Here is a 102,991-nt window from a genome sequence, read left to right as displayed (position 1 = left end):
GTCGCATGCAAAGGAGCAATTTGTGGTGTGCCTTTTGATGTGGTTTTGAAGATAGCTTGACTCAGGAAATTGCTTGCCTCATACAGTATGTGTAAAGTATGAGTCATACTTTACACAATGAACTGTGCACTGCACTTTATGGTAACATCCTCAGTTTTTCTAAGATTTTTGTAAACTGGATCTGTTTATTAGAACTGTATATAGCGAAAAGTTAATTTCTGGTTATATCTAAGCTTGTGAAGATGTCACTCTTTTTCTCATTTTTGTTCCTCTGAAGTTTATGAAGATGTCACTAATTATAAACAAAGAGAATCAATACGATTTCGCTTTACGAATTGGTAAGAAACACAAATGGTGCTGAAATTATAAAAACACATGAAACAACATGAAAGCGGCATCAAAAATAACGTTTGGTTAGCTAAAAGGAAATTAACTGAAAACTTGATTTTTTTTTTTTTTTTTTTTGCTTTCAATGACCTTGATAGTGGATTATTTTGTATTTTTCTTTATCATCGGAACAAAATTAAGAATTATATATTTTTTTTCTTTGTAAATGAAGTGCGAGAGCGATCTAAAAATTCTGAAAGAGGACAACGATATGATTTATGTTCGTCTGCAACCACTTCTACGATAAGAAGTCCTACAATAAAAACTTTTCTCTCTTCATAACAACATTAAAATATAAAAACGTTCTGGTTTATTCCCAATGTAAGAACGTTTTGATTCGTCTTCGTGGGTATACTACATTTTCTAATGGATGTGTACTCATTAAAAAAGAAGTGTTCCCCAATATTATGTTACTTATTGTCTAAAGGAATTGCAGTATTAACGTTGCTGATTCAATATTCACACACTTGTTTCCTTTTGTAAATCTACTTAGGGGTTAATTTGGATTCTTGTCAAAATAAAGAGAATTTCCCCTAGTATTCCTTCTAAGAAAATATTACACAAGCGGATTGTTCCTCACCTGCGAGAACCATAAGATGTCTTTCAATGGGATTTCTGTGAGAACCTCTTACCGCATATTTCATAAGGAAACGGTTTCTCATAGTGTGAACTCTTTGATGGTCTGTTCAGGTCACACGACTCCAAGAATTTCACACGCAAACGAGTATTCCTTGTTGTGCCTTTTCATGTGTGTTTAAAGAGCATGGGATTCAAAAACTCGTTTGCCACACATTTCCACTTGAACTGTGCACTGCACTTGATGGTAACACTCACCGCTACGCAAACGTGAAGGGGATGGCTGAGAGTCAATGCTTTGATCTACTTCGGCAAGGTCTTCTCATAATCTGATTTAACCTTCCTCACAATGCAATTTTTTACACCATGAAATGTCTGTCAGCTGCCTCCGAAGCCTCTTATAATTACATAATCTATAGTTCCGTATGCCTCCCTCCCCTCATCGTAAGAGAGAAATCCACAAATTTTGCAACTTCCCGAAACAATACCGCATGATGACTCTCACCAATCTTAGGTAATGTTGACACTTTACTTATGCATCTATCTTCTGGACTAATGAACAGAACCAACACTGTCACACCATGAGTCCCTTCAATTATGTGCTGTTTGAAGTAATTATCCCATTTCCTTTTCGCGACGTGATCTTCCCTCATTCCAGTCGATATCACCGTAGTTAAAATCCCCATAATGGTCACTAGCGCTACAGTCATGAGCTAATTTGCTGATGCATGTCTTCCATATCACTCCTTATTACCCCTTGCATATAGCAGCAAGCAAATGTAGATGTAAGATTAATTATATTATATAAAATTAATCACCAGATGACTCAGAAATTATACTCAGTGGCATGCCAAAAATTACTCCTGAGATGGTAATGTGAATTCGATTGCTCTGAAAAACTAAAGATATCTCATTAATCTTGAATAACTAACAGGTATAGCAATAAAATTATAAGAGAAAATCTTCTTTGACATTAGAAGACTACTACTGTTAGCAACAAGAACAAACTTTTTTGTTCATACATCTGGAGAAACCAGCAAAGACAGAAAGAGGTTTGTTGGTTAAACGTAAATCCGAAGCAGTTACGATCTCCATATCCTCATCCAACGGATGGAGATATTGATATCATGGCTGACATGGCTGCGAATTTCACAGATCCTCTTACAAAAGTTGGCAAAACTGCACATAAGATCAATTGGCTGCTTCACAGCATGCCACCTCTTAGCAAAGTAGTTCCCATCCTCTTTATAAAACTTTGATGCATCTAAATCTAGAATTTCTTGCTTAGATTTGGTCAGTGGGTTTCTTCAGGATATAGAAGTGGTTCAGAGCATTCAATCATAGTTTCTCTAAAGGTGCTTTCAGGTTTGTGGAAGAATTTCCTAAGAGAGGAGCAAGAGATCACGGTTGACAATTCAGTAACAGTGTAGTTTGTAGAGATGTAAGGTTCAGACTGTTTCCTACGAGAGTCGAATGAGTGGAATCGGATGCCTGAAGTGGTTGCCAATGAGAACCGCCAGTTAAATTTAAATCCGATAGAATTTTTTACATCTGCTCCAGAAACGAATGGCCACAAGACATACGGCACATTAGCGCCGTGTGTGTGTGTGGGCAAGAAGAATAGAAGAAGGAAGGAATCTGTTCACATGTTGCTTGAACAACTGAGTTTTTATTTTTTGAGAAAATAGTGGTCCAAAGGAGAGAAGCAGAGGAAAGGAAAGTGGAGGCATTGAAGTTGTTTCTGTGTGTGGCAAGATGGTCTTTAATATTTTTAGCAATTGTCGTTGTTCTAATGATTTTGAAGTAGGCTGGATATTAGTGTGAATTCAGCATTACAGTGTGCATGAAAGAATCTATAGAAGAAGCAAGACAGAAAGCGAACATCTTTTAGAGATGGTTTGAAGTTGGTATTTAAGAAATGATCACTGATTAGTTAGATTGCGGTTCTCTGGATAGAATCGGGCAAACTTTGAGAGGAGCATGGTGTACCACATCAAATATAGAAGCAATATTCTGGGGCTGACTAGATTTTGGATTTGTATAGAGCTGGAGACCAGCAGTAGTGTAATTTGCAAAAAAATACTGATGATTCCCAAACTATAGCTGAAATAAATCTGATAATGTTTGGATACCTCAATATTATTGAAAGCAAGAGGGAAGGAATGTGAGCTCTTTGTTGTGATAGATCAGACAGATCTGAGTTTTAGTGGCTTTGACACTGACAATGTTGTCCTTGCCCCAATGGAAAAACTATTACAACCAAGTTCAGGTCACTGGTCATGACATTGAGGATTCAAATACTTTAAAACTAGAATGCTTCTCGAATGAAACGGACGAATGGTGTGTACTGTCATCTGTAGAGCTATGGATAGGATAGGAAAAGACCAGATCATTTATATACAAAGAGGAAGGGAAAGGCGAAAGAACAGAACACTGGGGTAATCCGAAATTGTTTGGTAATTCTTATGAGCATAAACCGTTCGCTATCATATATAGTGAGCAACCAGTGGGAAATCGTCCTCAAAATGGATGTTTGTTACCTAGGCTCCTTTGCCAAACCAGATCAAATGCCTTTGAAATGTCGAGCGCAACTATATCAGTTTCTGCTAATTTATCTATGGGGTCTTATTCCAGAGGTGACTGGTGAACACAAGGAGTTCAGCTGTAGATGGAGACAAGAGGAATTCATATTATTGGCCAGGATTAGTTGATATGTCTCTAGATGGTCGAAAAGTTGCTTGTTGATAAACTCCATTTTTTTCAGAGACAATAGAAGTGAGACTATTTTTGCATTTCGCTGGTTGGCTTTAATAATTTTTCTTTGGGATGGGCTGGATGTGAAGCTGTTTCACAAGGTAGTTTTGCAAGGCAGATGAGAGCTGAATAGGATAGATTCAAGGGGCAACACAGGATTGGCGTTAGTTCTGAATCATAATTTTTAGTACAATAGGTAGGATAGTATCAAAACCAGATGCTTGGTTTTTGTTCAGGTTAATAATGATTCTTCGGATTTCTTCTTGCCGGAAGACACTAGAAGCCATAAAGAGCGCCTATATCGTTGAAAGTAAGTGACCTTTCTCCAGATTATTAAAGCAAGATTGGAAGCGAAGACTGATTCCAGCAAGTTGCCTTCATCTTTATAAGATATAATTTCTGTTTCATGAGGATATGAGAGTGTTAGGAACATAGGTGGCAGAAGGTGCTGCCAATGGCCTTGGCAACGAACAAAATGGACCAACTGCCCTTTGAACATGAGGCGAGTTTACAGAAATTTTCCCTTTGAAAATCCGACTTCGATTGGTGATGAATCTTTTGACTGTTGCGAGGTTTAGAACAGGCAGTGTGGGCAACAGAAGATTTGGCCTTCATCTATCCCTAATATGTAAAGGTATTTTTCTATTACAGCACTGATGCAGTTTTTTTAAAACCACGGCTTCGTTGGTGGCTGAGAATTTCGAGTGGAATAACAGATGAAAGCCTTCATTCCTGTTAAGATGATTTTGGTTATTGAGTCTAGGCGGGCTTTTGGATGAGAAGAACTGAAGCAATAGACAGACACTCGGACGGAGGAATATAATTCACTGAGATCCTCTTAGATGGCACCCTTGTATTACTTAGTTACTAAGAAGAGAACTGATAACCATGGTATATACCCGGATGGGTAGCTTGTTATGAAGAGGTCAACTGTGCTTGTGAAGTGCAAGGGAGTGTCAGGTTTTTTGGTAGGAAGATTGACGATCTGAGATAGGTCATTGCTGATGACAAACATCTCCACATCCTTTCCTGATTGATTGATGAAACTGGAGAAGCAGAACCAATATGAATTTTGGACCTTCAAGTACAGAAAAAGGTCGAGCTTACTACAGCAGTATTTCGGCTGCAGAAAGTTCAGTTTTAGACAGAGATAGCTGCAGAGGTGAGAGTGTTTGATGGAGTTTGGAGAGCAATGAGACAGCATATGTAAAGGGCAGATTAATTTGGTAGAAACATTTTGAGATAGTGAAGTTCAGTTAGTTGATATTCAAGGATTTATAGTATGTTGGTTCTGGTAAATGCAAAAGTGCAGCCCTTGGGACAAAAAATGAATGGGTGTTAGAAAAGATTAGTAGAACTTTAAGGCTCCTTAAGGATATTGACAGAAGAAAGTTAAAATATTTTAGACACATAGAAAGGATGGAAGGAGGACTTCCCAGAACAGTAATAGAATGCCCACTGAGCAGTTTGCCTATGGGGTTCTCATAGGAAGAGTTATTCTGATTTCCATGACCGCAGGTGGCAATGCACATCGTTTATACTGTTTTTTAGGTAATAAATATTTGGTGAAGACATAGTGAAAGAATTTTTTTTCCCTAAGAATGGTTATTTACTTGGATTTTTGATATTTTTTTATGTTTCGATTTTTTGTTTTGTGTTTATGGGTTTTTGAAATATTTTTGTGGAAGAATTTTTGAGATCCGCAGTAAAATTGCATTTCTTTCGGTTGTGGTGCATTGCATAGAATCTATGCACCATTGTTATGCACAACATCTATGCCATAGATGTTGTCCAAAATAATGTAATAAACAAGCGGATGTGATTTCTTGCTTATACGTTGTAGTGAATTTGATCCCATTTCGAAGAATATACTGTCATTGCAAATTAAGTATGGATCATTTATGTGAAGAATTTGCATAAACAACTTACAATTGTGTGCTCTTGTTTTCCTGACTTTGGATGATTTTGTTGGTTCGTTTCAGTAAGGTTCGAGTATGTTTGTTATTTGTTATTAGACACCTCCATGGAGTCCAAAGACTCATCGAGGGAGAGTGTGTCAACAACCTCGAACGATTGACCACTTCCAAATACTTACCGCGCTCAATCTTGCTTAACGAGCCATTAGAAACAGAGGCTCTACCAATCTCAACCAACCTTTGCTCAGACCATCACGAAGACAGTAAAAATGGAATGTAATTATTTTCATCACCAGTTTCTTCAAGACCTTCCGCTTCAAATATCGACACTTCCAAGACCTCCTATTAAGCAATTCACCACTATGTTTAAAATATATAATAATTTTATATTATATTATTGTTCTTCATCGGATTGAATTTAACTGCGATAGGTGTCGCGCATAGCAGTGGAATAAACAAGTCGATGTCATTTTTTGCAGTGTTGTAGCGAAGTATTGGTAAGTAGCCTCCTAATTTACTTATTCTTCAGGTGCTTAACTGCGAATTATTAAGTAAATTTTAGTGTGTTATGTACCATATCAACTACAAGGTGATATAACTGATAATTTTGTGGTCTTTATAGTATCCAAGCAGTCAATGAAAAAGATCTACAAACCCCAGTAGTGCCATAACCTTTTGACCTATCTACATGGCGGGTGCTAATCTTAGGAAATGGCGATAGCTGCAAAGTATGCGAAAACAAGACTTTATAAGGTGAGTAGACTCTAATTGTAATAAAATCTATCATTTTTACATAACAAAACTGAGTAAAAGTGAGAACAAAAAATTATCAGAAGACAGAAAGCTGACTTGTCTATGTATTACATGAAAATTTAGAGCAACCAAGCTCACAAGGGGTATTCCCGCGACTGAACAGTGGTTGCAGGCAAATGTCACTCAGCCCTGACATCAGTGCAGCTACGGAATCTTATTAAATTTCAAAATTTGCATATCAAGCACTTTACTAACTTTTATTTATGACAGCACAACCAAAGAAAATTAAAAGTCATTATCACATTTTGAATTAGTTCATTTCTAAAATCCGACTCTTTCCTTCCAAACAGTTATTTTGTTAACACGGAAGTCTACTGGAGATCGCATGGGACGTGTAACTGCGTGAGCGGGTATTTCGTTTCCGTTGGCAACTGGATGTGACGTTACCTGTAGGAGTGGATGAAATGGAAGTTTTCAAGTTTTGCGTTGAAGGACTAGGTAACTCACAGTTCTGCCAGAGGAAGAGGAGGATAATGGCTCGATACTTGATTCAATGAGTTTAGTTTTTCTTTATGAGGAATTATAATACCCGTTGCTTTATTATGCAACCATGTAGACGGTATAGATTTCGCATTTTTTTACTGTTTCAAATATTTTCCTTTATCCTTTAAAATGGTGAAAACTAAAAGCGGCAGAGAAATTTTTCAAAAAGAGCTTGAACACTGCTACCAGCTTGATGACTGGTGATGATTTCCCATTTTTTTTCTAATCCGTTTTCTTTGTTTCTTTTGCTCATTTTCTGGTTTTGCACTGTTGCTTCTTTTTGACATTGTTGGAAGAGTGAAATTGTTATCGCTAAAATTAGAACAAAATAAAAAATCAGGTGTAATTGAAGAAAACTACGAATAACATCGGTCACCAAGGCTAGTGAGTGGTTTAGGTGAGTTCATTTATGTTGTTATCTTCTTCACACATTAGGTATTATATCTGTTGCAATGAACACTTCATCTAGCTATTCCTCTTTTTCTTTTATTCTTTGGTTTCCAACTGTAGACTTGCTTTATTATTCTTTCTTCACTTCATCTATATACATGTTCAATCCATTTTATTCTTTGGGTTGAAAGCCAGTTGTTTATTGCTTGTATTCAACATTGTTTTATTTTACCTAGTCTAATTGCATTTACTATTTTCCTTAATATATTCATTTCACCTGTGTTTAACATTGTCTTGTTTTCATAGTGTCTGCTCTTGTTTCTGCATTATATGTTATAATATGCCTGATTACTGATTTATAAATTCCTTTTCAAGCATCCTGATATTCTTGCAACTTTTTCAACTTGATCTCTGACTTCTAGATGTAGCCTTCCTTCCCTGTTGAGTTGTATACCTAAATAGTTGTAATGTGTTATTTGCTCTATAATAGTACCTTCCAATTCAAATTTGCATCTTTCTGGTTCTTGTGATATTGTCATACATTTTGTTTTAGTTTGTGATAGCTTCATATTAAATAATTTTGCTGCTTTATTAAATGCATGTAGTAATAGTTGTAACTCAGTTTCATTTTCTGCAATTAATATTACATTATCTGCTTAACATATAGTTCTTATTATTCTATTTTTATTTCCACTTCAGTATTTTGTGTTTTTTATTAACATTTTGTATTATTCTATCCATTATTATATTGAATATTTTTGGATTTAAGGAGTCTCCTTGTCTAATAACATTATAAATTTGTATCTCTACTTGTTTATCCATTTTTTTTTATTGTATAACTATTGTTATCATATGTTTCTTTAATTATTTGTGTTGTGTTTTCCGATACTTTTCTTCTCTGCAATGTTTCTATTACATCTTGAATTAATATTCTGTAACATGTTTTTCCAGGTCTATAAAGCACATAAATAATTTCCTATTATATTCTATTGTTTTCTCTATCAATTGGCTAATTATAAATATTGCATCAGTACATGATCTATCTTCTCTGAAACCTTGTTGTTCATCTAGTAGATTAATGTCCTTTGTTATTTTATTATTCTAAATTCTTTTTGGTACCTTTAGCGAAGTATTTAATAAATTTATCCCTCTATAATTCTCTGCATACCTGTTGGTCCCATAGACACAGATATGCAGCAGAGAAATAGCAAGATGACTGCATTAATTGCCTGAAATTTTTAAAGATGAATTGGCCAGCAAATAGAAGTAGAAATAATGGTACTGCATACAGGCAAGTTGATGCACCTAATTCAAATCCACCTAGGGTAGGCAAGAAGAGAGCTATGTGGAATGCAAACATCTTGTATAATATTTCAACCATCAACATCAGAACATTGTACAAACCTGGCAAATTAAAACTGATAGAGACAGAACTAGAACTGTTCAAACACAAAACAGTGGGAGTTGCAGAGACCCACTGGACAGGCAAGGGAAAAAATCAACATAAAAAATGCAAGCTTATTTTACTCAGGAAGGAAAGGTAACCATCCCAGTGAAAGTGTAGCACTAATCATTAAAAAATGGTTCCTAATCACAGTAGTTGAGGTAAGATCAATTTCCTCAACAATCATCTCTGTAAGATCAAAAGGAAGAGAAATATTCATAAAAATAATAGAGGTTTATGCCCCAGACCAATCACTTAAAGAAGTAGAATATAGTCTATTTCTTGAACAACTGGAAGGAGAAATAAGGCAAAGAAGTACAAGAGATAATGCAAACATTGTTCAGTACTCTGAAGATAAAGTAGAAGTATTGGGAAAATTTGGTCATAGAGAGATGAATGAAACAAAGAATGTGATTAATTTTTGCAAAATAAATTAACTGTTAATCACAAATACCTTATTCAATCACAGGCCACAACACATATACACTTGTACATCACCAAACAATGAAATCAGAAACTGTATAGACTATATAATCATTAATAAGAAATGGAAACATTCCTTCCAATATGTCAAAACATTAAAAAAGATTGATATAGATACAGACCATGAACTTTTGTTGTGTCCACTTTCAATATTATTCCTTGTATCTCTATATCAAGCCACTAAAAGTGAAGTCTTTTCTACATGGGTCACATGGTATCTCTATCACACAAAGAAAGCCTCAGGGTAGATCCAAAATTCAATGTGACAGAGTCCTCAAACCTTACCTCTCTTAAAATCATAAGAAATTGATATTTTTAGACTGTGCCACTTAGAATTATTAGAATAAAGATATAACTCAATCAAGAAGTAAGTTAGAATATACTCATGTGACCTAGGGTTGCAATCGTGTCCTTAACTTTATTCAGTTAAACTCCCGCTGAGATCCGTAATGAGTTTCACAAGTGGTGCATCAAATTCTATACATAGACTCATATATTCAATTAAAATCAAACACGGTTTATTTGTTTCTAAGATTACAGTTTAACATACAAGAACAATCATCATTCTAAATAAAACACATTCTAATCTAAATCAATTAATTAGCTTGACTTCATCAGATATGATCTGAACACATTTTTTCTCAAGTAATTCACACAAAAGTAAGTAATTCTATATCATCTAGATTACTACTAAATTCCAGTATTTATTTTCTATATTAACTGCTGGTAACATTAACCATTCTTCATCATACAAAGATTCAGTTTCAGTTAATAACCATTCGCTCATGAATTTCTATGAAACACATGCACTACAGTCCTGACCTATACTTGTATCTAAGACCTCCACTAATAAAGCTTCACATAGTAAAACACATTCAGATTACATTCATATAAATAACAAACATTACTTATCTCCACTTGATGGTACCTCTGTCCATCTGCTTCTGCTTTAGTCTATCCTCTGTTTGATTTGGACATTTCTTTGTTTCCTTCAATCTACCTCGGTTCAAGACTTCATAGTAATTATCAGCTTAGACTTCGGGACGCATGAGAAAGATTAGAGGCGTGAACAGATGGCATCAATGGCAATATCATATTAAAAATGAGGATATTAGGAAAGAACTTGACATTGTCAGCATCCAGGAATGTGTTAGCAGAGCTAATCTCAGATGGTATGGTCACTTAAATAGAATGGGAGAGGAAAGATTAGCAAAACAAGTGTTCTCTGCCAGGTTGGCAGGAAAACGACCCAGAGGAAGACCAAGATATAGGTGGATTGATACAGTACAAAGTGCCTTAGACGATAGAAATATAAGATCTGATAATGTTGGAGTCTTGACAAGTAACAGACTGATTTGGAGGAAAATTGTAGATAGGAAGTTAGTAATGATGTAATTTTTTCATGTAGTACTGTCATATCCTGTACACCCCTTGAGGGTACATGGCAGGAATTTGATGATGATGATGACTTCGGGACGCATGTATCTGCTGACCGTTGAACGGCATGGTCTGCCGCTACTTTCCGGGAATCTAGGACAGGGTTACTCGCTGTAACATCGTCCTAGTCTAGAGGTATTGTTCAGCCATCCATGAACCAGCACTAGACTAAACCTTCACTACTCGAGGAAATGTGAAAACTCCACACGTCGAAAGACCAAGAGAGCAAGGGGGGGGGGGTTCCTAACCCTTTTATACGTTCACCCTATCGGTAGAAAAAACAACACATCGCTGTTCATCCAGCACCTCGATTTCCTATGTCACATGACCTCACAACGTCCGTTCTCTCCTGCTTGTTTACTCCACGTGACTGCTGTGGGAAATCGTCAGCGTGTCCTTGAACCTTGGACTATCTTTCGCACAGAATACGTTCTAGTGTTTCTTTTACACAATGTCCTTACATCAAATTTAATATCAATACAAAATCATAACTCTCTTAATTTACACTTTGTCTCAGGCAGCTTTCCTTTATACATATTTATCCAAATTCCCCATTTTTTTTAAACATTATAAAATTCTCATTGAGCTAATTAATTATTTCTTTCTTCTTAAATCAATGTATTCAATATTTCCTAAAGTTCACAACGATACCTACTTAGAAACAAGCATGTTTACTTAATTATTTTATAGGATTTTTTCTTTTGAAACTGATTTTTAGTTTGGCTGATAGAAATGTTATACCCTGATAAGATTAGAATGTTAAAATTCCACTTATCACGTTAAACCATGATAAGTGGAATTTTAACATTCTTATCTTATCAGGGTATAACACTTCTATCAGCCAAACTAAAAATTAGTTTCAAAAGAAAGAGAATAAACCACCAAACACAAAAGAAGATAGATATCTCAAAACCCAATGATAGCTTGACCAGCTCTATCTATCAGAGATCGCTGAAAGAAAAATAAAATCTTGCTTTAGATACAGAAGGTAGTCTTGAAAAAATAAGAGAGAAATTAGTCAAAACACTAAATTAGCTGTATACAAGACAATGCTCAAACCAATTTTACATATTTTCGCAACAAGACATGTAGGCTATCAGACAAGCCTAAATAAAGATTGGCTTACCTGAGATTTTTGACTTATGGGAGAGAAAAAGAAAATTCAAAAGCAACCTCGCAGTAGAAGATAAGAAGAAAATAGAATATTATACAAAAATCTTAAAAAGTAAATCGACAAAAACTGTGGATTAGCAAAAATCATCACATATTTAGAGGATGTTGAAAGTTTATTTTTCACTAGGTTAGACTATAATAAATTTAGTTTAATCCTTTTTCCCAGCGAGAGCAAACAAAGTTTGCACCTGAAAATATCGTCAAGACTGAATATAGTGTTGTACTATCTTACCTGGGTAAGTAGTGCAACACCAGGACAACTCGTAGCAAAGGTGGAGCAAGCTACCAACGCTCCTATCCCACTATCTCCCATAATGCAAAACACATCTCCTTGTGGATATGTATACTGTTATGCATTAAGGGATTGGCCACTACCCAGACAAGTTTCGACCTTTATTGAGGTCTTTTCAGTGAAGAGACTTCAATAAAGGTCTCTTTAATAAAATAAAAATAAAAAACTTTGTTTGTGCTCACTGGGATAAAGGATTAAACTAAATTTATTATATTTAGAGGAAAAAAGCAGTAATGTTTCAAACATGACCCAAGAACCAGAACATACTCACCCAACCCAATTTCAATATTGCACAAAGATGGAACCACAACAAGTAGCAGTGAAGCAATAAAAGAAATATAGACTATTCATTTTAAAGAGACTATTTCATAAAAATTTGCAGGTGGAGAAAACATAGGTGAAGATGCCTTCAACCCTAAAGAAACTTCTGACACAAAAGACATCCTAAATGAAGAAATACATAGAGCAATCAAACAAATCAAAAATGATAAAGCACCAGGCATAGATGACATTCATAAAGAACTTCTAGAAAAAGCACGAGAAAGCATAACAAATTACCTAAGGAAACTGTATACCAAATACTAAAGAAAGGAAGTTTACCAACAGAATAGAGAACAGGCCAGATCATACCCATCCACAAAAAAGATGTCAGGTCCTGCACTAACTCTAGACTCATCACCTTTTTAAGCCACTGCTATAAAATATTCATCAGGATTCTTCAAAACAGAGTTAAATATTCCTAGAAGAACAGATGGAAGTGGAGTAAATGGGATTTAGAAATAGGAGAAGCCCAATAAATGCAATTTTTACATTAAACATATTAACAGATCTTATGAGAGACAAAAATAAAAAAACTCTACTGCTGTTTTATCAACTTCAAACAATTTTCTAATTTTTCTTGGCTATCACTACAGATCATCATCATCAAATTCCTGCCATGTACCTTTAAGGGGTGTACAGGATATGACAGTACTACATGAAAAATTTACATCATTACTAACTTCCTATCTACAATTTTCCTCGAAATCAGTCTGTTACTTGTCAAGACTCCAACATTATCATATCTTATATTTCTATCGTCTAAAGCACTTTGTACCGTATCAATCCACCTATATCTTGGTCTTCCTCTGGGTCGTTTTCCTGCCAACCTGGCAGACAACACTTGTTTTGCTAATCTTTCCTCTCCCATTCTATTTAAGTGACCATACCACCTGAGATTAGCTTTGCTAACGCATTCCTGGATGCTGACAATGTCAAGTTCTTTCCTAATATCCTCATTTTTTAATATGATATTGCCATTGATGCCATCTGTTCATGCCTCTAATCTTTCTCAGGACTCATATCTGTGGTCTCTAGTCTTTGGTCAAGTGTTTTACTAAATAAAAAAAGATGGTACCACATGATCACTACAGATAGCCAAGAAAAATTAGAAAATATCCTGACCATGCTACATTAAACAAATAACAAATATGATATGGAAATCAATTTTAGTAAAACAGAACTAATGGAAATAGGGAGAAAAAGGGAAGCAATGCAAATGAAAATTGGAAACAATACTATAGAACAAGTAGAGCAGTTCCATTACCTAGGATGAATGATCACTGAAGATCTAGACCAGAGGTTGACAACACAGTGCCCGTGGGCACCATGTACCAGCAGTGAATTTTTAGTGTGCCCTCAGAGAAATTATTGTGAACTGCTTTGGAACTTGCAGTGTAGATCGCAGCGTATCTGAGAGATACATTACTAGTATGTAAGAAAACATAAAGAAAAAATACTGCAAATATAATACACAATGGTACAAATTAAGTGAATATTGAATCCAACATTATTTCATAGCCGAATATAGAAAGTACATGAGTTTCGTGCCGAATATATAGAAACTAAAAGTTTCAGCAGATGCAAACATAAGTAGTGCCTTATGGGCAACTCATAGTTAAAAATGGAGCAAGCTTCAGACCTCTTTCCTTAATATTTTCCATAAATGTAAAGCACGTCTTGCAGAGGCCAGCAACCTTTTTAATATGAAGAGTGCAATAAAAAATTTGAAAATTATGGAGGGCTCATGACACAGGCATTTTTTTTCTCATTTCAGGCTTAAAAATTCTGTGATTAGTTGTTTTTAAGAAAAATGAGATTTCAAATTTTAACATTATTTTATTTTATTTACCTCGTTTTTACAAGATAATTTTGTATTTGTTTATTATACAATAAACAATAGTGTGGCTATTTCTAAAAAAAAAAAGTAATATAGAAAGACGTTTAAAAACCATTCATTCCAGTTGTAATTTTAAGTTTAACTATTTAAATCAGGAGGAGTTGGCAACACAGCACCTGCGATTATCATGACCCAGCAATATTCTGCACTTCATATTAAAAAGGTTGCCGACCACTGATCTAGACTATTTCAAAACCATAAAACACCGAATCAATAATGAATGGATAACATGGGCAGACTGTAAAAAAATATGAAACAATAAAAGATTAAGCAAAGAACTCAAATTAAAGATATATAATACAATGATGATTCCTAGAGTACTCAATGGCTCAGAATGCTGGATCTTAATAAAAAAAGAAACGGATAAACTCGATGCTTTTGAAATGAAATGCCTAAGAAAAATCAATAGAACAAACTGCACATAAAGAGAAACAAATGAAAAAGTCAGTCAAGCTTAACTTTAAATAAACAACAATTAGTGTACTAAAAAGACCAATTAAGATGGTTTGGACATATTTCAAGAATGAACCCTACAAAGACTACCAAACATATTATTAAATGGCAGAAGGAAGTTCAGCAGAGGAAGACCAAGACCGAAATGGATTGACAACATTAAAGAAAGCACCCACTTCAATTCCATAATAGAACTTAATAAAAAGACAGCAGACAGTTAAAATTGGCAAAGATTAGTCTTTGAGGAACTCGTCACGCCATGAGCAGAAGAGAAGAAGATTTTTTTTTTTTTTTTTTTAAATCTCATTTCTTAAATATCGATATTATACTCTTTTTTTCATTCTAAAGGAATATCTTTTGTTTTTATTATTTGATTGTATATCTAAACTCTGAGTTATAATTTCTTTACCATTTTTAATAATTCATTATTGATATTATCCACACCTGGTGATTTCCAACTCTTCGGTTTTTTAATTGCATTTTCAATTTTTATCTCTGTTGTATTTATTTCTTCTTCTTGGTTTGTTTACCTAGTTCTACTTTCATTTCAACTATTTATTTATAAAGTTTTTTTAAATAATTTTCAACATCATCAAATTCCTGCCATGTACCCTCAAGGGGGTGTACAGGATGTAATAGTTCTACATGAAAAATTTACATCATTACTAACTTCCTATCTATAGTTTTCCTCCGAATCAGTCTGTTACATTATCAGATCTTGTATTTCTATCGTCTAAGGCAGCATTTCTCAACCTTTCTAAGCCCAAGGACCAGTAAAATGCCTAAAATAATTCAGCAGACCACTAAGTTACAGAGGCATAGCTGGGGCTTGGGGGGAGATCAACCCTTGGCAGCACCTTTTTTGGCATTTATCAAATCTTGCCTTACTGTATAAAACAGCAACTGAGTGATGAAATAGACTTCGACAATGTGATCGATGATTTTGCAAACAGAAAAGCAAGAAAAATAACATTTTAGAATGTTGGAATTAATGTTTTACTTCAAAAATAAACATAGTATACATACATACCTACATCTTCAAGGCCCACCTTTCCTAATTGGGTTCTTGTGGCAACAGCTGCAAGAGGAACTTCCAGTGGTCACAATCCTCTGCCACCAAGCTTAGGTGTTCTGGTGGGATTCCAAAACGTGTCCATCCAAGGTTTTGGATATAATCCATCCAGCGAGTCCGTGGCCTCCCACCCTCTGGCTTGGCAAAGAGGGCCTCCCTTGTGGCATTCTGACCAGGTGCCCGTACCAACGTAACTGTGATCTCTCAACACAGAGAAGCAGAGGTTGAATATTGAGGGCTTCCCGAATTGCAGAGCTGACTCTGTCGAGTCTTGTCAGCTCCGCAACCCCTCGAGGGAACCTCATTTTAGCCACTTGGATTCGTGTCCGCATTCTTTTGGTCATTACCCAACCCCTCATGACCATATGTGGGATGGGGACATAGACTATTGAAGACAGCCAACTTTGCCTTCTGGCTTAACTCCCGCTTCAATACTACCGAACGGCCAAGCTCCTCCAATATTGAGCTTGCTAAGCAAATTCAAGTATTGAGCTCTACGTCCCATTTTCCATCATTCGTGAATATGGATCCAAGGTATTTAAACTTCTCCACCTGCCTCATTGGGACTCCACTTACATGTAGAGTGCATGGGGATGGTTGTATTGAGAAAAATGTTTCAGTTTCGGCCGCACTGATCTTCATTCCAGCGTCTGCACAAACAGCTACAAACCTATCCAATGTCCGCTGACAGTCATCTGTGGAAGAGCTAAGAAGAACTAGGTCATCCGCATAAAGCAGACGTCCAATGCTACATCTTTTTCAATTTTGACACACTCACTGCCTCGGATGTGCCTATCAATCCAGTCTATAAATATTATGAAAAGGAGTGTGACAGAACACACCTTTGGCGCAGGACAACGGAGACTGTGAAAGGTTCAGATTTTGTGCTGTTTACCCTTGTTATATCTTGGCATTATCTTTTTATATTTCTAATATTATTTTACTTACCTTTTAATACTTGTATTCACATATATATATATATATATAATTATCTTTCTTTCTGACTTCTCGTTATTAGTAATATCTTAAACTATCATCAGTGAGTCAAGTCTTAACTTTCAATTTAGGCCGATAAGCAATTATACAAGATGAGCAAGTGAGCTATGAAGACAAAGAAAATGTTAATTGGCGCCAATTCCTTTGTTTCATTTCAGGTACTGGTTCCTTCTTAATTTTAGAGGAAATTTATATTTATACTGTGCCACCCTAAAATGTACTTGATGAATATTTATTCATGGAACCAAACAGCTCGTAATTCTTAAACAATCTCACTGTTGGGACTTATCTTGCAGTCGTTGCCCCTTTGTTTATGTTTGTCAATCTTATCTCCCACTTAGGTTCGAACTTTTAATGAACGGTTCAGTAAAAAGGAAATCAGGCAAGTCTTCATATTCATTTCAAAGGACTCTAACATTTAATACACTAAATAGACATAATACATATTATAATCAATTTTTTTTTTACATTAAATTAATTTTAGATAATATTGGGAAGAGAGTAGTTTCACTTATGATGCTAAATCTCCTGTAACACATATTAGATAATATTTTCAGTTCATTTCTTCTAACAAAATCCAACTCTCTTCTATGTAAGACACCATTACATACTATACTTCCTATAATTCACAATTATCTTCTCCCTACTATTTCAATTAGAGTTCCTAAGTTTCATCAACCTAACTCCTAAAGTTCTTTCAATGAGGGTTCAGTCCTAAGTTGAAGACGTACATATATCTAAATCAATGTCCCCTATACAATTTTTACATTAACAAATAAGAAACTACATTACCAGTAGTTGGGGATGCACTAGGCCTTCATGCGTATCCCTACAGCACTTTCAATTTCCTGATTAACCTCCTAGATTTACCTCGGCTTTTCTACACGTCAATTGGATTTGGACATGACACGTCGCTGACGGGGGAAGCAATTCTGGCTACCTACTCGCTCATGGATCGGCTGGGCATAGGTCAACGATCTTCGGCGAGATCTGGAACTTTGTTGTGTCAGGTCATTCCATAGCTCAGAACTGCCCAAGGACACTGCTGCTAGCCGCGATGACCTCAGGATGGACTTCTCCACTGATGACTCCAGTACAGGGAACGAAAAAAAAAGCCATGAGCTGGCGTCACAACGGCTTTTAAAACGTGCACCTTATGTTTCTTGCCTACGTCATCCTGATTTCTCCCGGCGCGTCACTCCTATGAACGCCTAGCACCAATCTCACCCCTAGCGTTCTATTCGGAGGACATCTGCATGCGCGTTCTATTAGGTGCACATGTATGACTTCAGGCCATTGCTGTATAATCGGATTGCCTTTTGCCTTTAGATTGCACATAGTTTAAATTTTACAGAACGATTATTTAATTTCAATATGATGCATTAGATAAAACTTTCTTAAATATTAACGTAACTGATAATTTACAATTGATTATTTTTATCTTGATATATCGATACTGGCTCCGTAATTGATAAATTGTGTTAAATCTGAATGAAGGTAAAGGTTTTGAGTTTTCTTTTCATTCAGAGTTTCACACCCTGACACAAAACTCTGGGCATTCATAAAGGGACTTGATGGCAGCTAATAGTTGGCCATCCACTCCATACTCCTGTACTACTTGCCAAAGCTTATCCCGAAGAACCCAGTCATATATATGCCTTCTCCGTCCACAAAAACATATGTTGACATTCTTGGCATATTCCCAAGATTTCTCAAAGCCTTGCCTTAAAGTGAAGATATGGTCAATTGTGCTTCTACCAGGACGAAAGCCACATTGTTCTTCCTGTAACTTTGACTCAACTATGCTCCTGCACCGTCTTTCCAAGCACCTAGCATACAATTTCCCCAGCTGGCTGAGCAGAGAGATGCCACAATAATTACTGCAATCCTTCTGGTTTCCCTTCTTGAAGACTGGTATTATGATGCCTATCTGCCATTGTTTTGGTGCTCGCCCAGATATCCAAGCAGCCTGACGCACTCGAGGCAGCCAGAGAACACTGTCTCAATTTAAGGCTTTTATCATTTCGGGCTGAATTTCATTATTGCCAGCAGCCTTGCCCGATTTTAGTGATTTTATTGCTAAATGGACCTCTTCTGCTGTGAGACTAGTCATTGCCCCGATCTGCACTTCTTGGAAGTCCACAACTGCTGGGCCACTCGGGTTAGAAAGCTCTCAAAGTATTTCCTCCATCTGTGGAGGATATCCTTCTCGGTTGTTAAGTGCACCATCAGAGGCCTTAATTGCCCTTGCTGAGCATGATTTCCTCCCTCGAAGGTGGCAGATGGTCTGCCAGAATACTTTGTTTTCATTTGCATGGGATGAGTCTAATCTTTCTACAAAGGATTCCCAAGCCTTCTGCTTTGCTGTCTTTACTGCCTCAGCAGCAGCTTTTCATGCCTCCTCAGCATACCGCAATCGCGTCTCAGGTGACCTGACCCTAAGCCATGTTAAGTAGGACTCCTTTTTTGCCTGGACAGTTTTTTGAACTTCTTGGTTCTACCAAGGTGTCTTTTTCTCACTGCCTGTTGCCATGCCGAGCTGCTTTCTGCCACAGCATGAGAGTGCAGAGGCAGTGACAGCTGTTCTGAACAGCTTCCACTCCTTCTCAACATCTGCAGTATGCTTGGGAATCTCTTTGAACCTGGAGGAAATGTCATCTGCAAAATTCTTCCTCGCAGCCTCATTTTCCAGTGCCTCCCATTTCACGCAGTATAGCTGCTTAGGACTACCAGCGTTGATGGTAGCATCTGGTTTCTGAAGCCGTAGAGTGCACACAACAAGGTGGTGGTCAGTTGACAGTTCTGCCAACATCTTCTCACACGAATGTCCAACACTGAGGAAAATAGGTTGCTGAGACTATAAAGAAGTCAATCAGAGACCTTTGTTCTAGCATATCCCTGTACCAGGTATACTTATGGACTTCTCAGTGCTGGAAGAAGGTATTCATTATGGACAAGCTGTTAGTACAGCAGAAGTCCAATAATTTCAACCCATTCGCGTTAAGGTCAGGGGCGCCGTTCCTCCCAATCACACCCCTCCATGTCTGGTCATCTGTTCCAACATGTGCATTGAAGTCACCCATTAGCAGGACTGATTCCATGTCTGCCACCCTGTCAAAAGCAGCATCCACTTCCTCTAGGAAGGCAGAGTATTCTGACTCCAGATTAGGTGCATAGGCTTGCACCACAGCCAAATCTTGGTTTTTCATCTGAACCCTTAACACACATACCCGTCCCTCCAATGGGATGCACTCAGTAACACGGTCTGACAGCTGGGGGCTTGTGAGTATCCCCACACCTGCGGCTCATACCAGAGCCTGACAATGTCTAAAAATACTATAAATATAGTATTTTTAATTTATTTCCCTATATGTCGTTTTGACTTTTTATTATTTTTTTTAAAAAACCTATGTAGGAATTACCAACATTTCAGAAAAACTGTGCCATTTATAACATAATAAATCTAAAAGCATGTTTTGAAAGATATGGCAGCATAATTAATTAAATTGGAAGTAAACAATTAAACGTGCATCATCATTGAACAAAGTTTTAATTTTTATTAAACAAATAAATAAGTTGATATAATTATGTTACTACTTACTTTTAATGAGATGGTTGAGCTTCTCGGCCCTTGCAGAGTTGCTGGATATCTGGCTCAATATTGCTCAACTTCAGTCGAAGAGATGCACACACACTAAGACGATTTCTGTATTTTGTTTTTATTTGAAGGAGCGATGAAAATCCTTTCTCACAAAGATAGGTTGTAGAAAACTGCAGGACTATTTTCAATGCTTCTTCAGATAATTCCGGAAATTCACTTCTCACTGAAGACAAGATCCAAAATTGAGCAAAACCAAGATCACTGAATTGCATTTTAATCCCAGTGTCACTTGAAAGCTCAATTAACTGTTCTTTTTTCGATAACAAAAGGTCATTCTCGTGACTGCAAGCATGAAATGGATCACGAACCCAGAGAAATTTCTTATAAATGTTATTCGGAAAACGTGTCTAAATTCTGTTTCAGATTTTTGAGGTAGTCACAAACCCTTTCCACAAACTCAGAATGAACAAAAATATTATTTTGCACTAAAAAGGATTCTGATGTTGAAAAAGGTGCAAATTGAAAGTCTTTTACATAATTAATCCGTAAAACTAGGCTTTTCTCGAATGCCTTTATTTTGTCGTATGCATCAAGAACAGTTAAAAATATTTTCCTCAAGGGAGAGATTTAGTTCGTTTAATTTTGAAAAAATGTCTGAAAGATAGTATAGCGTTGATAACCATGCTTCGTCAACAAAGAGTGGTGCAAAATCAGAATTATGTTCTTTTAGAAATAATAAAACTTCGTGCCTAATTGAAATAACCTTGTTAGTACTTTGCCCCTGAAAAGCCTGCGAATTTCAGAATGAAGCAAAAGTTGTGTATATTCACTGTCCATTTCATCTCAGAGTACTGAAAATAATCTGTTATTTAACGTTCGAGTTTTAATAAAATTAACTAGTTTGACAGCGTTCTGTAGTACAGTTTTAAATTCTGGTGGCATTCTTTTGGAGGCTAACGCTTCCCTATGTGTGAAACAATGCACCCAATTCATATCCGGAGCGGCTACTTTGACCTTAGAAACAACCCATTATGCCTACCTGCCTGTAAGAGCACGAGCTACATCCGAACAGAAGCCTATACATTTTTCCCACTGGATCCCTTTGTGTATTATGTAGAGTGTGAAATATTTCTTCTCCAGTTGTTCGGGATGACAAAGTTCTACAAAACAGAATATCATCATGAATGTTATCATGTGCATATCTTACATAGCATATTAACTGCGCATCATTTGTAACATCAGTAGTCTTGTTTATTTGTAAAGCATAATAAGGGCTCTTCTTAGCTCTTTTGATTAACCTAGATTCTAACCTGCCATATCATTAATTCGTTAATCATTAATAAGAGGATAACCAACTTGAATGACTGTTACAATGCGGTCAAAGAACATGAACAGATGCTTGGGGACATCCGTTCTGCATCTTCCCCTGGGTTTGTAAATATCTGCAAAGAAGATTGCAGCTCAGTTAAAAGGCTTGAGCAAAGTAAAGAATGCAAGGACAAGAAGGAAAATTATAAGGGGAAATGAAAACAATGACAGTCAGGTGATAAATAAATGAACAGAGTCTTTTGCTGAGACAGACAACATCAGATCTATTGTAAGTCAGGAAATAGAAATTCTCCAGAGAGCCCGTCATGGAGCATTTAGACGAAGTGATGAAGCAACTGGGAACAATGTCTATAAAGACCGCAGAGCCTAGTAGTAATATAACTGAGGAAACCACAAGGTTAATTCTCGAGGAGGTTGAGCGACTACACAGACCCCTTCTTGACAGAATAGACTCAGTAATGCAGAGACTAAGAGAAATTACCTCCCAGGAAATGATTGCACCTCCATCAAATCACAGAACTAATGATCGAAGCGATGGAAGAGAGCCTCTCAGGTCTTATAAGTGCAACAGAATTGGGCACTTTGCTCACAAATGTTTCAATGGCAGGCGATGCCTTAATAGAGGTCATAATGAAGAGTTTAGGTGTCACATACGCTAATAGGAGGTGGAGAAAAGGACAAAGAATAAGAGGGCAGTCCTATGAAATGATGGTGAAGACCAGTGTGCATGGAGAACATTGCATTGCCTTACTTGACACTGGAGCCCAAACCTCCATCATTTCTGAAGACTATTTTAAAATATTAGAACCCTATATTAAGGACAAGATTACTTACCTCAAACGATCCGTGAGAATATTTGGGTGTACAGCCTCCGCATCTCTTGCATCTTAATCTGTGAATCTTAAAGCGTACCTGCCTGAATTCAGAATGTGTGTTTGGCATGAGTTTCTGGTCTTGTCGGGATCTTCTCTCCCACACATAAAACTGATTCTGGGTAATGAATTTTTGATAAGGTGCAACTTTAAGTGTGATTATGAAAGGAAAGAAGTACCATATTTTCTTGTGTATAAGACGCACTTTTTTATCTTAAAAATGGGGTGTGTCTTATATAATGAAGGTAAAGATTGTTTCCTCTTTTCAAAGTCATACGCACTCCCTTTTATGTTCCAAGATCTTTGTAGGCGGTTAATGGTGCAATCAAATTGATGCGTGACCTTCACGTAACTTCTAGCACGTCATTGGCTAAGATGGGGAGTCCCTATTCAAGTTTCATAAAATCTTATCCGAGTAATCAGTTACCGATGGTTATCAGTATTGAGTTGACGTGTTGAGATATTTTGTGTTCAGTTTGATATTTCCCTGTAGATTTTAGTGATGGAAAAAAACAGGTGACATTCATATACTTCAAGTTACAAATTGCAGGTTGTAAAATATTCAGAAGAACACGGGAATAGGGAAGCTGAAAGACATTTTGGACCTCCACCTACAGAAAATATGATTAGAACTTGGCGTGGTCAGAAGGAGATTTTGTACAATTTGCATAATGAAAAGCGTGCGGAACTTGGAAAAATTGTGAAGTGGCCAGAACTAGAGACCAAAGTTTTGAAATGGGTGCAAGAAAATCGGCAAAACGGTGTTGCCATTTCAACAAAAATGATTCGTACACATTAAAAATTACCTATTATTTTATCCATTTTTTTTTAAAATCATACTTTAAAGTTTAGGTTTTTTCCAGAAAATTGTATTAAATTTCTTGGGTGCGTCTTATACACTGGAAAATACGGTATATCTCCTAGGAAGAAGGCAAATTATTAAAAGGGGATTTGAATCAAAATCACATGAGAAAGGAAGAAACTCACCCAGAATCTGATCTTATAAAGGGAGCCTTGAAAACCAGGTTAATAAATCCATAGGTGAGCTAGCAGGTGATAACTTGAACATGAAGGATCACAATTTGTCAGCAGAGACAAGCCCTCATCTAAACCATGTGTCCATTGTAGTAAGAACATCACAGGGAAATTCTGTTGGCAATGGGAGCTTAGACGTAGATGAGATTCAACCTGATGTCTCAGAAGTAAATTACATTAGTGTTGGGAAAAGGAAGAAACCAAGAAGACTAAGTCTCCATCATGACAAAGAACTTGGCAGGACCTGATGCCTCCAATTCACAAGGCATTTCTTTGGCAAACAGAACACCTCTGAAAGGTTGAAAGGGGAAGGAACAAGAAACTGGTTAAGTGAAGGGAAGGAATCCAAGGGAGCAGATTATGATATTGGTAAACTAAGTGAAGATGGGGGCCACAGGGGCACACGGTACTTCTACAATCAAAGAAATCCACAATAAGAGGAAAGTATAAGGAGCTGGAAGGTGCCATTACATGAGACCCCCCCCCCCCAGAACTGTAAGGAGGAACACTTAAAAGAAAAATTTTGAAAAAATTTTATTGGAAAGGGGGACCTATGTTAAATTGTGATAGATTGTGATTTTAGGAACTCCAATCTTATCACAGTTTAACATGCGTTTCCCAATGAAAAGGAAAATAAATACAAGTGCTTGTCTCTGGGTATTAAAGTACTGCTTTGTAGATATATCAAATATTTCAAACTAAAAGAAAACAAATAGTTATTTATATAGTATTTCAACAAAGGACCACTCACTAGTTAGTATAAATAATAGTGGAAGTGTAAACATTTAACATTTTGTTAGAGCAATAAATACTAGGAGTTATAGAATGATTTGCACAAATTCTAAGGGGATATAAATCCAAACATCAGGAAGCAGTAACGCAATGCAAGGGGAGCAGTTTGCCTCGTGCATTTGCGTGCTGACAAAGCACGAAAAACTTAGCGGAGAAAGCTGGATGCTGTGACGTCGATCTACGTGAAAGTGCTAGGTGGATATCGGGGAGTGCGAGAATCGCCGGGAACCAAGGCAAAATATAAGGGTCAAGTAAACAAAAAAAGCCCCATGCAGGGCTTTTTTTTTTGTTCCTGATCTCCTGGTGTTGGTCTTGCGGTATTGTGAACGGGTGAAGGGTGGCAGCGCCTCCACTCCGGGGGGTTTTTGATAGAGGCATTGGCAGAACTAGAAGATCGTATCTCTGCGGAAAGAGTGAGCCTGGCCATCCACAGAAAGCCAGATAGGAAACTCCCTGGATATTTCGATTAAGGAGAGTCAGATTCCTGAAGACCTCTTAATGTGATGCAGTTCAAGATAGATAAGTAGACTTTATTGTATTTGTTAACTATGAATGAAAGGATTTGTGACGCGTTGTGAATCGGAGGAAAGAACATTAATAATATTATATAGAACTGAACTGTAGTGATCCTGAAAAAATTACCATAAATTTACTGTTTGCTACTGTGATCGAATTACGTTATATGTTTAAAGAGGTTATGATAAAGTTCAGAGTAAAGAATTGCTATTAATGACGAGATTGTAAAAGATATAGATGCTATCTTGAGTGGTTTGGTTGAGACTGAATTAGAAAAGAATTATTGTGATTGTCATGCATAATTAAGGTGTTTAATGTTGATGAGATTTATACTGCAAAAATTAACAATAATCAGTGTGAGTATCCTTATGATATTGCAATGTTTTAATATTAAACCTGATTGTCAGGAACTCTCTTAGACTGAGAATTTAGTTTGCATGTACTGTATGTAAATAATTATAGTATCTAATAAACCTTGCTTTTGAATCCAATTAAGTCTATCTGTGATTTGGAATCCGATACTCCGCTTATTAAACTTAACATGAACCTAGGAAATTAGAAGGAAGAGATTTTGGCCACGTCTGCAAACGTCAAGGTATCACTTAAATACTATCTAGAGATCGGCTCTTGATTGATATTGTTATTTAATCTAAAAACGCTAAGTGGTGCAGAGAAAAAAATTAATTTCTTAGTGTTTTACGAGAGGTTGATCCAATACCAGAGTATCACTCTGATACTCTGGTATTGGCTCGACCCTAGGCCAATTCCATTGTTATTCAGAGGTACCACGTGATACCTGAGAAAGAGTCTAACGAGAATTTGAATAAAACACTAAAAGAGTAGTTATATTAGAGATAGGGACACAACACTTCTGCCTTTGAACATTATTTGAATAAAAAAATATTTATTTAATTAATTTAAGTCTGCCTGTGGACCACCTGCCCCATCATCGCAGACCACAGGTTGAGAAACACTGGTCTAAGGCACTTTGTACCATATCAATCCACCTATACCTTGGTCTTCCTCTTGGTCATTTTCCTGCCAACCTGGCAGAGAACACTTGTTTTGTTAATCTCTCTTTGCCCATTCTGTTTAAGTGTCCATACCCCTTAGATTAGCTCTGCTAATGCATTCCTGCATGCTGACAATGTCAAGTACATTCCTAATATCCTCATTTTTTATATGATATTGCCATTGATGTCATCTGTTCATGCCTCTAATCTTTCATCTTTCTCAGGACTATCATGTCTGCAGTCTCTAGCCTTTGGTCAAGTGTTTTACTTCTGACCCAGCTCTCAGATCCATAAGTTAAACTGGTTTGAACACTGTCTTGTATACAGCTAATTTATTGTTGCGACTAATTTCTCTCTTATTCCATATAAATTTATTCAATTAACTTCCTACCATACCAGCTTTGTTGATTCTGTTGTCTATCTCTGTATTTAATTTACAATCTTCAGGAAAACTTGTGCTTAATTAGCTGAAATGTTTTACTTCTTCTTTAGGTTTTCCATTCAAAATGCAGTTGATATTTTCAATGCTGCTAACTATTTTCATTGCCTTTCTCTTTTTAATGCTGACCTTCATACCATATATATTACAACAGCTATTCAATTTAATCAGGGAATCTTGCAAGCATGTAACGGATTTATTTAGAAGTATAACATCATCCGCATAAAGCAAAGAGTTGACATTAACATCTCCAGTTTTGTTATCATGTTTAATGACACTTTCCTTGATAATGTGATCCATATAGATAATGAATAACAGAGGGGTTAATGTACATCCTTGTCTCACAGAAGATTTAACATTAAACCATCTTCCTCTGTTTCGTTCAGTTCTAACTGCTGATTTACAACTCAAATAAAGACTAAATATTGCTTCATATAATGCCCCATTGACACCTTATAACTGTAGCATATTGAACAGTTTCTCTATTCAATATTGTCACACCTTGTCACATGCCTTTTTCAGATTGACAAAACTTAAATACAGATCTTTGTTATATTCCCAAGGTTTCTCAACTATTTGTCATAAAGTGAAGATCTGATCCTTGACTAGAGGATCTGATCCTCTATTTGGCTTGAATCCAGCTTGTTCTTCACCAAGCTTTTATTTCACAATTCTTCACAACTGTTTCTCAGGTATACTTGCATAACTCTTACCGGGAACACTCAGTAGGGAAATACCTCTGTAATTCTCACATTCGGTTTTATTTCCCTTTTTATATATGGGTACTATGAGCGCTCGACTCCAATCATCGGGAATTTGTCCCTCTGTTCAGGTCTTCTGAACTATGCAGTGCAGCCACTGTAAGACTATTATACCATCATACTTCAGTATTTCTGGTTGAATATCATCTACTCCTGCTCCTTTTCTACATTTCAAACCTTTGATGGCTTTTTCTATTTCAAGTATGGATATGCTAGTCTTGATTGTATGCCTGCTGAGTGTTTTTTAGCACTGTGCTATCACTGCTTGTTTCATTTAGCAGTTTTCAAAGTAATAACTCCATACTATCAGGATATCTTTTTCGCTTGTTTTCGTGTCACCTTTATCATATCTAACTCCTTTTACAGCACTCTTTCCTCCATTTCTAAGCTTCTTCAACATCCTCCAGAATATCTTGCCAACTTCTTGATGTTTATCTTCTGTTCTTCTCATGACTTTTGTTTAGCTAGTTTTGCATAGCGTTTAGCTTTCTTACATTTGTCTCTGTATTCTCTAAGAGCATAAGCTGACTTATTCGCCAGGAACCTTTGATATGCTTTCTTCTTTTCCTTCACTGCCTTTTTAACTTCCTGTGTCCACCATGGAGTTCTGATTTTTCTATGCTTGCACACAACCTCACCACTTGCCTCTCTGGCTGAATCAATCAGGGTTTTCTTCAATGCCTGCCACTGAATCTCCAAGGTTTGGTTCCTGTTCTCAAACTCTTTCATTTTTTGTTCAATATTCTTTGTGTATTTTAGTCTACAATTCACATCTGAGAGCTGCTCAACTTTTATTCATTTTGAAACTTTCTTACATGTTATTGTTTTCAATAATAAATTCAATTTTATCCTGCTCAAGACTAAATATTAATCACTTCCAATGTCAAATCCTCTGTACACTGTTGTGTCTTGCACGAGGGAGAAAACATCACTATCAGCAATAACTTAGTCAATGAGACTTTTCTTATTCCTTGCCTCTTCTCTCCATGAATTTGTGCACATTTTTATGTTGGAACATGGTATTAGTAATAACAAGTCCGTGTCCTGAGCATAAATCCAACAGGTATTTGCCATTATTATTAGCTTTGCTCTTTTCTCCAAATTTTTCCAAAATATTTTTGAATGTCTGACAATCACTTCCTGCTCTGCTATTTAGATCCCCAACAAGGACCAATTTTTCCTTTTTCAATGTATGAGTTGCTTTCTCTAAAGCCTCAAAAAATTACTCCACTTCTACCTTAATAGACCCTTCTGTGGGATCATAGCCACAAATAAGTCTCATTGTCCAGTTCCCCATTCTGATATTTGCTCACATCACTCTACTTGAGACTGCCTGTCATTCAAGAAGATTAGCGTCATATTTAGTGTTGAATACTATGGCTACTCCTTCTTTTCCTTGATTGTCATTGCCTGAATATAACATTTCATATTTATTGCTCAGAAAGATCTCACCAGTTTTTGTCTTTTTTGTTTCAGTCATCCCTACTATGTTGATCTGGTACTTATCTAATTCCTCGGCTAGCTCCATTTCTTTGCCATTAAGGCTTCTTATGTTGATAGTGCCGACTTTAATTCTAGTGATATTGAGTTGGGGTGTGTTTTCAGATTTGTTCCAGTAGCTGACTTTTTGCTGTTCGCCCTGGTTCCCTGGCAAAAACAATGGGGGCCTTGTTTAAACGGGTGACGCCTCAGCCAGCATGAAATTTTGTCACGTACCATCATTTTGTATTTTGGTTTAAACCAATAAGAATACAATTTGGTCAGCTAAATCCCAAATTGTCAACTCCTCCTCATTCATTCAGTATCCAGGTATATACCCAACAGGGTGCACCAGCTGAAGGCGAGGATTGGGCATTAGGTCAGAAGGCCTGGTCAGTTCTCTGCATTCCTTTAAAGGCTATGTGGAGCTATCTTCTCTGTTATACAGCTCTGACCCTTTAACATCCCTAAAATAATTTTCTAATTCTTCTATTTCTACTTTTAATATTGTGATATATTCTGCTTCTTCTTTCTTTTGTGTGTTAATAAATCTCCTCATTTATTTCTGTATACCATAAAAATCATACTCAAGTTCTTTTGTATATGATTCCCAAATTTGATTTTTACTTTCTATTTTCTTTTTATTAACTTCTGTTCTTATTTCCTTATATTAGTTCTAATTTTCCTTTGTTGTTTTCATTTTATTTTTCTTTCATTAATATTTTTATTTCTTCATTAAACCATGGAGACCATATTCTTAATTTTTTTTATTTTATTTATTTTTTTACCCCTAATACTTCTGTTGCTATTTCATTGAAATTTGTATTAAATTTTTTTGTTTATCTTCTACATGTTGTTCACTGCTTAGTGAGTTATCTTAGAACTTTTGTTTAATCTATTGTAGTATAATGTTTTTATGCTTTCTTCTTTTAATAATTCCACTTTAAATTTTATTTCACCTTTGGGCTGATTTTCTTTAAATTTTATTTTCACCTATTTCTTGTAAAGTCTGGTTATTATTATTATTACGGGTATCTCCATGGAGTTAGTAGACTCATCGCGGAGACCCAAACTAGCAAAACAATATCTGTCATATCTCTTCTTGAATTCATTTACAGGCGAAGAGCTCAGAACTAAGTCAGGCAATGAATTCCACTAATTCACCACCCTCCAGGCAAAAAACCTTGTTCTGACACTCTTGTTAACCACACTCTTCTTTAATTTCCAGGGATGACCTCTTGTTCTTCCATCACTATCACACAGCTGAAACATTTCCCCTGCATCAATCCTATAAAAACCTTTCGGTAATTTAAACGTTTCTGTCATATCCCCTCTTCTCTGCCTATCAACCAAATCTCTGCAATCCACAAGCTCTCAGTCTATCAATGTAGGGAGCATTTTTTACATCACTCACCAACTTGGTCACTCTCTTCTCAAAACCCTCTCCACAGCCTCCTCATCTTCAAGGAATCCAGGTGACCAGAACTGAGCAGTAATCCAAATGTGGAAGTATCAATGCTTTATAAAGGGGAATAATAACCTCTTTATCTCTGGATGTCAGTGTGTTCCTCAACAACCAAATAATCCTATGTGCAATCTTGGACACCTTAGCAATGCGTCCTCTGAACTTCATCTCCCTATCTACTAACACCCCTAAGTCCCTAGCCTCATCAATCTCTTGTAGTACACAGCTGGTAAGCTTTTAATCCCAAAATGCATGACTTTACCCTTTTCCACATTGAACTGACATCCATTATTTTTTGCCCATTCTACCAGCTTATTTAAATCATCTTGCAAACTTTCAACTAGAGCTTGATTTTTTATTGCACTACCCAACTTTGCATCATCAGCAAACAACTGAATATCTCCCTGTAAGCCATTTCCTATATCATTTATATACAAATTAAACAACAATGCCCCAAGCACAGAGCCCTGAGGCACACCACTGGTCACCTGCTTCATTCTGGACTCAGCTCCTCCATACACCACCTTATGGCATCTCTACCTGAGCCATTCTCCTATCCATATCACCAATTTAGTATCCATTCCCATCTGCTTCAATTTGTGTAACAGTGTTCCATGGAGTATCCTGTCAAAAGCCTTAGCAAAATCCAGAAGTACCACTGTGTAGCCAGTACCTTTGTCCAACTCAGATGTCATTCTATTATGAAAAGTTAATAGATTGCTAAGGCAGGATCTACCTTTAACAAAACCATGTTGGCCTCTATAGAGTATCATATTCTGATCCACCCATTTTTGAATTTTGTCTTTAACCAACTTTTCCAATACTTTTACCACTACTCCTGAGATGGTGATTGGTCTGTAATTAACTACCGCAGTTTTAGAGCCACCCTTATGCAAAGGAACCACTTTGCCTAACTTCCACTCCCTAGGGACCATACCAGAGTTCAAACTTAAATTAAATATCCAAGTAAGAGGGATTGACAATTCATTTGCACATTCATGCAACACCCGAGCTGATATTCCATCTAAGCCTATTTGTGTTTTTATATAAATTTTGCAATATATTAAATACCTCTAATTCTTTAGCTTCAATTCTCACATTAGTTATTGCTACAGGTATAGAGATATCCTCACTTGGGTGATAGACTTTTGAAAAGTGATCACTCAGTAACTCGACTATTACATCTGATTTTGTCACCTCAATACCATCAGCACCCACTAAAGTTATCCTTCCAAAGGCATTCTATCTCTTACTTGCTACATAGCGGAAGAACTCTTTGGGATTACCCTTGATCTCTTTGGTTAAGATCTTCTCATAATCTGATTTAGCTTTTTTACTATACTGGTAACCTTCCTAGCTTGAGCCTTGTACTGCTCATGGGTGTACTGATCGCCTTTCTCCTTGTAAATTCTCCATAACATTTTCTTTTTTTGCAGATGAAGCTCGATACTACTGCTCATCCATCTAATGCCTGCCTTGTTTAACTTCCTGACCATTGGGAAACAATCTGATATTGCTTTCCTCAGATACCTGCTGATTTAATCCCATGCACTGCTAACATCTTTCCCCTGCAATATGTTCTGCCATGGGATGGCTGCAAGCTCACTCCGAAGCTTGTTATAATTGCCCAACCTGTAGTTCCGTATATACCCCTTCTTAAGAGAAAAATCCACAGATTTTGCAACCTCCCAAGTCAATACTACATGATCGCTTTCACCAATTGGAGTTAATGAGGACACCTTATTTATGCATATAACCTCTGAACCAATAACCAGGTCCAACACTCTCATACCACGTGTCCCTTCAGTTATGTGCTGTTGCAAGTAATTATCTCGTAGAAGATGTATGAACTCCATTTCCTTTTTGCTACATGATTTCTTCCTTCCAATTGATATCTCCGTTATTAAAATCCCCCATAATAATCACTAAGCCTGCACTAATTTGCTGATGCATGAATTCAATGTCTCCCCCTGTACTCCCTTGCCTATAGCAGCATCCAACTGTATATTTGGTTGCATTGGTCACTATTTTGCACCAGACTGCTTCAAATGAACTCTCATTCACATGTCTATCATCTTGATATACTACTTTCTTTGGCTGCAACACATTAGCTATCATCAACAGTACTCCTCCCCCTGTTCTATCTTCTCTATCCTCCCTGAAAATACTGTACCCATCACATTCAATTCCAGTGACCACATCTTCTGCTGACAGCCAAGTTTCACTAATGCCTATAACTTTTAGTGAGATTGCACTGACTAATGCCAGAAATTCTTCTCTCTTATTTCGAATGCTTCTTGCATTGTATACAAAAATTTCTTCTTGTATACAAAAATTGCAGATGCCCTCTAGATCTTGTACTGGCTTAGAGAACTGATATATAAGTCACTAATTTCAGTAGTCCATTGCCGATTTGTATCCCCTCTCTTCTGCAATTTATTCTGTGTATAAGGATCAATAAATATACAATCAGTGCTAAAGTTTCTCTCTCTTGCACTCAACCTTTTCAATATTAGTTTCCCTGCCCAATTACTTCAACTTGTTCAGAAAACAGTAACTTCTTCAATCACTTATGTCCTTCCATGTTAAGATACAGTCCATCTCTAGCATACAACTGTCTTTTTCCTTCAAACACACTCCAAACATCAACAAATTCCAGACCTCTTTTTTTCACATTCTTGCAATCATATCATTATTTATCATCGCTCATCTACTTAACTCGTATTTGTCAAAACGAGGCAGCACACACACACACACTATCTTCCCATTGACACTTTTCCTATTCACAATATCTAACGATGTTCCTAAATCTTTTCCTACCCAATTTATACCACCTCTCAGGTGAGTCGTACCCACCATAACTATCATCTTGCCTGCTTCATTCCCTCTCTTTATTGCTAAAGCCACTCTTTCTATTGTCCCACCAGCCAAGCACTCCTCATGCAAACCACTCGCCATACCCTTAATTATAGAATCACGATATATCTTACCACTCTTAACTTCATTCAAGTCCACACAAGCATCACTCATGGACTCATTTTCTACGCTATTCAGCCTGACTCTCCCAGCTTCATTACTGAACGCACTATTACTTACCCCCCCCCCACACACACACTCACGACATCCCGTTTCTTCTAGGCCACTTGTGGTTTTATTTTGTTGACTCCCAATCACTCCCATGCTATTTATTACTGCATATCATTCACCAAAGACTCACCCATATGTAATCCTGTCTCAGTTTACATATTAGCAGGTAATGGTTACTTCAATTTCTTCTGATGTTGACACTGTAATATCTTCTATTTTTGATGGCTGTATTACTTTATTGCATATGATATAATCTATTATTGATCCCTGTTCTCTCGTGTTTCCAAATGTTATTTTATGCTGTTTTTTTTTTTTCCTGATAAAATGTATTCTTTATTTTTAACTTTTATTTCCACAGAATTGTATCAGTGCTCATGGATTATTGTTTCTTCCTTAAATCTTTGCATAATTTCATTTATTGGTATATATCCTATTCTTGCATTTGTCACCCATTATAATTAATTTAGGTTTCAAAATATTTTGGAGGTTGTTGAAGAAGCTTAAGAATGGAGGAAAGAGTGCAGTAAAAGGAATTAGAGATGATAAAGGTGACATGAAAACGGGAGAAAAAGATATCCTTGAAGTATGGAGTAATTACTTTGAAAAACTGCTAAATGAAACAAGCAGTGATGACAGCACAGTGGTAAAAAACACTGACCAGGCATGCAGTCAGGAATACATATCCATACTTGAAGTAGAAAAAGCCATCAAAGGCTGGAAATGTGGAAAGGCAGCAAGAGTAGATGATATTCGACCAGAAATGTTGAAGTATGGTGGTATAAGAGTCTTACAGTGGCTGCACTGCATAGTTCAGAAAGCCTGGACAGAGGGACGAATTCCCGATGATTGGAGTAGAGCTCTCATAGTACCCATATATTAAAAGGGAAATAAAACTGCATGTGAGAATTACAGAGGTATTTCCCTACTGAGTGTTCCTGGCAAGATCTATGCAAGTATACTTGAGAAATGGTTGAGAAGAATTGGGGAAGAAAAGCTTGGTGAAGAACAAGCTGGATTTAGGCAAATAGAGGCTGTCAGGATCAGATCTTCACTTTACGACAAATAGTCGAGAAAGCATGGGAATATAACAAAGATCCGTATTTAAGTTTTGTCGATTTGGAAAAGGCATATGACAAGGTGCCAAGAGAGAAGCTATTCAATACGCTGCAGTTATATGGTGTCAATGGGGCATTATATCTAGCAATACTTAGTCTTTATTTGAGTTGTAAGTCAGCAGTTAGAATTGAAGGAATACGGGAAGATGGTTTAATGTTAAATCTGGTGTGAGACGAGGATGTACATTATCCCCTCTGTTATTCATTATCTATATGGATCACATTATGAAGGAAAGTGGTATTAAACATGATATCAAAATTGGAGATGTTAATGTCAGTTCTTTGCTTTATGCAGACGATGTTATACTTCTAAATAAATCTGCTACAAGTCTGCAAGATTCTGTGACTAAATTGAATAGCTGTTGTAAGAGATATGGTATGAAGGTCAGCAATAAAAAGACAAAGACAATGAAAATAAGCAGAATCATTGAAAATGTCAACTGTGTTGTGAATGGAGAACCTGTGGAACAAGTAAAACATTTCAGCTATTTAGGCACGATTTTTACTGAAGATGGTAAATTAAATATAGAAATAGACAACAGAATCAGCAAAGCTGGTATGGTGGGAAGTCAATTGAATAAATTCATATGGAATAAGAGAGAAATTAGTCGGAACACTAAATTAGCTGTATACAAGACAGTGTTCAAACCAGTTTTAACTTATGGATCTGAGAGCTGGGTCAGACGTAAATCACTTGACCAAAGACTAGAGACCACAGATATGAGAGTCCTGAGAAAGATTATAGGCGTGAACAGATGGCATCAATGGCAATATCATATTAAAAACAAGGATATTAGGAAAGAACTTGACATTGTTAGCATCCAGGAATGTGTTTGCAGAGCTAATCTGAGGTGGTGTGGTCACTTAAACAGAATGGGTGAGGAAAGATTAGCAAAACAAGTGTTCTCTGCTAGGTTGGCAGCAAAACGACCCAGAGCAAGACCAAGATATAGGTGAATTGATATGGTACAAAGTGCTTTAGACGATAGAAATATAAGATCTGATAATGTTGGAGTCTTAACAAGTAACAGACTGATTTGGAGGAAAATTGTAGATAGGAAATTAATAATGATGTAATTATTTTTCATGTAGTACTATCATATCCTGTACACCCCTTGAGGATACATGGCAGGAATTTGATGATGATGATATAATTAATTTTTTTATTTCTTGTACTATTTGTTGTGGGTCCTCATAGAATAGCTTCTGTTTTTCTTTTCTTCCTTCTTCTGGAGCATATACTATTCATTTTACCTCTATGTTTTTATCCTGACTATTAATATTAACTATTTATGTATTGCTATTGTACTCCGGCTTCAGTTCTATTTTTCATTATTCGATTTCCTTTTTTTGTTTTGTTTTGTTTCTGTTATGCTGCATATTTTCATGTTTCTTTGGGTTGTTTCTTGAATTCTTCCTCTTTTCCATTAATTGCTCTTACATTCCATTTTGCTAGTTTTATTACTGCATATCGTATTTTTTTCCTTTTATGTTTTCCATCTGATTCATATTTGGCTTGGTTTCTTGAACAGTATTGTTTTACGTCCAGTGACGGTTTGCTAGTCCAGTCACCAGACGCTTCCCACATTATCAGGGAATATTGATGTAGCCTTCATGCCTAGGCTGGCCCTTCTGGAAGACCATGCTTCCAACATACGTCACCTACATCTCCTGTTCACCACTCTGTCATGATGAAGTGTGGGTAGGATTTAGAGAAGTACATCATTATATAATGCATATTTCCCCATACATGCTCCTAATTTCCTTCACCTCACAGAATTTAAAATAAAAATTCCAATCCAAAAAATGCATACAGATAAAAATTCGTTAAGCAGGAATTCGTAAAGTGAGAACCACTTGTATTTTTTTTTTTTTTTACATTTTGTTTTTTATTAAAAAATGTGTACTTGGAAAAATATATATGTTAACCTCCCAACAGGTCAGAGCATCTATATACGTCCAGCAAAATCTGGATACGATGTGTGCTCTGTTGAAAGAACAGGTATAAGAAATGCAATGTGGACGTCATGTTCATTTGAACTTGCGATAAACCTTCATGCTGAAGAGAATTCCGATTATTGCTGCGTCTCATTTGCCAATAACAAGAAACGTGATTTCTTGATTCATGCTGGTTAACTGGACTTATATGGGATAGACAAAAAAATATAGAAATTTTTTTTTTTCCTTTTATTGCACAATTTTTAATGCTAGGACAAAATAAGAGAACCTTGCATACTTTATTCACTTGAATATTGCATTACCTTGAAAACGAATGCCATTTTGAAATTTATGTGCTAATTTTGTGTAGTCAACTGTACATTTTATTTGTTCTCGAAGAACGCAATTCAAGATATTTATTGTATTGTATTTTGGAAAAAAAAAAAACAGAAATGGGCTGTAGAATTTCTAGGTTATGTTGTTTTCATTTTTATTAAAAATCACATTTAGTACATTGCCTGAAGAATGAACTTTGATGACTTTGCTTTATAGATAATAATACGAAAATCTTCAATCATATCAAATGTGAAGTGAACATACTGTGAGATTAGAGGAATGTAGATATTTATAATACATTTACTATGAGTGGTGGTGGCAGCTCGATAAAACGAGGGGGAGGGGGTTGAATACTTCAAAACAAACGAAATTTTAATCAATTGCATATGTCTCAGATAATATCCTTATATATTTATGTTGCTTTCACTCACAAAGGGTTATTTTACAATGGTGAAGTAATGGTTTTTAAACTTTGACCATTATTTTACTGTGTCCATGTGTGCAAGGAATATGTTCATATCTAATTCATCCTCAGAATTATTCCTGAGGACATCTTCAGAATATAATATGGCCACATGGCTCTTTGCTTAGTTATTATTTTGCCACGATGCATATGGCAAAGAAAATCAGGTTTGTTAAAACAATCATTTTAAGAGAGATAATACTCTGTTATTTCCAATGAAAGTTTTACCGTTGTTTTTGTTCAACTATTCATTACAAATATTAAATTTCTAGATGAAAATTCATATATTAATTGTGATTAAATGTTAGATAATATTTTGAGAATATTTTATTTACTAAATGGAGTTTTAATTTAGCATTAATTACATAATTTTTCTTTACAGATTGTGAATGGTGTTCTGCATGAGACATTTTGCCTACTAATCCATTAAAACCAAGCTGATAAGCATCTATGTATGAAGACTTAAGTTGTAGAAAACATTTCATGCTGGATTTCTGAAATGAAAATCAAATAATTCTTATTAGGTTCCACTTCTAGAAGCATAATAGAAAACCATCAAAATGAGAATGGAATTGAAGACACAAATTCAAAAAGCAATGAGAATTCTCCTGCAACAGTGAAGATGGCTCAATCAAATTTCCTATTGAAATATCTTAATAGAGATGAAAATCGGGAAAAGTATTTTGTTTGTACGTCATCTAAATTGCATTTTTTTTTATCAGAATAATCTAAACTGACATCAGAACATGCATATTCAATCGGATAAAAAAATCTATGTGCAAAGTAAGCCACAAATCCTTCAAAAGATCAGAACACACGAGACAATTCAGAGCAATCAAACAATAACAGATTGCAGATGTAAACAGTCATGCTAAAAATGTCGGAAAACTTTCATCATTGTGACGACCTTAAAAGCATCAGAAAATGAACGTGGAAGAAGGAAAAGCATTCTTTCTGTACGACATGCCAGAAGAATTTCTTTTCAGCAAATCTTCAAGAGCATCTGAAAATGCCCTCAGTCAAGAAGGTATTTTCTTGTGAAAATTACAGCAAGACCTTTTACTTGTTTACACACCTGAAGAGGCACAAGGCTACAGTGAAGTGCACTGAAAATCTGTTGACATGTGAAATATGCGACGCGGTTTTCAAGTTAATATTATTTCAAGATACGCAAACTTGTGCTTCTTGATTCAGAACACTTTCAATTGCGAAAAAATGCAAGATAACATATTGCTTATAGTCTTGTCTTCAAACACAGATAAAACTGGCTCATTCTTGGAAATATTTTCATTTTTCTGAAGTAAAAAAAAGTTTTCCTATTTTAGTTCTTTTTGAGCTGAATTTGAGAAATTGTGAACACTACAAATATTTCCCAATTAAATTAGCAGACATACAGAGCACAAATACAGCTTACCACAAATGAATCTGTAAAGTTCCTAGTGGAGAAAGGCATGCTTCATGTGATGTGAGAAACAAATCATTTTCCTCAATGGCATTTCTTAAAACATGTTCTTCACATGAGTGAGAGCCTGATTTAATCTCAAATATGCCACAAGACATTTGCTCTCTCTCAGAAAGTAAAATCCCAAATATTGTTCACTTGCCAAGGAAACCTTTCACCTGTGAAATATGTGACAGAGTATTTTTTGGTAAAGTAAAGCTTTTGTTTCACATCTGAGCGATTCATGAGAAAGAAGCCATTTCAGTGTGAAAAATTTGTAGGAAATCATGTCTATAAACAAAATCTCAGATTTCACATTGAAGAAAACACATTTTATCATGTATCTAGATCTTCATGTACTGAATGAACAAAAGTTTTTTTCATGTAAAATACATGGCAAACAATATTCTCCATCATAAAAACCACATCAAGAGGCACATTACTCATTTACATCTGAAATCTGTTACAAGAAATTCTTCAGTTCGTGTCACCTGAGAAGTTACGAAAGAGTTCACATCAAAGAGAAACTGATTCCATGTAAAATAAAATTCCCAACAAGGTTTTCAGACAGACCGAGTGTGTATAGTCGTCGAACTGCATACTCGTGAGAATCCTTTCACTTGTCCTGTGGTAGCCTAGGTTTTCGCCTATACATTCCGATAAAAGGCAACAAAATGCACCTGAATCAGACTACAATAAACATGAGAAGGCACACTAGAGATAGCTCCTTTGCTTTCAAAATCTGTCACGAAAAATGCCTCAACTCGTTTAACCTAAAAAAGCACAAAAGAATTCACACTGGACAAAAACAGTTTCCATGCGAAATTTGTAACAAGAGGTTTTCACACAGTTCGGATTTGAAAAGTCATCTAAGAGTTCATACTGGTAAGAAACCTTTTCTATGCGAAATTTGCAACAAGAAATTTTCAGTCAGTTCGGATCTCAAGAAGCATCTAAGAGTTCATACTGGTGAGAAACCTTTTCTATGTGAAATTTGCAACAAGGAGTTTTCAGTTAGTTCGAGTCTGAAAAGTCATATAAGAGTGCATACTGGTGAGAAACCTTTTCTATGTGAAATTTGCAACAAGGAGTTTTCAGTTAGTTCGAGTCTGAAAAGTCATCTAAGAGTTCATACTGGTGAGAAACCTTTTTTATGCGAACTTTGCAACAAGAGGTTTCCAAACAGTTTGAGTCTAAAAATACATCTAAGAGTTCATACTGGTGAGAAACCTTTTTTATGCGAAATTTGCAACAAGATGTTCCCAAACAGTTCGAAGCTTGAAAGACATCTAAGAGTGCATACTGGTGAGAAACCTTTTCTATGCGAAATTTGCAGCAAGGAGTTTTCATATAGTTCGGGTCTGAAAACTCATCTAAGACTCCATACTGGTGAGAAACCTTTTCTATGCGAAATTTGCAACAAGAAATTTTCAGTCAGTTCGGACCTCAAGAAACATCTAAGAATTCATACTGGTGAGAAACCTTTTCTATGTGAAATTTGCAACAAGAAGTTTTCAAAGAGTGGGGGTCTGAAAATACATCTAAGAGTGCATACTGGTGAGAAACCTTTTCTATGTGAAATTTGCAACAGGAAGTTTTCAATCAGTTCGAGTATGAAAAAGCATCTAAGAGTTCATACTGGTGAGAAACCTTTTCTATGTGAAATTTGCAACAAGGAGTTTTCAGTTAGTTCGAGTCTGAAAAGTCATCTAAGAGTTCATACTGGTGAGAAACCTTCTTTATGCGAACTTTGCAACAAGAGGTTTCCAAACAGTTCGAAACTGAAAAGACATCTAAGAGTGCATACTGGTGAGAAACTTTTTCTATGCGAAATTTGCAACAAGAAATTTTCAATTAGTTCGAGTCTGAAAAAACATCTGAGAGTTCATACTGGTGAGAAACCTTTTCTATGTGAAATTTGCAACAAGGGGTTTTCAGTTAGTTGGAATCTGAAAAGTCATCTAAGAGTGCATACTGGTGACAAACCTTTTCTTTGTGAAATTTGCAAAAAGAGGTTTTCACACAGTTCGAGTCTAAAGAGACATTTAAGAATACATACTGATGGAAACCGTTTCACTTATCCAAAGTGCTGAAAACGTTCTCGTTTAATGAATCTCTGGTGACCCACTGAAGAATTCAACATAGCTAATGAGTGGTATTTGATATGCACAATTATACAATTCCATTTGTCTAAGTCGTCCTTTAAAGCTTAACTTAAAGTATTGCTTGTGAATTGGTTTTTTTTTTTCCCGAAAATAACATACCTTGGTGAGGAGCGCTCCTTTTCCTAGTGACACTTGAGTTTTAAAATGATCATACTTGCGTTGATTGAAGGAAAATTCATCGTAAATTTATGAAAACAGTGGCAGCTGAATGGGTTTTAATATCACACAAAAATTGAACTCTTGTAGACGTTAATGTTATACGTTGAATAAAGGTGCAGTATCAGGAACCTGCTGAAAACTAGCAGGGATTTTCCGAAGTCAATTCAAGGGTTCCCTATTTTTTCTTTGCATAATTTTTGCTATTAATTTCGAAATAAAATTCATTTGAAGGAATGGATACACTGTTTTTTGACTACCTGCGATTTCTTTTTTTTAAAGTATTCGATCGGTTCCTCGCATGTTTAATTAAATGAAAAGAGAACAAAAAGTCATTTCAAAGGAGTGTTTGAAGAGTTTCTTTTTTCTCGCATGAGCATAGCAAGATGAAAAATATTTCAGATCACTGATTATATTTTTCTGTGAGAATTCTCGGGTGAATTTTCTACATGCTAATGTCTAGTAACCATGACAAGTTTTGCCAAACCTTTTAAGTGTAGCCACACTATCCCTCATCCTTTGAAGTTCATATGTATAAAGACTGTCAGACTACTTAAGAACACGAAAGTAATGAAAGTTCGGAAACAGCAGCAGCTAGTACGCAACTTCAATATATGCGTTTTAGATTTTTTCATCATAAATATCAAAGGACATTTTAAATGAATAAAATTATAGTTGATTAGTTTTATTATTTTCATTATTATTATTATTTTTAATTTAGTGTGAAATGAGAATTGTATTCATTTGGTTTGCAGAAAATTTATTATGCATATAATGTGATTACAAATTGTATTTGCTGAGGAATTTCTGGTGATGTTCGCTTTCGGAAATTTAATAAAATGCAGTTATTTTTGTAAAGTTGTGAGAATATTTTAAAAACATAATTGCTTCTAACAAATACTCATTTTAATGTATAAGCTTTTTAAAAAATTAGAATAAATAGGTTTCGGATATGACAATGTGTCTCTGGGGATATAACTGAAATGCCATTCTAAAGAAGCAAATTAGTTAAAGTAATCGTGCAAATTTTCGATTCTCTACTTTCGAATAAGACCTGTACTTCCTCCTTGACTTTTTCTGGGTGGGATCACTACCCAGACCAGTTTCAATCTTTTTTTGAGCTCTCCTCAGTGAGTAGCTAGACCCTAAATACCAAGGTTTTAATAGAGACCTCAATAAAGGTTGAAACCGGTCTGGGTAGTGACCCCACCCATAATGTATTGTAGTGTACATCTCTTAGTGAGATGTGTTTTACATTATGGGAAATATCAAGAATAGTGATCAGAGCATTACCTACCTTTACAATGAGTTATCCTGGTGTTGCACTACATTTATACTTGAACTACGTTCAGGCACAAACTTAACTATTTGCTTACTTGGGATTAGGAGTAAAATAACCAAGTTTATAAAATGATTGAAACCTGTTTTTGCATGCCACCCGTTTTAACACTCTACTTTCAAGAGGATGTAAAAGCACCATAGGTGTTTTCCTGCACTAGTGATGAGAGAAAGTCCCAATCACAATGCCACCGATGTGTCATCCCACAATGACACCTCTCTCTAAGTAACTGAATTCACGTCGTCTTGCCGTATCCCCTATATTCAACTGCTATGGTGATATACTGTTAATACCAGTACACAGTATTTTATGTTATTAATAAACCAGGAATGTTTCATAAATCAAATTACAGGGTTTCTGGAAAATCATTGGAATACAGTGTATACAGTTTGAACCATTTCAAATGAAAGTACACAACTCCACATATTTGAAGCATTGAAAGAAATTCCGTTGTAATATTCATAGAAAGTTAGCTTATTCAAGTCATTCTGAAAAAACTCTGTCTATTTTATTTATTCTTGTCATCTCAAATTAGCATTACCAGCAAACAACTTAATATCTCCCATTAAATTCCTTCAGTATCATTAAATTTTGTAATAATATTGTAATGAAGGGCTGTTAAGGGTCAAAGCCATATACTTGAGAGAAGACCTTCACATAGCCTTTAAAGGAATGTGGAGAACCGACCAGGACTTCTCCCCTAATGTCCATTCCTCACCTTCTTGTGGTGCATCCTGTTAGATATCTACCTGGATACTGAACAAACAATGATGGGCTGACAATTTAGGATTTAGTCGACCATTTTGTATTCTTATTGGCTTAAACCACAAGTACAATGATGGTACAATATGACAGAATTTCATGCAGGCTGCTGCATCGCTCAGTTAATTGTTTTCTCCAGGGAACCAAAACAAACAGCTAAAATTCAGCTACTAGAACCAATCATAAAACACACCAATTCCACATCATCAGAGTTCAAAATCGGTAGTATTAAAATAAGAACCTTAAATGGCAAAGAAATGAAGCTAGATGAGGAATTAAATAAGAACCAGATCGACAAAATATGATTCACTTAAACATAAAATAAAAACTGGTGTGATCTTTCTGAACAATAAATAAAAATGTTATATTCAGGCAATTACAATAAAAGAAAAGGAGCATCCAAAGGGGACATGAAAACTGGCGAAAAAAGATATCCTTGAAGTATGGAGTAATCACTTCAAAAAAATTGCTAAAAGAAACAAGCAGTGATAGCACAATGGAAAAAAGCACTCAACAGGCATGCAGTAAGGAACACATTCATGTTAGTGCCTACCGTCCCTGAGAAGGTTAAACTACCTTAGAATCGGAGGAATTTTTCAGGCTTTAGAGAAAGCAGATGACACAATGAAAAATGAAAAGTTGGGGATCTAAATAGCAGAGTAGGAAATGATTGTCAGACATACAAATATTTTGGGAAAATTAGGAGAAAAGAGCAAAGCTAATAATAATAGCAAATACCTGTTGGAATTTTTCTCAGAACATGGACTGGTTATTACTAACACAATGTCCCAACATAAAAATGTGCACAAATTCACATGGAGGAAAGAGTCAAGAAATAAGAAAAGACTCATTGACTATGTTATGGTTGATAGTGATGTTTTCTCCCTTGTGGGGCACCCCACAGTTTACAGAGGATTTCCAATAGCAAATGATCATAGTTAATATTGAGCAGGATAAAATTGAATTTCGTATTGAAAAGAAGACATGTAAGAAAGTTTTAATGCGAATGAAACTTGAGCAGCTCTGAGATGTGAACTGTCGACTAAAATATATAAACATTATTTAAGAAAAAATGAAACACTTCATGAACAGGAAACAAACCTTGGAGATTCAGTGGAAACCGCAGAAGAAAACACTAATTGATTTATTCAGAGAGACATTTGTGAGGTTGTCTTCAAGGATAGAAAAATCCGAACTGCATGGTGGATACAGGAAGTTAAATAGGCAGTGAAGGAAAAGAAGAACGCATATCGAAATTCCCTGGCAATTAAGTCAGCTTGTGCTCTTAGAGAATACAGAGACCAATGTAAGAAAGCTAAACAAAAGTCTTGGGAAGAACAGAAGATAAACATCAAGAAGTTGGCAAGATATTCAGGAGGTTGAAAAAGCTCATAAATGGAGAAAGGGTGCTGTAAAATGAATTGGAGATGATAAAGGGAATATGAAAACTGGCAAAAAAACATATCCTTGAAGTATTAATTATATTTGAAAATATCGCTAAATGAAACAAGCAATGATTAAAAACACTCAACAGACATGCAGTCACGAATACATATCCATAATCGAAGTAGAAAAAGCCATCAAAAGGTGTGAAAAGTGGGAAGGCAGAGTAGTGAGATTTGACCAGAAATACTCGAATATTATTATTATCTGAGCCATCCAGGGAGTCAAGGACTCATACCCAACCCCAGCTATCATACCTTCCCTTAAATTCGTTTACACTAGATGCACCCACAACCCCTAAGGGCAAATTATTCCACTCACTCACTACTCTCTGAGAGAAAAACCTAGCTCTTACTCCTTTCTTGACTGAGAACAACCTTCTCAACTTACCCATTTCTTGACTGAGAACAACCTTCCCAAGTATGGAGATATAAAAGTCTTACAGTGGCTGCATTGCATAGTTCAGAAAGTCTGGACAGCAGGACGAATTCGAGATGATTGGAGTAGATCACTCACAGTACCCACATATAAAAAGAAAGATGAAACTGAATGTGAGAATTCCAGAGGTATTTCTCTATTGAGTGTTCCTGGTATGATTTATGTTCGTTAGTATACGTGAGAAACGGTCGAGAAGGATTGCGGAAGAAAACCTTTGTGAAGAACAAGCTGGATTCAGGTCAAATAGAGGCTGTCACTATCAGAATGTCACTTCATAAGTAGTTGAGAAATCATCTGAATATAACGAAGTTCTGTATTTAAGTTTTGTAGATCTGGAAAAGGCATATGAGAAAGTGCCAAGAGAGAAGCTGATCAATACGGTTATATGGTGTCAGTGGAGTATTATATCATGAAATAGTCTCTATTTGAGTTGTAAATCAGCAGGTAGAATAGAAGGAAATACAGGAAGATGGTCGCTTCATGTTAAAGCTGGTGTTAGAAAATGAAGTAAATTATCTCCTCTGTTATTCATTATCTATACTGAATATAAAAATAAAAGGTTATCATGGATGAGAAGTGCATATTAAAATTGTAATACCATTGATATTACATTGAAATATATGATGGATACGAAGCGTATGGGAATGCATATTTGATCCATAATGGTCGTTATGATGGTTAAAATTTATATCAAAATTGGATATGTTAACGTCAGCTCTTTGCTTTATACGGATGATGTTATACTTCAAAACAAACCTGCTGCAAGTCTGCAAAATTCTCTGACTAAATTGAATAACTGTTGTAATACATTTGGTATCAAGGTCAGCAATACCAAGACAAAGAAAATGAAAATAGGCTGAAGCATAGAAAATAAAAACTTCATTGTGAATGGAGAACCTGTGGAACAAGTGAAACATTTCAGCTACTTAGACACGATTTTAGTGAAGTTGGTAAATTAAATATGGAAATAGACAACAGATTCAAGAAAGATGGTATGATAAGAAGCGAATTGAATACATTAATATGGATTAAGTGAGAAATTATAAAACGCTAAATTAGCTGTATACAAGACAGTGTTCAATCCAATTTTAACTTATGGATCTGAGACCTGCACCAGAAGTAAAACACTTCACCTGGAGACAACAGATATGAAAGTCCTCAGAAAGATTATGGGCATAATCAGATTCCGTCAATGGCAATATCATATTAAAGACTAGGATATTAGGAAAAAAATTAACATTGTCAGCATTCAGGAATGCGTTAGCAGAGCTTATATCAGATAGTATAGTCAGCTCTTTAACGCTTAAACAGAATGGGAAAGAAAAGATTAGAAAAACAAGTTGGCAGGAAAAAGACCAACAAGAGGACCAAGATATAGATGGATTGATACTGTAAAACTTGCCTTAGAAGACAGAAATATGAGATCCGATAACGTCTTGACAGTTAATAGGTTGATTTGGAGGAAAATTGTAGATAGGAAGTTAGTAATGATGTAAACCCTCAAGGGATGTACAGGAAGTTGATGATGATTATACTGTAACGAGCCTTTGTTAAAATAATGTGGATCATCACGTCATCATGTAGTGATATTATTGTTAGTTATAACCTTTGGCTGTTTAATGGTAGCTATGTATGACACCATATAGGGAAATGACTATGAGCAAGGTGGTTTCTCCTTGCCTTCCCTGCTGCACTATATCCCATGACTGTAGCTTGTGTGTTCACGTGGCCGGTTTGTCTGCTTGTAGAATGAAAAACCCAGATAAACTGGGGAGAAACCCCGTTGTCCACGCGCAAGACCGGCTAACTTGGCTATGACTGAGAAAAATCCTTAAGTTCCTCACGTCGGCGACGGGAGTCGAATCGAGGACACTCCTTTCCCAGGCATGCGGTTGCGAAGCGCATAACCACTAAGCTAACAGCGCGGACGTAGCGATATTAACTCATGTTAAATTAGTAAGATTGATTATAAAAATTGTGAAGAATTTCAAGAATTGATTTAGATAGAATTTCAAAAAACATTCCAAAAATGACATCGTCATGTCCGAAGGTCAATAAGTGATAACAGTGAAGAATTCTAAGACCTGAGAACGCAATACGTTACCATTTTTGAGAGATGCGCTAATGCGCACAAGGGAAGACCGAGGGGATATAAAGCAAAGAGCTGTATATTGCTGTCAATTTGACTATATCTTGCCTATACCAAAATTGTCTGTAAGAAATTCCGCGAGAAATCAGGAATGTCTTTATGTTTATGAGATAATGTATATTAATGTTGAATTAGGCTTAAACAACATATATGCCTAATATTTGGTTAATGTTATGCTAGATTGTGAATTAGCTTATAACTAAGGTTTTATAACTAAATTAGAAAGAATTTAGACTAGCAAGAGAATTGTAATGACAATGTATACATGTGTGAATATGAATTATTCCATAAATATTGCCTTTTGACTTAATTAAATGAACACCCCATTGGACTGATTCTGTCAATGCAGTATCCTAAAAACTTCGAACCTCCATAAGATAGAAGTTTGTGGGATTTATAATTAAGCCACAACTAGTTTAAAGTAAGGATAAATATAAGCAGCGAATATAAATTATATCTACTTTGTCTTTGATATAAGATCTTATACTCTCGCACACTATATATACTCCAACCTGCACAGTCGTAAAACAAATAAATTTGTTACATTATAGAGCGGTGGGAAATAATAGACAGTGGAAATAGGTAGATTGCAGCAGCCTGACAATTCCCGAATATTAAGTAAAGAGAAAAAAGACAAGGCAGAGTTAAAACAGGGTAGTAGAAAGAATTAAATAGCACAGCCAACGACGGGATTTTTCCTATAAAAGTATTACAACAGGATTGAACGTGTATAATAATATAACGTAGCTATTAGAGTACAGTGATCACAAATGCTTGAGTTATTGTATTATTGATGGTACAAGCAGAACACTACTTTGGCAATTTTCCCTTACACCGCTGTTGTTTATGTTGTTCCAGTCTGATATTGCCGAGCAGGTGCGTGTTAAACTTATCTGAATATGATATAGGATATATACGGCTTTGAGGTGCTGAGCCTTTTCCATGCCATTTTAATTCCCCCCCCCCAATACTCCTGAAAAATGATAAAAATAATACACTATCCGATACACCACCGTGCTTTCTGAATTATTTTGCCTTCTTTGCGGCACTAAAGTGCTATCTAAGCTTGCAAACCAATGCGTGTGCAGTATCCACACTAGAAAAATAAATCTTCTTATTGTGCTATCTTCTATAGAAGGTCAGCGACCATCTTGGAGAACAAACTGCGCTCTTGTGCTAATCTGCACTGCTCTTTCTTGTCCACGTCTTGATGTTGTCAAACCATGATATTCTTTTTCTTCCTCTAGTTCCTTTGCCATCAATTCTTCCTACCAAAATAGTTTGTAGAAGTTGGTATTTGCTGTTTCTCATGATGTGGCCAAGATATGATGTTTTTCGTTTCTTGATTATTTGTACCAGATGTTTAACTTTGCCAATGGATATTAAGACATCTTCATTGGTAATTTTTTCTGTCTCTGATATCTTTAGCATTCTTCTGTATAGCCACATCTCAAAGGCTTCGATTTTCTTGATGGTTGTAGCCTTCAATATCCATGTTTCAACTCCATAGAGCAGAATAGACCACACGTAGCATTTCGGCATTCGGCATCTGACTTCCATGTTTAGGTCTTTATTGCAGAATAGTGTTCTCATTTTCATGAAGGACTGCCGTGCAACTTCAATCCTTGTCTTTATATCTATTTCTGGATCCCACCATTCATTGAGCAAGCAACCAAGATATTTATATCTTGACACTTGATCAGTATTTTTCCCAGTGAGTGTCAGTTTCATTGATAAGGCTGGATGTTTGCTGATGATCATGTATTTTGTCTTGTTGATGTTTATATTTATTCCCATTCTTTAGCTTTCTATGTATATGCTGTCAATGAGTTTTTGGAGATCCATAGTATTATCTGCAATTAGCACGGTGTCATCTGCATATCGTAGGTTGTTGACAATCTTTCCATTTATTGTGATTCCCTCTGGACATTCTTCCAATGCTTTTTTAAAGATTACCTCTGCATATATGTTGAACAGGAGTGGTGAGAGCACACATCCTTGTCTCACTCCTCTTTTGATGTTAATATCACTGGTGGTAATGCTGTCTATTTGAACGGTAGCTGACTGATTCCAATACAGATTTGATATTATTCTTATGTCTTGTTCGTCTAGCCTTATTTGTTGTAGGACTTCTATTAAGTTAGTGTGTCTGACTTTGCCGAATGCTTTTTTCAAAATTTATGAAACACATAAAGACAGATTTCTGTTTTTCTATGCATTTTTGTATCAATATTTGGGTACAAAAATTGGCCTCTCCAGTACCAAAACCATTCCGAATGTCGAATTGTGTTTCACTTAGAGTTTCTTCACTTTTTCTATAAATGCGATTCTGAATTACTTTCAAAAATATTTTTAATGTTTGGCTCATTAGACTAATAAGTCAGTGGAATTCGCTTTGAGTTTCTTTGGGACAATGAATAAATAAATAAATAAATTTATTAATTTGATTTACCTGCTTGATAAATTCGTTTCATTCTGCATTTCTGGTTAAGTTTACATAAAAAGCATTCAATTGTAGAGAAATTTCTCTTTTGGTTATGGAAAACTTTATATACAAAGTCAGTTTTGTTTTCCTCTTTAACTTGTATTTGAATTCTATTGTTTTACAATATTGTGCTGATCACGTTTGCCCCAAAAATGAATTTTATACCATGGAAATCATATTCTCACTTAAATTGCACGAGGTTTGTAAGATGACTTATATATGAAGTGGTATTTCCATTCAAAAAACTTATATATGAAGTGGTATTTCCATTCAAAAACCTCATTGGCCTTATATCAGTAGTGCCTCTTAGGTAGGCTGACCATATGTACCGTTTTGAAAAGGGACAGTACCGTTTTTTTTTCGATATTTATTATTATTATTATTCATGATACCTCCAAGGAGTCCGAAGACTCATCGCGGGATGACACCAAAATGTAAATTTTGTCCCGTTTTTAATAAAAACTATAAATATACTTTAATATTATTCAATTATAACTTATTATTCATAACCTATAATCTTACATCAATATCATGGGTACAAGTAATTTGTATAATCAGGTAGTCGCACTGTTCGCTACCAAATATCGATATCTGCAGTGATTTGTTCAGAGTAAATAAAAAAAATGCATCTAGACAACAGTTGCATGTCTCAGATGCTGTGTCTGTTTTGCTGTACCGTTAGTTTTTGTTTTTCCTGTATGCTGACCGCTGGCTTTGTTATTAATGCCTATAGCTTAAATTTCATATTTTTTAAAGTTTTATGCCTATCCTGGGAATATCAGAGAGGCGAAACTGCAGTTTTAATGACAATCTCCAGAAAGTATTGAAAATTATTAAACTGGACAAGCTGTGTAGCAATATGGAACCAAAGTGGTATGAGTAATAGTGTGGCCACTATGAACATGATCAAGCTCAAGATAAGATAGGGATTCGTGACATGATTGGTTGTGCAGATGATGACGTCATTGTGCGTGTAACGTCATGAGTTTGGAATTTTCTGGGAGCCATCTGTGTGTGTGACGTCACGTTGTTTGTTTTATTCGTGAATGGAATTGTGGGTGGCGATTCGAGATAAGGATTCGTGTTGTGATTGGTGTGGCAGAATGAACAAAAATAGGGGTAGAGTGTATGGTGAAGTGACGTCTGTGTCATAGTTGTGTGTTGTTATCAGATGTAGATAAGTGACGTCTTTTGTTAGTTGTAAATAAGTGATGTTATTGTTTTGAATGGAAAAGGAAGATATATTAATGGATAAGGATTCGTACAGTGATTGATGGGACACTATGAACAAAACAGGGTAGGGTGAAAGGGGGAAGCGAGGTCCATGTCATGGATTTGTGTGTGTTCTGAGATGTAGATAAGTAAATGGTTTGTGTATGTAATTGTGGGTGAAGAAGAGTGATAACCTAGAGTTTGGAATATTTGGGATGTCGTTCGGGTCCGCAAATCTGTCAGGGACTTCACGTGGTGGTTTGGTTCGCATTAAGCATTGTGGGTAATATTTAGAGATAAGGAATCGTGACGTTTTGTGTTTGGAAATTTCTGGGGAACATATGTTTTTGAGCTAAGATATCTTGGAATTTCCCAGGGTGACAAACATGCATCATTGTCGTCAAGTTATGTCTTTGGTTGTCTATAGATGGCAGTACCAATTTTCAAAAACAGTTAACAGTATTTCTTTTCTGTTAAAGACTATGGGAATTCATAAGCAGAATAGATATGGCGGTAGCGTTTAGGCTTTTCTAAATAATTAATTATACGTGGGTCCCTCAAACACACTTTTTTTCATAACTCACACATATTTTATTCAATATTCATATTCTAATTCATACTTTATTCATAACTCATCCAAATATTTTGATTTGCCTAAAATTTAAGATCTTATAGTTCAATAAAATTAATAAATTGTGTGTGAATTCACTGTGATTTCAAAAGTGATCTTACTTAAATTTGCATAATAGATCAACGACACCATTTGTTTATTTAATTTTACACATTTATTTTCACAGATATTATTTACAATATCATATGCAGGAATATGAATTTACAGACATCACCATTATCTATGATGTATTTCTTGTCGTAACATTTCTCTGATGAGTTCGAACACTGAAGAAGAAATCAGCAGACGCTGTTGATAATGCTTTCTGTAAAAATCTTCTATTTTACAAAAGAAGTGCCATGTTACATAAACACAGATCAAGGAAAAGAGTTTTGCAAAAATAAAGTTCGTGCATTGTTTAAGAACCATAATGTTCATTTCTACATGACCAGAAGCGAAATGAAGCACCCATTGCAGAAAGATTTATCAGAACATTGAAAACAAAGATCTACAAATGGATGACGTATACTAAAAGTAAAAGTTATACGATTGTGTTGCCGATCGTTGTACCTACTTAAACCTCACACCACACCACACTATCGGTATGGTGTGAGGAAGTTAACCTTCACAACGAGGATCGTGTTTAGAAATATTTGTACTGAACCCAAGAGGAAGCTAACAAACGAAAATTTCACCTAGATGATAGTGTGGTTTAAGTTATAATACCAACAAATTTAGAAAAGGGTTTTGGGATAACTAGACACGAGAATTCTTCACTATTGCTCAGGAAATTAATAGAAACCCTCTAGTATATACAGTTCACAGTCGGGACGGAGAGATAGTGAACGGATCTTTCTATGAACCTAAACTGCAAAATGCTGATATATCCAATGAACTTCGGGAAGACGTGTATCTAATCGAACAAGTACTTAAACAGTGCAAGCAGAAAGAAAAGCTTCAGTATTTTGTTAAGTGGCTTGGTTATCCCTGATCGTATAATTCTTGGGTTCGTAGCGAAGATGCTTTACTCAACCCTTCCCAGTAACGCCAGTACGAAAATGTTTCCTACTAACTCCCAAATGAGATTTCAAGTAGAATTACCACACGGGATCAGACTTAAAGATAAATGGGAAGTTGCTCTTGACGAAATTCATCTTCCGGGAGATTTTAATAACATCGATTTCGGTTACGATGAGTTCCATATGATACGTGGATTTGGAGGAGGAGGAGGAGTCAACATTATCGGCAACAACAACAACCACAACATCACAGGCAATACTGTTTGCGAAAAGCCTAAAGAAAGATTTTACAAAGTGTACAAAATTCCTCATAGCAGTTAGAATTCTTCCTCTCAATTCTTCAAGCAGTATTTGATGTCAGTTCTGTTATTACTGGAAAAAAGAGCCCAAACAACACCATTTTTTTAACAGTCCCAAAAGAGTATAACCTTTTGGGACTAACTCCCAAATGAGATTTCAAGTAGAATTACCACACGGGATCAGACTTAAAGATAAATGGGAAGTTGCTCTTGACGAAATTCATCTTCCGGGAGATTTTAATAACATCGATTTCGGTTACGATGAGTTCCATATGATACGTGGATTTGGAGGAGGAGGAGGAGTCAACATTATCGGCAACAACAACAACCACAACATCACAGGCAATACTGTTTGCGAAAAGCCTAAAGAAAGATTTTACAAAGTGTACAAAATTCCTCATAGCAGTTAGAATTCTTCCTCTCAATTCTTCAAGCAGTATTTGATGTCAGTTCTGTTATTACTGGAAAAAAGAGCCCAAACAACACCATTTTTTTAACAGTCCCAAAAGAGTATAACCTTTTGTTTCCCAAGGAGGCCCCAGGGTTGGGCCTTGTAATGGGTTTTAATCAGATTGGTGTTAAACTGAAAGGTGCAATCATTGGGAAATTTCCATTTGATATAAAGAGGGGTGTGTAGCCGCATATTTTGTTTATTCTTATTTAATCCAAGTACAGATAGTTGGTGATACATGTGCACCATTGTTACGAGTTGTTCAGTGCAGTACCAAGTGTTCCTTCGTTTTTGCTCACCCTGATTATTATCCGTTACGCAAACAAACATTTCAGTCAATTAGCATGGAAATTCGTTCTGACAGTGGCGAACTGTTCCACTTTCGTGGAGGCAAGACAATAGTTAAATTATACTTCTGACAATTGAAGGATGACTGATTATCACAGATATTACACACTACAGGTAGGTGTGGCTCAGGTATTTACGGGACCCCCAATACAGCGTGGGTACGGATTAGGTAGCATTTTCGGAAGTCCCTTCTCCTTTCTAAGTCCACTTTTAAAACCTGCAGCTTAATATGTCAAGCCTTGAAAGTCGGGCAGCATATGATAGGAGATGTATTCGAAGGAGTACCCGTACGTCGTGGGTTTATAAACAGAGCATAATGACCTGGAAAAACCATTACTGAAAAAGCTTAGAGCCGATTACTTCAGAGAGGTCAAGGAAGCAAGAAGAAAACGAATACTAAAAAGCACAAGCGAGATGACATCTTTTGCTGAGGATATGATATCAAAGTTAGATCTCTTTTCCCAACCTCGTGTCAACTTCTTGTGTGTGGAAAGAAGTTCTTCTGTCACCTACCAACCAATATCCAGTACTCGCAGTAGAAGTTGTGTGGAATTTTGCATAACAGGTACATCTGAATAATACTTGGATTTGGGAATATCATACCTATGCGGTTGTGTGCGCATCACTGCCAATAATGGCAAACCTATCGAAGATTCTTCAGTTGGCGTCCTGAACAATTTTTTCCATTCCCTGTACAGTCAAATTGATGTTTTTCTCAAAGCTAAACTAGTGAATATGGCATCAGACACGTATCCTTATAGGGCTTCTATTGAAAACCTACCAAATTATGACAGAGATTCTAAAAGCATTCAACTGACAAATGAACGATTTGTTAAAGATGATGTGGCTAATTTTAGTGTTATGTTTACCAAAAGTGAATGTGGGATGCGTAGACGATAAGCTCCAATGAACCAATCGAAAATTGCCGATATTGCGCGAATATGAATACACGCTGGCATCATGCAGCAAGACCGGTACTTGATCAACAACGTTTCTGTCTGTGTTCGATTTGTTCGCAGTTCTTCCGAATTTTGTTTGCTGGCTGCAAATGCTGATGCTAAGGCTATAGTGCAAATTGAAGAGGCTACACTTTTGTCTGCAAAGTCAAAATAAACTCAATGATTCAAATGGCTCAACTGTCTGTGTTAGACAAGTGAAACATGTTATATCCCATCAATCGAGTGCAAGTGTCTTATTTTTCGATTCCCAAGGGTATGTCAGATGCCACACGAGACAATCTTTATCTAGATGAAATACCATGTAGATTAATTATTGGACTGGTCGCTAGTGATGGATTTAATGGCACTTTCAACAGAAATCCATTTAAGTTTCACCATTTCCATCTGAATTTTCTTGTGGTGACAGCTGAAGGAATTTAGTATCCCTCGCAACCTTTGACTCCAAACTTTAAAGAAAGGCATTATAGTAGATGTTACATGTTACAGTTCACATCGCTAGGCAAATGGAACAGAGACTGTGGTAATGACATATCTTATGAGGAATACGTAAAGGGAAACGTTCTCTATCGATTTGACTTATCGCCAGATCACAATGCCGTTGCCTCACATGTCAGCCTGTTAAGAAGCGGAAGTGTGCGCCTCGAAGTTAAATTTACTCAACCTCTTCCTGAAAACATCAGGTTCTTTATGCAGAATTTGAGTGTACATTATCCATAACAAAGGATAATTCTATGTTACTGGACTATGAACACTGAACAATTAGTAAGCATACTAGAGTTAGGATCCTCTTCAAGAAAAGTAGGTTTAGGAGTTTGTGCTCGTGATGAGTGCCACAATATCCGATCAGACAACACCAGTTGATGTTCGTCGTGAACACAGATCCGATCTGATTGCCAGGATAACGTTGGCAAGTTATCTATATTGAGGACACACATGGTGGTTTTTTCGATAGCTTCGGTCGTCCACCCGAAAGCGATATTTTTAACTTTCTGAATAACAACACTAATAAATGGCATCATAATAGTGTACCTGTACAAGCTAAGGAATCTGTCGCCTTTGGTTTGCACTGTGTATATTTTTTGATATTGAGATGTCGTAGTCTTTCTCTGCAAAATATTATTAGCAAATTGCAGGCGTAGACTTCTGTGGCTATGATCTAGTTGTTTTTATGTATTTTCTTCTTCTGAAGGAGTACGTTCAACTTATGAATTAATGTATGTTTCTGCTGTTCTGAGATCGCTATTGCTTTGTTAAATGTAACACTATCGATGTTGTTCCATAGGTAGGATGGAGGAGTTGTGGCCAGCTCATTATGAAGAGAAAAAGTGTTATTACTAATTAATGCTAATTCAGCTGTAGTGACTGTAATTCTTTCTCTTATTATTAGCAAATGTTATTCTAATCATTTGTGGTGAAATGATATTGTAAATACTTATGCTGTTACAAATCATTTACTGAAAATAAAAAAATAATTTAAAAAAAATTGCTTTTCACTTACCATTTTTTCTACACCAGTTTCTTATTCCCACACAGCTTTCAGGAAGATAAAAAGACGAACTTCGTACTGGTTCTTCAAGCTCTCCTGCGGGCGGGGAGTGGATTGGAACCATTTTCCTCACTGGGACTGGCTGATCTTGATGGTTAATGGGAATAGTTCTGGGTATTCGAATTGTTCAGTGTAGGTTCTGGATGTGACATTCTATGTTCCTGTTGCTCTCCTTCTGGGTGAGCCAGTTGGTTTTGCAAACCTAAATATTTCTGCAGAACTTTTCAGTAGACTTTTATGTTTTCTTCTGTGTTTTGATTTCCCATTTTTAAAATGGCACTCATCTTGTCATCTAAAGTGTACAGGTCTTTCTGTTCTGGTGGTTGGAGAAGCGTAAATTTTGTAACCATACGATTCATTTTCTAATAAATAAACTCAAAAAAGGAAGAATGACGCTGATTTATAATGGGAACAGTGCTCCCCCGTGCTGTAAAACCAGTTTCCTTCTAATAATGAAGGAAAGTGATTTGTTTCTTAGTGTTCTTATATATTTTTTTCCCCTTCGTAGGCATGATTTCTGGCTGTGTTTTAGTGGAATATTTCCAGATAAAACATTTTTGCAGATTTCACAGAGACTTGTGATTTGGAAGGAGGTTTAGTGTTTTAGAGGATCATTTCCCTGTTTGGGAGAGGAATGAGATAAGTACTTGATGTTATGTTCATATCGTCTGAGTCTATCAGCCATTCAGGAATAAACACAGTGTAGGGTTCTTCTCCTGACAAAATCCGTGACCTTAAGCGTAAAATATCAAGTGTTTCCTGTCTAAAGTCTAAAAGTAAACATGAGTGGGGTTCCTGTGTTGCATCTTTATAAATATGAACTAATACATCCGTTTGTCCTGGAAATATTTGGGAAGCTAAATGAGAAAACTGTAAAGAGTCTCAGGGATTTTTAAATGCAATAACATAATGGCTATTAAGAGAAATTGTCCGAAAATGTACTGTTCCTTTACAGAGTAAATTTTGTGTCAGTAGAATGACGATGAGGTTATGGTGATGTGAACCGTTTATGAAAATATCAGCTATTTCCGTTCTGTCCTTAGCCTGGTGAACCAAATTATCGATTATGAGTAACTTTCTCCCATTAAAATCAAATTCAGGTAACTTCAAACCATTCACGAATTCTATGTTGGTAATTTTTTTTAAATTTATCCTGATTTTTCAGTGTAACAGTAAACGATTCGCTCTGGTGGTGGTTTGATTAATTTTTTACGATGTTCTATGAGTGACAACACGAAGTTTGTATTTCCTGATTGAGTAGCTCCAGAAATTATGCATGTAAATGGATGTATGAACATAGCGAAAACGATAACATAATTAGACTGTGATTATTTTCATATAATCAAAGATCATGGAAAACCAGATAGATACTTGTTTTTAATATCAAAAAAATCTCCCCATCAAGATTTTTTTTATCATAGTCACTATGAATCATACCAAGACGATTTTTTTTTTAAATTCTAAACATTTTAAATTCTAAGAAAAAAGAGCTATTGTAGAATAATAGGAAAAATAACAGTGATGTGAAAACTGCACAAGAGAAGGGCGACACTCCAAATTATCATGTTGGGAAACAATCATGGATTTTTACCTACCAGGTAGAATTTTGTTTCTTTTTCTGTGCCATAGATCGCATTCTTTGCTTATGGAGTATGCGAGTGTAAGGAATTATACTTTACAATGCCATAGGGAAAAGTGCACGTGTCTGTTGACACTATGCGCTTTGCAAAAGTGTATCCAAATCTTTTTGTTAGGGAGGTCGTTTTGAGTTGACAGGTCCATTTTTCTCTATGGACAGAAAATATCACAGGTATTTGGATGTTTTGTGGCTCCCCCTTTACTGCTGCTATCATAGATTCCAGATTAATATTAGTGGCCACACGAGAATTAAAAGTATTGCCTTTGCATTGGGTTACAATCTTACTCCCCTGCGTTCTGTAGGAATAAGATTTAGGGCCTGTGGTAAAATATTCAACTATAAAGTCATCGTCGAGTTCGTCACCTAGCTCCCCAAGATGGACCGACCAGTGGATGGTGAGTAATCGCCTGGTTTTTCACTGAAAATGAGAGAATCGGTAAATGTATACAAAAGCCGTCTTTGCAAAGGTTCCATGACCTCATATAACTTTATTCTACCATAGGCAGCTACAAATGAAGAGTCCCTTTCCTATTTTCAGGTATGGTGCCTTCAATAGGATAGTATGCAACCATTATCTGCGCTACTGAAACTAACCTGGCATCTTGAATAATTTTACTGTTAACTAAAAAAAGTTCTACAAGGTTTTCATAAGAGGAAATCACCTGAGTCTGAGTTCTTAACATTCTCATACCAAGCCTTTCCAATAGGGAATTCAATCATAGCTTAGCAGGTGCGTTTTTATCAGGATTTTTACTGATGTGTTCATTATTTAATATAACACCTTCCCTTAGCAAAAACTCATCCAGTCGGTTTTTACTTTCAGGCCATCCAGATGCTTTCTATTTCAGCTTCAGAAAGATATCAATGTAGTGAGCAAAGATATTTCCTTCACCTTCAAATTTTTGGAAAAAATGCCTACCTCTTAAAATTCTATAACTTTATAACCGTGAGCATGGGCTGAATCTAATTCTGGAGTGCACCAAAAACCTGTAAAAGATCGGTCCGTATGAGAGCACAAAATGGGGCCATTTCAGAAACACACCTTCCATACAGGGGGGGGGGGATTAATTTTGTGTTCACTGTGATGGGCAAAACCGGTAAAACGAGTTCAGCAGGTGCTTCCACTTTTGCATGGCAAATACCAAAGTATTCCCCAGGAGAATAGTCGAAATTATCGAGAATAACTTCGGGATACCCTTTAGGAATTACTGGTATTTCATTACCCATGGATAAAGGCTAGTGAAGTTCAAATAGCAAATAACTTCTGCTTCTGATTGAGTTTTGTGATACATTTTGTAGCTGTCAGTTCTGCCACCATGCAAAGCACTATGAGATAAAAGGGGATCAGAAATTTTAAGAGCAGCGATAAAGTTTTTCATGGCTGTGTTTTCCGAAATTTCTGTATTAAATTGGCATTCCCAAATTGAGATCACATCGAATCCGAGGGTACGAAAATAATTTTCTCGATCCTTCCTTTGCTCAAAAAGGGTGATCATGTTTGTGTTTCTGTATGGTTGGAAAGTATTTGGTCTGTAACATTCCTGACAACCGTGATGGAAGTAGCTGTAGAATAAATATTAAAAGCTTCCACGTTTCCCATCGACAAAATATGGTCTGATGCAGACACCCCCCCCCCCCACATAACCTTCAAGTTGTATGGTTGTGTTGTTATGCTGTTCTTGCCATTTGAGTCAACCCAATGCCTTTCAACTTTGCACATTTGCCCATATGTAAACCGAAGCAGGAAATATTGCCAAAGTGTGTCAGGTTTCAAAAAGTTCTGAAGAAATACTCTCAAACATACTCCTGTAATTGTAATGTTATGGAGAAAGGGATCAATCTGAGTGAGCTGTATGAAGAGAGTGTAAAAGGTATTTCAGCTGCATGCAAAACACGCACGTTGTGTTTCGTATAAGCCAAAAGTTCCGCTTTCAGGCAGGATTCAATGTCTAGCTGATTTTCGTACCAAGTCTCGAACTCTGTACGAGTTTCATTGTTCATAAATTCCAGCTGAAAATATGATTTTTTAGGGATGACTCCGCGATAATCCAGAGAATAGAATCGGATGTGTGAAACTTATGAGGAAAGAAACTCTTATGAACTTCTGGCAGATCGAAAAAGGCTGGGAGTTTCCCCATAGGTACACTAATGTATGAAAAACTGTCACGAAATATGATGTTTAAAGTGTGATAATAGATAGCAAGTATCTTCCATCCATCAAACACTACTAGAGGTTGGAAATTTTTTGCAAAAAGATATTCCAAAATAAAATACCCGTCGAAACCACGAAAATTGTTTGCAATCACACGGACATTTTCGTATTTTGGTTCAGACATTCGTTGCCATAGAAAAATCTATTACATGATTCGCACAAACGACGGGCCTACACACTATGACTGGCATTTGTGCCAGAACCGATGGATACATTTATACATCTATGTATTTGCAATCTGCTAGAATCTCTGAATGTTCAAAAGTAACTGAGGCAATATTAGTTATTCCGAAATAGAACTGGCACACTATGCACAAAATCATAATGAGATGAGCGATATGAAAGACAAACCTGTTTACATGCATTTGTCCCCCAAAACACCACAAAAAAATCAGCATCTGCAGAAAAAACTACGATTTGTTATTCTGGAGTTAAATGCTTTTGAAAGAGATTACCGCATTCTGGAATACTGCAAGAAGTGAGCAGAACCCCTGCAATTTTGTGCAGAGTTAAAGCCCTCTTTGTTCGTATCTCTCTACAATTTAACCACATTTGCCTGTATGTTTGGGCATCATCAGTATGCGCAGAAACGTTTATATCAAGTGCTCGGGCGATGCAAAGATTGTCTTTGTTGTTAATTTCCACAATAGCTCTTTTGATTTTTAAAATTTCATCCAAGCTAAGCAGCATTCTTCTTTTCACATTGGTTCTTCTGCCACCATTGTTATTGATATTGATAAGTATGACATCGATGCCAAGAGAAACTCACGTTTAGATTGGGTGACAGCATAAATTGCATCAACTATCCCTTGGATAGTTAATTCAGAAAGCAAAATGAATGGTAGGTTAATATCGCATTCCAAACTAGATGCACTAACACCCAACCAAACGTGAGAAAAAGTTTCCAACCTCAATAATGCTGAATGGTCTCATTAAGCATAACTCTAAAGATTCCGAAAAAAAGACTCTGGTGGGAGGAGTTCAAGGTCACAAAATGTAATTTGGTACACCATTTGACGAGTTTGATATTTGACAGAATAACATGATCATCCCACCAAAACAGTATAAAAATCCCTGTAAAGTGAGGAGCCAGTGGTGGTAGAAGAGCTTTTAGTTTCACATTCAGAATCTGAATGTAAAATTGAGGGGGAGGGGCAGTCAAGACTACTTCCAGCCACAGCAGCAAGGAAAATACATGGATTAATGCCATGACCTGTGTGTTATTTTTCATTTTCACCTACACATGAATCCAAAATAAACTTCAACAATAACTGGTGCATGATTACGTACAATGCCATTACCAACCGAATGACTGATGATCGCTATTAAAAAAAGTACTTTCTAGATTCAGAAATCTCTTTTATAAATAAATAAATAAATGATAATCATCATAAAGTGATTTTGCAATTGTGACACTACACGATCCTTTCACTATCATAAATTTACTAAACATCAGCACTCAAACTCTTTCCCAAAAACCCTAACAAGTAAAAAAAAAAAAAAAAATATATATATATATATATATATATATATATAATGACTTATATTATGATTTTACTTAACATAAAAAGAGATTGAAGTATTTTCATGAACATGTTTTTAAATTCCATTGCAAAACCACCTTATAAACTTATATATTGAAAACTTAGACATTCAAAAAATTACTCTCTGGATTTCAGAAATCTTTTTAGAAAATAAATAAATAAATGTTACTCGTCATAAAGTGTTTTTGCAATTTCGACACTATGCGATGCTTTCACTAACACAATTCTACTAAACATCAGCCCTCAAAATCAGATATTAAAAAAAAATATTTTCTAGATTTCAGAAATCTTATAGAAAATAAATAAATAAATGTTACTCATCATAATGTGTTTTTGCCATTTTGACACTACGCGATGCTAACAGAATTTTACTAAATATCTATCCTCAATATCCTTTCCCAATCACTAACAAGCAAAATATATATAAGGACTTATGGGATTTCATTTAACACGAAAACAGATTGAAATATTTCCATAAACATGATTTTTAATTTTACATTGCAAAACCACCTTATAACTTATATAAAAAGTTAGACACAATTCATTAATGTAGTCACTAAAAAAAAAACCCTCAACTAATGTTAATATTTACAAATGGCATTGCCCTGTTAAAAACATCACTAACATTTTCTCCAGAATAAGTCATCTTGGAACTACAAACTTCTGACTGCATATAGATGTTCCAAATACTTTAAAAGACAAAGGGAATCTCTGAACCCTATTACTGTCTATTTACAAAAATATGAACCGACGGAAAGTCAATAACGAGAACACGTGACATCAAATAAACTTAGCTCTCATTGATCACATGAGGTCAAATTCCAAACCTTTGGTACCCAATACTGGTGTAAACAATTGGTGTATCACCTCGAAAACATTTAGTCACATCAGAAATCGTGAGAAACACGCAATCCTGGAAAATATTACCTTTGAAGAATACCGCGATACATCTGTGAAAGGAAGTGATTAGTCATTAACAAATGTCTAAACTAAGGTTCCGATAGTCTGAAAGAGAACGGAAATGAAATGAGCAGAAATGAATCACTCATCTTCAAGATAAATGAACATCAGTGAAAATGCCCCTCTCAGAAAATTTCAGAAGTAGGCTCAACAAAATAGCAAACAGAAATGACACAGTTTAAGATAACACATGTGAAAAATCTACAGTGTAGGGAAAAAGAAATTCGCACAATTTATTTATTGATTAGAATTATATGTATTGGTTTAAAAAACAGAATGTTTGTGTATCCCGTAAAGTTAAGGAAAAAAACTCATTCACTTGTCAGAATTCCATACTCTAACAGCACCCTGAATTCCAAACAGGAAGTAACACACACCCTCCCCAAAATGGCGTTTAGACTTTCGCACCAAGCTTGGGAAAACACAATAGGAGTCACTGTACGAAGGAATTAATGAAGAGTGCCAAACGGATGGAAATCTAAAGGAAGTAGTCAACTAGATTTTCTGGTTATTTACAGAAATATCGTTCTTTCAACTCATATATTTTATGTGTTTTTGTGCTGTGAATATATTGTAAAATCAACAATTTGGAATAAATATTGTTTTCAGAACCTAGCTAGCTAGTTCCGAGATGTCCCATTCTGAAAAGTAGGTTAATCTGGCTGTTAAAGAAACAAACAACATGAAGTAATAAAGTGTTTCACTAAGTTACAATTTCACTGAAATATTATTTTAGTTTCCAGAATATATTGTAGCAGCAGATACGAAAACTAATACTAATCTGATGTTTACGGGATAGAAGACTATATTGTATAATATTAGAATATTGTATTTAAATTAAAATGTTATTATCTGAAATATAAAGTTTACAAAATATTATTAAATTTATTTATTCAGTAAAAGTATTCATATCAACCTAGAATCAACCTTGAATACAGACCTGAACACCCTGGAAGAGTACTTCAAGCAGTGGTACTTGAAGCCAATTCCAACAAAAACAGTGTCCTCAGTATTTCAATTGTACAATGCAGAGGCAAATCGAGAACTTAGCCTTTCTTTCTGTGGAAAAATGGTGCAACACGAGCCTCACCAAAAATATCTTAGAGTGAGCCTGGACAGAAGCCTAACCTACAAAAGGCACATCATCAACCTCTCCAATAAAATTAAAACCAGAAACAACATCATTTCAAGGCTTGCTGGAACAACCAGGGGTTGTGGTGCAGAAGTCCTAAGGTCGTCTGCACTAGCCCTCGTATTCTCTGTAGCAGAATATTGTGCCCATGTCGAGGAAAGAAGTGCACACACAAACATTATAGACAGCCAAACTCTACCATGCACACAATAGTGGGACAGTGAGAAGTACCCCTCTCTCCTGGTTGCCTGTCCTGTCTAACATTTCTCAACAAAACATACGGAGAAGTCAAGCCTCGATTAAGGAATTTAATAAAGGAAAGAGCTACCTACTCCTGCCCCTTCACCAGACTCTTATAAATCCACCTAGTCTTCACCTCAAATCTAGAAAGCCTGTCTGGTACATGGACAAACTCTCTTCAGTTGCACTGCCATCAATATCTGACATATGGAGAGATTACTGGTCTAACAATCTCCCAAAAAACGGATTCCTGGAAGAAGATCCCTGTGCTCTGCAGCCTGGTTTTGATCTTCCAGGAAGATTTAGTCATCAATAAAGAGAGTCAGAACTAACCAGGGCAGATGTGGACACCTTCTATATAAATGAGAGATCACCTGTTAGATCACCTTTATAGTGATTGTTCGCCCGTGGCTCACACGATTACTCATATGTAATCGTGTGAGCCACGATTACATATGACTGCCAAATTTCACGGTGTTGGCCTACAGGACATCCACAAGGTGACGGATGAGGCCTTGGATTGGCTTTCCAGCTTGGATCTTAACCTGTAGTTGGTACGGTCGTTGCGGTGGTATGGAGGAAACAGAATTTCACGGTCACGTCTCACCACGAAGACGTTATTCTCGTAGTCAGTCTCATAGTACTCGTCACAGTATCAGCAGAACTCCTCCTCCTCATGTTAGAAGATGATAATGCAATGTGAAATGGGCCTCCTCTAATGGTTCAAGTTTCTCCCACAAGACACAACTGCTCTCTACGTAAACCTCGGACACAGCTACTTTTATGTTGTGAAGTGTCGTGAGAACATGCAGCCTTGTCATACAGAAGCAGCAAGACGATAATTGCCCCTGGTTTGATTCTGACAAGTTACTGTTTCTTTCTTCTAATAAAAAAGAAAGACTTAGAAACAGGTGGTGCCTTTTATGCAATGAACTTTTATATGTTAAGATTTTGATCATTTTTTTCTGGAAATTGTGATTGTACTTTTCACTTGCCAGTTTCATTCAGCCATAAGAAAAATAAATAAATAAATTCAGTAAAAGCACTTAATTAGCACATTTCCATCGAGAATATTCTGTATGTTGTGCATTAATGCCATACGACATTTTTTTCTTTGCCCTGGATTTTATACTAATGCTAATACAAACTCTAATACCGCTCTAATGACAATTGATATTTATGTCTTTAGGGGTGAAGCAAGATGCTTTTCATATTCCCTGCTATCTGTTGTGGTTACAGTGAGGATAAAATGTATGAGCAATTTGCTCGCCCTGAATGGGCATGGAGATTATACATCGCTATAGGAGGCTAATATCGCTTTTGGTCTTCTATATTTGAATATGTCCGTTGGATCGTATGCTGCAGCTTGCTGAACCAAATCGTTGGGGTATGTGGTAGTCTTGAGGAAAAACTGGATGCTAAGGATTTTAGAGAATAGAAAATATAGGGAATATTTGTGTCTCTGTGGAGTTGATTGTTTCTAACATACCATGGGGCATTCAGAATCATTATCAAGCACTTGTTCTGAACTCGCTGTATTTTGATAATGTTAGCATTAGAGGTGTGGCTCCAGGCCGGAGAGGCATAGGTGATTATAGGACAAATCGTCATCTGGTATAGTTGCAATTTGATTCTGTTGTTGAGCTTGCTATTTCTATTAATTAGCGGATAGATCTGAGCTATGGCTTTAGATGCCTTTGCACATGCAGACTTGATGTGTTGGTTGAAAGATAGCTTTTTTTTGTCGAGAATTACACCCAGGTAATTTGTTTCTGTCTGCCAGGAAATTTTAGTATTGAATAGTAACACATCTGCAGGAGACATTGGCCTATTTCGAGAAAAGAACGGCTGAGCTTTTCAGGGGGTTGACTTCCAGTCTTCACTTGGAAGGTTTTCTTGAAGCTTTCTGTTAATGAAATGGGGTCTGAGAGATCTGGTTAGTATTGCCGTATCGTCCGCATACAGGGCTAAAATGGAAGTCATCGGATTGTGCGGGATGTCTGACATGTATACAGAAAACAGCAATGGAGCCAGTAGAGATCCCTGCGGCACTCCAGCAAAGATATGGTGCTGGGACGATGTAGAACCGTCGATTTCTACTTGCATCGATCTATTCTGAAGATATGAATGCATTAGATGAACCATTTTTAGTGAGGTGCCGGCCGAGATAAGTTTGTGCAAAAGTCGAAAATGCAAGATTTTGTCAAATTCTTTGGATAGGTCTAGGAAAACAGCTCCCGTACACTGACGCCAGTTGTAGCTGGTGGTGATGTATTCGACAATTCTGAGGATTTGCTGAGTAGTAGTATGGTATTTCCAAAAACCAAACTGTTCTTTAGGGAAGGTTTAGGTCATTTACTAAGGTTCGGAGTCGTGAGAGGATGACTGTCTCTGCACCTTACCCAGATTAGAGATAAGACTGATTGGACGATAATTTTGCGGTAGGTGTGGGTCTTTGCCTGGCTTATGAATAGGAATTACATCAGCCAGTTTCCTGGTGAAAGGAAAATAGTGAAATCTTAAGATTGCATTTATTATACTGGTCAGTTACACTACAGGTTTCCGAGGCAGCAGCTTGATCACCCTGTTTGAGATGCCATCTGGTCCAGGAGCTATATTGTTCTTAAGATTTTTAATAATCATATAATTCAACAGGTGATGTGGGTGCAATATGGTCAGCGCTGGTATCTTGGAGATTTAAAGCGTGTCTGATGTGTCTATGGATTTTATACAAATGATTGAAATCTAAGTTGTTATAAGAGAGTTTTTCACTGCTCTTCAAGAGACTTTAGTATGGCTTCTGCCTTATCTACATCTGTGTGAACTAAGCCTTGGTTTGAGATTATGGGAGGGAGGGAATTGTTTTTATTTCTGATGTTTCTCAGCAACTCTATCTGGGGGTTAAATAGATAAATAAAAGAGATAGAGGATAACTTTTTATCCCAAACTTTGTTTCTATGAGTTTTAAGTGCATATCTAACTGCCCCATTTATCCTGTTTAGAGCTGTTTTATCTTGTGGTGCACGCGTGTTAGGGAATTTTTTCCTAGCTCTGTTTTTGTCTCTGATCAAGTTCATGATGCCTTCAGGCAAACGATCTGGCTTGCGGGCAGATTTGTAGGAGGAAGCTACCTTTATAGCAGAATTAATTTGTTGTGTGAGATTTGTAACTGCAGTTTCTACTTCTTTTGTGCTTATGTGAGGAACAGGTCCAATACAATCCTTGAGTGCTGCTGAGAGTCTTTCCCATGCAATGTAGGAGTGAGAAGGAGGACATAGGTATTCTTGATTTCCCATCTGTAGTAGAATTGGATTGTGATCGGATGATGGTTCATCCATAGATATGATGCTGTACTGAAGTTTAATATCCTGCAGGATAGCTACATCCAGGATGTCAGCAGTGCCGAACGTACTGAGATGAGTTGGTTCGGTGGGGCCTGCCACAACAGCGTTGCTTGATCCTAAGTAATTGAAAAGGATGCAACCATTCTTGTTTGTGGTTGTACAATTCCACGCAGGATGCTTGGAATTCAGATCCCCAGCAATAATAGTAGGCTCTCTGATGCATAAGATGGCATATACGTCAGAGTGAAGTAGAGATTTTTGGGGAGGGTTGTAAGCTGAGTAGATTTTCAGTTTGCCGGTGGAGCTGGTGACTACTTCCACGCCTGTGATCTCAAGGTTAGTGGTCGAAGGATTGCACACAGAGTGGTGCTTAATGTAGTTTTTAATGAAGATGGCAGTGCTGCTGCCTCTGTAGAGTAGTTTTTCATTTCTGTATAGGTGATAGCCCCTTATTGTAGGATTGAGTGAGGGTTTTAAATGAGTTTCACTGATTAAAATAACATCTGGTTGATACCTATATGTGAAATCTCGGAGTTTCAGAATTTTGTTTTTGAGGCCATTTGCGTTCCAAGCCAAGTATCTGAAGAGATGCTGGAATGAGTTTGTTACTATTCATTTATGAGAGCTGTGAGGATGACCTTCGTTTCACGAAGAAATGTTTTAGTGAAGATTTCAGTAGGGTTTGATAGGCTGAAATTTTGTAGCATGTTTGCTAGTTAGTAATAACAGCTGTTAGATTTTTAGGTGCTGTTGGTTGATTTTGTTCCGGTATTGGTCTATTTGTACGGGTCACATCGGCATAACTTCTTGTTTTCTTTTGGGTGCCTATTTTTGGAGGTCGTCAAAAATAGAGTTTTTTTTTTTTGAGGCCCAGGCATCAAAACCGAGTCTCCGGTTTTGATGCCTGGGCCTCTGTTGTTCTGATACTGTAGGAGGAGGGCTGATTGACTGCCTCCATCCGCCTGTTCTTTGGGTGCTGATTATATCATTCGTAGTTTGCAGGATGAGGGACACCGCAGTTGTCACATTTGGCCGAGGTGGTCATCGGCTTTGTGCAGGTATTGGTTGGGTGGCTGTCCCCACATTTCAAACATCTATATTCAGCTCTACATAGATTCTGGGCATGGCCAAACTTCTGGCACCTGCGGCACTGCCCAGAAGATGAACTTTTCCGGAGTGGTTCTGGTGTGACGATGAGACCACAAACTGTTTTTAAGTTGTAGATATCCTTGTATATTTTATGAATCTCAACTAGGACTAATGGCATGGGAGTCTTGTCTGCTTTGTACATTCTACTGACCTTGACTGGAGGCAGATCCTGATAATTCAGGTCAGTAGCTATTTCTGATGTGTCAATGTCTTCACAGACACAACGAAGGACCACTTTTAAGTTTTTTTTCGGAACTGAGCGCAAAGGTATGATACTGGATGCCTCTGTCATCCAGTTCTTTGGTCAGCCTTCTATAATTTGTAACTGTTGCTGGCTGCATCTTTATGCCTTCATCCATGTTTTTGGCCTTAATGAAGCCAATTTGCAGATTGGACATTGTGGATCTTAAAGCTGCCACTTCTGCTTTTCTCTAAGGATGATCAGAGGCACCTTTTCTTTGGGAGAAATAGCGGCGTCTGAACCCTGAGAATCCTGTTCCATTTCATTATTGTCATTGTGTGGTTCTTCTGTTGTTCTTAGCTTTTTGTGTGCTCGCATTTCTACAAAGTCTGAAGGAGTAGAAGGCACTGAATCTGAATGACCTTCTGCGATAACGTCTGTGACATTTTCCGGGGGAAACGTGTCGTACAGTTTCACTTTTCCCGGCCAATCGTTGTTAAGTAGTTCGACAAGTCTTATAAATTCTTTATATATCTCTCCTCGAATATTGTCTCATTTAACTGTTTTTCCATGACTATCAATGTGAAGTATCTATCTAAAAAAAAAAAAAAACACGCCTGCCGTGCAGTTGTAGTCTTAACTGCACTGCTACAGGACTCTGCTACTGTTTTGGCAAGAGCACTGAATCAAAAGTTGCATGATATTTAAGACATTAATATAATAAAAGCACGACAATTCCAAAACTGACTGAGCGGTGGACATCACTATCCGAGACAATGTTTTTTTAGGACTCGCATACATCATTGACAACGGTTGACATGATACTCATCCACTCATCTCGACTCTTCATACCGCTCTAACGTTTGCATTCAAAAGTTATATACCTACACAGCGCCCTCTCTGATTGATATATCTTTTTATAATAATAATAATAATGATAATAATAATAATAATATTCAAAATAAAATATCGGTGCGTAATTTTGTTTAAAAATAGAAAATAATTCCTCTGGATCATTTCAAATGACACCCTATTTATAAACAAGGATTAACTGGCTTATTTATCTACACAGTTTTTTCTTCAATTCAACAAGGAATATCAGAATTTCGGCAAAAAACTGCGATACCATTTATCAATGACCTGAAGTGTGAAAATATATTAGAAAATGGAATTTAGATCCCATGTCCATTTTTTCTATTTACTAAATGTCACGCAAAAGATAGAAATATCGGGTTCCCAATCGGTGCCTTTCGAATCCAAGAACGTGTTAGACATGTTCAATAAAAGGAAGAGACGTTGTTCTTCCCCTTTGTTAAACTCCTTAAATAATGGAATTCAGTAAGACAATAAAATATGATTGCATACTGTTCGAAAATAAATGATTCCTTTCTTCATATTATTTTCCTCTGGAAAAAACGAGCATTGGTAATTCAAATATGTGCTTTCCTTCGTAAAGAATTAGAGCTCATTTCCTGTGTTGTGCTTTAGTCAGTAAAAGTACAAACTTGATTCAGATAGTTGAAATGTGAGAATATTCCCTTCGCCTTCAAAAAAAAAAAAAAAGTGAGTAAAAGTTAACATTTTATTGCATGCCCAAAATTACTCCTGCGATGGTAATGTGAATCCGATTGCTCTGAAAAACTAAAAATATCTCATTAATCTTGAATAACTAACAGGTATACCAATAAAATTATAAGAGAAAATCTTCTTTGACATTAGAAGACAACTGCTGTTAGTAACAAGAATAAACTTTTTTGTTCATACATCTGGAGAAACCAGCAAAGAGAGAAAGAGGTTTGTTGGTTAAACGTAAATCCGAAGCAGTTACGATCTCCATATCCTCATCTGGTGGATGAAGATATTGATATCATCGCTGACATGGCTGCGAATTTCACAGATCCTCTTACAAAAGTTGGCAAAACCGCACATAAGATCAATTGGATACTTCACAGCATGCACGGTTTTGCCAACTTTTGTAAGAGGATCTGTGAAATTCGCAGCCATGTCAGCGATGATATCAAAATTGAAAATTCAGTGACAGTGTAGTTAGTAAAGATGTAAGGTTCAGATTGTTTGCTGAGAGTGGCGAATGAGTGGAATCGGATGCCTGAAGTGGTTGCCAATGAGAACCGCCAGTTAAATTTAAATCCGATAGAATTTTTTACATCTGCTCAAGAAACGAAAGGCCACAAGACATACAGCATATTAGCGCCGTCCGTGTGTGTGTGTGTGGGCAAGAGGAATAGAAGAATGGAGGAATCTGTTCACATGTTGCTTGAACAGCTGAGTTTTTATTCTTTGAGAAAATAGTGGTCCAAAGGACAGAAGCAGATGAAATGAAAGTAGAGGCAGTGAAGTTGGTTCTGTGAGTGTCAAGAAGGTCTTTAATATTTGTTTGCAATTGTCGTTGTTCTAATGATTTTGAAGTAGGCTTGATAATAGTGTGAATTCAGCATTACACTGTACATGAAAGTATCTATAGAAGAGGCAAGACAGAAAGCGAACATCTTTGAGAGAGAGAGAGAGAGGGTTTGAAGTGGGTATTTAAGAAATGATCACTGATTAGTTAGATTGCCCTTCTCTAGATAAATTTCGAACAAACTTAGAGAGGAGTTGGTGTACCACAACAAATATAGAAGCAATATTCCGAGGCTGAATTGATGTTGGATTTGTATAGAGTAAGGATCTCTGGAGGTCAGAAGTAGTTTCATTTGCAAAAACATACAAGTATTTTGAGGATTCCGAAACTATAGCTGAAATGTGGCTGTGCCAAGAAAGGACGTACAGATCATTGCAAGAAGAGAAATCTGATCATGTTTCGATATCTCAATAATACTGAAGGCAAGAGGGAAGGGATGTGATCTCTTTCTTGTGATAGATCAGACTGATCTGAGTTTTAGTGATGTTGACACTTACAATGTTGTCCTTGCCCCACTGGAAAATCTATTAGAACCAAGTACAGGTCACTGGTCATGACATAGAGGATTCAAATATAGTAGTATCTCGCTAATCCGAACTAATAAAAACCGTGCTCGTTCGGATTGGCGAAAAGTTCGGAATAGTGAGTTTTCGCCCAAGAGACAACAATAACTAGTGTTTAATTCAAAAATAATCAGATTCTAATGATACATTAATTTAATTCTGGAAATAAATGAAGTAACTCATAGAAAAAAAAAAGCTACTCTACTGTAATGTAAAACTTAAAAAGTAATATAAGTTTATTTTAGTAAGAAATTTAGTTTGTATATATCTTTATTGTTGAGGATTTTGATTTAATAAAATTGCATAGTTCAGTACGTAACTTAATTTGCGTAAAAAATATCACTTTCTTGTACACAACACACAAAACAAAGTTTCACAAAATAACACAAAAAAAGTTTTTTTTTTTTTTAATTTCTCTGTAAAAAAGTCACTGATTTTCTTTCGCTTCTTGGAAGCTAAACTTTTTTCGAATGCGTCTTCTCAGAGCTGCACATTAGCAAAAAGGCTTTGTGGAATGGCGTATCAGTCTGATTACCCCATTCTATACACGTATTAAAACTGTCAACTGCCTCTTCATGTTTTACTTTTATTTCTTTATCGTCATCATCATCTGCTAATTCATTCTGTAGCGTCATATTTATAATTTAACCATCTGATTTGATTTCGAATTCACTTTCGGTTCTACCTGTAATCCATTCCGTAACATCTGTTTGTGAAATTAGAACATTTGGATTTATATTTTTAACCAAATTATGCACGTTTTGAATTAATGCTTTTTGTGTATCACCGTAAATTCTAGAAGGCCACAGTTTTCTCCATGATACTAGAACTGCTTTAGGCTTGAGAATTCCCAAGTAACATCAATTGAGAATGCTACATCCTTCAAATTTATATTTTTTATTGATGTGGTAACGTCATAATTTTGGGAAATTACATTTAAAAGCAGGTCTTTACGATCTTTTAATTTAATTGATTGTATTAGTTCTGATCCATTGGTTGCAACAATGCAGTACAGTTAGTTTGGAGGCAAAATAATAGCACACAAAATATAATAATATATAATAATTAAAACTTTTTTTTTCTTTCAAACCGCAGTTCGGATTACTGGAGGGTTCGGACTAAAGAGGTTCGGATTAGCGAGATACCACTGGTATCGTTATCATTAGAATCTGATTATTTTTGAATTAAACACTAGTTATTGTTGTCTCTTGGGCGAAAACTCACTATTCCGAACTTTTCGCTATTCCGAACGAGCACGGTTTTTATTAGTTCGGATTAGCGAGATACTACTGTAATTGTTTTCGTCACCAGTTTCTTCAAGACCTTCCGCTTCAAATATCTACACTTCCAAGACCTCCTATTAAGCAATTCACCACTATGTTTAAAATATATAAGTTTATATTATGTCACTATTCTTCATCCAATTGAATTTAACTGCGATATGTGTCGTGCATAGCAGTGGAATAAACATGTCGAACTAATTTTTTACAGTAGTGTAGCGTAGTGCCCAATCTGAAAGCTAGGTGGCGAAGTATTAGTAAGTAGCGTTCCAATTTACTTTTTTTTTTTAACGCTTAACTGCCAGTTAGTATGTAAATTTTAGCATGTTATGTACCATGTCAACTACAAGGTGATATAACTGATAATTTTGTGGTCTTTATAGTATAGTATCCAAGCAGTCAATGAAAAAGATCTATAAACCCGATTAGTGCCATAAAATTTGGACCTATGTACATGGCGGGTGCTAATCTTAGGAAATGGCGATAGCTGCAACGTATGCAAAAACAAGACTATAAGGTGAGTAAACTCTAATTGTAGCAAAATCTATCATTTTTACATAACAAAACTGAGTAAAAGTGAGAACAAAAAATTATCAGAAGACAGAAAGCTAACTTGTGTATGTACTACATGAAAATTTAGAGAGCAACCAAGCTCACAAGGGTAAAATCCTTTATATGCATTCCGCTACTGAATAGTGGTCGCAGGCAAATGTCACTCAGCCCTGACATCAGTGCAGTTACGGAATCGTATTAAATTTCAAAATTTGCATATCACACACTTTCCTAACTTTTATTTATGACAGCACAACCAATGAAAATTAGGAGTCGTTAACACATTTTGAATTAGTTCATTTCTAAAATGCGACTCTTTCCTTCCAAACGGTTATTTTGTTAACACTTGATGACTGGTGAAAATTTCCTATGTAAGGGAGATCGCAGCGGACGCATAACTGCATTAGCGGGTAACTCGTTTCCGTTGGCAACCGGATGTGACGTTCCCTGTAGGAGTGGATGAAATGGAAGTTTCCAAGTTTCGCATTGAAGGACTAGGTGACGCACAGTTCTGCCAGAGGGAGAGGAGGATATGGCTCGATACTCGAGTGCCAATTCAATGAGCTTAGTTTTTCCTTATGAGGAATTATAATACCCGTTTCTTTATTATGCAACCATATAGATATAGATTTGCATTTTTTTACTCTTTCAAATATTTTCCTTTATCCTTTAAAATGGTGAAAACTAGAATCGCCAGAGAAATTTTTTCAGAAAGAGCTAGAACAGTGCTACCAGCTTGATGACTGGTGATGATTTCCCATTTCTTTTTTCTAATCTGCTTTTCTTTGTTTCTTTTGCTCATTTTCTGGTTTTGCACTGTTGCTTCTTTTTGACATTGTTGGAAGAGTGAAATTGTTATCGCTAAAATTAGAACAAAATAAAAAATCAGGTGTAATTGAAGAAAAATACGAATAACACAAGTCACCAAGGCTAGTCAGTGACTTTGCGAGTTCATTTATGTTGTTATCTTCTTCACACATTAGATATTATATCCGTTGCAATGAACACTTTATCTTCTTTTTCATCTAGCTGTTCCTGTTTTTCTTTTATTCTTTGGTTTCCAACTGTTGACTTGCTTTAATATTCTTTCTTCACTTCATTTATGTACACGTTCAATCCATTTTATTCTTTGGGTTGAAAGCCAGTTGTTTACTGCTTGATTTCCACATTGTTTTATTTTATCTGAATTTTTTATTTTATCTAGTTTAGTTGCATTTACTATTTTCCTTAATATATTCATTTCACCAGTGTTTAACATTGTCTTGTTTTCGTAGTGTCTGATCTTGTTTCTGCATTAGTCATAATAGGCCTGATTACTGCTTGATAAATTCCTTTTCAAGAATCCTGATATTCTTGCAACTTTTTCAACTTGATCTCTGACTTCTAGATCGGCCTTCCTTCCCAGTTCACTTGTATACCTAAATAGTGGTAATGTGTTATTTGCTCTATAATAGTACCTTCCAGTTCAAATTTGTATCTTTCTGGTTCTTGTGATATTGTCATACATTTTGTTTTAGTTTGTGATATCTTCATATTAAATAATTTTACTGCTTTATTAAATGAATGCATGTAGTAATATTTGTAACTCGTTTTCATTTTCTGCAATTAATATTACATTGTCTGCTTAACATATAGTTCTAATTATTCTATTTTTATTTCCACTTCTGTATTTTGTGTTTTATAAACATTTTGTATTATTCTAGCCATTATTATATTGAATATTTTTTTATTTAAGGAGTCTCCTCGTCTCATGCCATCATTAATTTGTATCTCTTTACTTGTTTCTCCATTTTTTTTTTATTGTACAACTATTGTTATCATATATTTTTTTAATTATTTGTGTTACGTTTCCCGATACCTATCTTCTCTGCAATGTTTCTATTACATCTTGAATTAATATTCTGTAACATGTTTTCCTGGTCTATAAAGCATATAAATAATTTCCTATTATATTCTATTGTTTTCTATATCAATTGTCTAATTATAAACATTGCATCAGTACATGATCTATCTCCTCTGAAATCTTGTTGTTCATCTAGTAGATTAATGTCCTTTGTTATTTTATTATTTTAAATTCTTTTTGGTACTTTTAATGAAGTATTTAATAAATTTATCCTCTATAATTCTCTGCATACCTGTTGGTCCCACAGACCAACAGATATGCAGCAGAGGAATAGCAAGATGGCTGCATTAATTGCCTGAAATCTTTAAAGATGAATTGGCAAGCAAATAGAAGTAGAAATAATGGTACTGTGTATAGGCAAATCGATGCACATAATTTAAATCCACCTAGGGTAGGCAAGAAGAGAGATATGTGCAATGCAAACAGCATGTATAATATTTCAACCATCAACATCAGAACATTGTACAAACCTGGCAAATTAAAACTGATAGAGACAGAACTAGAACTGTTCAAACATGAAACAGTGGGAGTTGCAGAGACCCACTGGACAGGCAAGGGAAAAAATCAACATAAAAAATGCAAGCTTGTTTTACTCAGGAAGGAAAGGTAACTATCACAGTGAAAGTGTAGCACTAATCATTAAAGAAATGGTTCCTAATCTCAATAGTTCAGGTAAGGTCAATTTCCTCAATAATCATCTCTGTAAGATCAAAAGGAAGAGGAATATTCATAAAAGTAATAGAGGTTTATTCCCCAGCCAATCACACGAAGAAGAGAAGCAGAATACAGTCTATTTCTTGAACAACTGCTAGAAGAAATAAGGCAAAGAAGTACAAGAGATGTCCTGATTATTATTTGAGATTTTAATGCAAACATTGTTCAGTACTCTGAAGATAAAGTAGAAGTAATGGGAAAATTTGGTCATAGAGAGTTGAATGAAACAAAGAATGTGATTAATTTTTGCAAAATAAATTAACTGTTAATCACAAATACCTTATTCAACCACAGGCCACAACACATATACACTTGGAGATCACCAAACAATGAAATCAGAAACTGTATAGACCATATAATCGTTAATAAAAAATGGAAACATTCCTTCCAAAATGTCAAAACATTAAAAAAGATTGATATAGATACAGACCATGAACTTCTGTTGTGTCCACTTTCAATATTATTCCTTGTATCTGTATATCAAGCCACTGAAAGTGAATTTTTTTGTACATGGGTCACATGGTGTCTCTATCACACAAAGAAATAGCCTCAGGGTAGAGCCAAAATGTGACAGAGTCCTCAAACCTTAACGCTCTTAAAATCCTAATAAATTTATATTTTTAGACCGTGCCACTTAGAATTATTAGATTAAAAATATAACTCAATCAAGAAGTAAGTTAGAATATATACTCATGTGACCTAGGGTTGCAATCGTGTCCTTAACTTTATTCAGTTAAACTCCCGCTGAGATCCGTAATGAGTTTCACAAGTGGTGCATCAAATTCTATACATAGACTCATATGTTCAATTAAAAAAGAAGCACAGTTTATTTATTTATAAGATTACGTTTTAACATACAAGAACAATCATCACTCTAAATAAAACACATTCTAATCTAAATCAATTAATTAGCTTGACTTCATCAGATATGATCTCTGAACACATTTTTTTCTCAGGTAATTCACACAAAAGTAAGTAATTCTATATCATCTAGATTACTACGAAATTCCAGTATTTAATTTCTATACTAACTACTGGTAACATTAATCATTCTTCAACATACAAAGATTCAGTTTCAGTTAATAACCTTTCACTCATGACTTTCTATGAAACACACGTCCTACAGTTTTGACTTTTACTTGTATCTAAGACCTCCACTAATAAAGCTTCACATATTAAAACACATTCACATTACGTTCATATAAATAACCAACATTACTGATCTCCACTCGATGTTACCTCTGTGCTTCTGCTTTAGTCTATCCTCTGTTTCATTAGGACATTTCTTTGTTTCCTTCAAGCTACCTTGGGTCAAGACCTCATAGTAATTACCAGCTTAGACTTCGGGACGCGTGCATCTGCTAACCTTTCAACGGCATGGTCTGCCCCTACTTTTCGGGAATCTAGGACAGGGTTACCCACTGTAACATCATCCTAGTATAGAGGTATCGTTCGGCCATCTCCGCACTTGACTAAACCTTCGCTACTCGAGGAAATGTGAGAACTCCACACGACAAAAGACCAAGAAAGCGAAGGGGGGGGGGAAGTTCATAACCCTTTCATACGTTCACCCTATTGGTAAAAAAAACAACACTTCGCTGTTCATCCGGCACCTTGATTTCCTATGTTACATGACGTAACAACATCCGTTCTCTCCTGCTTGTTTACTCCACGCGACTGCCGGGGAAAATTTTCAGCATGTCCTTGGAATATCTTTCACACAGAATACGTTCTATTGTATCTTTTACACGATGTCCTTACATCGGATTTAATATCAATAGTAAACCATAACTCTCTTAATTTACTCTTTGTCTCAGACAACTTTCCTTTATACATATTTATCAAAATTCCCTTTTTTTTTAACATTATAAAATTCTCATTGAGCTAATTAATTATTTCTTTCTTCTTAAATCAATGTACTCAATATTTCCTAAAGTTCACAGTGATACCTACCTAGAAACAAGCATGTTTACTTATCTTATCAGGGTATAACACTTCTATCAGCCAAATGAAAAATCAGTTTCAAAAGAAAGAGAGTAAACCACCAAACACAAAAGAAGATAGTTATCTCAAAACCCAATTATAGCTTGACCAGATCTAACTATCAGAGATCACTGAAAGAAAATTAAAATAATCTTGCTTTAGATACAGACCTGAGGTATTGAAAAAAAGTAAAGAAATTATTAAAGAAACAGCAACAAAACATGTAGGCTACCAGACAAGCCTAAATAAAGATTGGCTTACCTGAGATTTTTGACTTATGGGAGAGAAAAAGAAAATTCAAAAGCAACCTCGCAATAGAAGATAAGAAGAAAATAGAATATTATACAAAAATCTTAAAAAGTAAATCGACAAAAACTGTGGATTAGCAAAAATCATCACATATTTAGAGGACAAAAGCAGTAATGTTTGAAACATGTCCCAAGAACCAGAACTTACTCACCCAACCCAATTTCAATATTGCACCAAGATGGAACCATAAGTAGCAGTGTAGAAATAAAAGAAATATAGACTATTCATTTTAAAGAGACTATTCATCATAAATATTTGCAGGTGGAGAAAACATAGGTGAAGATGCCTTCATCCCTAAAGAAACTTCTGACACAAAAGACATCCTAAATGAAGAAATACATAGAGCAATCAAACAAATGAAAAATGATAAAGCACCAGGTGTAGATGACATTCATAAAGAACTTCTAGAAAAAGCAGGAGAAAGCATAATAAATTGCCTAAGGAAACTGTTCAACAAAGTGCTAAAGAAAGGAAGTTTACCAACAGAATAGAGAACAAGCCAGATCATACCCATGCACAAAAAAGATGTCAGGTCCTGCACTAACTGTAGACTTATCGCCTTTTTAAGCCACTGCTATAAAATATTCATCAGGATTCTTCAAAACAGAGTTAAATATTCCTATGAAGAACAGATGGAAGTGGAGTAAATGGGATTTAGAAATAGGAGAAGCACAATAAATGCAATTTTTACATTAAATATATTAACAGATCTTATGAGAGACAAAAATAAAAAAACTCTACTGCTGTTTTATCAACTTCAAACAAGCTTTAGATTCAATAAACGGAAACAAACTCATTATGCTGATGGCACACTACAGTCAGCCAAGAAAAATTAGAAAATATCCTGACCATGCTACATTAAACAAGTAACAAATATGATACGGAAATCAATTTTAGTAAAATAGAAATAATGGAAATAGGGAGAAAAAGGGAAGCAATCCAAATAAAAATAGGAAAAATACTGTAGAGCAGTTCCATTACCTATGATGAATGATCACTGAAGATCTAGACCAGAGGTTGGCAACACAGTGCCTGCAGGCACCATGTGCCAGCAGTGAATTTTTAGTGCGCCCTCAGAGAAATTATTGTGAACTGCTTTGGAGCTTGCAGCGTAGATCGTAGTATATCTGAGAGGTACATTCATAGTATGTAAGAAAACATAAAGAAAAAATACTGCAAATATAATATACAATGGTACAAATTAAGTGAATATTGAATCCAACGTTATTTCATAGCCGAATATAGAAAGTACATGAGTTTCGTGCTGAATATATAGAAACTAAAAGTTTCAGCAGGTGCAAACATAAATAGTGCCTTATGGGCAACTTGTAGTTAAAAGTGGAGCAAGCTTCAGACCTCTTTCCTTAATATTTTCCATAAATGTAAAGCACATCTTAAAATTAGGAGGGCTCATGACACAGTCATTTTTTTCTCTCATTTCAGGCTTAGAAATTCTGTGATTACCGTATATTATCGCATATAATGCGATCCACGTATAATGTGAACTAGAAATTTTGTTTGTAAACTAGCCCTAAAATGCAATGTCCACGTATAATGCGATCTGCTAATCTTGTTCCATAACAATAATACAATACGAATTAACGAAAGAAATATTTGTTTTAAAACAAAATGTCAAAATACAATACGAATTAATGAAAGAAATATTTAGTTTAAAACAAAATGTCAAAATCCTTTAAATTCTTCTTCATCTTTTGAGTCGTCAAACATTTCATTTATAAATTCATCTGTAGGGAATGCATCATCAGTGTCATCTTCTTCCTGCTGTCCAATTTGTTCTGCATCATCCTCACTTTCTATATGACGCGATCTTCCTATCAATCCATTGAATTACTTATTCCGCATTTAAGAAATGAGCATTGAATCATTTCAGATGGTATCCGAATCCCATGCTTCTTTAACCTAACTGGTGACTAAGGTGATCTCAGGCTTCTGAAAATTTCCACCCTTTGTCATCTTCACCAAACCAGATGACATCCATTCTCTCCATTTTTCACGTAAGTGATCTTTAAATGGCTTATTCAAGCTGACATCAAGTGGCTGCAAAATGGAAGTTAGACCACCTGGTATGATTGCTAGGTCTGTACGTAGCTCACGTGCTTTTCCTTTGCTTGCCTCTGTTTAATGTGCCCGGAACATATCCCAGACTAGCATGCTTTGTTGACGTAACAAGCTACCTGGATGTATGTTCCATACTTGATCCAGTCACAATTGTACACCTTCATCCATCCAACCTTTCTGATTGGTGTGAACAATTACACCTGGTGGAAATTTCATATGCTTCGGAATTTTCTTCCTTTTAAATATCACTGTTGGCTTTAATTTGGTTCCGTCTGCCATGCATGCTAAAACAACAGTAAAATGCGATTTTCATGACTGGTTGTTTTTATGAAGACACCCTTTTCACCAACTGAGTTTACTGTTAGATTCCCAGGCATATCAAAGTACATGGGCGTCTCATCCATATTGCCAATTTGGTAAAGTTCATATCTGTGACACTTCCGTAATTTTATGATAAATTTATGGAAGGACGGCACTTTTTCTTCAAGGTGCTTTGGTAACTTCTGCGCAATTTTTGTTTGGTGTCGTAATGTTAATATTTTGCATTCCATAAATCTGTTGCACCACCCAGGCGAAGCAAAAATAGATGAAATACCTGGTGTGCCCTTGAATTTACCATTCTTGAGTTGTAGAGCTCAAAAACGAATTGCTATTCTTGTGACTATAATGCCATCTTGTCGTTGCATCAAAATCCATTCATTTAGCTCTTCTTCGAGTTCTGGAAAGGATGCTACATCTCCACAACGGGCACATTTCGTTTTGGGGATTTTTTCAAGACTGTCTTTTTGCTTATGCCAAAGTTTAAGATTACTCTCTGCTACATCAAATTCTCTCATAGCAACACTGTTATTATGTTCTTCTGCAAACTGCACGACACGCAATTTAAATCCTGCTTCAAAATATGAACGTTTATGTTTCTGTTGGCTCATTTTCAGGCTAGGTTTGTTTAACAAATAATATTTAAAATGAACTGTGGTTAAACCGATATACCTAACTGTGCTCTATCATTCGGCGATGGAGAGCGCATGCGCAGATACAATGCGCGCTCGGTCGCCGAATGCGAGCGAGTCAAGTAAATTTGGTTGCATAGGCATTAGGTAGTATATATTGTGTGTGCAAGTCTAATAAGATGTTATATTTTTTTAGGATCCGCACATAATGCGAACCCCTAACTTTAAGTAGTATTTTTTACCATAAATTTTTCGCATTATACGCGATAATATACAGTAGTTGTTTTTAAGAAAAATGAGATTTCAAATTTTAACATTGTTTTATTTTATTTACCTCGTTTTTACAACGTATTTTTGTATTTGTTTATTATATAATAAACAATAGTGTGGCTATTTCTAAAAAAAAAAAAAAGTAATATAGAAAGACATTTCAAAACCATTCATTCCAGTTGTAATTTTAAGTTTAATTATTTAAATCAGGAGGAGTTGGCAACACTACACACGCGAGCATCATAACCCAGCAGTATTACGCACTTCATATTAAAAAGGTTGTCGACCACTGATCTAGACTATTTCTAAACTATAAAACGCCGAATCAATAATGAATGGATAACATGGGCAGACTGTAAAAAAAATATGAAACAATAAAAGATTAAGAAGAACTCAAATTAAAGATATATAATACAATGATAATTCCCAGAGTACTCAATCGCTCAGAATGTTGGATCTTAATAAAAAAGAAATGGATAAACTCAATGCTTTTGAAATGAAATGCCTAAGAAAAATGAATAGAACCAACTGCACAGAAAGAGAAACAAATGAAAAAGTCAGAGTCAAACTTAACTTTAAATAAACAATAATTAGTGTACTAAAAAGACCATTAAGATGGTTTGGACATGTTTATAGAATGAACCCCAGAATACCAAACATAATATTAAATGGTAGAAGGAAGTTCAGCAGAGGAAGACCAAGAACGAAATGGATTGACAACATTAAAGAAAGCACCACTTCAACTCCATAATGACACTTAATAAAAAGACAGCAGCGTGTTAAAATTGGCAAAGATTAGTCTCTGAGGAACTCATCATGCCATGAGCAGAAAAGAAGATAATTTTCTGGTTTTTGTTTTTTTTTTAATCTCCTTAAATATTGGTATTATACTTTTTTTTTTTTTTTTTTTCATTCTACAGGAATCTTTTTTGTTTTTATTATTTGATTGTATATCTAAACTCTGAGTTATAATTTCTTTACCATTTTTAATAATTCATTATTGATATTATTCACACCTGGTGATTTCCACCACTTCGGTTTTTTAATTGCATTTTCAATTTTTATCTCCGTTGTATTTATTTCTTCTTCTTGGTTTGTTTACCTAGTTCTACTTTTATTTCAACTATTTATTTATAAAGTTTTTTAAAATAATTTTCAACATCATCATCAAATTCCCACCATGTACCCTCAAGGGGTGTACAGGATGTGATAGTACTACATGAAAAATTTACATCATTACTAACTTCCTATCTATAGTTTTCCTCTGAATCAGCCTATTACATTATCAGATCTTATACTTCTATTGTCTAAGGCAGCGTTTCTCAACCTTTCTAATACCAAGGACCAGTAAAATGCCTAAAATAATTCTGCAGACCACTAAGTTACAGAGGCATAGCTGGGGCTGGGGAGAGATCCACCTTTGGCAGCACCTTTTTCTGGCATTTATCAAATCTTGCCTTACTGTCTATAAAACAGCAACTGAGTGATGAAATAGACTTCGACAATGTGACGACGATTTTGTGAACAAAAAAGCAAGAAAAATAACATTTTAGAATATTCGAATTAATGTTTTACTTAAAAAATAAAATGAAGATGTATGTAGTATACATACATCTTCAAGGCCCACCTTTCCTAATTGGGTTTTGGTGGCAACAGCTGCAAGACGAACTTCCAGTGGTCATGATCCTCTGCCACCAAGCTCTGGTGTTCTGGTGGGATTCCCAAATGTGTCCATCCAAGGTTTTGGATATAATCTTTCCATTGAGTCCGTGGCTTCCCACCCTCTGGCTTGGCAAAGAGGGCCTGCTGAGGGAGCCTCCCTTGTGGCATTCTGACCAGGTGCCTATACCAACGTAACTGGGATCTCTCAACACGGAGAAGCAGCGGTTGAGTATTGAGGTCTTCCCGAATTGCAGAGCTTCTGACTCTGTCTAGTCTGGTCAGTCCCGGAACCCCTCGAAGGAACCTCATTTCAGCCGCTTGGATTCGTGTCCGCATTCTTTCGGTCATTACCCAACTCCTCATGAATATTCAATAGCTTCTCTATTCAATATTGTCGCACCTTTTCATATGCCTTTTTCAGATTGACAAAACTTAAATACAGATCTTTGTTATATTCCCATGGTTTCTCAACTATTTGTCGTAAAGTGACTATCTGATCCTGAGAGCCTCTATTTGGCTTGAATCCAGCTTTTATTTCACAATTCTTCTCAACCGTTTCTCAAGTATACTTGCATAAATCTTACCGGGAACACTCAGTAGGGAAATACCTCTGTAATTCTCGCATTTGGTTTTATTTCGCTTTTTATATATATCTGTACTATGAGAGCTCGACTCCAATCATCGGGAAAATGTCCCCCTGTCCAGGCCTTCTGAACTAAGCAGTGCAGCCGCTGTAAGACTTTTATACCATTATACTTCAGCATTTCTGGTTGAATATCATCTACTCCTGCTCCTTTTCTACATTTCAAACCTTTGATGGCTATTTCTATTTCAAGTATGTATATGTTAGTCTTGACTGTATGCCTGATGAGTGTTTTTTACCACTGTGCTATCACAGCTTGTTTCATTTAGCAGTTTTTTGAAGTAATTATTCCATACTTTAAGGATATCTTTTTCACTCGTTATCATCTCTAACTCCTTTTACAGCACTCTTTCCTCCACTTCTAAGCTTCTTCAACTTCCTCCAGAATATCTTGCCAACTTCTTGAAGTTTATCTTCTGTTCTTCCCATGACTTTTGTTTAGCTAGTTTTACACAGCATTTAGCTTTCTTACATTTGTCTCTGTATTCTCTAAAAGCACAAGCTGACTTATTTTCCAGGAACCTTTGATTTGCTTTCTTCTTTTCCTTCACTGCCTCTTTAACTTCTTGCGTCCACCATGGAGTTCTGATTTTTCTATGCTTGCACACAACCTCACCACGTGCTTCTCTGGCTGAATCAGTCAGGGTTTTCTTCAATGCCTGCCACTGAATCTCCAAGGTTTGGTTCCTGTTCTCAAACTCTTTCATTTTTTGTTCAATATTCTTTCTGTATTTTAGTGTACAATTCACATCTGAGAGCTGCTCAACTTTTGTTTGTTTTAAAACTTTCTTACATGTTATTGTTTTCAATAAGAAATTCAATTTTATCCTGCTCAAGACTAAATAGTAATTACTTCCAATTTCAAATCCTTTGTACACTCTTGTGTCCTGCGCGAGGGAGAAAACATCACTATCATCAATAAAATAGTCAATGAGACTTTTCTTATTCCTTGCCTCTTCTTTCCATGTGAATTTGTGCACATTTTTATGTTGGAACATGGTGTTAGTAATAAGAAGTCCATGTCCTGAGCATAAATCCAACAGGTATTTGCCATTATTATTAGCTTTGCTCTTTTCTCCAAATTTTCCCAAAATATTTTTGTATGTCTGACAATCATTTCCTACTCTGCTATTTAGATCCCCAACAAGGACCAACTTTTCCTTTTTCAATATGAGTTGCTTTCTCTAAAGCCTCAAAAAATTCCTCCACTTCTACCTTAGTAGAACCTTCTGTGGGATCATAGGCACAAATAAGTCTCATTGTCCAGTTCCCCATTCTGATATTTGCCCACATCACTCTACTTGAGACTGCCTGTCACTCAAGAAGATTAGCCTCATATTTAGTGTTGAGTACTATGGTTACTTCTTCTTTTCCTTGATTGTCATTGCCTGAATATAACATTTCATATTTATTGCTCAGAAAGATCTCACCAGTTTTTGTCTTTTTTGTTTCAGTCACCTCTACTATGTTGATCTGGTACTTATTTAATTCCTCAGCTAGCTCCATTTCTTTGCAATTCAGGCTTTTTGTGTTGATAGTATCGACTTTAACTCTGGTGATGTTGAGTTGGGGTGTGTTTTCAGATTTGTTCCAGTAGCTGACTTTTTGCTGTTCGCACTGGTTCCCTGGCAAGAACAATGGGGACCTTGTTTAGCCAGGCCACGCCTCAGCTGGTATGAAATTTTGTCACATACCATCATTTCGTATTTTGGTTTAAGCCAAATACAATTTGGTCAGCTAAATCCCAAATTGTCAGCTCATCCTCATTCATTCAGTATCCAGGTATATACCCAACAGGGCGCACCATGCAAAGGTGAGGATTCAGCATTAGGTCAGAAGCCCTGGTCAGTTCTCTGCATTCCTTTAAAGGCTATGTGGAGCTATCTTCTCTGTTATACAGCTCTGACCCTTTAACATCCCTAAAATAATTTTCTAATTCTTCTATTTCTACTTTTAATATTGGGATATATTCTGTTTCTTCTTTCTTTTGTGTGTTAATAAATCTCCTCATTTATTTCTGTATACCATAAAAATCATACTCAAGTTCTTTTGTATATGATTCCCAAAATTGATTTTTACTTTCTATTTTCTTTTGATTAACTTCTGTTCTTATTTCCCTTATATTAGTTCCAATTTTCATTTGTTGTTTTCATTTGTAGATATTTTTCTTTCATTAATATTTTTCTTTCTTCATTAAACCATGGAGACCATATTCTTAATTTTTTTTTATTTGTTTATTTTATTTTTACCCCTAATACTTCTGTTGCTATTTCAGTTAATCCTTTCTTTTAGGCTTGCACGGTGATCCGAATGCATTTTTGGAAATTATGGAGACAACTACCGTGTTTGAATAAAAACTTTAGTTTACTATTACTAAAATTTTACAATTCGACCTTTATGTCAAGGTCATCTTCTGGAGCGTACAAATATACACAGGAAACAAGCTATACTACAATCATACTGGTTCGTTAAAGACACTGACTAACCGCTGCCACAATTGTTGGCCTGACCTCTGGTGAAAAAAAAAAAAAAAAAAAAATTATACATCAACGCTAGAGTCCTGTTATTTGTGTTGTCTACTATATACATATATTAACATCATTCCAGCCAGTTGAAGTTGAATGGTTTCTAATAATAGCAGATTGGCTAGAGTCCTGACTTACGTTGAATCTTTCAAATTAGGTTGGCTGAATGTGTGCCATCCAGATCCTTGGAATTTTCATACCATCTTTATTGTTGATATTTGGGTGGTTTATCAGGATTTCGCAGGATTCTTTAAATTTTCTTTCGTACCATGTTTTTGTGCGGTGTAAGGAGCAGGTGCTTTTCCAGTTGATTTATTCTCTAGCATTGATGTATATATATTTTTTTTTTTTTTTTTTTTCCCAACAGAGGTCTGGCCAACAATTGTGGTAGCGGTTAGTCAGTGTCTTTAACGAACCAGTATGATTGTAGTATAGCTTGTTTCCTGTGTATATTTGTACGCTCCAGAAGATGACCTTGACATAAAGGTCGAAACGTCGAATTGTAAAATTTTAGTAATAGTAAACTAAAGTTTTTATTCAAACACGGTAGTTGTCTCCATAATTTCCAAAAATGCACTATTTCAGTTAAATTTGTATTAAATTTTTTTTGCTTATCTTCTACATGTTGTACACTGCTTAGTGAGTTATATTGGAACTTTTGTTTTAATCTATTGTAGTATAATGTTTTTATGCTTTCTTCTTTTAATAATTCCACTTTAAATTTTATTTTACCTATTTCTTGTAAAGTCTTAGTTTACATATTAGCAGGTAATGGTCACTTCAATTTCTGCTGATGTTGACACTGTAATATCTTCTATTTTTGATGGGTGTATTACTTTATTGCATATAATATAATCTATTATTCATTCTTGTTCTCTCATGTTTCTAAATGTTATTTTATGCTGTTTTTTGCTGATAAAATGTATTCTTTATTTTTAACTTTTATTTCCACAGAATTGTATCAGTGTTTCTGGATTATTGTTTCTTCATTAAATCTTTGCATAATTCATTTATTTGTATATATCCTATTCTTGCATTTGTCACCCATTATAATTAATTTTGCATTTGGTTTTATTTCTTGTACTATTTGTTGTGTGTCCTCATAAAAAAGCTTCTGTTTTTCTTTTCTTCCTTCTTCTGGAAGGTGCTGGAGCATATACTGTAGTTATATTCATTTTACCTCTATGTTTTTATCCTGACTAATAATATTAACTATTTATGTATTGCTATTTGTATTCCGGCTTCAGTTCTATTTTTTTTTTTTTTTTTTTTTTTTTTACTCCGCTGTATATGCTTTGTATGTTCATTATTCGATTCGATTTCCTTTTTTTTTTTTTTTTTTTTTTTTGTTTCTGTTATGCTGCATATTTTCATGTTTCTTTGGGTTGTTTCTTGAATAACTTCTTCTTTTCCATTAATTGCTCTTGAATTCCATTTTGCTAGTTTTATTACTGCGTATCATATTTTTTTCCTTTTATGTTTCCCATTGATGTCCAATTTTCCCATCTGATTCATATTTGGCTTGGTTTCTTGAACAATATTGTTTTACGTCCAATGACGGTTTTCCAGTGACCAGATGCCTCCCTCATTAGCAGGGAATATTGATGTAGCCTTCATGCCTAGGCTGGCCCTTCTGAAAGACCATGCTTCCAACATACTTCACCTACATTTCCTGTTCACCTCTGCCACGATGAGGTGTAGGTAGGATTTAGAGAAGTTCATCATTATATAATGTATATTTCCCTATACATGCTCCTAATTTCCTTTGCCTCACACAATTTAAAATAAAAAATTCCAATCCAAAAAAATGGGTACAGAAAAAAATACGTTAAGCAGAAATTCATAAAGTGAGAATTACTTGTATTTTTTTTTTTTTTTACATTTTGTTTTTTATTAAAAAATGTGTACTTGGAAAAATACATATGTTAACCTCCCAACAGGTCAGAACATCTATATACGTCCAGCAAAATCTGGATATGATGCATGCTCTATTGAAAGAACAGGTATAAGAAATGCAATGTGGACGTCATGTTCATTTGAATGTGCGATAAACTCTCATGCTGAAGAGAATTCTTGATTATTGCTGTGGCTCATTTGCCAATAACAAGAATCACGATTTTGTTCATGCTGGTTAACTGGACTTTTACTTATATGGGATACACAAAAAATATAGAAATTATTTTTGTTTTTTCCTTTTATTGCACAAGTTTTAATGCTAGGACAAAATAAGAGAACCTTGCATACTTTATTCACTTGAATATTGCATTACCTTGAAAAAACGAATGTCATTTTGAATTTTATGTGCTAATTTTGTGTAGTCAACTGTACATTTTATTTGTTCTCGAAGAACGTAATTCAAGATAATTATTTGTTGTATTGTATTTTGAAGAAAAAAAGAAAAGAAAATGGGCTGTCGAATTTCTAGCTTATGTTATTTCATTTTTATTAAAAATCAAAATTAGTACATTGTCTGAAGGATGAACTTTGACGACTTCGCTTTATAGATAATAACACGAAAATCTTCAATCATATCAAATGTGAATTGAACATACTGTGAAATGTACATACTGAGGAATGTAGATATTTATGATACATTTACTATGCGTGGTTGTGGCAGCTCGATGAAACAGGGGGGGGGGGGGTTGAATACTTCAAAACAAGCGAAATTTTAATCAATTGCATATGTCTCAGATAATTCCTTCATATACATATATATATTGCTTTCACTCACAAAGGTTATTTTACAACGGTGAAGTAATGGTGTTATTGAAATGAGCACTCTAGAAATAACAATAATGACATTTTGTTTCGTTTTACAACTACAAGTTCATTTGAAATACTACTGAATACAGTTTTGTGATATTTTAAAATTAGCTTTGAAATAAGCATGTAATGCAGTTTAAGGTCTTGTTCATAAAAGCAAAAAGAGTTGTTTTTGACCAGCAGCAGTAGATCTCAATATGTAAACATTAGGACATGGCATGCATATTTTCATACATCGTAGTAGAGCAAGATAAAATAAATAGTAATTATTATTTTTACAGCTATTTTAGTCTGTTCTTGTTTAGGGGTGTCTGTTATTTTAAGAACATTGGCTTTTCACTCAAGAATCCTTAGGGTATTATGCAGGTATTTTAAAGGTATATGCAGACTAATAGAGGAAGGAATTTTGCATACACCTTGTTTGGATGTTAGGATGTCTTCGTTTTCCGTACTTCTGCTGTTAAGCTGTTAAAAGGGGGGGGGGGGGTGTTATGAAAGGTGAGAGGGGGTTTTGAGGCATGGTGGGAAAATTAATTAGAAAACCATTTTTTTTAAATTAAATATATATATATATATATATATATATATAATATTATATTTAAGGGCGCCTTTCTTGGAGAAGGGTTTTATGCGAAAACAGGAGAGGAGGAGAGCGTTAACTGGGTGCGAGCCGTTTCGATCGTGTTATCGTCATCGGAACATTTCGGGATAAGTGTTGGGCAGTATCTGCCTTTGAGGCCCTTGTGTTATCGCTTATTGTTCGGAGTCGTGACCTAATTTTTATGTTGTGGAGCTTCCAACACTCGGAAATTTGGTGCGGGCGGAGGATGTTGATTGATCAACGTCCACCGCCAATTAACTCTATAAAATAATACAAAAACTAAAATAAACTTTGAGTGTCAAAAAATAAATAAATAAAATATAAAAAGGAATATAAAATAATTGTCATTACAGGCAAAAATAATGACCAAGTAAAATCACTCATATCTTCGAGGAATTATCCAAGATGATGGAAGATGCATGCTGAAAATACTAAGAGGAATTAGTATGGCAAAATAAGTATTAAAGAAAAAAATCATTTAATCCAAGTAAACTTAGTGAAGATATGGAGAAAAGAAAACTAACAAATAAATATTGCAAGAAATAAGAGTCGAGTATTGAAGACAGTCATCTTCTGACACACATGAGGAGACAATGAATGGATTATAAACGGGATGGAAAGAGAGAATCCGAGAAAAGAAGAAGAGGACAGCTGAAATACATGTTAGAGGAAGTGTTAACCTTAGGCGGAAGAGGAAAGCCAGAAATAGGGTGATCTGGAGGAATCTCTGTATTTCCACAAGGATTATCCCGTAGAATGATGTAGAGTAGGAAATCCAAAGAAATAAGAACAAAGAATAATCTCAACAGAAGAATGGCTGTTCATGCTAACTACAACTAAATCTCAATTGCTCGTCTAATAATAACTGACACACACACAACCAACTGAATAAAGTGGTATTTTTTAAGAAATTCACCCCCAGATTGAAAAGCTATTTTCAAACTGACCATTATTTTACAGTGTCCATGTGTGCAAGGAATACGTTCATATCTAAATTCATCCTCGGAGTTATTCCTGAGGACATCTTCAGAATATAATATGGCACACATGGCTCTTTGCTTAGTTATTATTTTGTCATGATGCATTTGGCAAACAAAATCAGGTTTGTTAAAACAATCATTTTAAGAGCGATAATACTCTGTTATTTCCAATGAACGTTTTACCGTTGTTTTTGTTTCAACTATTCATTACAAATATTAAATTTCTAGATGAAAATTCATATATTAATTGTGATTAAATGTTAGATAATATTTAGAATATTTTATTTACTAAATGGTTTTAATTTAGCATTAATTACATAATTTTTCTTTACAGATTGTGAATAGTGTTACTGCATGAGACATTTTGTCTACTAATCCATTAAAACCAAGCTGATAAGCATCTATGTGTGAAGACTTAAGTTGTAGAAAGCATTTCATGCTGTATTTCTGAAATAAAAATCAAATAATTCTTAGTAGGTTCCACTTCTAGAAGCATAATGGAAAACCATCAAAATGGGAATGGAATTGATGACACAAATTCAAAACACAATCAGTAATTCTCCTGTAACAGTGAAGATGGCTCAATCAAATTTCCTATTGAAATATCTTAACTAAGATGAAAATCGGGAAAAGTGTTTCGTTTGTTCGTCATCCAAATTGTATTTTTTTTATCAGAATAATCTAAACTGACATCAGAACATGCACATTCAATCGGATAAAAAAATCTATGTGCAAAGTAAGCCACAAATCCTTTAAAAGATCAGAACTCACGAGATGATTCAGAGCAGTCGAACAATAACAGATTGCAGGGATAAACAGTCATGTTAAAAATGTCGGAAACCTTTCATCATTGTGATGACCTAAAAAGCATCAGAAAATGAACGTCGAAGAAGGAAAAACATTCCTTCTGTACGACATATCAGAAGAATTTCTTTTCAGCAAATCTTCAAGAGCATCTGAAAATGCCCTCAGTCAAGAAGCTATTTTCTTATGAAAATTACAGCAAGGCCTTTTACTTGTTTCCACACCTGAAGAGGCACAGGGCTACAGTGAACTGCAATGAAAATCTGTTGATGTGAAATATGCGACGCGGTTTTCGAGTTTATGTTATTTGAAGATATACAAACTTGTGCTTCATGAATCAGAACACTTTCAATTGCGAAAAAATGCAAGATAACATATTGTTTATAGTCCTGTCTTCAAACACAGATAAAACTGGCTCATACTGGGAAACATTTTCACTTTTCTGAATGTAAGAAAGGTTTTCCTATTTTAGTTCTTTTGAGCTGAATTTGAGAAATTGTGAACACTACAAACATTTCCCAATTAAATCAGCCTATATACAGAACCCAAATACAGCTGACCACAAATCATTCTGCAAAGTTCCTAGTGGAGAAAGGCATGTTTCCTGTGATGTGAGCAACAAATCATTTTCCTCAATGGCATTTTTTAAAACATGTTCTTCACATGAATGAGAGGCCAATTTAATCCCAAATATGCTACAAGACATTTGCTCTCTCTCATAGAGTAAAACCTCGAATATTGTTCACTTGCTGGAGAAACCTTTGACCTGTGAAATATGTGATAGTAAAGCCTTTGTTTCACATCAGAGTGGTTCATGAGAAAGAAGCCATTTCAGTGTGAAAAATTTGTAGGAAATCATATCTATAGACAAAACCTTAAAGAGATCTCAGATTTCACACTGAAGAAAACACCTTTTATCTTGTGTAGCTCTACATTCCCTTAAAATGCACCAAGATCTTCATGCACTGACTGAACAAGTTTTTCATGTAAAATTCATGGCAAACAATATTCTCCATCATAAAAACCACATCAAGAGGCATATTACTCATTTACATCCGAAATCTGTTACAAGAAATTCTTCAACTCGTGTCACCTGAGACGTTACGAAAGAGTTCTCAAAGAGAAACCGTTTCCATGTAAAATTGCCTACAAGATTTTCAGACAGACCGAGTGTGATTAGCTGTCTAAGAGTGCATACTTGTGAGAATCTTTCACTTGTCCTATGGTTGCCTAGGTTTTTGGCTATACATTCCCATAAAAGGCATGAAAAGGCACAGTACACATAGCTCCTTTACTTTCAAAATCTGTCACGAAAAATGCCTTGACTCGTTTAACCTGGAAAAACACAAAAGAAGAATTCACACTGGACAAAAACAATTTTCATGCGAAATTTGTAACAAGAGGTTTTCATACGGTTCGAAATTGAAACGTCATCTAAGAGTTCATACTGGTGAGAAACCTTTTCTCTGCGAAATTTGTAACAAGGAGTTTTCATGTAGTTCGAGTCTGAAAAGTCATCTAAGAGCACATATTGGTGAGAAACCTTTTGTATGCAAAATTTGCAACAAGAAATTTTCAGTCAGTTCAGACCTCAAGAAACATCTAAGAGTTCATACTGGTGAGAAACCTTTTCTATGTGAAATTTGCAACAAGAGATTTTCAATTAGTTCGAATCTGAGACGTCATCTAAGAGTGCATACTGGTGAGAAACCTTTTCTATGTGAAATTTGCAACAAGAGATTTTCAATTAGTTCGAATCTGAAAAGTCATCGAAGAGTGCATACTGGTGAGAAACCTTTTCTATGTGAAATTTGCAACAAGGAATTTTCAGTTAGTTCGAATCTGAAAAGTCATCTAAGAGTGCATACCGGTGAGAAACCTTTTTTATGCGAAATTTGCAACAAGAGGTTTCCAAACAGTTCGAGTCTAAAAATACATCTAAGAGTTCATACTGTTGTGAAACCTTTCTTATGCGAAATTTGCAACAAGTTGTTTCCATACAGTTCGAAACTAGAAAGTCATCTAAGAGTGCATACTGGTGAGAAACCTTTTTTTTGCGAAATTTGCAGCAAGGAGTTTTCATATAATTGGAATCTGAAAAGGCATCTAACAGTGCATGCTGGGGAGAAACCTTTTCAATGCGAAATATGCAACAAGAAATGTTCATACAGTTCGGACCTCAAGACACATCTAAGAGTTCATACTGGTGAGAAACCTTTTCTTTGCGAACTTTGCAACAAGAGGTTTCCAAACAATTCGAGTCTGAAAAGTCATCTAAGAGTGCATACTGGTGAGAAACCTTTTGTATGCAAAATTTGCAAAAAGAGGTTTTCACACATTTCGAGTCTGAAAATGCATCTCAGAGTTCATACTGGTGAGAAATCTTTTTTATGCGAAATTTGAAACATGTTTTCTTGCAGTTCGAATCTGGAACATCATATAAGAGTTCATACTGGTCAGAAACCTTTTCTATGCGAAATTTTCAACAAGAAGTTTTCAGATAGTTCGAGTCTGAAAAGTCATCTAAGAGTGCATTCTGGTGAGAAACCTTTTCTTGGCGAAATTTGCAACAATAGTTTTCACTCAGTTCGAATATCAAAAGTCATCAAAGAATGAATACTGGTGAGAAACCTTTTTTATGCGAAATATGCAACAAGAAGTTTTCAAACAGTTGGGATCTGAAAACATCTAAGAGTTCGTAGCGGTGAGAATCCTTTTCTATGCGAAATTTGCAACAAGAAATGTTCAGTTAGTTCGAATCTGAAGATATTTAGGAGTGCATTCTTGTGAGAATCCTTTTCTGTGTGAAATTTGCAGGATGAAGTTTTCAGACATTTCGAGTCTGAAAAGACATCTAAGAGTGTATACTGCTGAAAAATCTTTTCTATGCAAAATTTGCAAGAGGTTTTCAAACGGTTGTGATCTGAAAACACCTCTAAGAGTGCACACTGGTAAGAAACCTTTTCTATGTGAAATTTACCATAAGAAATTTTCAGTCAGTTCGAGTCTAAAAAGACATCTAAGAGTTCATACTGGTTAGAAACCTTTCTATGCGAAATTTGCAGCAAGGCATTTTCAAACAGTTGGGATCTGAAAACACATTAAGAGTGCATACTGGTCAGAATCCTTTTTCTATGCGAAATTTGAAACTCGGAGTTTTCAGACAGTTCGAATCTGAAAAGTTTAAGAGTGCACTGGTGAGAATCCCCTCACTTCTCCCATCAGTTGCTCTAGGTTTTCAGCTAGAGATTCCCTAAAAGCACCAAAACCCTACCATCGAATTGATGAAAAGCTTTACATGTAAAATATGTGGCAAAGGATTTTCTGAATCAAGTTATCTTAATGGCACACCAAAGATTGCTCCTTTATATGCGGAGTGTGTCAATAGAAAATCCTCGACTCGTTTAATGTGAAAAGACTCAAAAGAGTTCAAACCAGAGAAACATTTTCCATTCGAAAATTCCAACAAGAGGTTTTCAGACAGTTCAAATCTGGAAAAACAACTAAGAGTTCATACAGGTGAGAAACCTTTTCTATGCGAAATTTGCAGCAAGAAGTTTTCAGACAGTTCGAGCTTGAAAAGACATCTACGAGTGCATACTGGTGGAAAACCTTTCACTTTTCCCATGTGCAGTTCTACGTTTTCGGCTTTGCAGACCCTAAAAAAGCACCAAAAATGCTATCATCTCAATAAAAACAATTTTTCCTTGTAAGATGTTGGAAACGATTTTCTCAATAATGCTTCTTAAAAACCACATGAAAAGGATCAGCACAAATTATTCCTTGACATTCAAAATCTGTCAGAAGAAATTTGTCGACTCGTCTCACCTGAAATGACACGAAAATTTTCACACCCAAGAGAAACTTTTTTCGTGTGAAATTTACAACTAGAGGTTTTTGGACAGTTCGAGTCTGAAAAGACATCAAAGAATACATACTGATGGAAACCGTTTCACTTATATCCAAAGTGCCTGAAAACATTCTCGTTTAAGTAACATTTGGTGTTCCACTGAAGAATTCAACATAGCTAATGAGTGGTCTTTGATATGTACAATTATACAATTCCTTTTATCTAAGTCGTTTCTTTTAAGCTTAATTTAAAGTATTCCTTGTGAATAGGTTTATTTTTTCCCCGAAAATAACTAATACCTTGGTGAGTAGCACTCCTTTTACTAGTGACACTTGAGTTTTAAAAATATCATACGTTGATTGAAGGAAAATTCATCATAAATTTATGAAAACAGTGCCAGCTGTATTGGTTTTAATATTGCAAAAATTGAACTCTTGTAGACATTGTTAATTCTATGTGTTGAATAAAGATGAGGTATTGGGAACCCACTGAAAACTAGCAGGGATTTTCAAATCAATTCAAGAGTTCCCTATTTTTTTTTTTTTTTTTGCTTAATTTTTGCTACTAATTTGGAAATAAACTTCTCTTGAAGGAATGGATACACTGTTTCCCTGACTGACTACCTGCGATTTCTTCGATCGGTTACTCGTATGTTTATTTAAATCGATGGCTTCGCACTTGACGATGAAAAGAGAACAAAGTGCTGTTTCAAAGAAGTGTTTGAAGAGTTTATTTTTTCGTACGAGCACTAGGAAGATGAAAAATATTTCAGATCACTCTGATTATATTTTTCTGTGAGAATTCTCGGGTGAATTTTCTACATGCTAACGTCTAGTAACCATGACAAGTTCACATGTATAAAGACCGCCAGACTACTAAAGAACACAAAAGTAATGAAAGTTGGGAAACAGCAGCAGCTAGTATATATGGCAGTACTCAACTTCAGTATATGAGTTTTAGATTTTTTCATGGTAAATATCAAATATGACTTTTTCAGTGATTTTTTAAATGAATAAAAGTTTAGTTAATTAGCTTTATTATTTTCATTATTATTATTATTATTTTATTTAGTGTGAAATAAGAATTGTATTCATCTGGTTTGCAGAAAATTTATTATGCATATATAATGTGATTACAAATTGTATTTACCAAGCAATTTCTGGTGAGGTGGTTCACTTTATGACGTTTAATAAAATGCAGTTATTTTTGTGAAGTTGTGAGAATATTTTAATAAAATAATTGCTTCTAACAAATACTCATTTTAATGTATAAGCTTTTTAAAAAATTATAATAAATAGCTTTCGGGTATGACAATTTCTCCAGGGATATTGAAATTCCATTCTAAAGAAGCAAATTAGTTCAAGAAATCATGCAAACTGTCGATTCTCTAATTCCAAATAAGACCTGTATTTCCTCCTCGACTTTTTCTGGATTGGGTCACTACCCAGACCGGTTTCAATCTTTTTTGAGCTCTCCTCAGGGAGTAGCTAGACCCTAAATACCAAGGTTTTAATAGAGACCTCAATAAAGGTTGAAACTGGTCTGGGTAGTGAGCCCACCCATAATATATTGTAGTATACATCTCTTAGTGAGATGTGTTTTACATTATGGGAAATATTAAGAATAGTGATCAGAGCATTACCCACCTTTACAATGAGTTACCCTGGTGTTGCACCACCTTCAGGCACAAACTTAACTGTTTGCTTACTTGGTATTAGGAGTAAAATAACCAAGTTTATAAAATTAATTGGTAACCCTAATAAAATGATTGAAACCTGTTTTTGCGTGCCACCCGTTTTAACACCCTCCTTTCAAGAGATTAAAGCACCATAGGTGTTTTCCTGCACTAGTGATGAGAGAAAGTCCCAATTTTTTGATCACACTGCCAACCGTTGATTTTGGATACTGAAGTTGAATGGCAATGGCATGTGTGGACATGCCACCAATGTGACACCCCAAGATGACACTTCTCTCGAAGTAACTGAGTTCACGTCGTCTTGCCGTACCCCCTATATTCAACTGATATACTGTTCGTACCAGTACACCATATTTTATGTTATTAATAAACCAGGAATGTTTCATAAATCAAATTACAGGGTTTCTGGAAAATCATTGGAAGACAGTGTATACAGTGTGAACCATTTCAAATGAAAGTACACAACTCCACATTTTTGAAGCATTGAAATAAATTCCGTTGTAATGTTCATAGAATGTTGGCTTATTCAAGTCATTCTGAAAGAACTCTGTCTGTTTTATTTATTCTTGTCATTCTCAAATTAGCATTACCAGCAAACTTAATATCTCCCATTAAATTACCTTCAGTGTCGTTAAATTTTGTAATAATATTGTAATGAAGGGACACTTAAGGGTCAAAGCCATATACCTGAGAGGAGACCTTCACATAGCCTTTAAAGGAATGCAGAGAACCAACCAGGACTTTTACCCTAATGCCCATTCCTCAACTTCTCATGGTGCACCCTGTTAGATATCTACCTGGAAACTGAACGAACGAGGATGGGCTGGCAATTTAGGATTTAACCGACCATTTTGTATTCTTATTGGCTTAAACCACAAATACAATGATGGTACAATATGACAGAATTTCATGTGGGCTGCCTCATTGCTCAGTTAATTGTTTTCTCCAGGGAACCAAGACAAAGAGCGAAAATTCAGCTACTAGAACCAATCATAAAACACCCCAATTCAACATCATCAGAGTTCAAAATCGGTAGTATTAAAATAGGAAGCCTAAATGCAAAGAAATGAAGCTAGCTGAGGAATTAAATAAAAACTAGATCGACATAATATGATTGACTTAAACAAAAAAGATAAAAATTGGTGTGATCTTTCTGAACAATAAATAAAAATGTTATATTCAGGCAATTATAATGAAAGAAAAGGAGCATCCAAAGGGGACATGAAAACTGGAGAAAAAAGATATCCTTGAAGTATGGAGTAATCACTTCGAAAAAATTGCTAAAAGAAACAAGCAGCGATAGCACAATGGGGGAAAACACTCAATAGGCATGAATTAAGGAACACATTCATGTTCGTGCCTACGGTCCCTGAGAAGGTCAAACTAAGTTAGAATCATAGGAATTTTTCAGGCTTTAGAGAAAGCAGCTGACACAATGAAAAATGAAAAGTTAGTCCTTGTTGGGGATCTAAATAGGAGAGTAGGAAATGATTGTCAGACATGCAAATATTTCAGGAAAATTTGGAGAAAAGAGCAAAGCTAATAATAGCAAATACTTGTTGGAGTTTTTCTCAGAACATGGACTGGTTATTACCAACACAATTTCCCAACATAAAAATGTGCACAAATTCACATGGAGGAAAGAGTTGAGAAATAAGAAAAGACTCATTGAGTATGTTATGGTTGATAGTGATGTTTTCTCCCTTGTGGAGCATCCCAGAGTTTACGGAGGATTTCGAATTTTAAGTGATCATAGTTAATATTGAGCAGGATAAAATTGAATTTTATTGAAAAGAAGACATGTAAGAAAGTTTTAAAGCGAATGAAACTTGAGCAGCTCTGAGATATGAACTATCGACTAAAATATATAAACATTATTTAAGAAAAATGAAACAGTTTGAGAACAGGAAACAAACCTTGTAGATTCAGTGGAAACCCCAGAAGAAAACACTGATTAGTTTAGTCAAAGAGGCATTTGTGAGGTTATTTTCAACGATAGAAAAATCAGAACTGCATGGTGGATACAGGAAGTTAAATAGGCAGTGAAGGAAAAGAAGAACGCATATCAAAATTCCCTGGCAAATAAGTCAGCTTGTGCTCTTAAAGAATACAGAGACCAATGTAAGAAAGCTAAACACTGTAAACCTAGCTAAACAAAAGTCTTGGAAAGACTTTGGGAAGAACAGAAGATAAACATCAAGAAATTGTCAAGATATTCGAGAGGTTGAAGAAGCTCGTAAATAGAGGAAAGAGTGCTGTAAAATTAATTGGAGATGATAAAGGGAATATGAAAACTGGCAAAAAACATATCCTTGAAGTATTAATTATATTTGAAAAAAATTGCTAAATGAAACAAACAATGAAAGTACAATGGTTAAAAACACTCAACAGACATGCAGTCACGAATACATATCCATAATTGAAATAGAAAAAGCCATCGAAAGGTGTGAAAGTGGAAAGGCAGAGTAGTGAGATTTGACCAGAAATACTCAAGTATTATTATTATTATTTGAGACCTCCAGGGAGTCAAGGACTCATCCAGGGAGACTGTAAATTACCCAATCCAGCTATCATACCTTCCCTTAAATTCGTTTACACTAGATGCACTCACTACCCCTAAGGGCAAATTATTCCACTCACTACTCTTTGAGAGAAAAACCTAGCTCTTTCTCCTGTCTTGACTGAGAACAATCTTCTCAACTTACCAGTTTCTTGACTGAGAACAACCTTCCCAAGTATGGAGATATAAAAGTCTTACAGTAGCTGCATTGCATAGTTCAGAAAGCCTGGACAGCAGCACGAATTCGAGATGTTTGGAGTAGATCTCTCACAGTACCCACATATAAAAACGAAGATAAAACTGAATGTGAGAATTCCAGTGGTATTTCTCTATTGAGTGTTCCTGGTAAGATTTATATTCATTAGTATACGTGGATACGATCGAGAAGGATTGTGGAAGAAAAGCTTTGTGAAGAACAAGCTGGATTCATGTCAAATAGAGGCTGTGAGGATTAGATTGTCACGTCACAAATAGTTGAGAAATTATCGGAATATAACGAAGATCTGTATTTAAGTTTTGTAGATCTGGAAAAGGCATGGGACACAGTTCCAAGAGAGAAGCTGATCAAAACACTACAGTTATCTGGTGTCAATAAAGTATTATTACATGAAATAGTCTTTATTTGAGTTGTAAATCAGCAGGTAGAAGAGAAGGAAATACAGGAAGATGGTGGCTTCATGTTAAAGCTGGTGTCAGACAATGAAGTACGTTATATCCTCTGTTATTCATTATCTATATTGAATAACATTATGAAGCAAAGTGGTATTAACCACGCTACTGGCCAAGACGTCTATAGACATGGTTATCATGGATGGGGAGTGCATATTAAAATTGTAATACCATTGATATTACTTTGAATATGACGGATACAAAGTGTATGATGATGCATATTTGATCCATAATGGTCGTTATGATGGTTAAACCTTATATCAAAATTGGAGATGTTAATGTCAGCTCTTTGCTTTATTCGGATGATATACTTCTAAATAAGCCCGCTACAAGTCTGCAAAATTTTCTGACTAAATTGAATAACTGTTGTAATATATTTGGTAAGAAGGTCAGCAATACGAAGACAAAGACAATGAAAATAGGCAGAAGCATAGAAAATAACAACTCCATTGTGAATTGAGAACCTAATTGGAGAACAAGTAAAACATTTTAGCTACTTAGATACGATTTTGGTGAAGTTGGTAAATTAAATATGGAAATGGACAACAGATTCAAGAAAGATGGTATGATAGGAAGCGAACTGAATACATTAATATGGATTAAGTGAGAAATTAGTCAAAACACTAAATTAGTGGTATACAAGACAGTGTTCAATCCAATTTTAACTTATGGATCTGAGAGCTGGACCAGAAGTAAAACACTTCACCAAAGACTAGAGAGAACAGATATGAAAATCCTGAGAAAGATTAGGGGTATAAACAGATGCCGTCAATGGCAATATCATATTAAAGACTAGGATATTAGGAAAAAATGTAACATTGTCAGCATTTAGGAATGCGTTAGCAGAGCTAATCTCAGATGGTATGGTTAGCTCCTTAACGCTTAAACAGAATGGGCGAGGAAAGATTAGAAAAACAAGTTTTTTTGCCAAGTTGCCAGGAAAAAGACCAAGATATAGATGGATGATTGATACGGTAAAACTTGCCTTAGAAGACAGAAATATGAGATGTGAAAATGTCTTGACAGGTAATAGATTGATTTGGAGGAAATTTGCAGATAGGAAGTTAGTAATGATGTAAACCCTTAAGGGATGTACAGGAAGTTGATGATGATGATGATGATATTGTAACGAGCCTTTGTTAAAATAATGTGGATCATCACGTCATCATGTAGTGATATTATTGTTAGTTATAACCTTTGGCTGTTTAATGGTAGCTATGTATGCCACCATATAGGGAAATGACTATGATTAAGATGGTTTCTCGTTGCCTTCCTTGTCGCACTATATCCTACGACAGTAGCTTGTGCATTCACGGGGCCGTTTGGTCTGCTTGTAGGATGAAAAACCCAGATAAATTGGGGAGAAACCTCGGTTGTCCACGCCCAAGACCGGCTAACTTGGCTATGACTGAGAAAAATCCTTAAGTTCCTCACGTCAGCGACGGGAGTCGAATCGAGGACACTCCTTTCCCAGGCATACGGTTGCAAAGTGCATAACCACTAAGCTAACAGCGCGGACGTAGCGATATTAACTCATGTTAAATTAGTAAGATGGATTATAAAAATAGTGAAGAATTTCAAGAATTGTTTTAGATAGAATTTCAAAAAACATTCCAAAAATGACATCGTCGTGTCCGAAGGTCAATAAGTGATAACAGTGAAGAATTCTAAGAACTGAGAACGCAATAGGTTACCATTTTTGAGAGATGCGCGCATGCGCACAAGGGAAGACCGAGGGGGTATAAAGCAAAGAGCTGTATATTGTCGTGAATTTGACTATACCTTGCCTATACCAAAATTGTCTGTAAGAAATTTCGCGAGAAATCAGGAATGTCTTTATGTTTATGAAATAATGTATATTAATGTTGAATTAGGCTTAAACAAGATATGCCTAATATTTAGCTAATGTTTTGCTAGATTGTGAATTAGTTTATAACTAAGGTTTTATAACTAAATTAAAAAGAATTTAGACTAGCAAGAGAATTGTAATGACAATGTATACATATGTGAATATGAATCATTCCGTAAATATTGCCTTTTGACTTAATTCAATTGCTTGTGAACAACCTGATGGACTGATTCTGTCAATGCAGTACCCTAAAAACTTCGAACCTGCATAAGATAGAAGTTTGTGGGATTTATAATTAAAGCACGACTAGTATATTATTATATTATTATTATTATTGTTCCGGGAAACTCCAAGAAGTCGACAGACTCATCGAGGGAGGCCCTAATTCAACATTCACAAAGTATCTATCATACCTTGCCTTGAACTCATTCACGGTCGTAGCACCCACAACAGACTCTGGAAGCTTATTCCACTCATTTACCACTCTCCAAGTAAAGAACCTAGCTCTAACACCCTTGTCAACCACGCTCTTGCCCAGCTTCCATGCATGGCCCCTAGTCATCCCACCACCAGTCATATTTTCAAAAATATCTTCTGGATCAATCTTATAAAAACCCTTCAGTAATTTGAATGTCTCAATCATATCACCCCTCCTTCGCCTATCATCCAATTTCTGCAACCCACAAATCTTCAACCTATTCTCATAAGGTTCATTCCACAGACCTGCTATCATCTTGGTCACTCGTCTCTGGACCCTCTCCACTTCCCATCACGAAGAAACCCTGGTGCTCATAACTGGGCACAGAAGTCCAGATGGGGTCTTATCAAGGCTCGATACAGAGGAACAACAACTTGTTTGTCTCTGCATGTTAAAAGTATTTTTCAGAAGCCAAGTGATTTGGTGAGCTGTTTTAGTTACTTTTGCAATGTGCCCCCTAAACTTCAACTCCCTATCCACCAACACTCCCAAATCCCTGGCCTCATCAATCTCCTGGAGTATGGTTCCACCAGTGCGA

The 102,991-nt window shown here is 35.7% G+C and overlaps 1 protein-coding gene and 1 long non-coding RNA gene across 2 annotated transcripts; both read left to right on the top strand.

Moving 5' to 3' along the window:
* The first annotated feature begins 6,271 nt into the window (after positions 1–6,271).
* LOC150093466 (uncharacterized) lies at positions 6,272–38,739 on the top strand. The gene is made up of 3 exons (XR_016550409.1): positions 6,272–6,386; positions 16,959–17,045; positions 37,511–38,739. It is a non-coding gene; the product is annotated as an uncharacterized LOC150093466 (long non-coding RNA).
* Positions 38,740–38,741: 2 nt separating this feature from the next.
* On the top strand, positions 38,742–96,414 carry LOC150093465 (uncharacterized). The gene is made up of 2 exons (XM_090413626.1): positions 38,742–40,655; positions 92,557–96,414. The coding sequence occupies exons 1-2, from the start codon at positions 39,244–39,246 to the stop codon at positions 93,752–93,754; spliced, it is 2,610 nt and encodes an 869-aa protein (XP_090269752.1). The 5' UTR covers positions 38,742–39,243; the 3' UTR covers positions 93,755–96,414.
* Positions 96,415–102,991: the final 6,577 nt, after the last annotated feature.

The sequence above is a fragment of the Typopeltis vanoorti genome, chromosome 24 (genome assembly GCF_054136105.1).
Source record: "Typopeltis vanoorti isolate ZY-2024b chromosome 24, IOZ_Tvanoo_1.0, whole genome shotgun sequence".
Lineage (NCBI taxonomy): Eukaryota > Metazoa > Arthropoda > Arachnida > Uropygi > Thelyphonidae > Typopeltis > Typopeltis vanoorti.
Note: the sequence above shows the minus strand (reverse complement) of the source record. Positions and strands in the feature narration are given on the sequence as shown.

Excerpts from the sequence above, each read along its gene's own strand:
- LOC150093465 (XM_090413626.1), top strand. The coding sequence starts at position 39,244 with ATGCACCTGAATCAGACTACAATAAACATGAGAAGGCACACTAGAGAT. Across the intron at positions 40,656-92,556 it reads AACCGTTTCACTTATCCAAA|AATCTTTCACTTGTCCTATG; the intron begins GTGCTGAAAACG and ends CATACTTGTGAG.